Source organism: Populus nigra, chromosome 4, assembly GCF_951802175.1.
Source record: "Populus nigra chromosome 4, ddPopNigr1.1, whole genome shotgun sequence".
NCBI classification, from domain to species: domain Eukaryota; kingdom Viridiplantae; phylum Streptophyta; class Magnoliopsida; order Malpighiales; family Salicaceae; genus Populus; species Populus nigra.
The window spans coordinates 15,653,979-15,798,157 of record NC_084855.1 but is presented as its reverse complement, the minus strand read 5'-3'; the positions used below and the strand labels follow the sequence as shown (position 1 = coordinate 15,798,157).

General features: G+C 32.8%; 11 protein-coding genes and 1 pseudogene across 17 annotated transcripts; 5 read left to right on the top strand and 7 right to left on the bottom strand.

Moving 5' to 3' along the window:
* The first annotated feature begins 19,143 nt into the window (after positions 1-19,143).
* On the top strand, positions 19,144-20,261 carry LOC133692780 (uncharacterized). The gene has a single exon (XM_062113927.1). It carries the CDS (start codon positions 19,454-19,456, stop codon positions 20,045-20,047), a length of 594 nt encoding a protein of 197 aa, XP_061969911.1. The 5' UTR covers positions 19,144-19,453; the 3' UTR covers positions 20,048-20,261.
* Positions 20,262-27,895: 7,634 nt separating this feature from the next.
* Positions 27,896-29,032, bottom strand: LOC133691367 (universal stress protein A-like protein). Its single transcript, XM_062111840.1, has 4 exons — positions 28,701-29,032; positions 28,500-28,609; positions 28,297-28,415; positions 27,896-28,200 (listed from the first exon to the last, which is right to left on the bottom strand). The coding sequence occupies exons 1-4, from the start codon at positions 28,879-28,881 to the stop codon at positions 28,071-28,073; spliced, it is 540 nt and encodes a 179-aa protein (XP_061967824.1). The 5' UTR covers positions 28,882-29,032; the 3' UTR covers positions 27,896-28,070.
* A 1,477-nt stretch (positions 29,033-30,509) lies between these two features.
* LOC133691582 (uncharacterized) lies at positions 30,510-33,230 on the top strand. The gene is made up of 7 exons (XM_062112148.1): positions 30,510-31,001; positions 31,114-31,185; positions 31,738-31,802; positions 32,102-32,219; positions 32,550-32,630; positions 32,728-32,823; positions 33,025-33,230. The coding sequence occupies exons 1-7, from the start codon at positions 30,867-30,869 to the stop codon at positions 33,106-33,108; spliced, it is 651 nt and encodes a 216-aa protein (XP_061968132.1). The 5' UTR covers positions 30,510-30,866; the 3' UTR covers positions 33,109-33,230.
* Positions 33,231-46,422: 13,192 nt separating this feature from the next.
* Positions 46,423-51,100, bottom strand: LOC133691724 (valine N-monooxygenase 1-like). Its single transcript, XM_062112331.1, has 3 exons — positions 50,957-51,100; positions 46,632-46,905; positions 46,423-46,490 (listed from the first exon to the last, which is right to left on the bottom strand). The coding sequence occupies exons 1-3, from the start codon at positions 51,098-51,100 to the stop codon at positions 46,423-46,425; spliced, it is 486 nt and encodes a 161-aa protein (XP_061968315.1).
* On the bottom strand, positions 50,633-62,286 carry LOC133692290 (vacuolar protein sorting-associated protein 51 homolog). 3 transcript variants are annotated; one of them, XM_062113126.1, is made up of 20 exons: positions 61,989-62,286; positions 61,748-61,887; positions 61,599-61,653; positions 61,391-61,498; positions 60,797-60,895; positions 60,587-60,664; positions 59,890-59,967; positions 59,497-59,655; positions 59,310-59,410; positions 59,124-59,191; positions 54,509-54,582; positions 54,235-54,301; positions 53,880-53,995; positions 53,257-53,520; positions 53,027-53,143; positions 52,334-52,405; positions 52,201-52,251; positions 51,773-52,003; positions 51,499-51,675; positions 50,633-51,248 (listed from the first exon to the last, which is right to left on the bottom strand). In XM_062113126.1, the coding sequence occupies exons 1-20, from the start codon at positions 62,160-62,162 to the stop codon at positions 51,129-51,131; spliced, it is 2,349 nt and encodes a 782-aa protein (XP_061969110.1). In that variant the 5' UTR covers positions 62,163-62,286; the 3' UTR covers positions 50,633-51,128. The 3 variants fall into 3 exon arrangements, with proteins under 3 accessions (XP_061969110.1, XP_061969111.1, XP_061969112.1); XM_062113127.1 differs by having other exon boundaries at positions 59,497-59,652; XM_062113128.1 differs by having other exon boundaries at positions 61,748-61,900; positions 61,989-62,126.
* Positions 62,287-71,319: 9,033 nt separating this feature from the next.
* LOC133692115 (bZIP transcription factor 53-like) lies at positions 71,320-72,533 on the top strand. The gene has a single exon (XM_062112820.1). The coding sequence runs from the start codon at positions 71,863-71,865 to the stop codon at positions 72,304-72,306; it is 444 nt and encodes a 147-aa protein (XP_061968804.1). The 5' UTR covers positions 71,320-71,862; the 3' UTR covers positions 72,307-72,533.
* Positions 72,534-74,713: 2,180 nt separating this feature from the next.
* On the bottom strand, positions 74,714-75,350 carry LOC133692114 (calvin cycle protein CP12-1, chloroplastic-like). The gene has a single exon (XM_062112819.1). The coding sequence runs from the start codon at positions 75,333-75,335 to the stop codon at positions 74,838-74,840; it is 498 nt and encodes a 165-aa protein (XP_061968803.1). The 5' UTR covers positions 75,336-75,350; the 3' UTR covers positions 74,714-74,837.
* Positions 75,351-77,745: 2,395 nt separating this feature from the next.
* Positions 77,746-83,822, top strand: LOC133692499 (probable glutamyl endopeptidase, chloroplastic; annotated as a pseudogene).
* Positions 83,823-91,031: 7,209 nt separating this feature from the next.
* On the bottom strand, positions 91,032-92,400 carry LOC133691271 (cytochrome c oxidase subunit 5C-like). The gene is made up of 2 exons (XM_062111702.1): positions 92,252-92,400; positions 91,032-91,610 (listed from the first exon to the last, which is right to left on the bottom strand). The coding sequence occupies exon 2, from the start codon at positions 91,591-91,593 to the stop codon at positions 91,402-91,404; it is 192 nt and encodes a 63-aa protein (XP_061967686.1). The 5' UTR covers positions 91,594-91,610; positions 92,252-92,400; the 3' UTR covers positions 91,032-91,401.
* A 15,677-nt stretch (positions 92,401-108,077) lies between these two features.
* Positions 108,078-111,314, top strand: LOC133691190 (protein trichome birefringence-like 6). Of its 3 annotated transcripts, none has more exons than XM_062111589.1 (6): positions 108,078-109,300; positions 109,458-109,650; positions 109,725-109,915; positions 110,211-110,369; positions 110,448-110,650; positions 111,039-111,314. In XM_062111589.1, the coding sequence occupies exons 1-6, from the start codon at positions 108,510-108,512 to the stop codon at positions 111,167-111,169; spliced, it is 1,668 nt and encodes a 555-aa protein (XP_061967573.1). In that variant the 5' UTR covers positions 108,078-108,509; the 3' UTR covers positions 111,170-111,314. The 3 variants fall into 3 exon arrangements, with proteins under 3 accessions (XP_061967573.1, XP_061967572.1, XP_061967574.1); XM_062111590.1 differs by lacking the exon at positions 111,039-111,314 and having other exon boundaries at positions 108,081-108,554; positions 108,806-109,300; positions 110,448-110,940; XM_062111588.1 differs by lacking the exon at positions 111,039-111,314 and having other exon boundaries at positions 108,080-109,300; positions 110,448-110,940.
* Positions 111,167-118,811, bottom strand: LOC133691189 (histone-lysine N-methyltransferase EZA1-like). Of its 3 annotated transcripts, XM_062111585.1 has the most exons (18): positions 118,661-118,811; positions 118,233-118,334; positions 117,840-118,105; positions 117,415-117,573; positions 116,842-116,926; positions 116,561-116,710; positions 116,427-116,474; positions 116,251-116,322; positions 114,990-115,651; positions 114,467-114,617; positions 114,265-114,336; positions 113,819-114,039; positions 113,521-113,652; positions 112,548-112,635; positions 112,400-112,447; positions 112,187-112,315; positions 111,770-111,847; positions 111,167-111,692 (listed from the first exon to the last, which is right to left on the bottom strand). In XM_062111585.1, exons 1-18 carry the CDS (start codon positions 118,694-118,696, stop codon positions 111,501-111,503), a joined length of 2,691 nt encoding a protein of 896 aa, XP_061967569.1. In that variant the 5' UTR covers positions 118,697-118,811; the 3' UTR covers positions 111,167-111,500. The 3 variants fall into 3 exon arrangements, with proteins under 3 accessions (XP_061967569.1, XP_061967570.1, XP_061967571.1); XM_062111586.1 differs by lacking the exon at positions 114,265-114,336; XM_062111587.1 differs by lacking the exons at positions 118,233-118,334; positions 118,661-118,811 and having other exon boundaries at positions 117,415-117,578; positions 117,840-117,980.
* Positions 118,812-135,809: 16,998 nt separating this feature from the next.
* On the bottom strand, positions 135,810-137,573 carry LOC133691723 (DELLA protein RGL2-like). The gene has a single exon (XM_062112330.1). The coding sequence runs from the start codon at positions 137,571-137,573 to the stop codon at positions 135,810-135,812; it is 1,764 nt and encodes a 587-aa protein (XP_061968314.1).
* Between the last annotated feature and the right edge of the window lie 6,606 nt (positions 137,574-144,179).

Below are 144,179 nucleotides of genomic sequence, written 5' to 3'. Positions count from 1 at the left end.
TGGCTCCATCATACCTTTAGTTTTTATTATTTATCTAGCGTTGGTTCACAATTATAACACTATCAAGTACATTTGTTTTATAAGCCCGCGGCAGCGCGCGAGCATGCCATCTCCTTATTACCAAACAATGTGGTTTTTTTCCTCGCAGGGGATGCATTGCGGACACACACTGATTACATTGTGGACTTGCACAGTGTGTTTTTTTATTTTCATCCTTTTTTTTCCTTTTAATTTCACAATTTCAAGACAAAATTTAAGACCAATTTAAGTTAAATTGTTAAGGAATGATAGAATTCAAAGACAAGTGACTAGAGTGAAAATGCATGTGAAATGGGTGAAGGTTTCAAATATTTGTGCAAAAAAGTTTATTTGTGTCCTACATTTTTCCAATGACAACGGAGAGAGGAAGTTCTCGTTGATACCGATTCTGACCATGAAAAAGGTTAATCTTGATGTTCATGGGTTTAATTAGATGAGGTGAGTTTAACTTGAGTATTATTTAACCTTGAAAATGTTTGAAAAAAATAGATCTAGCATCAAAAAAGTTTAAGGTTTCAAGTTAATTTTTTATTTTTAGACATGTATTTTAGTTGTTTTAAGACATTATGGGGTTTACGGGGGTTTTTAGGTTGTTTTGTAAGTGTTTTTAGGTCAAAAGTTGTTGAAAATGAATTTTTAAGGTTGAAAACATCAACTCTGATTTTTCAGCTACCTTGAGTCATCAAAAACTAAAAATACAAATAACTTGTCGTTTATATAAAAGAAACTGGTTGTCTTCCACCCAGCCAAGCAAAAAAAAAAATTAAATGGGCCTACCTTCGCTTTGGACATAAGAACTGGTACCTCGAGGTTCTTTTTATTTAATTTTTTTAACTTCATTTAAAAAAAATCAAAGAATTTATTTAAAACAAATCCATATATCAATATTTTTTTTAAGATTATGGAAGGATAGATATTCTTTTTGTTTAATTTTTTCTTAAAAAAAGGTTGTTTTTTCTAGGAAATTACCTGATTTCATGATCCATGTTGAAAATTTGACGCGTTAAACAAGGTTGGCTAAAGCTTTTTAAAAAAATTAATTTTTTTTCAATCTTATATTTTGACAATTGGCTGGTTAGGAACTAGTCAATAGTCATTGTCTTTTTTTTTTCTTTTTTTTTTCTATGAATGGATCTCATTTTCATAACTTTAGTCTCAAGTTTGACTTTTTTCTAGTTTAACTAGAGTTATTTATTTTGGTTTTTTTTTCAAATTAAATATTTTTTCATTTTTAACCCTTAATATTTTATTGATTACATTAGGTTTTCTAATTTTTTTTAATTTGCATTTCATGAAGTTATCATAGTTTTATAACTCGAGTCGTGAGTTGGTCTGGGTTAATATAATATGTCAGTGTCTTAATTTTTTTTTTTTTAAATATGTCATCTGGTATATCACAATTTTAAAATTTTAAAAGTGTGTCATCCAACATGCATCAAACTTTTGGCTTCCTAGCATCTTTATATTTTTTTACAATTAGAAAAAAAAATGATTCAATTTGCAGCGATGTATGAGTCAAATAACTAGTAAATAAAAAAAAAGTTGTTTGATTTTTTTTTACTATTTATTTGCTACATTATGAATTGCTACTATGTAACTTGCACTGGGTTGAATCCCTTTTTTTCTTTGAACAATTATGTGGTCAATCTCAATATTTTAAAAGTGTGTCATCCAACATGTATCAAATTTTAGACTTCTTAGCATTTTTATATTTTTTTATAATTATAAAAAAAATGATTTAACTTTCAGTGATGCCCAACTAAATAACTAGTAAATAAACAAAAAGAGAAAATTGTTTGATTTTGTTTACTATTTCTTTGCTACATTATAGATTGCTACAGTGCAACTTGCACTGGGTTGAATCCTTTTTTTTTCTTTGAATAATTATATGATTTTAATCATTAATATTATTATTATTTTAATTTCATCATTCTAAGTTATGTTCATATGGTTTAAAGCATGATAATTTGTTTTGATGTCAAAAAAATGTCCTAACATTAAATTGATAACTTGTTTTGCATAACAATATTTAATTTTATTGATTAAAAAGAAATAAAACAATTGTGACTAAATTTAACACAAAAACAAGAAAAACAATTTTTTTTTTCCTTTTGGTTGTTCATGGGGCATGAAAAACTGCAATTTGTTCCATAATTTTTTTTTCATTTTGTGTCCGTAATTTTTTAAGATTTCATGTTTCGGTCCTAAACTTTATTAATTTTGCATTTTAATTCCTAGAATGTGAGAGGAAAGAGGGTCATTGAAAAATGGGAGAATAGAGGAAACGTGGTCAGTAAGCCACTTTCCAGCAAAAAAATACCTGATTTTAGTGTCAATGAATTCATCTTAGAGAAAGGCGTTCATTTGGACATGTCGTAGAAAGAATTTTGGGACCCAAAAGTATTTTTGTTTTAATTTCTATTGGATTTTGGTTTTTAGAGTTATTATAGTCTCTTTTAGGGGTTTTAAATAAGTTTATTAAGATTCTTAAAATGTTTTTTTTAGATGGATTTAGATGAAAATACATTGAAAATTATGTGTTTAGGGTCCCAAAACATGGACCTTGACTTTTGGACTATTGGAGGCGGCTAGAAAGTCAACCCAAAAAACATGATGTCTACTAAATAAAAAAAATGAGGTTGTTTGCCCATTAAAAAAAAATGGTGTAGATATTTAAAAACATGATGCCTAGACATTTTTTTTTAGATATCTTTTTCAAAAAAAAATTGATGAAAAAATCTTTTGGAATCAATCTATTAAAATAATATCTAAGTGATTGTCTAATTATGCTATTTGTTTTTTTTATTTTTAAAATTAGGTATTTTAAATGTGATATTATTGATTTTTTTATGAATAATTATGTATTAGACTAATACATCAATTTTTTATAACAATTTTCTCATTAATATTGAATTAAAATAAAATATATATATTTTTATATAATTTTATCAAATTTATTTTTCTTATATTTTTTTCATATTGGTGCGTAATAATTATAGATTCATGGTTTTTAATTCTTAACTGAGAGTTTCTTTAATGATCATAATAACTTTTTACTTAAAAAACACTATTTTTCATAAAAAAATATATTTTTTAGGTGAAAATAAAAATGCATGAATAAAGAAATTATATTTTTTTATTTGTTAAAAATATAGTTATTAAACCCGGCCTGGGGGTTGACCCGGCCAAAGGGCGGGATCCCGGGTTTCATGGGTCAACTCAGAAAAATTAAAAAAAAATTAAAGTTTTAAGATTTCATATGAAAAAATCCATGTAAATATAGATTATACATATTATAAAGTTTAAAAAAATATTTTAAATTTTTTTTTATCCCAAATTAAAAAGATATTATGTTAAGCTTTTAAGTTAAAGTATTTAAATTAAAAAAGTTTTTTTTATCTCACATTGAAAAAATATAACTTTTTCCTTGGAAACATAGAGTATATATACTAATAAGTTTCAAATCCCACATTGAAAAAACATAACTTTTTTCATGGGAACATAGAATATATATATAAAAGGGTTTCAAATCCCACATTGAAAAGATACTATGTTATCCTTTTAAGTTGAAGTATTTAAATCAAAAAGTTTTTTATCCCACATTGAAAAAACATGATTTTTTTCTTGGGAACATATAGTATATATACTAATGGGTTTCAAATTCCACATTGAAAAAACATAACTTTTTTCATGGGAACATAAGGTATATATATGAAAGGACTTCAAATCCCACATTGAAAAGATACTATGTTATCCTTTTAAGTTGAAGTATTTAAACCAAAAGGTTTTTTTATCCCACATTAAAAAAACATGGTTTTTTTCATGGAAGCATGAAGTATATATATGAAAGGACTTCAAATCCCACATTGAAAAGATAATATGTTATCCTTTTAAGTTGAAGTATTTAAACTAAAAGGTTTTTTATCCCACATTAAAATAACATGACTTTTTTCTTAGGAATATAGAGTATACATACTAATGGGTTTCAAATCTCACATTTGAAAAAAAGTAATCCGGGTCTCGTCCGAGTTCGCCGGGGTCGTCCGGGTTTGGCCAGGCTGTTGCCACAACGATCTTTTATTAAACCCGGACCGGTCCAGCAACCAGTTAATTTTTGTTCAATGAATTATATTATTAATACAAAAATTATTTTGTTGTCAAAATAAAAAATAAACACACGAATCAGAAAAAAACTGACAAGCAATTTTTTCTTATCTATTATTTTGTTTCTTGTCTTTTTAATAAATATCTATTTTCATAATTAATTCTCAACCATAACACGTGAGCATTATCACTAATGTCATCTAAAAGAAGAATAAAAAAACCTAAAGGGAATAAATTAAAACAAACATTATTAAAGTGCAAATGGCCAAGCTATAGGCTACTTTTCGCGTGGTTTTAAAACATAATAAGAGCTCTTTGGATTTGATATTCCTCCTGTCTGGCATATATATATATATATATATGCCAGACAGGAGGAATATCAAAACATATATATATGTGATAAACTTTTGACTTCAGATAGCTGCATTTCCTTTCAGTTTAAGATAAGAGGTAAACTCATTGTCTGGTCCTCAAGTTTTAGAAATTAGTCACTCAATCCTTGTACTCCATACTTCATTTTCCGGTCACTACAATCTGTAGCATTTTAAACTCTTTCTATTTGGTAATGCGGCTCAACCTGGTTTTTTAATCTGTTTTTTAATGGTTTTGATGGGTTGTATAAAAAAAATAAATTATTTTGGTTTATTTCCGATTAAAAAAGTACCCTACACAACATTACCAAACACTTGATCGCATGCATGCTGATCCTCGGCACATCATGCCACTAGCTGCCAAATATTCACATAAAAGTAGATGAAGGATCACAAATTGAAAGTGTGAGGGTTGTTATGTCCATAGTTGAAGTACAGGGCTGATTTAACAGATTGATGAACTTGAGGGACCACACAAAATTTACCCTTAAGACAAGTTTAGAAGATGCCTAATGTAGGGTGCTCACTATAAGTGTTTCTCTTTCAGACAAAGCGCTTTTGCACTCCTTCGCCCCTTTACAATATGCTGCTGCCGAGATTGTCTCGATCTATGACCTCGTTCCCATAGTAGAAGAAGTAAAGGGATGTTCTGATTCTATACATGTTTGCACTTCGAATGTCTTCGTATGGTTGTGTTTGTGTTTGTAAATTGTAATTCTCTTCCATATATGTTGTCCTTCGCTATTGCTATATTTGATGGAGAGGTTGCGGTTGCATTTATTGTTAGTTATGTCTCTTTGAAAGTGTAGTTATGATTGTTTTTAAATGTGTTTTTCAAGCCGAAATACATAAAAATAATATTTTTTATTTTTTTAAAATTATTTTTATATCATCACATCAAAACGATTTAAAACATACAAAAAAAATTAACTTTTACTAAAAAAACAAAAAAAAATTAAATTTCTTCTAAACACGAGATGATCAGTATTTCCAAATGCTCTCATAATCTTTAACAAACACAAATAGCAAAAGCATGTTTTTATATTTTTATTTGTTGGTTTCATGTAAAAAAGTTATTGTAAATGCTCATTCAAACACATTTTCAAAAGCTTTTTAAAATAAAAGAATGAGAAAAAAAATTTATTTTTTTTTCCAAAGTGGTCAGCTGCCTTGGCAGTGCAAATAATTTTACAATTAATGCATGAAGGATCTAAAACCTAATTTTAAAAGTAAATTTACAAAAAGCCATATTCTGTATTTGTTGCTCCATTATATGTACAAAGTGACATAATTTGTTGCTCCATTAAACATTCCTTTTTTTTTTTCTCAAAATAAAAAGAAAGAAAATCCATGTTGGCTGAATGGACTGTCCTTGTTGGCGGCGAAGGCATGCCACCTTGGAGCGCTCACCTATCAAAATCCATTCAAAATTATTTTTCTAATGTTTTATAACATTGACTGAATGGCGATCTAAATGTAATTTAAAAAAAAATAAATGCAGGTAATAATGAAAAGAAAAATGAGAAGTTTTTCACACATAAAAAAATCCTTTTAGCTACTTCATATGATTTATTTTGAAGAAAGAAATCAATACAAAAAAAAAATACAATTCATGATATATATAAAAAATTATAAAAATATCTACATCTAAGATTTGTCTTTTCTCATAATATCTATATCTTTCATTAAATTAGATAAAAAAATAACTAATAAAATATCATTAATTATTTATAGTAAATGTTTGGGTCATGATTTAGTAAATACGATGCAAATGGCTAAAGATGAAATTTGAGAAAACCTCAAAACGTACCTCTAAATTATTTTAGTAATTTAAATTTTGTATTAATTATTTTTTCCATTAATTTTATTCTTAAATTATTTTGAGTTTTTAATAAGAACTCATATTAGAATCACATAACAAGAATTTTTAAATTTATTATGTTAAGATTTCAAAATAAAAATTGACATAATTTACTAATTGAGAATTTAAACAAATTTAAAGACAAAATTAATATAAAAAATTATCTAATAATAAAATTATATAATCAATGGGATTTCTGAGATTTGCATAAAAAATTTTCAGAATCTAGCCCGGTATGAAATGGGCTAAAAATGAACTACTAAAAGTTTGAAGCCTATGGCCGGAAAACGTTGCGCACTGGCCTGCGTGAGCAAGTTGGCGCCTTGCCAGTTACAAAATAAACCTTTCTTCCTAAAGAACCATTTACATTATTATTAATTAACATTAACGAAGCACCACTTCACAATTTCGATTTTCGATGGATCGTTTTTTCAATATATATATATATATATATATATATATATATATATATATATATATTCAGTTTCATTCTTTAATATTTAAATGGATATGAATTGAGTTTCATGATTTGTTTCAATTTACTTTTATAAGGTTATCTCTTTCTTATTATACAGATCATAAATTTAACGAGTTAACTGAATTGATTCAAGTTTTTTTTATTGATTTTTTAAAATTTTATCATTTAATATTTTATGATTGGAAAATAGGCTTTATGATTTATTTTGGTTTATTTTCTATGAGATTATTTTGGTCTCATGACTCAAGTAACAGGTTTGACGAACTAATCAAAGTTGACTCCTGTTGTTTTTTATATATATAAATGATTTTTTTTTCATATCCTTCAATATTGGGTTAATCTGAAATTGCACATAATAACTTGTTTTGATTTGCTTTTTATGAGATTATCACAAACTTCATGCTCGGGTCTCGGGTTTTGTGAATTAAACTAACTTGACTTGAGTTGTTTTTTGGTTTTCTTTATATTAGGTTATCTTGGTTTTATGATCTGGGTCACAAATTTGACATGTTAACTCAGGTTGACTCAAGATATTTTTTGCATCCTTTTTTTATTTCATTTTTTTTGAAATTTTATTATTCATTGTTAGGTTGATAAGAATTAAGTCACATGTTTGACAAGTTAACTGAGTTTGACTCTATTTTTTTAATTATTTTTTTTTCAATTTTATCTTTCAATATTGAGTTAATTAAAAATTATGCTTCATAATTTATTTCAATTTACTTCTTAAGGGGTTGTCATGGTCTTATAACCATAGTTGCAAATTTGACAAGTTAACATGAATTGACCCAATTCAATAAAATATATTGTCTTCTCAATATTAAAAAAAAGATATCATCTAAAACTTTTTTAGTCAAATTATATTTTAGTCAATTGTCCAAATTATCTTTGTATCGCTAAATTGACCATGTCATATCGGTTTAACCTCCATACATTTTATTTTTTTCCTACTAGAAAAGCCATTAGCAATGCTTGAATGTTTTTTTTATATTAAAAAAAATATTTCATGTTTTTCATGACAAGAGATGTTAAAGAAAAAAAATATTTATAATGAAAAAGTGTCTGTTGTCTAATGGAAAGGACAAAGGTCTTCTAAACCTTTTATACAATTTTTTCATATACATTGTTATCATTTCTTCCTTTTCTTCTTCTTATTATTATTATTATTATTATTATTATTATTATTATAAAGATTAAGAAAAGGTATAATAAATATTAAGAGTAATGAATTTCTTTATACATGTTCCTAAAGTAGAAAACGTTCAATTTGTTCCTGAATGACTTCTTTCAAAATGTTCCCCGCTTAAAAATAAACACTTGGTAATATTATAGAAAGATACCTCCTAATATTCTTAAAAGGTTTTAATGATCTTATTTGATAACAAAGTAAAATTTTTTAATAAGAATGAGATAACCCCATAAAAAGCAAAATAAAAAATATTTAAAGTTCAATTCTTAGCAAATCAAATGTTGAAGAAAAATATAAAAAAATAAAAAAAGAAAAAAGAAAAACAAATTCCAACCTAAGTCCACTCGAGTTGGCTAGCCAAATCCACGACCTGATTGTGAAACTAGGATAATCCTATTGAAAGAAAATTAAATAAAACTATGAATGTCAATCCTTAAACCAATTTAATGTTGAAGGGTGAAAATAAATAAAAATTATTTTTTGAAAAAAAGTAAAGAAAAAAGATAATAGTCAACTCATGTTAATCCACTAAGTTCATAACCCGAGACATGAAATCAAGATAACTCCATAGATATAAAATTAAAAAAAATTAATTAAAAAAACCTAAAAAAAATTGAAGTCAACTCGAGCTAATATTCTAAACTCGTAATTTAGATCATGAGGCTAGGACTACCGCATAAAAGACAAATCCAAAAAACACATGAAATCAAATTCTCATTCAACTAAATGTTTAAGTATGAAATTAAAAAAAATCAAAATAAAAAAAATAATAAAAAGGACCAAACTCGACATGAAAATAAAGAAAATCATCCAAAGCATCATATGGTTTACTCCAAATTACATCTTACTTCCATTGATTTGTAAGTTACAAAAAAGAATAATTAGTCAATATTAAATTTTAAACCAAACCATGACCAAACTAATCTCATGTAAATTATATACACTAACCCAAAAAAAATGACAAACACAAACCTATAATTTCTATAAAAAAAAGCTCTCTAGAATTTGTACATATCTCAGCTAAATTGAACCTCAAAGTCTACAATAATCAAGTTAGTGAATAACTCTATCTTCTCTATGTACAATCCAAGCTTTAATCCATTAAGTCTAGCCATTTTTTGCACCAGTGGTTCTGATACTCTTACTAGGTTTTTCTTTTACTTGGTTTTCTCTAAAAAGAAACATGAAGCTCAACAGTGTAATCCAATCTTGGAAATATAATCTCGACGCAATAACATGGCATAAATCAAACCATGACTCCATTGTCCTAATGCTTATTTCCCTTAAATCAGTCAGTCACTTCCTCGTGTGATTCTTCCAGTTGATCAGTTTCTTTCTCCACTATAAAATTCCTTGGTTCATCAAATTTGGTCCCAATATATTAAAATCCACTACATTTTCAAGTTTGGATTACACTATTGACTGCTGAGCCTCATGAGTAGACCATTCTTGCCAGGGATGTGTTGGGAAAACTAGGGACAACTAACCGGATCAATTCAGCGGAATACAATTCACAATTCACAAGTCCTAATCCTTTCTCCTGCTTTGTGCAATAAAAACATAATCAAACAATGAACAAATATAATGCAACAATCACACACATCAACACCAAGATTCAACTAAGGGTTACAACATATATATCATCAAGAACTACTTATTCTCGGATTACAACAAGATTAAAGGAGAATTATTTGAGAAAAACTCACAATACTGACAGCCCTGTTTTCTATCAAAATGACCAGCTTCCACACCACCAATCTTCAATCCAACCGTTCAGAATGAAGAGGAACGTGTCTAGAAGCTGCTATCCAAATCTCAGCCCGATCCAACGGTGAACGAACTGGAAATTGAAGAAAGAAGATAGACTGCTCTGCTGCCTCCTCTTCTTTCTTTCTCACGGTTTTTCTCTGCTCTCTTTTCTCCCGTTTTTGCTGCTACCATCTACAGTGGCAGCTCATTTAATTTTAAATCAAAGAGGCAGCCAGCTGCCTCCTTAATTAATGTGATGGTCCCCCCATCACATGGTGCGGGACCACACAACAAATTTCCCCCTCACGCACCATGTGAGGAATTCGCCATATTGGCGATCAATATGTAAGCTTCAATTTAGGAGGCTCTGACAAGCCTGCTTCCCTTCTACAAAACTCAAACTTCTCTCTCGGTAGAGGTTTGGTCATCATGTCTGACACGTTGTCATTGGTATGGATCTTCTCAACAACAAATGACTTCATTTCCATAGCATCTCGAAACCATTGATATCTAACCTCAATGTGCTTTGACCGAGAGTGAAAAGTAGGATGCTTACTGAGATGGATTGCACTTTGACTATCACAGTGCAACACAAAGTTCTTTTGAGTTAGGCCAAGTTCATGTAAGAACTTCTTCATCCATAACAACTCTTTGCCCCCTTCAGCAAGAGCAATATATTCAGCCTCTGTAGTGGATAATGCAACACATTTTTGCAGCCTTAATTGCCATGAGACTGCTCCCCCTGCAAACTTCATCAAATATCCTGATGTGGACTTTCTAGAATCAACATCACCAGCCATATCTGCATCTGTGTATCCATCCAACACAGGTTTATCATTACCAAAACATAAGTTGAAACTAGAAGTACCTTTGAGATACCTGAGTATCCATTTCACTGTTGACCAGTGTTCTTTACCAAGATTGGAGAGGAACCGACTAACCACACCAACTGCATGAGCTATATCCAACCTTGTGCAAACCATGGCATACATCAAGCTACCAACTGCGGATGCATAAGGAACCTTTTTCATCTCATCTCTTTCTTCATCACTTGAAGGACACTGCTTAGAACTTAATTTAAAGTGGCTTGCAAGTGGAGAACAAACCGGTTTGGAGTTGCTCATGTTGAATCTCTCAAGTACCTTTTGAACATATCCCTCCTGAGATAGCCAAAGTTTCTCCTTCTTCCTGTCACGTGTGATCTTCATGCCAAGAATCTGTTTTGCTGGTCCTAAGTCTTTCATTGCAAAAGACTTGTTTAACTCTTCCTTCAAATTCTGAATCTTCTTAGCATCATGGCCAACAATCAACATATCATCCACATACAACAAGAGAATAATAAAGTTTCCACCTGGAAACCTTTTCATAAATACACAATGATTAGAAGTGGTCCTGTCATAACCATGATCCACCATGAAAGAATCAAACTTCTTGTACCATTGTCTTGGAGCTTGCTTTAACCCATATAGGCTCTTTTTCAACTTGCAAACTAACTGCTCTTTACCTTTTGCTTCAAACCCTTCAGGTTGTTCCATGTAGATCTCCTCATCTAAATCACCATGGAGAAAGGCAGTTTTCACATCAAGTTGCTCAACTTCAAGATTCAAACTAGCAGCTAAGCCAGGCACAACTCGGATTGAAGACATCTTGACTACTGGTGAAAAGATTTCTTCAAAATCAATACCCTTCTTCTGACCGAAACTTTTCACAACCAATCTTGCCTTGTACCTTGGTTATGAGCAATGTTCATCAATTTTCAACCTGAACACCCATTTGTTCTTGAGTGCTCTCTTACCTTTAGAAAGCTTCACTAACTTCAAGGTATGGTTTTCATGCAAGGATTTCATCTCTTCTTGCATTGCTTTCAACCACTCACTTTTCTTCTCATGTGACATAGCTTCATCAAAGCATTCAGGCTCTCCCCCGTCAGTAACCAGCACATACTCATAGGAGAGTATTTGGTGGAAGGTTGGCGAGGTCTAGTTGACCTTCTCAATTGTGGCTCATCTGGAGTTTCCTGCATAACCTGTTCAGGAATAACATCAATATCATCATTAGCTGATTCAGGATCACCAACTAATGACTCATTAAGAAAACCATCATTTTCATTATTTTGCAAGTCTCCCCCATGATTAGTAGGCATCAAAGGTAACTGTGGAATAGGTCCTGGATTTGAATTAGATGGAATAAAAGTAGTAGACTCTGTTTTCTCCTTCAGTTCAAAGTCTTCAATGGTTTGATCTTCAAAGAAGATAACATCTCTGCTTCTCACAATTTTCTTCTCCTTTGGATCCCATAACCTATAGCCAAACTCATCATCTTCAGAGCCCAAGAAAATACACTGCTTTGTCTTGTTGTCAAGCTTAGACCTTTCATCCCTTGGAACATGTACAAATGCTCTACATCCAAACACTCTCAAGTGTGCATAGAAAACATCCTTTCCTTTCCAAACTCTATCTGGAACATCAAACTCAAGAGGAACTGATGGAAAAAGGTTGATCATGGCAACTGCAGTCTTCATTGCCTCACCCCAAAAGGACTTAGGCAGCTTTGCATGAGAGAGCATACATCTAATTCTTTCAACAATTGTTCTGTTCATTCTCTCAACCACTCCATTTTGCTGTGGAGTCTTAGGAACTATCTTCTCCAACTTGATGCCATGTTCCCTGCAGTACTTCTCAAAAGGACCCCTGTATTCACCATCATTGTCTGCTCGAACACATTTAAGCTTTCTACCAGTTTCTCTTTCAACTCTGGCATGGAAATCCTTAAAGACATCAAGCACCTAATCTTTGGATTTCAAACAAATGGCCCAAATCTTCCTGGAGTGATCATCAATAAAACTAACAAAGTATAATGCACCTCTAAGAGACTTATCAATCATAGAGCAAACATCAGTATGAACTAAATCAAGAACATGTGATCTTTTATGTAGAGGTGATCTTTGAAATGCAACTCTATGTTGTTTACCAACTAAACAATGAGTACATGTGTTCAAGTTCATACCTTTTAATGGAAGGTAATTCTTCTTGGCAAGGATGCCAAGGCCTTTCTCACTCAAATATCCAAGCCGTTTATGCCATAAATCAGTAGAGCAATCTTCAATTGCATTTACCTCCCCTTTGATCACCTTGGCTTGTGACATGTAGAGACCCATCTTCTTCCCTTTAGCAACAATTAGGGAATTTCTGGAGAGCTTCCATTTACCATCTCCAAAGTAACTGTGATAGCCTTCTTCATCAAAAGTACCTGTAGAGATCAAATGTAGGCGTATATCAAGCACATGCCTAACATCTTTGAGTAGCAACTTGCACCCAGTATTGGTTTCCAACCAAATATCTCTAATGCCCACAACATTAGCCATCCCTTGATTTCCTATCCTAACTTGACCAAAGTCACCAGCAGTGTAGGATGTGTAAAAATCACGTTGGGGTGTAACATGGTAAGAAGCTGCTGAATCTGCAACCCAGGTGGTATCTTGACATGCAAGATTAACACAACCATCATCACACACAATGGCAACATCACCATCAGATACAACTGCAGCTGTACCATTCTCTTCATTCTTGTCTTTATCTCTACCCTTTTTATCTCTTTTATACTTTCTGCAATCTTTTTGCATATGCCCAGGCTTGTCACAATAATAACACTTAAAACCCTTCCTTGACTGAGATCTTCCTCTTGGCTTCCATTTGCCTTTTCTATTACTGGATTCTCCATCTTGCTTGTCGTGAGAGAACCTGCTTTGACTTCTCTCTCGACTTTCTGTAACAAGTGCATGAGACTCAGAAGTGCTTGTCCCTTTCCTCCTCTTCTCTTCATTGAGGATACAATCCTTCACTATTTTCAAAGTGAGCTTTCCATTCGGAGTAGAATTGCTAAGTGACACTACCAAAGTCTCCCAACTAGCTGGCAATGAACTCAATAGGATTAATGTTTGCATTTCATCGGCTAACTCAAGATTCATCAATGACAGCTGATTCAAGAACCCTTGAAATACATTTATATGTACTGAAGCATCTTCACCATCTCTATACTTCAAATTCACAAGGTCTCTAATTACAAAAATCTTGTTTTGTGCACTCTCCTTGACAAAGGTTTCTTCCAACATCTTCCACAATGTATAGCAGTCATGTTCTTGAGAAATATGATTAATGGACTTAGAAGATACCCATTTTCTAACATTAGCGGTAGCCTTTCTATTTAGTCCATTCCATTTTGCATCATCCATATCATCAGGTTTTATTCCTTTACATTCAATCGGCAAAGCCAAATCATTGCAATATAAGTGATCCTCCATCATTGTTTTCCATAGAAAATAATTTGAGGAAGTGAGCTTTATCATACCCGAATCTTCCTTTTCCATTTTAACTGCACAAGAATTCAATTTACACAACTAAATGCTCTGATACCACTTTGTTGGGAAAACTAGGGACAACTAATCGGATCAATTCAACGGAATACAATTCACAATTCACAAGTCCCAATCTCTTTTTCCTCTTTGTGCAGAAAAAACATAATCAAACAATGAACAAATATAATGCAACAATCACACACATCAACACCAAGATTTTTACGTGGAAAACCCGATGCGGGAAAAACCACGAGACCGTAGTCCACCTAAAAACTTCCACTATCACAAATAATGGGTTCACAACTATTCTTCCTCAGATTCAACTAAGGGTTACAACATATATATCATAAAGAACTACTTATTCTTGGATTACAACAAGATTAAAGGAGAATTATTTGAGAAAAACTCACAATACTGACAACCCTGTTCTCTATCAAAACGACCAGCTTCCACACCACCAATCTTCAATCCAACCATTCAGAATGAAGAGGAATGTGTCTAGAAGTTGCTATAAAAATCTCAGTCCGATCCAATGGTGAACGAACTGGAAATTGAAGAAAGAAGACAGACTGCTCTGCTGTCTCCTCTTCTTTCTTTCTCACGGTTTTTCTCTACTCTCTTTTCTTCCATTTTTGCTACTACCATCTACAGTGGCAGCTCATTTAATTTTAAATCAAAGAGGCAGCCAGCTGCCTCCTTAATTAATGTGATGGTCCCCCCATCACATGGTGTGGGACCACACAACAGGATGTACACGGAGAGACTTGGAAATTTAGGCATATTTACAGAGGGACGCCTCGTCGCCATTTGTTGACTACTGGATGGAGTAATTTTATGAATAAAAAAAACTTGCGGTTGGGGACTTAATTGTGTTTTTAAGAGAAGAGAATGAGGACCTTTGTGTTGGAATCAGATGCGCTAAAAGTGAGGTTGATGACATAATTATAGACACGACCACAAGATTGATGTCTTTTTTTAAGTGTAGGAGTGTCGAAGTAATAAATAACCTAATAAGATCGGGGTCGAACCACATGGAGATGAACTATATAGAATTATAAATAAAAGAAAAGATTTGAAGAGATCTTTGAAATGTGATAATGATATAAGGATTTAAGCAAAGATAAAATGATTGTCAAGATTAGAGAATTCACTAATGGTATTTCAAATAAGTAAATTATAAACTCTTTTTATTACTTGACTAGAAACCACACACAAAGGAGGTTCCACTCGGATTATAAATTGTTAACATGATCATATTAATTATCTTATTAAAGTAACACCAAACTTTTAAATATTGTCAGGAATTCATGATACTATCTTATGTTAACAATAAATCAAGTTCCTTTCATAGCACATGTGTAAGTTATACCATACGGTTGGCTATGAAAGTGTCAAGCATTTGTTATACCAAGTGTTATACAACACAAATCTAGATTAACCATTTAACAAGTAAGGTATTAAGAATTAATAAGATAAAAATGATAAGACTGTTAAATAATATTTATGTAGTCTTATTTATTAAGAGTATAATAATACTTTCAGTTTAACCTATATATACTTTATTTGTATTTAGGTTAAGATTAAGCAATCATAATACACAGATAATTCAGAATTCTAGCCTCCTTTTTGTGTTTGATCTTAATTATTTTAACAAAGATATGTTAATAGTAAGTTATTCAAGATATAATCATTGAAGTCCATATTGAGTTTATATTATACTTATCCTAACACTATTAGTGAAACATTTTCACCTTGACATAATAAACTTAGCTGAATATAATGAAGAAGAGAAACATAAATAAACAAGAGGATAACATGATCATATAAGTATAGTAAAGGAAATGAAAGGCATAAACAAGAGATTAATAAAACTATAACATGACATAAAACTAGAACATTAAAACTACAAAGAAAGAAAGCAAGTAAGGAAATGATTTTAATCTGAAAACCAAGATACCTAAATACATAGCAAATGCCTCCTTTTATAGGCTAAAATTTGGAACTATTGATTTGATGACTAATTGTTGAGTAGGTTGCCACATCTTGACTTGATGACAATCCTTATCTTCTTGTTTGAACAAAACATCATTGCTAACATCAGAATTTGAACAGATGGTCTTCATGAAAGTTCTGGAAATTGTCTCAGTTTTCCAAAACAACAAGAATTGATGCTTTTGAACTTCTAAAACTCGAGATATGGGCTGCACACTGAACAATATTTGAGCTGCAAGACATATTCCGACTTCTCCGTTGTTGCTACCATTTGAACTTGAAAATTGCACTTTTAAATCTTGGACTCTTCATGAAAGTTTTAGGCCTATATCTTAGCTTTTCATTCATATAAACTAGACCTAAATCCAAGTTCTACAACTCCATTTATGATCCAATAACCGAATGGTGTTCCAGTTTGGACTGAATCAGCATCTCTTTTCTAAGCTTAGCCCTCTCTTTGTCTTCTTAATTTCACTAATTAAACTCATCAATCAATCCTTTGATTTATATGATAGGCCTGCATTTAAGATGAACATTTACCATAAATTAAAGGTATCTTATATTATGAGACATGTTATTATAAAACATGCTCTAGTTAAGGAGTTATTGATACTTCAAATGCAAAATGATGATATAAAACCTTGATAAAAATGCAAAATGAAAGTTTTAGGCCTATATCTTAGCTTTTCATTCATATAAACTAGACCTAAATCCAAGTTCTACAACTTCATTTATGATCCAATAACCGAATGGTGTTCCAGTTTGGACTGAATCAACATCTCTTTTCTAAGCTTAGCCCTCTCTTTGTCTTCTTAATTTCACTAATTAAACTCATCAATCAATCCTTTGATTTATATGATAGGCCTGCATTTAAGATGAACATTTACCATAAATTAAAGGTATCTTATATTATGAGACATGTTATTATAAAACATGCTCTAGTTAAGGAGTTATTGATACTTCAAATGCAAAATGATGATATAAAACCTTGATAAAAATGCAATTTTAAGTACTAATAAGTTATCAGATCCGGCCTGCTCTAGAAGGTTGATTCAGGATCATAACCGGGTTTAAAAAAGAATAAAATCAGGGTTATAGATGATCTAACGAGACTCGGATGACCTATTAAGTCTGTTTGAAACTTACATGACCTAGTATAACCCAACAAAAACCTGATGACCTATTAGGTCTGTTTGAAACTTACATGACCTGGTGTAACCCAATAAAAACCTATGTTTTTATATATATATATATATATGAAAAACTCAATTTTCAAATACTTATTTGTCTAGCGGTGGAATATATTCTCTAAGGTGATTGTTCCCAAAAACGAAGTAAATAATTTACAAATACTAAGGCTAACATATTTATGTATAGTAGGAATAACTTTTTTTATGGGCGGTGCTTCTCGGAACAAACTCATTTCTTTGCCTAACAAACTAGAAAATTAACATATAGAAGCCTTACAAATACTAAGGTTAATGTACAAAAACCTTGAATTTTTTTAACGCAAATTAAAATGTTATGAACATCAATGTTCATGATATTTTTTGTAATTTACAAAAACATAGAGACAAAATGTAATTTGGAGTAAAACATAATATGCTGTAGGTATTTTTTTTCTTAAAATAAAATTAAATCAAATGCTGAGGGACAAAATTAAAAAATAAAATTAATTAAAAAGAGGATTTAAAACCAAACAAACAACAATAAAAAAACTATTGAGGGAATTGGATATAAAAAAATGGAAGGACATCTTTTAACTTTGGCAAACCAGTGCGAACTCCAGGGAGAGAGGAGAGAAAAAATAAAAGGTCTTTGGAGCCTCACTGTTTCTCCATCATGAACACGCACTACCCATGAAAAGATCTTGTAGTGACTATTCTAACACAACCACAGACGACGGTTTGGAACCACCAGAAGAGGCCACACACGACACCAGAGCATGATGACCTCTTCTCACATGCTAACACATGCGTTACATGCCAAATAGAAGACGCTTTCCTTGCCATCTTTTTCAGTCCCTAGAATTTTTTTTTCAATTTTGATCCCTCAAGCGTTAATTATTTTAGATCAATAAAATTGTATGTTTTTCCCTGTAAAACCTAGCATCAAACAACGTCATAATCTTTTCTCGATATTGTGGGGTCTTCTTATTTAGACTAAAATAAACTATCAAGTCCAATCTAAAAAATACTTCAAGTAAAAGGATCAAGTTAAAAAAAAATCAAGAGATCAAAAAAGAAAAAGGGTTGAATCTCTTCCCTGACCGTGCATTTCACTATTTGATGTTTGCAAGAAAAAGGCTCAAAACTTTCTAGTATTCAAATTTAGTCCTCATAACTTCATTTGTTTTAATTCAATTTAATTTTACCAAATCAAGCATAATCTGGGAGTCAAATTTTTTTTTTATGACCGCGAGCATCTAATATCAAGCCAACCAAAACAAATAACAAAATACAATCCTAAATCAATCTAATATAAAGGGATTAATTGAGAAAAAAGAATGAAAAAAAAGGAAAAAAAATAAGGACTGAAAAAAAGAAAAGAGAAGCACTATTTGAATCATGTTTTCTACTGGCTATATCGAAACAGCAATCCCTTTTAAGTTTTTGTTAATTTTTTTTATTGATGTTTGCTATTTGCTCACGAATTACTTGACGTTTACATATAAAAAAGGACTTCGTATCCCTTGTTTTCATACAAAAAAAGAGACACATCTCTCAAGTCTATAGACTGTACACCTTCACATGATGGGGCAATAGTTACATTCCCGTGTATTCAATTCTTCTTCTTCTCTTTTCCACCAAAAAAAAAAAAATGTTGCTTTCAATTCTATTGCATGCATGCCCGTGCCATATTTTAGATACCCGTGAGGTCATGACTTGTAGGTGGAATGGACCGTCCAGTTTTTACTCCTCCATTACGTTATCTCATGCATATATTAAAAGAAATTAGTTAATGTAGTTATAGTTGAACCGTTCTTCTGACTTCCTCAAACCATTTGGTACAAAAACTTTAACAGGCCACTTCTTGTGACCCCACAGACAAGTCGAAGTCCAATAGAATCCACCAGGATCGGATCGAGCCTAACATACCTGTAACAGGTCAAACACTTTGGATTAAACATACCTCGAGCACCCACTTGATCTAATTTTTTGTTTACTACCAATTCCACCATTGCATCCGTCACAAGATGGAGCGGTTTAACAAACACCTCTCACTTTCCCCACACACGGCTCAATAAGAACCCCCAAAAACTAACCTCCCTAGCTAGCTACTTCCACTTGCATGAAGTTTTTCTTCTCTACTTGAAATGGGAAACTACATCACATACCCCAATTCATCAAGCTCTGCTGCTGGGACTGGGAGAGTGATTCTATGGGATGGCAGGGTTTTTGAGTTTGACACGCCCCTTACAGCGGCTGAGCTAATGCTGGAGTATCCACAGCAAGTCGTGGTCGAGTTTCACTCGGATTTTACTGAAAAAAGGCCAGCACCATTGCCTGCTGACAAGAGGCTAGACTTGAAGAAGGTGTACCTAATGCTGCCCATTAAGCGAGGGAAACCAGCATCATTGTCATCAGGGGAAGCGAGGCGTGTTCTTTTGAGTGCAAACTCGGTTTTAAGGTCACGGTCCCTTCTATCATCGTCAAGGTTTTTCCCTTTATTTGCTAGGATATGCCCTTCTGGAACTGGAGAGGAGCAAATATTTGTTATGCAAAAGAAGGAATGTCACGTGGAGGAGAAGCCAGCCATGGAGAATTATGATTCCGAGTTAACAGAGATTTCTGAGAGTAGGCCCGAGTATTTGAGTAGGCAGCTTTCTGGTAAAGGGACTTGGAAGCCCAGCTTGGATACTATCAAGGAGAAAAAGGTTGAGAAAAAAACTCCTCACTGGTTGTTTTGAAGGGTTAATTAATTGAGTTAATTTAGGTTCTATATATCACTAGTTTGTGATTTGTGCTGTTTGCGCTTTGATGTCAATGGTTGCAATGCAAGCAAGGAGTGATAAGATATAGCATGTATGTGTCTATTAATTATGGTAAAGACCGAGAAACAAAGTGCATTTGTACCATCTTGATCTTGTTAATGAAGAACTTATGAATTTCTGTTTAACTAAACATTAGCTTTACTAGATCTCTTTCTTTCTTTTCCCCGTATGATAATCGCTCTGTGAGCCTACTATACATTGATCCAATGAACATGTTAAAGCTGCTACACAAGGGAATTTGGCCGAAAATAAGACAAGTTTAATTTTGAGTGCCAAGAGAAAGCCTGCGAGGCCAATTACAGGGGGAGGGTATTGAACAGATTATGCTTTTGCCGTTTATTAAACTGGTTAATCATGTTATTTTCACCCACCAGCCGTTCAGGCCAGAGAAGTCTATCATCGGTGTTTGTTTTGTAGTTGTATCGTAAACGTAAACCTATTAATTGGGAACGTGACAAACTGGTCAGGCAAAACAGATATATAATACGTCCAACATGTCACAGTGATGGCCGGTGACGAGTCAACAACCAAATATCTCTGTTTGTAATACGGTGGACTAAGTTGGGGGAAAAGACAATAGTTAATGAGTAAAATAGAAGAAAGATTGTGACAAAAAGAATAAAGAAGACGAAGAAGAATTCAAACTTTAAAGCAACTAAAGTCCCAGCAGAAAGCTACATCATTCCAATAAATTTCTCCAGCTTTCTGCTGGATTCTTTGAAGTAGCCATTGTGATTTGTGACCCAAATGTTTTTTTAGCCCATAGGTAAGAGCTTTAAAATTAAGATCTATGTCGATTCTGATGTCTGTGCGATTATTTTACTCAGCAGTTGCGAAGAAAATCAGAACTTCTGTGAGCTGGAAACTACGGCAATTGGATCCCAACTTCTGACCGGATCAAGCATATAGAAAAATGAATTATTACATTTCCAGTTTTGCTTGGTTTACTATTTCCATTACAAATCTAGAGGAGTGACAAACAACCCTGTATAAAACAAGCATATTGTTATTGACAACTTCATGACTCAAGGGCGGAGCTTAAGGTTGACGCTTGACAGAAGAGCTTAATATAAATTCTTTGCATTGTTTTTCTTATTGGTTATGTTTTAAAGTTTTCTTAAATCTTAATTACATGTTAGTATATATTTTGAATTGTGATTTTTAAAATAATATGTTTGATAACTATTGATACACATAATAGAAAAAAAAATTTGTTTTTGTCGCTACTCGACGTTGCGATGACTTTTGAAAAATACAACAAAAGAATATATACCTGACATATTGTTTTTTGATAGGAAAGATCTTGTTTAAGACGTTGTCACCTCATATTATAGTCATTACAAAACCTTAATTGATCAACATAGATTCTATGTACGAGATTGATTATGCCAAATGAAAAATACTATCAGTCATAAAGCATCCTATCCGAAATAGGTTGCATTGCTGGTTTTGTCTTAAATTGTTGAAGGTTTGTTGTACTATACTATCGATGACCTGCCTATAATACTCTTGACTCTAGTGTCGGTGAATAATTCAGCTAAGAATACTTCCAACTATGGCATTAGTAAGTACTACATGCAAAGGTTCGATATTCGTAATTTTGGCATCGGTGAATATTTAGCTGAAAAATATTTATATTCATGGTGTTAATATTTCTAACTCTATTGTTAATGAATAATTATCCTAAATGTATTTTTAATTTTGGCACTGATAAATATTAATATTCCTGATTCTAATGTTAATGTATATTTCAGGTGATATTTTTAATTTTAGCATTGGTGAGTATGAGTTCAAGTTGATATTCTTGACTCTGGAACTAATAAATATTTTCAAATTTATTTGAGCGTCAAAAACTATGTTATTTTTATATTTGAGGTAACAACTCATTATTGGTCCATGTACCTTAAATAGTTTTTGGATTGGATTTTAAAATGGCTTTTGATCCAACAAGAATGAAAAAAATAGACTTTTTCCCTTTTATTCAAAAATATTATCATTGTTTATTTTACCAAAAAGATGGGTTTTTTATTTTTAGGTATGTAGGTTTAATGCGACATTTAATTTGAGAAAAGTTTTTAATGGACTTAATAAACTTGTTATTAAATCCAAAAATACATGCAACAAATATTTTGAAAATATGCCACCATAAATATTTTTTTTCTATTTTGAAATGTTAAACATGGTTTTTGATTAAATGCCAAATCATGAAAAGAAAATATTTTTAATCATTTTTTCTTAATGCTTGGCCATGATGCAAGTTAAAATGTCCATTTTAATAGATTTGAGAACTCTCAAATGCTTAATTAAATATTTTTTTATAGAGAGAGATTATAATGATATTTTAAAGAGATAAACTCTGAAAATATATAAGTTAAAAATATTGAGAATGAAAAGATTGTGAACCTTAAACTTGGTGGATTCATAGGGTATTTATAGCCCATGAGTCTTGTCATTTGGTGGAGAAAAGAGGTCGAAGAGTCATTTTACCATTATAAATTAATGTTATATTTTAAGATGTATTCCACTCAAAATAATAGATATTACATTCGTATAAAATAACAAGAGACCTGCATGGGGCCTTGAAAAAAATTCTCAAATGAGAGTTGGGTCCACGCAACGCTTGAACCCATTCATTTTGGGTTGTTGGAGGGTTTTGACCCCATTAAATTTAGGTTCATCAATAGACCCCCAAGTTTTTGTGGTATTGATATGCAAAGACTTTTAAAAATACTTGATTACCGTAACGATTTCATGGACTTTTCTTTGTTTGAGAAAAAGAGTGGAAACTCCGAGTAATACACCGCAAAGCCTATATATATAAGTGTGCACCATGTTTGAAGAAATTTCTAAGTATGTAGAGGGAAACCATGAAGAACCCGTACTAAGAAATTTTTTCTAATAAGTAAAGAAACCCATGAAAGAGGAGCTTGTACTTAGAAAAAATTTTAAATGGTTGAAAAAACCTTAGAAAGGTGAGTCTATTCTTAGAAAATCTTTTAAAAGGCTGAGAGGAACCTATTGAGGGTGGAGTCAGTAATTAAACAAGTTTTCAGTAACTAGGAAGAACTCAATGAGAGGGGGGAGCTTGTATTTTAAATTTTTTTAAGTGGTTAGGGGAATCAAAAGAAGGTAAAATGAACCATAGAAGAACCCAATAAAGATGATGCTATTGCAATATAGAGACCAAGTCTATTCATTGGAGACTGATTTTATGGCACTAGGGTGACCAAGTTCATTCCTTGAAAAGTGATGCTATTGTACTAGTAGGTAGAGCTCATCTAATAGGTAGAGCTCACCTAGTAGATGAAACAAAGGTTAGTGCTTTTACACTAGGGAAACCAAATCCATCCAAAAAAGATTAATGATATTGATATAAGAAGACCAAGTTCATTCCTTAGAGAATGGTTCTATTGCACTAGTAGATAGAACTCACCTAGTAGGTGGAACAGAGGGTTGTGCTCTTACATTAGAGAGAGTAATTTCATCCCTTAAAGAGTTGTGCTATTACACTAGTAGATGGAACTCATCTAGTAGATAAAGCTTTCCAAGTATGTGGACATCACCTTTTATGTATCATTAGAGCCTCCAAGTCCTAGTGACATCTTATGATGTGTACAAGCCATCATAAAAATTATAGGCGTAGCCATGAGGCATAGTCGTAAAGCATAGCCGTGAAAGTAGTCGTAGGCATAGCTATAAACGTAGTCGTGGGTGGCGCCGCGGGTGTTATCATAGGTGTAGTCTCTAGTGTAACCTTTGGCATGTTGTTGGTGTAACCATAGACATAATCCTTGGCATGGTTACCACTATGTTGGGGCTTCGTCAGCCATGAAATGAGGTTTTAACAAACAAAAATGAATTGGTTTTTTATTTAGGTTCTCATAAACAACATCAATGATGATGTTCAAAAAAATCCAAGTACCTTAGGAGCAAGATTTATGAGTTAAATAATCGGTTAATCTCATGATTTTAGCAATTTGATTCATTCTCCTTAACTATGATGGCTATTATTTGCAAAATGTCAATTTCAGTAGATTTAAGAACTCATATATGCTTAAGTAAATATCTTTTTAAATAGAGAAATTAAAATAATATTTTAGAAACATAAACTTGGTAGATTCATTAGGTATTTATAGCCCATAAGTCTTTTCTTTATTTTGTGAAGAAAAAGGGTTGAAGAGTCATTTTACCATTCTTATAAATTAAAATGATGCTTTGAGTTATATTTTATTAAAAATAACACATATTAGATTAGTATAAAATACCAAGAGATTCGCGTAAGGTCATGAAAAAATTATCAAGAAAGTGTTGAACCCTTAAAGCGCCTAGACTTATTTTTTAGAGCTGTTTAAGGATTTTGAATCAATTAAATTTGAGTTTATCATATAAATGTTCATAAAAATTAGAGATTTTAATAGAAATCATTATGTTTATTTGGGAAAGTAAATAGATTTATATATTTCTTAGAACTGAAATTATAAAGCTAACTTATATATCATTAAGAAAAAAAAAATATTTTCTGTCTTTTGTTTTATAAAACTAAACTAGTTATAGTTTCCATGATGCAGGAATTAGGTTGGACCGATTTTGACCAGATTATTAGCAAGAAGCAGTATTATAGAATTTTTCCCATATTAATATTTGGTACTATTTTTTTGTTGTTTTATTTACTATGTTAAATTTTGCAGAACAAAAGTTTTTGAAATTTTCATCAATTTAATAATTTTCATAGCTTATTTAAATTTTGTAAAATGTTCCAAGTTTCTACATTTGTAGTTTTTTTGAAAAAGAATTTTTTATGGTTTTTTATTTTTTATTTTTTTTTGGATTTTTCAAATTTTGTTATGCATTTGAAAATAATTTTTTCATTTTTTAGATTTTGAAAACTAATTTTTATTTTGGTGGTCTAAGAGGTTTTTTTTCCTTCCAAAAATTAATAAATGGGTATATGATAGAAAATATGGTTATGTAAAAATATACGACTGTGAAAAATTCTAAGAAATGCATATGAAAACATACTTAGTATATAATTATGTTGATATTTATTACTCGTTGTAACATCCAAGGGATAGCTTCATATTTTCTTTGAGTTTTGTTAATAAGGTTATAAATTTTTTATTAATAAATGTATGAAATATAATAAAAAACATTTTTTTAATAAAAAACCAACAGAACTTGTATATTTCGGTGGTTAAAATAAAATATTTACGCATTTTTATGTAGCCCTGCGTAAATACACAAAGCCCCTAATCCCTACAACCTCCGAGGAATCTCTGCCTCTGCCTGCAATTTCTTGCTGATCCAATGGCAAAGTCAAAGAACCACACTGCTCATAACCAGTCTTATAAAGCTCATAAAAACGGGATCAAGAAACCCAGAAAGCAGAGGCACACGTCCACTAAAGGGGTCTGTAACTTTTGCTCTGATTTCTTCTTCTTTTTTTTTTCATTTTATTTCTCATGTCACTTACAATTTTGATGCATATATGTCAATATTCGCTCTTTTATTTTTGTGCACAAATAGATGGATCCTAACCTCATCTTGGCTGTTTCTAGTAATTTTTTTCATAATACTATATTTTTCCTTTTGTTTTCACTCACAAGACAGCAACATTCGTTTGGTTTTAGTCTGATTTTATATCTCAAGAATTAGAAAGATGATTTTTTGGACGTGTAGAACTAATTGTCTGGTTATTATGAAAATAGAAACTATTTTTGGAGGTTTAAATGCATGAATGTGGCTTGCACTCTTGAAATAGATGTGATGGATGCTTAGCTATAATTTTCAGTGATATCTTGTCTTAGTGGGATACCTTTTCTGTGGCGTAATTTTGGGAGTTAACTGATTTGGTCATCTGGGAGTGATTCTTGTTTTTATGCATGGCTCTCCTTGTTGATGTATTCAGATGCAAGGGAACATTTTATATGATTGGCATTGGCTTGTGTTGTGTAATGTTGGTATTAAGCCTGTTTTCTCGGATTTATGTTAGCGAAGGTGAAGCTGTAAATTGTTTGTGGATCTTTATTGCTTCCACTATTGCTTTGGACAGGTTTCAGGACAGTTTCATTTATGCATTGATTAGTTAAAATAATTGAGACTATGCCATTTTTAACTCAGTGCGATGAATATCTGACCATTAACAGCCTTCAACAATTATATAACCACAATAGAAAGTCATTGTTTATCAATCAATAAGCTGCTATTACTTTAATCATCACAATGTTGTGGGTCTGTGTACCCTCGTTGCTCAGTCAAGAGGTGAAAGTTTGCTAAGCTCTTTTACTCCAGTTAGTGGGTGGTCGTTTTAGCTTATTTATTTGATTTGGTAACTGAAAAGGCTGGAGACAGAGATTCTGTAGGTTTTTACTTGTCAATTAAGCATTTTCTTTTCATTTAAGAAGAGTTCTGTGTCAAATACGTCCAATATTTCTTGGGAAGGCTTTCTTTCGGAAAGTGCCAAAAGGTTAGAAGGATTACTCAAGCAAACTGTTTTATTGGAAATATACTAAGTTTTGACTTATTAGTTTGAAAAGGAAAGCTGTGGCAGGGTCTACTTTATTCTGAATGCATCTGTTGTGGACGGATGTTGATCAAAATATTTCTTGTTATCAATTGAAATTGAGAATCATCATCATCATCATCATCATAAATGGTTGATTTTAACTTCTGTGAGTTGTTAAAATTTGGAAAGTTCAAAGGAAGTTGTGGGATGGTCAGTTTTTTTCTGAAGGTTTAAGGAACCAATTGTCATGGATGAATGGTAATCATGAATTTTCTTGTTATCAACGAGGTTGAGATTATTTTGAGACTTTTCTTGATCATTGTGGTTAGTGGTTGATTTCTGCTTCCGTGGATTGTTGTAATTCAGAACCAAACATATGCAAGTTGATTGTGCATATCAGATTTTTTACCTATTGGTAACCATCATGTCTTGCCGCCCCTGAGGGATTATGGGGATAAGTGTTATCTTATCGTGACCACTAATCTAGGGCCTGGTTTGGCATCCTCCTTTTTGAACTGATAGAACGGATGATAGCAAGTCTTTCAACACCCATTATAGAACCCTTGACATGGGGATTACCTTTTTATGTGAGCTCATGTCCTAAAATTTCAGACTATTTAAGGTGGTTGGTTAGAATCTTACAGTTTTTTTGTCGGCAAACCAAGCAGTCAAATGGAAATTCTTGGTCACCTCCCGCCTGGTGGGGTGGATAAGGCTAGGATCATGTTTAGCTTCCCTTCTGGAGTTTCTCAAATATGTTGGAAGCGCGCAAAATAACTGGGGAAGGCCAAAAAGTTCATTGTGGCACCACTTGTGCATGAAGCTTGAAGAGCTCGAGGACAAAGGTGTCCGTATCAGCAGTAATCACCTTTCTGGTCAAGTTATTGTGTTTCTGGTGAGGTGCTATAGATTGGTCTTTTAACGTTCTCCAGCTAAATTAAGGAGCATTCAGGGATGTGTTTTGTCAGTTGAGCTTCCCTTCTTGGCATCTGCCACCATGGATTTCGGATAGAATCGATTTCTTTCATTTCAGTATAGAAATTTTCTGGTGCTTTTTCTGTGGGGCTATTTTTTTCGTGGTAAATGATTTCTGCTGGCGATTTTATAGTATATCTTCACATGAAGCATATATTAAGGCTTATTATAAAACAGGTCAGAATGTGTTTTAAGGTTTCTGGAATATCTACCGGCAGTAACACCCAACTGGCCCCAATTCAGGGAACTTAGAGTAAGTGCTGCTAATTAATGGAATAGCTTCTGAATTGTGATAAGGCGCAGCAAACAAAACTTTTTTTATTATTATTAACACATTTTAAGTACATAAAATGATGCAAGCAAACCCTAAGTCGATCCTAATGTAGATTTATCGTTTCTGTGAGCCATCTTCCCCTTCTTTGGTGGTAATATACACAATATTCTAGCTTTGTTGGAAGAAAGTTAGAATTCGTCATCATGCTTCAGGGAAGAGTTGGATGGGAGAGTAGTCTTGTCATGAGGGTGCTTGACGATCACGACTGGACACTTGACACGCTTGGCACAATGTTCACTCACACTTCCGAGGATAGCCCTGTAACAATGAATTAGAGGATAAGGCCTTGCTGTCCATAGAAGAATAATCCATTCGATTTAGCTGAAAGAGTTCAATAATCCAGTGAATCTTTACCTCTTCAAGAAACCGTAGCCATGGCTTCCCATGACCAAAGTGTCAGGTCTAAGTTTCTCAACTGTATCACAGATCACATCCTGTGCCTCTCCACTCCCAATTACTTTTTCCACGTTTACCTGCACAGAGCTTCCATCATTAAAGCAGACATGAAGGGAAGGAAGCAAACAGACAGACATACAAAAGGAAAAGGCTTGGTTTACATTTCTGTTGAAGTTCCTGAAGACGGCTTCTGCTCGTTTCATCACTGAGTTCACCAAGTCGGTCCCATATTTTTCCATGGCAACAATCACATCAGCCGAAAATATGTGATCTACAATCAAAGAGTTTCCTTCAGGGATTACTATAGATTCTAGCTAAACAAGAAAATAAGAGATATAAAAGAGCAAGAAAGTAATGGATACCTGCGATGTCAAAGGAAGAGTAGATAATTGGACGGGGTTTAACATAGAGGAGGACGAGCGTGGTGGTGGAATTGTGAGAAATAAGGTTGCTTAGACACCATGAAAGTGCATGCATGCTCTCCTCACTCTCGTCCACCGCCACCACTATCTTGTGCTTGTCGTCGACACTCACTCCTTCCATTGTAAGTAACCTTGACAGTCTGGTTTCCTTACTCCTAGCTGATTTATAAAGCCTATAAACACAGCTCTGTGAAAAATACTGGCCTCAAGATGTTGATAACAAAACAAGCCTAATCCGTAGTATTATTTATAGGCAGTATACGCAGTCCTGGGTTTGATTTGCTGGTTTTGAGTTCAGTGGGTTTTGTGATTAGATTAGTCGGCTGAGGCCATTGAAATGAAAAGGACTACCTGCTAATAAAAGTATAGGCATTATAGAGCCACCTTGACTTCGAGGCCAGCCCAGCACGATACTCGACAAAACACTTTCATCTTTGCACAGTTAAAACAAGGTCCTAGGAAATTTACTTTTTCAAGCTTAAGTAAACGATATTTCCTCTTTCAGTTGAGTGATTTCTTTCTTGTTTTGCATTTAAACTTGGTTTAGATGTCTGGATATTCCTTTGACAGGACCAAAGCCATTGACTTAATATGGACAAACATGACATGGTTGTCGATTGAGTTATTATTTTTTTCGTATTTTTATAAAAAAAATCATTTTAAATTAAATTTTTTAAATTTTTTTATATTATTTTGATGTGCTGATATTAAAAATAAATTTTAAAAAATAATAAAAATAATATTTATTTAAAACAATATGTTTTAATGATTTAAAAAACTAAACGAAGTATTGAGTTGACTAGTCTTAAACCAGGTGTAATAATAATTAATATAAAAGTGATAAAATATACTTTTATTTTGTTAATTTTTTATACGATAAATCGAGGATAATCCTCAGCACACCAAAATCATCGCGATCACAAGCTTATCCACAGATCATGGAGATATCTGTGGCCATTAAAACTTACAATGGAGTTCGGTGTGTTCAGTGAGCTCATCAAGATGATAATACAGGAGGGAGGCTGCTTCGATTTCAATCAAACTCGTTTTCTAGCAAATTCCCCCACGAAAGATTCCTTTGCTCTCTGATTGGGGAGGTCAGTCCAAATCTGTTGCGATTGCGTGAGCAAGCTGGAGGCCACCTGGCATCGTGTGGATATTATATTTTTTTTAATTGAAAACAAACGGATACTTTTTATCTTTAATAAAATAAATTTTAAAAAAATTAAAGTGACAAATGTTAACTCTAATTAAATACTAAAATATGAAGTTGATTTTCTTAGTAAAAGCAAAAAATAGAAGTAAAAGAATATTTTATACTTATTATACTTTTCATTTTATTACATAGGACCGAAACTAAATTAAACTTTTTTTCTTCCAAATATAATTATTAACACCAACATTATAATTCTTTTGGGACAAGTTGGAAGCTTTCTTTTTTCTCAATACCTCTTTCTCTCTTATGTATTAGAAACTAAAATATGATATAAATAAAATTTACAATCAAAATTTAAAATACAAGTGGGATGATATTAAAAAAAAGCTAGCCCCATTAATCCGTATATGTTACGGTGTGATGCATAGTGGAACACTATTATTGTTTGTTTTTTTAATAATTTAATTTTTATTTTGGGTTTTTATTTAATTTTAATAAGGGTAGTTTTGAAATTTGAAGTCCAATCCCTTCTTTAAAGTCGAGTGAGTCCATGAAGACAGAGAGGGAAAAAAACAAGAAGTTTCGAAAAACAGAGAGAATTTTTATTTTTTTTAAAAAAGAAAAAAAATTAGAAAGGAAAGAAGGAAGGTAGGAAATAAAGGGAAAATCACACAAAAATGGGACATGCTGTATTGTTTGTTGATGATTTGCAAACTAGCTGTGCAATGCTGTGTTTTTTTGTTTTTTTAATAATTTAATTTTAATAAGGGTAGTTTTGGGATTTGAAGTCCAATTCCTTCTTTAAAGTCGAGGGAGTCCAGGAAGACGGGGGGAAATAAAAAACAAGAAGTTCCGAAAAACAGAGAGAATTTATTTTTATTTTTTAAAAAAAGAAAAACTAGAAAGGAAGAAGGAAAGAAGAAAGGAAATAAAGGGAAAATTACACAAAAATGAGAGATGCTGTACTGTTTGTGGATGATTTGCGAACTAGTTGTGCAATACCACACTGTAGAATTTGCCATGAAGCAGAATTTGAAAGCTGTAAGAGCTTGGAAGCTCCTTGTGCTTGCTCTGGAACTGTCAAGGTAAGCTAACAAAATCAAGAAACGTCACGTTCTTCTACCTTTTCTTGTGAGTACCTTTAGTTTTGATTTTCATCTTCTGTTCATGACTCTTTTGTTTTGGTCTCTGTTTCAGTTTGCACATAGGGAGTGCATACAGAGATGGTGTAACGAGAAGGGAAACACAAATTGTGAAATATGTCTCCAGGTTTTTTTAAACTTGAACGATTTATCTATTAAGGCATGTTTAGAGCTGCGCATGCATGTTAAAAATGAACTAAAAAATAAAAATACATTTTAAAAAACAATTTCTAACAGCCTCTCAGGAGTTCCTCTGCTCTCTTATTTGTTTTGGTTTCATGGTTTGTCTTATTGTTTCATTTTTCCTGTCGGCTGTGTTGCACATACTTATGATTATATGAATCAAGTATTTGTTCTTTGTTTTACTTATCTGTTTTTCAAACTTTGAAAACATAAGTTTCGGTTTTCTTCGAATTTTCGAGCCTGCAATCTTGTCTTTATCCATTTTCTTAATGTATGTCATTATGCCGGCCTATTTCTATCGGTATCCACTGTAGGTTCTCTAATTATAGCCCATGAACACAGAACTTTCTGTATTAGAAGGAAAAAGGAAAGCTTTCTATGATTTTTTTGGATGAAATTCGTAATTTGGTCTTAAATGGGTTTAGTCTTCTCAATTTCAAAGATATATTAGATAATTAATTATATTTGAATTTTGAATTTTTTTATTTTTTCCCAGAATTATGAACCAGGATACACAGCACCTTCAAAAACGTGTGAGCTGATTGAGGCAATGACGATTAGGTACCTTCATATTTCCATTCAATAATTTTCATAAATTGTAGAGAAAAAAAAAAAAAAACGCCTGGCAGTGCTATCCTCCAACTGCATGTGCGCGTTTTAGAATTCTTGCGTTCCCTTTATTTGCAAGCTTCCTCCTGATATAAAACACACCAAGCAAATTGGTCACAGCTGTTTGCTACTTGGTCCTTGAACTACGACTACTTTTTGTCCTTTTCAAGTCTTTAGCCTTTCTGTTGTTTTTGGAGCTGTCATGCATATGTCAACTAGTAATGTAGTACAATCATGAGTGATTGTGGCAGAGATAGTTTGGAAATTCCAAGAAGAGAACATGATCCGGAAAACCAAGAAATAGAAGCCACATCTGAAAGAACAACAGCTGACTCTCGGTCTTCTTGCTTCCGGTATTTGGCTATAACAGTAGGTTCTTGTTCATTATACGATGCTTGAAAGTACATTTATTAATGCTTAGTTTAAGAAGATTATGATAAAAGAAAAAAGAGGAAATGTTAGTTTAGCTATGGCCTGGTGTAATGGGGAACTTCGGTTCACCGGAATCTTTTGTAACATTTAAAAATTCGGTGGGGTCGCTTAGCTAAGTTACTGATTCATTCAAGCTGCCCTAGAATCAGTCAAATTGAAGGTGGAGAACAGTTGTTTAGTAGCAAAAATGTGGGCCAAAACCCCCACGGCCATCCAATAAAAGCTCGAGTTTATTGATGGACTGTTCCTTCATGATTTTTTCTGCAGATTACAGCCCTTTTGCTTTCGAGACATCTTTTCGCTGCAATCACCGGCGGAACAGAGGACTACCCATTTGCACTTGCTACTGTGAGCATCTGATTCCCTAATGGTGGCTGTTCACACTTCACAGTTCAACCTACCTGTATCCTTTCCAAATTGATTCTCTTCCTGGTGAATTTTGCAGATGCTTGTCTTAAGAGCTTGTGGAATTCTATTCCCAATGTATGTTGTTTTTCGGACACTTGCAGCAATTCATAAGAGCATTCGGTATCAATATCAGGTGAGAACCCTTTATAACAACGGACAAAGTTCTGTATAAAATCTGAACGGCAAGATAATAAACCTTCTATTTGCAATTTGAAGCGAACAAATTTATTCCTGTAAACATAAATGACCATAGAAGATACGACACCAAGAGCTCTTCAGTTAATAATATCTGAGCGAGCTAACAAGAACATTTTAATTCGTTTTTGCTCATCAGGATTCTGACGATGATGATGATGACGATGATGAAGAAGATTACAACTCAAACTCTGAGGGTGATGAGCAACAGCATTTAGTATAGGCATGCTCCTAATAAATTTTATGATTTTTTTTTTTGTTGTATGTGAGCATTCCATCATTGCTCGTCATGTCATTATTCTTCCCCATTTTGAGGGTAAAAGAGAAGAATTGAGGTTTTGGAAATCTGTCGCATTCAAGGTGAGGGTGAAATTTCACATTAATAAAACCACCCAATAACTAAAAAGCTGAAACATGCCGGTCGGTGGAATTGAACCACCAAACTGACTCGTCATCTGCGTTCACTTTCAAAACAAGTCACATCACATCACTCGCATTACGTACAAATTCTTCCATGAAATGGGCATAGCCAACAACCTCTTCCTTTTGTTGCCTGAACCCACCCCTTTGACATTACAACCATCTCTGATCGGAGCACTATCCCTTATCCTTTCAATATTCCATCACCAATGTTATATTTCAATTACAATTATAATTGTAATATAATATCGGTAATATAATTTTAATTATAAAACAAGGTAAAGAAGTTAGATAATTGATTGTTTTAATTGTTGCAACTCCTCAACCAATTTACTTTTTTTCGTCCATCTACTTTCTTTTTATGTAATCCTTCCGCATTTATTTCATTCGAGATTGACATTAATAGTTTGTTCCACTGAGCATGATATGGGGTTTTTCACATGGACAAAAAATTTGTATGCTCAATTTTATGAAAGATTGTTCAGATTTTTTTTTGTTTTTCAAAAGATTAAAACAAAAAGGGACTACAATTCAAAATTATGAAATAATGTAGTCATTTTTGTCCCTGAAAGGTAGGAAAAAAACAAGTGAAAAATCTGAAGATAAGAGAGGAAAAAAGAAAGAAAAGATAGAGAAGAAAAATTGGTCACCGGAACCACACTAAAGCTTCATAAACTCCCCGCATCACCATGGGAGAAAGCCTCTACTGAGATGATTCCAGAGACATTAAGAAGGCTATCTTCAAAGTGTAGAGGAAGTCCCAAACACCTTTCCAATAAGGCAGTTCCTCTCATACGCAGACATGTGTCTCTTGATGAGTCCTTACCCTTAGATCAAAACGTTATGACTCACTCCACTGTTGCTTGCTGGTGGAGGTTACGATGAGCAATAAGTGCCAAATAATGTTTTTCCTTTTCATTCAATTTAATCCCTGATTCTATAATAATTATTTAATTGAGTTTTGAGTTTCATCCCGTCAAGCTCAAGCCCTCTTCTTTCCATTTAGTGCTTGATTCTCTAATAACTCTTTTATCTAGTCCTGAATTTTATTCCACCTAAGACCAATAAAGGTCCAACCCAAGAGAGAATAAAGAAAGGGGAAAGAAAGAGATATTTGGCAAACAAGGTTAGTGTATTATGGTCGTGTCTATGATCTAAGTCGTGAATTTAACTATTAAATCAAGTTAATCAAGGGGTTATTCAATATGTCATCATCTCAATATTAAACGGAGATGTCATCTTAATTTTTCTTTAAAGCTAGCGCATATTTTTACTGATTGTTTGGGTTGCCTTTAGACTCACCAAATTCAATGAGTCATGTCATGTCAACTTTTACATAGTAACACATGTATTACACATGCCATATATTTATTTTCCCCCCTTAATCCATTTTATAATAACTCTTCAATTAAGTCTCAAATTTCATCTCACCCAAACCAAGCCCTCTTCTTTTAATTTAGTCCTGATTCTTTAATAACTCTTTAATTTAGTCATAAGTTTTATCCTACCCAAACACAATGAAAGCCGAACTGGGGAGAGGAGGGAAGGAAAAGGAAAGAGATAGCTTGCCAACTGGGATAATGCATTGCACTCATGTCCACAACCAAGTCACGAATTTAACAATTAATCTAGGTATTTATGGCCACAGGAAAACCCTAATTGATTTACAAGGGAGAAAGGTCTAAACTTATGTTATATATAAATGAGATGTCACCTAGTATTTATGGTCACAGGAAAATCCTAATTGGTCTTTTAGAATTCTAAGGTAAGGGATTGATCATACTAAAAAAAAATATTATCACCTTAAAACATCTTACCTGAAATAAGCTGGATTATTACTTGTCTTGCATTCTTAATAGGTTGTTGTTCATGTTATATTGGTGGTCTATTTACAGTGGTATAAATGAGTCTACTATAATGAGTTAAAGTCTGGGTACAAAATGGATATTTAGGCTTAAACTTATTTGTTCTAAACTTCATGTCATTTTTTCCAATCCTAATTGCTATCAGGATGATGACTAGTAAGGGTTTATTCACTTTAGTAACGACTATTGAACTAACATATCTAAAACCAATTACTCTTAATAAAGACCTGTAATTATTGGTGGTCTTTTTAGGTAATGTAAATATATAACCAGGATAGGCTTATGTGGGGCCCAATTGAACTAGCCCTAAACCTAGGTGGGTTGTCACTAAACATGTGTTTATGTAACTATGGTCTATGGATAATGAACAATAAAAGTTCGTTTATCTTATGGTACTAAATTCACTCATTTGTTTTTGTTGAATAAAGCTTTATACCATACTCCTAAATATCCAAATAGTAACATTTATAGAAACATTTATTTGAAAACAAGATATAGTGGTATTAAATGTCCTTTTATTAACCAAGTTTGGACAATAACCTTTATAGGTTTATTTTTGTGAGGTTGTGTTCTTGATATGAATAATCATGTTGGTAATTCATTTTTAAAATGTATCTCCTAATAAATATTTTTGCACACCAATTGGTGGAGACTCGTGTATGCATAAACATTGTAAGTGGATAATTAATTTAAGTTTTCTTATTTATCATCATGTGTTCTTTGGAATGAGACTCACTAAGGAATTCAATATCTCTAATTAACACCTAAGTGTAAATACAATAAGCATTCATTTTACACTTGAAAGCCATTAGTAGACATTGAAATAATTGAATTGACTAACATGTCGCCTTTAATTTACCCAAAAATACAATGACCAGTTAAGATTCATTTGTACCAAGAAATCTTTAATAAACATTTGATTTAAAGGCTTGTATGTTTCAAGAGAAGACTTTTTATGTAACATCCTCAAATTATAATATCATGAAATCTCAAACATTTCTTTACAAATGTCAAGTATTGAATAATGTCTAACATTATGGAATTTTTTTTTGGTTGAAATCTCACCAAAGTTTCCTCTATTTTTGTTGGTACAAAGTTATCGACAATACTTTTATTATGTATCATTACTACTTTATCTTGATCTAATCATCTTGGATCACATATTATTCATCAATCAATCTCTCAATACTTATACTTATCAATATATTCAAGTCTCATAATATTAATTAACAAGTCAACATAAAAGAATTACTAAAACAAATTGAAAACTAAACAATTTCATCATTAAAGAGTAGTAAATGCTAACTAACAACATATATGCATTTAGACTAAATGAATACAATATTAAGATTAAGAGTCATATTGTCTTAAAACACACACACACACACACACACATCCATTACATTCTACACATCTTCTATTTGATTTTTACAACATAAAGGTTTTCAAAGAAAATAAAGACATATAAATATTGCATTCCAAAATGATAATTCATAAATAGAAAAATCCTACATCTAACGATCTGCATCACCTCACAATGTACTTGTTTCAACAATAACCATATTAATTAATTTACTTAAATATCTTATTCATATATTAATTATTTTACTCTTAACCTTTGAAATTTAATACTTCTAACTTCAATCAATTAACACATAATCTTTTCAAAACTTAAATGTGGGGCATGTGATATCAGGAAAAGGAATATCTATGGATCCAAAAACGATAAAGGCAATAATGCAACAATAGCTTCTCCGATGACTTGATTAACTCGAAAGGAAGTTCAATTTGAATGGTCAAATGAGTGTGAAGCTAGTTTCCAAGGGTTAAAAACAATGTTAACATCAACTCCAATGTTAGCCTTGCTAAAGGGATAAGAAGGAATTGTGGTGTATAGTGATGCTTCCATTAAAGGTTTAAGATGTTTACTTATGCAACATGGAAGGGTAATCGTTTATACATCTAAACAGTTGAAACCTCACGAAGTAAATTATAATGTACATGATTTGGAGTTGGTAGTGGTTGTATTTGTATTGAGGATATGAAGACATTATCTGCATAGAGCACAAGTGCAGATTTTTACAGACCACAAAAGTTTAAAATACTTAATGTCGCACAAGGAATTGAACATGCTACAAAGGAGGTGGATGGAACTAATCAAATATTATAATTGTGTCATTGATTATCATTCGGGGGGAATAAATGTTGTAGTAGATGCCATAAGTCAGAAGAATAAAGCTTTTGTTGGTGGATTACTTGTGAATGGAGATAGAGAACTTTTAAAATTGGTAAATTCAATGTGCGTTTGAGTATGAATTCGGGGGGATGCTTATTGGCAAAGTTAGTAATACAGTCTGACGTGCGAGAAAGGAATCAAAAGGCTTAGCTTGTTGATCCTGATAACAGGCAACATCCAGATAAGAGCAATCTCTCCATCTATGCTTCTATCTGTAAATATAACATCCACCAGGTATAGTTAAGCAATCTCCGGATGTCTATGCTCACACCTCATATATAGAGGGTATGTAACTGTTCTAGTCCTTTCAATAGATCCACCCGACAAACCAGTTATATATCTTGGTTTGTTTTCTTATATATGTATAAATTTAAATTTCGAGGATGAAATTATTTTTTGAAGGGGAGAACGTAAACTCTTTGGGCGAAAAATAATAAATTGACTAGTTTTATGTAAAATAAAATTCGTAACTATCGATCAAGTTATCAGAAAATTCTAAAATTTATGTGAAGCCTTCTAATATGATGTCTTAGCTTGGGTTAAAATTTCAGAATTTTTGGAAAACATTCAGAAATTTGACGAAAAATCATAATTTGACCAGTTTTACGTTATTGGATGTAATTTTCAATCTAACCATCAGATTGAGATGAAAGTTTATAAGGGACCTTAAAATATATTGAATAAAATTAATTAAAATTTTAGGATAAATAGAGCTTGGTAAAGTTAACAAAAAAAAATAAGGACCGTCAATAGAAGGAAAATGACTCATTAAGGGCAAAATGGTTATTTGCCATTAAAAATAAAATAAATCAGCTCTCTCTTCCTTTTATATGCTACTAATTGGGTAGAAGCAGAATGGAAAAAGAAAAAAAAGAAAAAGCGAGAGAGAAAGAGAGAAAAGAAAGGAAAAAACATAAAAACCAAAGAAAAAAAAATAAAAAAAAGTGAGAGAATAACCTTATAAACTTACAAAGTCTAACTTATAAAACACTAATCTAAGAAAGAATCAAGTGAAGGAAGGAGGAATTTAGAGAGGGAATTTGGCTAACCTTGGGAGAGAAGAGAAATTGAAAAAAAGTCAATTGGTAAGCATGAGAAGTTTTGATTTAATGTTTGATTTAAATGTTTTTAAGCTTATTTGATTAAGTTAGGAAGTAATTTCATGGAATTTTACTTTAATTTCCTTTAAATCCTTGATTCTTAAACTTAGGGTTCTTATGGGAATTTAAGGAAATTAGAAGGGAAAGAAAAAATGATGAAGTTAAAGTGGAACAACATAAAAACAAGTTGCAACAATCAAGGATATGCAAAATACCTCAAAGCTCAAAACCTTAAAAGATAAAGATCCCAACCTTTCCAATACTGTTCCTAAAAGGTAAACACTAACACAACTAATCTGAACCCAAGACATAAAACCCTATTTTGCTCACAAATGGTAAACATTAATATAAACCAAACATTCATATCAAAGATAGTTGCACAAACTAATATGAAATTCGGTCATAAAATCAATTTTTGCTTAGAAAGGGTAGGCATGAATGCAAATCAATCATTTATATTAAAAAAAAACCAACACAAGCATCTTAAGAATGGTTTTAAACATGCATAAAAAAAAAATCATTGTGAGATATCATAGAAAGAGACACATAAAATAACCACATTATACATCACAATCACAATCACAATCGGAGGTGGATCTAGAGCAACACCTGGGTCACGGGTTGATAGAATCAATTCAGATTTATTCGGATCAATATAAGAATAAAAATAGTTTTAAATCCAACTTGGAGGACAACCTAAAACAAGATTTGGGTCACGGGTTGGGATGGTCAACTCGGCTTGATCCAAGTCAATGTATAGATAAAAATAGTTATTACTATAGTTTAAAACCTAACTCAGGAGTCGATCCAGGACAAGGCTTAGGCCGGGAGAGTTGACCCGAGTTGACCCAAATTTTTTTTAAAAAAAGTCAAAGTAATTTTATTTTGACAAAAAAAAATAAAAAAAATCAATGAATTTTTTACTCGTGTTTTATTTTAGATCAACCGAGTCGCAGGTTGACTTGGGTTTTTAACCAAGTGAGGTCAGATTAATTCTTCCTTTATTTTTTTTCTTAAGCTCAAATTGGTTTAAACATCGGGTCAACCAAGTCCCTTCTAGTGTCTACCAAACATAAAATAAGTTAAATTATTCGGTTCAATCCAGTTCAAAGCACATCAAATACAAAACAAGATAATTATTTATCCACTCCCATTTAGTCCAATCCAATCAATACTGACCAGCATACCAAACTGTTAAGTATCTGTTTATCTAGCTATGTATCTTTACAAAGCTAATTAGCTACTTTTTATTAGAACTCGTGAATAAAAGTAACTGGGTTGTGTATGCTTCCACTCTCTTTTTTAATTTCTCTTTCTTTTACCATTAAAGAGTGGTCTGGTATGTATGTTCGTAACAAAAATGAGAATCTACCAATGTTATTTTATTTTAAAATATTAAACTATATGGTTACTGACGTTTATTTTTGACAAATAAATTAGAAGGAAGAATTTCGTAATGACAGAAGGGTAAACCAAAGGAAATTCTAATAATTTTTTGTAATCTTGGCTTTGATGCATCGTACAAATGGCTGGAATTAATTGAATCATCAAATCAAGCAGATTCCAGGCTTGTGATAAAAATGGCATGTCTCCTCCATGTGTGATTGGAGGCTTTCCATACGGCAATATCAAAAACCATAACTTTTGCATTTCTATATGGGAAGCGTGCTCTTAAGTTAAGGACTTGATTGCAACACTTTCATAATACAGAGGAATGTGGTTCTTAGTTTCAAAGTCTGATACTTCGTCTAATTCTTGCATTATTCCAGAGCTTTCTCCACCATAAGGACCAGTGGGTTTCTTGATCTGGCTCACATGCCCTTGTCGACGCTTCTGTGCTTTATCATGCTTTGTCTGGACAGAGAGAGAGAGAGGTAGGGAAGTGAATCAACAACTCAACTACAATATCCTCTATGACAAATATAACGATGTGAAGTAATCCATCATGCATCAAAATCAACTAAAACAACGAAAACACCCGCTGTTTCTTCCTTGATTTTTTGTTAACATGTTCCGCCGTTGTGTTAGACCTTTGTTACCACCACATTTAACAGTTTTACTAATGAAAATTTATATTGGTATTTACACTAATATTCTGTCTGTGATTATTTTACCGACAGAATCACAGACAGAAAAAACCTGTTGAAAAAACACTCGTCGGTAATTTCTGATGAGTCCGTCATTAATAAATTTACCGATGGCTTTACAGACGAATAATACATGCTAAAAAAATCACACGCTTCAGTCCGTCGGTAATTCTCTAAGTGCTATTTAGGATATTGCCATTAGAAGAATCGTATGTAATTCCGTCGGTGAGTTGCAGTGGCATTCAAAGTAATTAAATATTACCGACTAATTAACCAATGAAATTATTCCAATGATAACTCTGTCGGCAATTCCATTTATAGAAATATCTTGTCACCATACGATATACTTTTTTGAATTCTACTGTAATATTTCCATGGTGTGTTTATCTACTTTCAAAGTAGTTTTAGTGTATAAATTAATGGATTGGATAACAGTTCTTCATGCAAATTGCATTTAGTAGTAATACTTGCTGATTTTATGCTATTTTTCCTTTGCAACTACCAATGCATTTACGTGTTAACTTGGTTAAAAGAGTAGAGCATATAAGCTACCTTTTCGGATGGGCCAAAGCACGATTAATCAAAAGAAAATTCACGGAGATGGAGTTAATTACAGGGTCCAACAAGGTGATCGTTCTGATGTTGATGCTGATGCTCTTGAGGAAAACAACAGCGTACTCGGAAGAGTACGAGAAGAAGTGCTATGATAAATGTTTTAGAAACTGTGTTGATCAAGGTAATATACCGTGGCAGTGTTCGTCTCACTGCATGGACGCGTGCAGCAACAATCTAGATGTTATTCGCTACTGCAATGTTGGTTGTTCGCTTCAAAATTGCAACAAAATCATGGACGGTAACACCAGCCCCTTCTCTTGCCTCTACATTTGACTTGAAAGCCTGCATATAAGACTCGTTTTGGCATGGTAGGATCCACTAGTCGTCAATGAAGTCCTTTCCAAATCTTTCTACCTATCATAATTTTTTTTGAGCAACTAATTATTTCTTTGTGTTGACAAGTAGACTAGTTTGCTACAAATGGATTGCTCATTTTTGTGCCTTGATTCCCATTTATCTCCCTCCCTCTAATAAATAAATCAACATGGATATATGCCAGCTTTATAGTGTATATGCACAAATAGTTACGAAATCTAGTCATATGTGTGTAAATGTATTACCTTTTTAAAGTGTTTTTGATGCACAGATGAGGTGAAAAGGCATATTTGCTTGAAGGAGTGCTCGAACACTCACTGCAACCCCAAACACTTCAAGAAGTCTCCGTAGCAGCATCTGCTCGCTCTTTCATATTTGGAGCAATATATCTACAAGTAATGTCATGATAAATAATCAAATGATTAAGGGATGAATCATCCTTAATTATCGAGTAAACCCATGGCTGTAACATCAAGCTGGTTGTTGTGCATCATCATGTTGTTAATGATTATACAACTTTAAATTTATATATTTCAACTTTTTCTTTTCCACAACCACTTCATGATTCGATGGAATCCAATCATTCAACCTTTTTGATATTGAGATTAAATTTCTAAATATTAAACAAATAAAAAAAAATATAAAGAAATATAAAAATATAAAGAAAAAGACTAGAAATTTATTGACATTGCATGATCACTATAATTTAAAGGAATATATTTAACATAAATACAAAATGATTATATATAAACTAAATTGAAAAGAAAATAAAAATATTATTCTATTTTTAATAAATAAAAAAAATAACTTATATTTTTTAGTATATGTAAATAAAAACAATAATATATTTAATTAAATCATGCTCCAAACTTTGAAATCGGCAAAGCAGATGGAAATGGTTGAATAATTATAAACTTGTTTGATTTACTGAATTTAACATTATCTTTTAACAATATTCTTTTATTAATTATTTAATTTTTGAGTCTTCCAAGAAAGATTAGGACAAAAACCAAAGAATAACCACTTACATTACACACCGACTTTTCTTCAGGATCTTTCCTATGTGTTGGAAACTGTATGTATGATCAGATGTGATAAAATACACCAAGAGATCTTCCCCTTACACAGGCAGGGATAGAGAAGTACAGGGTGGTAAAGATACTCCTTCCATTTTTTAAATGCCTCGTTATGTTCTTGATATTAACCCATTATTAACCCATTATTAACTATAACTAAAACGGTTCAGTTTTTTATTGTGAATTGCACAATGTAATTCATAGTAAAAAAAACTGAGTTGTTTTTTTTCTTTTTCTTTTTTTTTTAATGAATATTTTTTATTTAATTTAGCTTGTTAATGTTAACTTTTTTTCTATTTAGTTATCAAACTTTTATGACACGGATTCCAGGTTTGATTGGTTAACACAGATTTTTTTTTTTGGTTTTTCTTTTTAATTAATTTTTTCGTTTAATTTAGTTTGTTAATGTTAATTTTTTTTCTTCATTAATTTTTTTTCTTCATGTAAGTTTTTTTTAAAAAAAAATTAGTTTGTTAATATTAATTTTTTTTCTATTTAGTTATCAAACTTTCATGAAACGAATCCCAGATTTGACGGGTTAACGTAGTTAATTCAGATTTTTTTTTCTTCATTAGTTTTTTCTTCCTGTAAGTTTTTTTCTTTGTTTTTTTTATTTTTAATTATTTTTTTGTTTAATTTAGTTCATTAATATTATTTTTTTTTCTATTTAGTTATCACACTCTCATGACACGAATCCTAGGTTTGATGGGTTAACCTGATTTAGTGGATTAACCTAGTTGATTCAGATTTTTTTTTCTTTTTCTTCATTAGTTTTTTTTCTTTCAATTTCATCAGTTTTTTTCTTTCAATTTTTTCTTTTAATATTATAATTAACCCACAATGAAAAGGTTGGGCAATTGTTTTTTGTTTTTTTGCTTTTTGCTTTTTTAATGAATATTTTTTTGTTTAATTTAGTTTGTTAATGTTAATTTTTTTTTTATTTAGTTATCAAACTTTCATGACACGAATTCCAGGTTTGATGAGTTAATCCAGCTTTTGGGTTAACCCGTAATGTTTTTTCCTATTCAGTTATCAAACTTTCATAACACGAATTCCAGGTTTGATAGGTTAACCTGATTTGAAGAGTTAACCCAATTAATTCAAAATTTTTCTTTTTGTTTATTAGTTTTTTTCTTCATGTAGGCTTTTTTTTTCTTTGTTTTTTTTCTTTTAAATTAATATTTTTTGTTTAGTATTTTTGTTTTTTTTTGCTTTTTGCTTTTTTTAATTTTTTTTAATTTAGTTTGTTGATATTAATTTTTTTCTATTTAATTATCATACTTTCATGACACGAATTCCAGGTTTGACGAGTTGACCTAGTTAATTCAGATTTTCTTTTTCTTTTTCTTCATTAGTTTTTTTCTTTCTGTAGGTTTTTTTCTTTTTAATTAATCTTTTTTTTAATTTGGTTAATTAATGTTAATTTTTTTTATTTAGTTATCACACTCTCATGACATGAATCACAGGTTTGGCAGGTTAATCTAATTTGATGGGTTAACCCAGTTGATTCAGATTTTTTTTCTTTTTTTTCATTGGTTTTTTTCTTCAAATTTCATTTTTAAATATTGTAATTAACTATAACTAAAAGGCATCAACCTTTTAATGTGTACAGTCAATAGTGAGAAGGCTGATGCCTTTAGTTTTTTTTTTGCGTTTTTGCTTTGTTTTTTTCTTTTTAATTAATTTTTTTTGTTTAATTTAGTTTGTTAATATTAAGTTTTTTTCTATTTAGTTATTAAATTTTCATGACACAAATTCCAGGTTTGACAGGTTAACCCAATTAATTCATATTTTTTTTCTTTTTTTTTCATGAGTTTTTTCTTCGTATAGGTTTTTTTTCTTTGTTTGTTTCTTTTTAATTAATCTTTTTTTGTTTAATTTAGTTCATTAATATTAAATTTTTTTCTATTTAGTCATCACACTCTCATGACAAAAATTTCAGATTTAATAGGTTAACCTGATTTGATCAGTTAAACCAGTTGATTCAGATTTTTTTTTCTGAAGTAGTTTGTTTCTTTCAATTTCATCTTTTGATATTGATTTGATTAAGAATTAAACTTTATGATTTGTTTTGTTTACTGTTCATTAGATTATTGTGATATCATGAGAGAATTTTACTCTACCCCTCCTTGTAAAGTATTATTCATCGGAATAATGCTTTGATTTATTGTTTTTTTGCTTTTCCATTAATCTTTTTTTTTTAATGTCATTCTGTAATATTAAATTTTTTTCATTTTTAATTATCATATTTTTATAACACGACCTTGTAGCCAGACCCATATTCAAGGTTCCGGGTTTGATGTTGCAACCAAATCCACTTAAACTTGGGTCATGCAAGTTTAACATTATAAATATAACTTTTGGGTCAGGCGTAATAGACAAACCCAATGCTTTTAAATATAGCTTTATAGAAAGATTTAACACTCTTAAATCTTAACTTTTTTTTATTTTTTTATGCAAAAAAAATTCGCGCTTTGAAGATCGGGAAATATTTATCACTCAATCAACCCATTAACCTATTTAAAGTTGCAACTTTATAAATCAACCCCTGCATTCTATGACCATTCAGGGAGGATTCATCTCTAAAATAACTCAACTTTTCTCTAGGTTTGCTTTATTCTCTCTGTAAGTTATCATAAAAACCAGATTTTTTCCTTGCTTTACACTAAATGCACACTTCTTCGAATTAACCTTTATGCCATACTTGTTCAAAGTAGCGAAAACATTCTCAGGGTTTCTAGGATGGTCTATGGAAGATATATATATATATATATATATATATATATATATATATATATATATCGGGTCTTGTGTGAACCGAACTATATCCCTACACCCCAACAAGACTTGTAAAACAGGATTTACACCCTACGGTCCGTGACCATCAATATTAGTGAGCAAAAAAGTCGAACTAAAAACTAAATAAGAAGCATAACTCTTGACCTCATCTATTTTACCAGCTCACCCACCCATTTATGATTTAGAAGATTCAATCTTTAAAATGTAAGCTTAAATCTTAATCTCAATAAATTCTCAAAGACCTGGGCTACTAACCTCTGATGTGTTGTTCCTTTGTTTTTCAGACCGAACAACATTAATTACTTTGTAACAATACATTCCACAATCAATCATAAAGGAATGTTTTCCTCACCTGCCTCTTCCATTCTTATTTGACTATAATCCAAAAATATATTTGAAACCCGCCATATGGTCCATCCTTAGGAGCGGATAACAATCTTTAATTTGAACATGTTTAGGTAGGTAAAGTTCATACACATTCATCATCTCTCTTCTTTTTTCTTTTTAACTAAAAGCATATTTGTTAATTAATCTGCATATTGAACTTCCCTGATAAAGCCCGCTTCCAGTAATCTAGCCACTGTTAAATTGAATAATTATAATTATGACATGAACTTTGGACTACACAATAAAGGGTGTTCAATCCCCTTTTATTATATTACATGTGAAATCGGAGTCGTTAGGATTTGGATCTTGATTCAAGAAAGGAAGCTACATACAGGTACACAACTATTACGTTAAATTACTATATATTGCAGAAAAACTCTTTATTTAAAAAAAAAAAAAAAAGGAGAGGGGGGGGGGAGTTTACTTGAGAATGGAATTGATAATAGGAATTCATGCTTGCTTGCGCATCTTATTGAACTTGGTTTCATAAGTTATTTATGGTACAAATGTGCAGGCAAGCATGCATGGTTTCGCAACTACAAGCAGTGGTTTAGCAAGAGTCATGCTATCTTTTACGACGGAAAGGTCAACGATGGACTCATTCGATGGCAAACTCCAACTAAAACCATGAAGAAGCCTAGAAAATAGCATGTTCGTCATCGAACTCCCAAGTGTGAAGTGTCACAGCCATGCACCCAAGCTTTCCTGTGCTAAAATGAAATGAATCTCAATCCATTCTCAGCCAACACAACATGTCCTGTTCTGGTGAGATGACACTCTGGTTTGAATCTCAGTGGCTCGTCCCAAACTTTAAGGTCCCTAATCTGCTAAGAATAGCATAACTACCTTGCGGGATGAAATGGTTGGAGACTACTGTATCAGCCATGGACACGCGAGGAATGTTCAATGGTGCAACAGGGTGGAGCCGAAAGGCTTCTCTAGCGCAGACCTCGACGTAATTGAGTAGTGCAAAATCTGATTCTTGAACCAGTTGTTGCTTCCCAACCACTCTATCCAGTTCTTCAACAAACATTTTGAGTATCTCAGGGCTGTTTAGCACCTCTGCAAATGCCCATTCGCAAGCATTTGATGGATTGTCCACTGTTGCTAAGATTATATCCTGAGAATATTATAATGTATAGTTCAAAATCATTACTAAAATGTAAATCTAGTAATATGTAATTATTTAAAATTAATAGAAAAGTTGTGTCTGTAATTGTAAAATAATTATCTCAAAAAATAAAAATTAATTAAATGCAAGCTCTTAGATAAAACTTAAAAGTGATTTTAAAGCATTAATTCAGAAAGTAGAAAATATTTAGATAAACAGTTAAATAACTCACACCTGTCCTAAGCACGTTATCTCTTGAATTGCTTTCCTAGCCGTACGTAGGTCCAACAACAAACACGATGATTTTTTTTATCTGATGTTCTTCATCTACCTCATATCTAATATTCGGCATTTCCATATCTAATATTAGATATATTACATTGTATAACAACAAAACACATCTTTACCTTATCTAATATTCTTCATGTGCCATTGCTTCTATTTTTTCTTATAATGGTTTTTATTATTTTGTTATTTTTATTGATACACATGTAAAATATATAAAATACAATTCCATTTTTTTGTTGCGAAATCTAATGTATTTTCTGTTTTTCATCGTTTTCAAGCTTTTGTTGAGGTTCAATTTTTGAGAAAAAATAAATCTATTAAAATTGGTTGGGGTGGTGAATACCGCAAGTTAAATACTTTATTTCAAACTATCGGTATTTATCATCGTTTAATTTATCCTTATACTCATAAACAAAATAGAATTGTTAAACGTCTTCATTGACATATTGTTGAAACTGGTTTTAATCTTCTTGGACAGTGGAAAGCATTATTACAATTTTGGAATTATAAGTTTGAATCCTCAGTTTATCTTATGATTTGTATGCCTACTCTTTTCCTCCACAATAAGTCATCGTTTGAGTGTTTTTTTCTTCATACTCTTAATTATGATTTTCTACGTACATTTGGGTGTCTTTTATTTTCATTTCTGTGTCTGTATCATGCTTATAAGTTAGATTTTTGTTCCTCTTCATGTGTGATTTTAGACTATAGATCCTCTCATCTTGGTTATTATTGTCTTGACATCACATCTCAAAGTATTTATATCTCTTATCATGTCTGTTTTTATGAATAAGTGTTTCCTATTGACAAATCTAGATAGATGACAAAGCCCCACAACGCCTCTCCATGTCATATTGCTACTGCCCACTTACCTAATTTGCTTAATTCTCTAATTCTTCACTCACCTGAGCCTACAACTTCTCTACCATTAATATTATCTATCATTCTTGCCACTTTAAGACAACCCATCAGTCTTGTTCTTATGTCATTGTATGCTTGTTTATCTAATGATCATTTTCCAGGTACAAGTTCTTCTTCTTTAGAGTTGCAATTTTTCAGGTTCTTAATTCTCTACTGGTTCTGCTGTTGGTTCACCCGGGTCTACAATTGTCAGCCCAGCGTCTCAGTCTGAATCTTCTATTGGGTTAAGTTTGGTTGTTGACCTCTCCTCCTATCCTCTGCAATAGCATATAGTTTCAAACTTACCTACCTCGTGTTTTGTGGTTCGTCAACATCATATGATTCTTTGTCCATGACTGCTAAAGACAGCAAATTTGATGCCTTCTTTTGCTTTGTCTACCAACTCTATTTCTCGAGTACTCTCTCCTCCTGCCTATGAACTAATTACATTTTCTAATGCTGACATGTACGTATGAGGCTTGGCACAATGCTATGAAAGATGAAATCCAGGCACTACATTCCAACAACACTTGGTCTTTGGTTCTTTTTCATCATTCAATGAATGTCATTGGTAGTCATTAGGTATACAAGAGAAAGCATCTTGCAGATGGCAGTATTGAGCGTTATAAGGCTCAGTTGGTTGCTAAAGGTTCTACTCAACAAGAACATATTGATTATTCTAAAACTCTTAGTCCTGTCATTAAACAAACCACTTTTCGGTTGGTTTTTACAATTACGATTTCACGTGGTTAAAAGATTAATCAGATTGATATACATAATGCATTTTCAATAGGACACTTGACAAAGAGATCTACATGCAACATTCTCCAGGTTTTGTTGATTCTATTCTTTCCTCTCATGTGTGTTGGTTGCATAAGTCTTTATATGGCTTAAAACAAACTCCTCGGGCATGGTACACTCACTTAAGTGATTATCTTTTCTCTATTAGATTTCATGCTTCTAAGGTTGACACATCATTATTCATCTTGTCTAAATATGATGATATATTTTATCTTATTGTTTATGTTGATAATATTTTGCATACTAGAATCAATTCAGTCTTGCTTCACCGATTGATACAATTGTTAAGCTCAAAGTTTAAGCTTCGAGGTTTAGGAGTTGTTCATTATTTTTTGGGGAATGAGGTTCATCCTACTAGTATAGGTATTATGCTACGACAAAATAAGTATATTCTTGACATACTCTATAGAGAAGGTATGTCTTCTTGTAAACCTGTTGATATTCCTATTTCTACCTCAAAGATTGTTGCTTGTTTTCTGATCCTACATGATTTTGTTAAATTATTGGTGCTCTTTAATATCTCACTTTTACAAGACTAAACATTTGTTTTGTAGTTAACAAGGTATGTTAGTTTATGCATACTTTTACATATGCATATTGGACTATCGTTAAATGTATTGTATGTTATTTTAAGAGTATGGTTTCCTTTTACTTACATATCTCTCATAGCTCCTCATTTTATGAATCGAGTTTAATAACAATGTTTGTTTCATATTCTAAATTTTTCTATATTTGTTTGTCATTAAAAAAATTAATTAATGAAATATATTTTTTAGTCAAAGAAAAATTTGATTTGGCTTCTAGAAAAATAATTTCCTTTTATTTTAAATAGAAAATACTTTTCAGAAATTGCGAAAAAAAATCTTATTATTTATTGATTATATCAAATTTAGTCCTTAAGCTTTTAATTGCTGAATATTTTATTTTGAATTTTTTTTTCAATTTCATCCTATAAAATATGATTTTATTTTATTTTTATATCAACTTTGGTCCTCATTATTTTTATTGCTATATTTGTTTTTGAATTTGTTTTTCAATTTTTTCAACTTTGGTCCTCATTTTTTTATTGTTATTTGTTTTTATCTTATTTTTTATCTTAATTGAATTTTTTTAATCTATCAAATATGGTCTCCATTCTTTTGATTGTTATTTATTTTATTTGAAATAATTTATGAAACTGAGTTTTGTTTTTAATTTCATCATTTTTAAACTTTTTTATCCATCAGATTTGGTCTATATACTTTTAATTACTATTTATTTTATTTAAAATAATTTATGAGATTTGATTTTTTTTTATTTCATCATCCTTTATTAATTTTTTTTATTTTTTTATATGTTATATTTGGTCCTGTTCTTTTAATACATTTAAAAAAATATATCAATAAATTATTTTACAGCTTATTTTTCATGATATAGTCAAACACTAAAAAATATTTTTTAATTTATTTTTCATACATTATCAAAATATAAAAATTTATTTTATATTTACTACTACTCGATGTATTTTATTTGAAATACATTAGCAATACATGTATTTTATTTTTTGATATTGGAAGGAAAAATATTTGCTCCGCCGCCGCAGCATAACATAACGGGGTCAGTTAACTAGCTTGAACAAATTGAGTTGGTAACAGGCCTGTCTCGCCTTATAAAATCTCATTAGCACCACCATTTAAACCCCAAAGCTGCACGAAATTCCTGAAACCCGAACACAACCTTTCACGACGATGATAAATTGACGGCCACATTATGAAAAATAATCAAGCCATTGCTAGTCCCCTTCTGTGAGCTCATAAATGAGCCGATTAATTATTTTGATGTATCATAATTTGACAAAAATATTGACTTCTTGAATTGAAGCATGAAAACTATTTATGCCCTGCCAAAAAAATATGGAAATAATTGCACTGTGTTTTATACAGTGTGTCAAGGTTACATGATTCCCTATGCTCACCATATCACATCCTTCCGAATTGTGGACGGCAACAACGCAGCCAAAAAATCGACACTCAATAATCAGATCATGACCATCAAAGGTGCACCTTCAAAGAGTAAAAACATGGAAGCTTGCATGGTCATTATCAGGAATCAAGAAAGATCTACCATCCTTTTCATCCCATCTTACCACCACAATACGCTGGAGGATGCCGGAGAAGTTCTGTGACTTCATTATTCCTTCAGAAATACACTTGGCAGTTCCTGATGACTCAAACATTCTAACCACCAACTTGACCTTCCTCTGATTATGGAGAAATTGGAGTCTGTTCCTTCTCTTTTGCCAACTTTGCTTGAATTAATTTATCCAAGATAGGAGGCTCCAGAGGAATTGGATCAAGGCAGCGTTCCGAAGCACCAACAATCACCTGTTCCATCAGAAAATCAATGCATATTATTTATTGCTAAGAAGTTTCAAAGCTAATAACCACAAATATCATAAGCTCCGAAAAGTCAGAGAATAATGAGTAAAGGGAAGGAATCCAACCCCCGTCCTCTCTTTCCAAGATAACACATTTTCATATAGAAGGCAGAGGAAAACAACCAACAAGTAAGAACTCCAGCAGACAATTTCCAGGACTGAAATTCAAAATCGAGTCAAGTTATTCCTTGATTTACCTCATCAAGCAAAAAGTCCACAGCAGCTTCATCTTCAACAATTTCCTTTAGAGAAGCCCTTAGAAACTGAACATCCAATTGAATTTGCTGAAATCCACTCCGGTTGAAAGTCTGGAGTCTAACATATTCTTGCAAACTTTTAAGACACAGTTTTACAACAGTAGTGACAACAGATTCCTGCAAATTGCAAGCAGAATCAGTCCATGTTACTTCATAGTCCGTACCAGTAATTCCTGCCCAATAAAGCAAACAAATGACAAGGATGGTCTTATACCTGAGTATATTCGGTTTTTGTAAAAATCTCAACTTTTTGCTTGAACAATTTTGCTAGGTGTTTTTCAAGAAGTTGACTCCTGGCCCGATGGGTGTTTGACCGACTCATTTTGTCATCCCGTAATGAATTGCTGCGGGAGGAAGCAGAGCTTCCATTGCTTTCAGAGCGATGATGCTTGCGAAGTACTCCATGAGGTAGGATCTGCTTTGCCTCTGTTCCAATTGCTTCCAACTAGCAGAGACAAAATAAAAGTAAGTAGTCTTCTTCACTTTTTCCCAATAAATAGGTGAGTGTCCACACATCGAATCTACAAGTTGTCACGACTGTAATTTGTAGGAATGTCAAATTAAATAAATTTGGCATATCCTAATACAACCCCCAAACATCACCCAAGATAATAACCCAGAAAAATCAATGAAGCAACAAACCTCTTGAAGGAATAAATCAACAAACATATGAACTTCTCTTGGCTCCTTGTGCTGTGAAAAATTAAGAAATATTAGGCACATATCAAACTAATCCACACTAAAATATACTTTTACTTTCATGTATCATACTGACCTTGACCCAATTTGGAGCTGTAAACCTCTTCCTCAGGAGAACCGTTATTTTTTGAGTTCTCATATTTATATACTGAATAAAGTAACAAAATGGCAATATGTTATTTGGAACAGATAGTAAAACTGATGTTGGGTTAATGAAAAATATTACTCAAATTAATTAATTTTGCATTGTATTTGATGACTCAATCTGTGATAGCAAATGATGTATAATAGCAAATTTGTCAATGAGTGTCTATGACACCCACGCCCAGGGGTGAATGGCCTATTTTTTTGTTAGGGGTTGTTTTGGAAAGGGGGAAAGGAGGAAGATGACGAATTTTTCAAGAGGGATGGGCTTTTTATTTTTGGGAGATCACGGTCCCACTTGGATCCCACTTTTCCAACGCATAATCAGGCAAAATTCAAAACCGGAAAAATCCAGTGCCTGATGCTGTGATGGGACCAGTTGTGAGTGAGGGGAAAGTTTTCAGTTATCCTCCAACAGACAGGTGTTTTGGGAGTGGGCAGTGTTGTGGATTATAGCTAAGAAGTAAATAAATTTATAGGAATTTTAAAGCAATGAAGTAGTGATAGTGCCATGAACATCCAAAAATTCACTACCACCATGAGATTTTTGAACAGTCACGTAAAATAGGCACTTTGTACATTCCTTGAAGAATTAAAAGTTCTGAAGAGAGAATTTAATTCGTACATGCTGTAAAAGAATTTCACCAGCTGAATGGAAGGTTCGACAAATTTCACCAGGAACAAATGCTGGCCCATTTTCATGAGCCCCACCACCACCACCAGAGAAATAAGCAGCTATTTCCTGGCAATTAAGACACATAACTTTAAGGTAAGCCACGGAGAATATAAAATGCCAAATTATGATATTTTACCTCTTAAATGAAAATGAAATACAACTGTTGAGTGGCTCCTTGCCTCAGTAATTCTAGAGATGGCAGTTTGTTCAATAAAAATAGACAGTTGAGCCAGCACCAGGACAAGACCAGGAACCACTTTCTCAACCTGCATACCCTTTGTGGAATTTTCATCTTGAATGGCAGATTTATTTTTCCCTGAAAGCAAGAGGAACTGATCATGAAGTGCCCTGAAGAAATCTTGAAATCCTTCTTGAACCCAATCAACAATCAAGTCACTCAGTTGAAGCCCTCCTAAGTTTTCCTTGAGAAGTTGGCGGAAGTCCTGGAATGAACGAGTCAAGGGATGCAAAAAAGCTAGGTGAGGATGTGTTCAAATACTTGACAGATAATGTGGTTGTCAGTGACAGGGATGTCCAAGTACAAGGATCGAGGAAGCACACACAAATCATTAGAGAAAAAAATAGAATGCAATGTAAGACCGCAGTATCACCTCCATTCTGTTAAAAACATACCAAACAGCAAACAAAGAGAAAGTCACAGAGAATGGAATCCAGTTAAATTTTCAAGAAACCTATTAGAAATTTCAGCAGGATTTGTAGATTTACATAGCTTCAGTACAGAGGAAAAGTAAGACTCCAAACATTCCTGGGTGTATTGTCTTTATGGAATTTTATTTATTACCAGTAAGACATTCAAGCTCCCTTGAAGCACTGAGCTTTTGCCTGCCTCCAGGAAAACCACCAGAGAATGCTCATTCACTTCCTCCTTTGGTTTGATATGGACATTGGTTAGGGCATCTGCCAATTCAGATGGAATTTAAATAGGATTGACAAGGCTATCTAAAAATCAATAACAATTATGAATTTTCCTGAGCTTTTTGGTCAACAATTTTATGTTCACTGCCAAGCCATTGGATGATACAAAGTTGCAAACTTGTGAGGTTACACCACTCCAAGATTTCATAACCCTCAATCCATTCTCAAAAAATGGACAAATGCACCACAGAAGTAAAACTGTGTTGAAGCTGTAACAATACCTGAGATCTCATGCAGAAGGTGAGAAAATGTGCTTTTTATATATTGTCTGACAGCGATCCGGGAAGCCTGTGATGATGTAGGATTTGATTAGTTATGAAATTCCACTTCCAAACAAACATATTTTCTTTTTTTAATTTCAGTTCGGAAATTTGATTTGTATGTCTTAATTTTGCCCTTTATTCAAGCAGTTTTTTCTTCACAAAATTGCGAGAGGAGGAAAATGAAGGTAGGGATCATTATTAAATCTAAGAGCCGCTGACATAAAAGGACAACCTTCGAAGAATAATCGGGGAGAAGAGCCTCATGCAACACCTTATCTATCAGGAGCACATCTTTCCATATAATTCCTGTATTTGGTAAAGCATTTCAAGAAATCAGATGCGAAGCTTCCAAATAAGAAAGATTAAGCAAGTGATATGAGCTTGTTTGGCAGTGTGGTTGCGGTTGCTTTTCAAATAACTTTTTGTGTCAAAATGCATGCCAATGATGTTTTTTTATTTTTAAAAATCATTTTTTACATCAACACATCTAAACGATCCAAAACATATTAAATTTTAGCAAAAATAAATAAATAAATTTTTTGGGAACACGGTTTGCACCGCGTTCCCAAACGGTGTCTTAATTAATCAAAAGTCAAGGGAATTCAGATAAGGACAGTTGGGAACAAGGAATGTTGAATTGATTAGATGGGTGATAGAAGCATTAAAGGAATGAAGCATTTTTTCACCAACTATAATAGTTTTATGATGACATGTATGATAATTACCTAAAATTTACAAAATAAGGGGAATTTTCCAGTCTCTTAGCGTAAAGATAGGCTTTTTAAAAGACGAAAGGAAGAAGACAACTTGCTTTTGCAGGTATAGGATGTGTAAAAAACTTTAGTTTGTTATGCAAAACCCACAAAATAAAAGGGACGCAAACAAAAATATAACATGGTTCGGCAAAACCTTCTCCACAAAACTTCACTATCAAAAATGGAGATTTCACCCACTAATTAAACACTACACAAATACATCACTACCCAAAACCTTGAATCTTCACTCCACAACTACCAGGCCTCGCAAATTTCTGTTGTGTAAAACTATACGTGAAGGAAATGCTTTCACAAAACCCACCACAGTGCGCACCAAATAATTCTACTATTAAGATTTGTGGTTGCCACAACACACCATCAATATTGGAAGCACACATAAAGTATCCATGACACATTCTTTTTATACTAGCAATCAAGTTGCGAGACATGCTTCAAGTTCAACTCCAATAAAAAAAAGTCCATTTTTCTAAACAAAATATGTCCACACATTCCTTCTTGTCTAGAAAACCACACCATGCAATTACCAACTAGCTACTTGACTTGCACTTCACTGCGAGTCGGATAAAAAAAAAATTCAATACAAAAAAATGAATATGATAGCATTTCCTGCATGTTTTTTGACATAAAAAATCTCAATCATAAATTGAAAAGTTTATGTAGCATTTAATTAAATAAATCTATAATTATTTGTGCAACCGTAACAAATTACAAAGCCCGACTCCTAACTAACTGAAATTAACTAGGCAAATCCGTAACCAGTGTCATAGACTCAATCAGGTTCAATAATTTTTTTTTTATATAATTTTTTATTTAAAATAGACGCTCATAAAATTGATAACCAACTAAATATCAAGAAGTTTGTTTGAGATCACGAGAAACCTACAAATATCAAACCGAGATAAATTACGTTACTCAATTAAAAATCAACAAAATATTAAAGTATGAAATTGAAAAACATTAAGCAAAAAAAAAACCCAATAAAGATTCAATTGGGAATAATCAAATTGGGGAAAAAAACCAATTAAAAAAACAAAAGGAAATAAAAAAAAGGTCCAGACATGCAGGCTTGGAGCAGCCCACGCGCCTAGGCCTGTTTAATTTTTTTTCTCTTTTTACAGGGCAAACGACTTGTCCTTAACCCTGAATTTTTTGGAAAAAAAATTGCAGGCAATGCCCAGATTACAGCGACCAAAGATCACCGGAAAGTTAGGATAGGGGTTTTTACGCCCGAAAAATCTATTTTCAACCATTTTTTACCCAAAAAGCCTAAAAAACACCATATACCCCTTGGAAAAACTACTCGTGGCCCCAAGCAACCTAAAGATCAACCCAAAATCAAAAAAAGACTCTAAGTTCAAATCTACCATCTCAAGTAAGGTTAAGGGCAAAGAACACCTAACATAAACTTCCCTCATCGAATGGAGCTCATTGACATAAAACTCGTCATTTTTCATGGCAAAAATCAGTGTCAACCAAGACTTTCTCTCTACCACTGGAATCCATCCATTTTTTCTCTCCTCTCAAACTAGAGATCAAAAATTAAAAAAAAAAATGAAGTTTTGAACCAAAATTGAATTTTCAATATGTGTAGGGACCAAGTTTATAATTTAAAAAGTTTGGGGAAAAAAGTGAGCTTTTCACCCCAAGTTTGAAACAGTCACCCCTTTTCTCTGCCTCCAATTGCTTATACCTTGCAAATTTCTTCATATGAAAAATCTTCTTTACCACTATCCATCAAAGCAAAACTAACTCTCTTCTAAAAAAATATTATATTTTGTACACTTCATTAAGCACTTCATTGCATGCTCCACCTTGAATTGCACTTCCTATCAACTTGTATAAATTATTATGCAAAAGTTTTCCTTTCATCACTATCAAAGCACCACGACTAACTTTCACAACTTCACCTTCAGTTGAGCACCTATAACCATGTGAATCAAGTCTCCCAAATGATACTAAATTCTTTTCAGTTTTGACATGTGCCTAACATCACCAACAGTCTTCATTGTGCCGTCATGCATCTTAATTTTAACACTATCAAATCCCATCAACTTTAATTTCATTATCATCCACTAGCACTACATAATCTCCATCAAATTCTTAGGAAGTATCAAACAATTCTTTCTTCGAACAAATATGGAAGGAGCATGCAAAATCTAAAAATCCCTGAATTCTTCAAAACTTTCTTCCCTTTACGAACCATGAGAACATCACCATTATTGCTCTTATCTACCATTGGAATCATAGTATCCCCAAACTTCTTGCGACTTTGTTTCAACTCTTCTAAGCCGACTTTCATCTCTCACAATGGTACAAACTATGGCCTATTTTGTGATAATAAAAGCATTTTTTATTAATGTAATCAACTTTAGGTCTAGAATTTGATCTAGAGTTATTTTTATCATATCTACCTCCTTGTGTCGTATCCCTATTATGATGATCATAATTTTGTTTTCAAAGGAACCTTCTATAACCAATGTCTTATCACCACTGACATTATATTCTACTCCCAAAAACCTAAAATTTTCTAGTAAAATTGAAGTCACGTCATTCAAAACCAATTTTTCCTTCCAATTAGTATCATTTGCACTACCGACTTGTATGACTCGTGCAAAGCTAAAGGCTTGCTCTTGATCCTCAATCTTTTCTCCTGCGTTAATTACCCATGTCATCAACCTATAAAATTCTAAAAAAATGGTTTTGCACACTTATTCCTTCATCCATCCATCCTCAAGCAGTACAAATCCAATTTTAAAAGCAAATGATTAGTCAACAACTTCAAAGCATAAACTCTCCCACTTTTCCCATATGTCTCTAGGTGTCAACTTACCTAGGATATTGTAATTAACCTCTTGAGCCAAAGCCAATCGAATCTGAATCTGACTCACTACTCTCTTCTGAATTAAGATTCAATCAGCATCCTTCAATTGTTTGCGTTTAGTCTCTTCAAGAGCAATATCAAGTCCTTGAAAGATCAAACATCATTCACTTTGCTTTGCCAGAGAACGAAATTGTTTTTCCCATCAAACAATTTGATCTCAAGTTTTGTTACACTAATGTGTGTCCTCGCCATCTTCAATTGTTTTGCACAAGACTTCAAACAACCTCGAACTAGGTTCTAATACCGGCTGTGCAAAACCCAAGCAATAACACAAAATAAAAGGGAAATAAAATATAATGTGATTCAGCAAAGCCTACTCCACAAAACTTCACCACCAAAATTAGAGATTACACCCACTAATCAAACACTACACAAATACTTCACTACCCAAAATCATGTTACATTTAAGGAATCTGCACCACACTCAATTGGTGATCAATCAAGCATCTTAATTAATTATAATTTCTCAATGGAGTGTTTCAACTCTCAATTTTTTCTTTAAAGTTAAAATTTTTAATTCTCAATTTGGTTCAATCAAGTGCTGTGTGGTGAGTGTTTTACTAGTTATCCCTGGCTTTGGAAGTGTCATGTTATCACTTAAGGACCAAATTATTTAATTTTTAACAAACATCCAATTTTAAAAACCGACTAATCAAGTATTCGGAGTTCAGAAACTTTATTGAAAAAAATAACAATTGAAATACTTGGTTTAAAAATCAAGCAAGTCCATGCACTTGAAGTGTGTTTTCTAGCAAAAGATGCATGTCATAGGGAACCTGATGAAGAAACCATTCCAGAATTTTTAAAATGAAATGAAAATCTGGACTGGTCAGCAAAAAGACCATCATATTATCCTTTAGTTGTGTCATATAAGGAAGGCTAAGCTTGCACGAGGAAGTGCCAAAGAACAAAATAGTTCAACCATCATTATTGTTTAAGCAAAACAAATTCAATTACACATATTTCTAAAGCAACCTAAACAAAGGACATAAAGAACAAAAATACCCTGAAACTTGTGCATAAAGCTGCCCCAAACACATGCTAACATGCAAATTGTACTTACATGGTAGATGAATGAGAAATTAAGCAAGGAAAATTTTAAAAAAAAAGGTAGACAATTTAGAGAAGCATTTTGTAGTCCAAAACATGATTGTCAAGAGAAGCATTGATGAGAGATTCATAGTACTTACGAAGAACACCCAGAAAATTAGCAATGGGAATCCACTTCTTTATAAAATCCGAAGTGATCTCGAAGTGCCTAAAGAAATTGCCAAATCATATTTCATGAAGAATCTTGTGAATTTCAAATTCACGCTGTCCAAATATTGAAAAAAAAATAAAAATAAAAGTTGTTGTAACCAATTCAATGCCCTTACTTGGTAATCAAGTCTTGAGAAAGTTTAATCAGTTGCTTTTCTGAGTCAGGAAATATTACTTGATAAGCTCGAACAGCTTCAGCAAACTCACTAACTAAAACCTAAGATCAAATTATTCAGGATAAAGTTTATGTTAGTATGAGAACCAATTGCCAACAGATATAAAGATGGTGCATGTTGCACTTACACCATGTGCAGAACCAGGAATTGAATCAGTATTATTTCCTTGCTCAGAAAGGTTACTAGATTCAACCGTAACATTGGCTATCTCTTCATGCGTGAGCTGAAGGCCATCAAGAGATTGTTCTAACTTTTCAAACAGTTTTGCTTTTAAGCTGTCCACCTGCTAAAACAAAGGGTCATTTGTTATCATATGCACATTGCCCTCTCCAACAATTACATGATAAGAGAAACACAATAGGCATGTAAGTTCAAATAAGTAAAATCCAGCATCTATCTGCAAGCACTAAACATAGCTTGCAATTCATAGTTTAAAAAAATATAAAAAAGAACTGCAGCCCCATTAATATGCTGGCTAACAAACAAACAATTTGAAGTGATACATTGAATGGATACAAACCGGAAAATCCAACTGTTTAAGAAGTACAGCAGCCTCAGCCCTTGCTTGTATGGATTCAGAATCTGAGAATAGCTTTCCCTGAAAAGCAGATGAAACAACACAAATTCCACATCAGAGAAAACATAACTTTAATAGTACATATCAATAGAAGTCAAGCCTCAAAATTAGGATTTCATTCTTTCAGAAAGTCTCTAACCTTATATTGGGAAGCCTAAGGAATATGCCCAAAGATATAAGAAGTGTTAGAGATTTATGACGCGGTGCAAAAACTTTAGTCAGAGGCTTGCACAGCATACCCTTATGTCCACAAATCTCAATTTATTGCAATCCTAATGTTTTTTGTGCTTCGAATCCAAATATTTTCACCAGGAGGAATTAAGTAATCAAACAAAAGTAACAATGGGTGATGGGATACCCCTGTGGCCCAGAGACCATGATAAGGAACAATTGTGAGAACTTCCATTCAAATAAACCTAAACAGTATGCTATCCTCCCCTCCCACCCCAAGAAAAAGGACAGATTCATGCAAGTAAATGGCACCAATTGCTTTACGAAAAGCATGGTCAAATCATCACGAATTCAAATTTCTAATTGCAATCTTATAAGGCCAAAGAAAATGTTGGAACAATAAGAGTGGAAGTAAACATCCATGGCTCCTCTATCCATCCATATGCTTAATTGAGAAAGAAGAATATACCTGCAGATTTTTTATAATCGTGTCCATAGCTTCTTCGGATGCTCGCTTACAATCCTGGAATGATGAGTCCCCATAGGCCTGGTGCATAAAAAATAAAATAAACATAAATTTGAAGAATATGTAATAAAAACAAAAGGAAAATGCCCAGAAAAACCAAGAAAAAAAAATGCTTGAACCAGCCATCAAAGGTCAGGGTCTAAAAGGACGGACCTTAAAAATTGGCATTGCTCCAATGTAGAACCTGACTGCATCAGCATATGCCTCTGATTTAATACACTTCCCAAGTCTAGCAGGTAGATCATATATGAACTGCTCTATTCCAGAGAGGAAGAAATTCATATGACTCACATATTGCCAGGAACATATGCTTTCATTATGTAGAATAAGAAGATTCTATTCAATCCATTAAAAACTTAAACTATAATAACGGGAAAAGGAAAAGAAAAGAAAAAGCTTGAACACAAATCGTTGCAACCTGCATTATTGAGAAACTCTTTTGAAACAAAATATGCTGCATATACATGATAATTACTGTCAACTAGCAAGAGACTGAAATGCAACCAGCTCACAATTCAACAACATAAATAGTTGCACATCAATTAAAAGTCAAATAGCAGGTCAAAAATAAAATTGACAAGCAGCATTCACGTAAAAGAGTTCCAATTCAGCATATTTGGCAAGGAACATTCTCTAAACCTCCTAAAATCCGATTCAATGTCAGTTCAAAAATTTCTCAAAAGCCACAACAATCATGTTTTCATCAGCATATATATGACCATGCAAGAAACTATGGTTTCTGAGTACCTGAACTTTTCGAAGAAGGTTGCGTGTGCGATGCAATTTCTCTATATGTTCTCTCTTCTCGAAAAGAGAAGTGTTCACGCCATCACTTCTTGATTGCACAGTCATTATCTGCAATGAATTGGTAGAATCTTAAGCAATGACATTCACATAATAAGCAATTGAAAGGACATATTTCAACAAGAAAGAATATGAGAAATTTGGCACATGCCTTATCGAGGAGCTGCTCCATATTCGTTTCCATGCCAACAATATTAGTTTTCATCCTGTACAAAGAAGAAATAAATTAATTCAAAATTACATCAGTGCCACAGGTAAGGATTGAAAGGAATTGCTGGCAAGGCAGGTCAAATCATATACCTTTTGATTGTGTCAGTGGCACTAATAAACTTGTTGTAGTTTTCATAAACTAACATTTGCAAATCAGTGTCTAGATTCTTTATCTCAGCTGCCATCTCAACATGCTTCTGCAAAAGCCCTTCCAAGTTTGATCTTTGCACCTGAATTCAATTTCTAAATAAATCAATTAATCAGAAAAAAGAAATATCAAAAAGATTAACTTGAGCTTCAAAATAAACAAATAAATAAAAAGCAGGCGTACCAGCAGATTCATGTACTGATCTGCATCGAAGGAGGTGGTGTTGATGACATCTAAGGAAGCAAATTTGAAAGGATTATTAGCATTGGTAACTGAAGGATCTGGAGAATAGAAGCTTGATAACAGATCTCTCATTCTCTTTGCCTTGTCATCCATCGGCATATCGTCCTCCCCCATTTTGTTTTTAGAAATCAATGGATTGTAGATCCAAGATTCCGGCGATGGCTTTTGGTTTAATAAAGCGGTTAAACAGTTCCGGTTAAGTAATTAGTTTCGCGTCCGAACTCATTATACCACCAACGACTATGAGGTTCAAGACCGCATCGGCACCGTCTAACGAGAGGTAGCACCATTCCGCTAAGGCCCAGAACCATGGACTCCAAGCCCAACGTTCTAGACATCCAGTCCAGAATGTCGATCCACGCATGCAACTAGCCGTTTGCCCTGCAGGTAATTTTCAAAATCTATTTTTATTTAAGTTTGTGGTAATTAAAATAAGTATTTGTAAAAATTAAGATGATGTACATTGTAGGGAAGAAAATTTATTTTTTTTATTTAAAACTAGTTTACTGGCAAGCTCATATGTTTTTTCCAATTTAGTTCCTAGTCAACTAATTTTGTTGGTACTTAATTCTTTGATAACTCTTCAATTTTTTTTTTATCGCTGATTCTTGGATGGTTCGTCAATTTGGTCCGAAATCTCATCTCATCTAAGCCCAATTAGGGAGAAAAGATAGGAAGGAAAATTAATAAAACAAATCATACCAGGTTGGCTCATTATGGTTGTGTCATCACAAGGATCACAAATTTAACAAGTTGATCTAAGTTAACTAAGATCGATCTAATATAAAACCGTCTCTTCATTTCAATCACTAAATTTGTATTTTATTTTATCCTTTGGAGATTCGTTGTTTCACAGTTGAGCCTTCAAGTTAGGTAGAGATTAAAATGAAAACAATTCTTAATAGACTTTAACATGGTAGAATTGGGTAAAATTGCTGGAAAAACACACGAGGGACCCATGAATAATTTTAAAATAGTCCCTAAAATTTTTGATGTTTTTAAAGGTCTATTTGGCTAGACACACAAATTTAGACAAATTTAAAACTAAAGGAAAAACTTCAAGCATGTTTGTCAAACTCGTCTTTAGCTTAAATAAGAGGCACAAAAAAGGTCTTAAGAGTGTGTTTAGAAAACACCCCTTAAGGAGCCAAACATGGCCTTATTTCTTGAGTAAAAAACATGGTGAGTCAAACACACCTTTAAGTCTAGGTTTGGGCTTGAAGCCTAAGCTGTGTATATGGGTTGGGCTTAGGCCCATCTCTACTCATTTTGTTAGGTCTACGGGCGATTCAACTAACTTTTTTTTTTTAAAAGGTGAGTTGGATCAAGCCTAGTCATACGAGTTGGGTTAAGGGTCCAACCCACATAAGCCCTTTGCTAGTAAAAGCTAGCAGAAACAAGGCGTGAATTAATTCATGTCTTGCGTGTTAAAAGAATGTATAGAGGAAGGGAGTAGTAGATTTGTCTGGCCAAAGGGGAAGCGCTACTGGTAGCATGCTTGATGGCTCAAGGTGGAGGGTGGTGTGGCTAAAAAAAACTCATGCTTACAGCGTGGAAGGTTGGCATCTATGAAGGAAATGATAACAACGATGTTATGTCGGTACTACTAGAGCTGAAACTACTGCTGGAGAAGATGTCGTGTTGAGCTGAAAAGATGATGATGGAAGAGAAGTCAATGTTATTGTTGTGTTGCTGCTATGATGAGGAGATAATGGCGTGGAGGAGAGGTTGCTGAAGTTATGGAGGAGATGGTGAAGGTGTGGTAGTGACAACTGAGAAGGAAATGGAGACAAGTACAGGTTTTTGGTTCCTGGCTACTAACTTCTTGAATAGGTGTTTTTGTGTGGGGTTTTAGGCTAGTGTAGCTCTTGGATGGAACAAGAAAGGTGATGTGTTTTTTCTTTTTGGGTAGTTTTTTTAGTCTCGAGTCTCTCCCTCTCCACTTGGAGCTAAACGGGACTCCTATTTATAGGAGATGATAGAGATGTATATGATTCTCCCTTACTCAACTCCTAACCTCCTTTAATCTCTTTGGAATAATCCCAGCCATTGATGCTAAGCCAATAACCCGGTACTCTTAAACCAGGCTGTCAAAGGTTGGTTGAGTCAATGGTTTTGGATTGGTATTACAAGGGCTATAAGGGGAACCACTTAGCGAGAATCATACGGAGAGGTAATATGATTTTAGAGCTTCTTCAAATAAGCGTCCATTTTCTTTTACCTGAGGCATGGGAGAGCATTAAATGCTCTACAAAAAGGACCCCAGCTCCCCACAAGAGAAATGAAGAAGAAAATGAACAGTGGTGCTGAAACAGTATTGTTTTGTTTATTTTACAAAAAGATCCCTGATCTTCCAATTACGTCGAATTTGATCAATTTGGGCTGATTTCTCAAGATTTCTTTCAATCAAGTCCTTGGTCATGTCAATTTGGACCCTCAATTTTCGACGTCTTTTTTAATATAGCCCTTGGTCTTGTATATCTCCAATTCCATTCTTAATTAATTTTTAAACTCCTAATTTCTTTAAATTTACCACTAATTTTAATCAATTTTGGTCCTTGAATGTGCACGCCTCTTTCACCTTGATCCTTGATTTTAAGATTCTTCAATTTACCCCTCAATTGACCTCCAAACTTTGATTTTCTTGTAATTAAGTCCCTGATTGCACCAATTTAACATTTCAAAGTTTCAATTGTGTCCTTAATCTTTCAATTTTGCAAGTTGATTCGAGTTAAGCCTCTAAACTTGATTTTTCATCAACTGAGTCCTTGATTGAATAAAAAAGAAACTCATTAGAAGTTTAATTAAGTCCTTAAACTTAATTAATTCTTCTAATTTTTTCTCAATTGACTTTTAAACTTAATTTTTACTTTAATTAAGTCTTAAATAAATCAATTAAACTTGTTAAAAGTTTAATTAAGTCTTTAAACTTAATTAATTCTTCTAATTTTGATCAAGTTTGGATTTCAACCTCAATTTTCTTCCTTTCTTCATCTCATCTTGTCAAAAGATCTCAATTTGGCTATGATTCCGGTGTTTTGGTCTTTTACAGCATGAAGGTTTATCTCCTCGTGTTCCATTTTGAATTTTTAATTAAAAAAATTGTATCCTTAATCTTTTAATTTTTGCAAATTGATTCGAGTTAAGCCTTCAAACTTGATTTTTCATTAATTGATTTTTTGATTGAATAAAAAAAAACTTAGTAGAAGTTTAATTAAGTTCTTAAACTTAATTAATTCTTCTAATTTTTTTTTCTAATTGACTTTTAAACTTAATTTTTACTTTAATTAAGTCCTAAATAAATCAACTAAACATGTTAGAAGTTTAATTATGTCTTTAGACTTAATTAATTCTTCTAATTTTGATCAAGTTTGGATTTCAACCTCAATTCTCTTCCCTTCTTCATCCTATCTTGTTAAAAGATCTCAATTTGGCTATGCTTCCGGTGTTTTGGTCTTTTACAGCTTGAAGGCTTTCTCCTCTTGTTCCATTTTGCATTTTTAATAATAAAAAATAAATTTGGATGGGTCTAAAATTGGATTATGACAAAATACATCTTTAAGCTTCTTTGGCCTTAATCTTGTAATTGGCTTATCTGGAACTCCTGAATAAACCCGGGTCTCATGGCTTAACTCTCCAAAGTCCAAACCCATGACTCGAATCATGGATTCCACCGAGTTTAACAACTTTGAATTTTATTTATAAAGTATTTGTTTACTTAATGATATGTTAACAAAAATAGACAGTTGTAAAATTGAGCACCAATCAAATTACTAAGATATTTGTGTGAAACTACTATAACATTATAGAAAGCAAACCGAAACAAATTATGAAGATAAATTTCAAATCAACCAAATATTAAAGGATGAAATTGAAAAAAAACAAAAATGATTCAATAAAAAGAAAAAAAAATGGAAGATGGAATTTGAAAAGAAAAAGGAAAAAAAAGGGATTGACCATATGGGTCAACATTGAAACCTCTCAAGCAGATTCTTTGTCTAGCCTGGTTTTAAAATTAACTAGCATAGGAGTTACCCCGACATGACCTTGTCAATTTGGCAAAAGAACATGATTTTGTCTTTGAGAAAATTTTAAGATGACATTTTTTTTAATATTGAGATAGTGATATATTAGATCAATCCTAGTTTTATAGCTTAACCCACTAAAACTGCAATTTAGATCATGGACTCTATTGAGTTCAACAACTTTATTTTTTTAACTATTTTTCACTTAATGACATGATAATAAAAATAACTGCTTGCAAAATTGAGCACCAACCAAATAGTAGGATGTTTGTTTGAGACTATAATAACCTCATATGAAGTAAACTAAAATAAATTATGAAGATGAATTTGAAATTAATGAAATATTGAAGGATAAAATTAAAAAAAAAACTAAAAAGGATTCAATTGAAATAGGAACTCGAAAAATTGAGCATCAACCAAATGTCAAGACATGTATTTGAGACAACGATAACATCATAAAAAGCAAACCAAAATAAATTATAAAGAACAATTTTGAATTAATAAATATATTGAATTATAGAATTAAAAAAACGAAAAAGGATTTAATCGAAAGGAAAAAGAAATTGGATGATAGAATTAAAAAAAATTAATTATAGAATTAAAAATTAAAAATAAAAAATTTGGAAATTTGGGTTTGTGTTTTTTCTATACCAAAATTCAAATTTCAACTTGTTTTCACCTGAAAACACAAAAATCACATCATAATAATCTATATAACCCCGTTCTCAACTCTAAAACACACTATAATTTGTCTAAGAACTCAAAATAAAATAAAATCAAATGTAATTTTCATATTCTGATCTACTTTTTCATACATGATTTAAGGAATAAACTTTTTTCATTGAACTTCATTCTAAAAAAGGATCCCAGTTACATAAAGATCAATGTTTTTATGGTCGAAATGTGGCTAGTTGAAAGTTTTCTCTCTCTTATCTTTTTTTGGTGTCTCTCTCTCCTCCTCTAAATTGTTAAAGATTAAAATGTGATAGAAATAATATTGCATGAACAAAATGTAAATTATGAATACAATAGATACTAAAGTGTAAAAAGCACATGTCATGTATAATTCCATGAACATTTATACATGAGTGTGTGAATAGTAATATGTACTGTTCAAAAACTCCAATTTTTTTAGTTTATAGTTAAACTAATTTGTTGGCATGTATTATGCTGTAGGTAGGATCAACATTTTCTTGAATGGGAAAAGGAATGTTCAGACCATAGGAAACTATTTGGTATTGTTATTAATCTAACCTAGCGGGTCAATTTTAAAACCTTTCGATTTGACTCATTGACTAAGTTGAGTTTAAAATTAACCCATGTGAGAGTTGCCTTAACATGACTTAGTTAACTTGTCGAGTCCAAAAAAACACAGATGATCGGTAGAAAATATGGTTTGGCTTTTAAAAAAAATTAAAGATGATGTCTTTTTTATTTTAATACTGAGACAGTGATATATTAGATAAACCGGGGCCTCCCAACCTAACTCTCCAAAGTCCAAACCCATGACTAAAATCATGAATTCCACCGAGTTTAACAACTTTGAATTTTTTTTAAAGTATTTCTTACTTAATGATATGATAAAAAAAATAGACAGTTGTAAAATTGAGTATCAATCAAATACCAAAATATTTGTTTGAGACTACGATAATATCATAGGAAGCAAATCAAAACAAGTTATGAAGACAAATTCCAAATCAACCAAATTTTGAATGATGAAATTAAAAAAAAAAAGCAAAAAGGATTCAATCAAAAGAAGAAAAAAAATTGAAGATGGAATTTCAAAAAAAAGAAAAAGGAAAAAAGAGGCTCAACCATGTGGGTCAACCTTGAAACCTCTCGACCAGATTCTTTGCCTAGCATGAGTTTAAAATTAACTCGCGTAGGAGTTGTCCTCTCGTGACTTAGTCAACTTGGCGGGTCCAAAAGTAACCCGAACAACAAGAAAAAACATGATTTTGGCTTTGAAAAAATTTTAAGATAATATTTTTTTAATATTGAAACAATGACATATTGGATTGATCCTAGTTTCATAGCTTAACCCACCAAACCCACAGCCTAGATCAAAGACTCTACTGGGTTCAACAATTTTGTTTTTTGAATTATTTTTAACTTAATGATGTGATAACAAAAATAATTACCTGTAAAATTTAGCACCAATCAAATATCAAGATATTTATTTAAAACTATGATAACTTCATATAAAACAAACTGAAATAAATTATAAAGATAAATTTAAAACCAATGAAGTATTATTAAAGGATGAAATTAAAAAAAAACTAAAAATAATTCAATTGAAATAAATGCTTAAAAAATTGAGTATCAACTAAATGTCAAGATATTTATTTGAGATAATGATAATATTATAGAAATTAAATAAAGAAATTTCAAAATTAACAATATTTTGAATTAAAAAATTAAAAAAAGCTAAAAAGGATTTAATTAGAAAAAAGAAATTGAAGAATAAAATTAAAAAAATCTTTTTTATTATTTATATGAATAGTGAATGAGCTGAGAATTATTTTTAGTTTAGTTAATATTTAACATTATCACTTCTATTTGATTAATAAAATTTGTTTTCAAATTAAAATATTAATATTATTCCATAGCATCTTAGTTGGCCACGTCGCTTCAAATTTAGAGGTTTTTCCTCGAAAAATGTTCCCTTTAAAATATAACCATGTTTAATTAAAAACAATATTTTTAAATTAAAATAAATATTGTTGGATGATTAGAAGACATAATTAAATATTAATAAATGGTCAAAAAATATTTTTTTGTATAAAGAGTATTCACATTTACTAATAAAAGGTTGATGCCAACTGTGATTTGTCAGTCCTCGAGAAAGTTAATGAAGTGCAAAGTTTTCATAACTTGGCGACTTTCGACGTAAGGTTTATTCAAATCTTCAGCAATACAGGGACACCCATCATTGATAAGATTTAATATATATATATATATATATATATATATATATATATATATATATATATATATATATTAAAAAATAATTTATAAAATTTATTTATCTACTGTTACTTTAAATTCACAACACGTGTAATTTAAAATAATATTTAGATAGTGGTCTAATAATAAGAGTTTAGAATCAAAAGGTTTGTTTTTTCTATAGTCTCAAGTTCGAACCCTGTGGTTACTTATATAATTGCAACTAAAGGCTTACATGATCGTTAACTTAAGAGTTCGTGAGATTAGTCGAGATGCGCGCAAGCTGGTCTAGACACCTACGTTAAAAAAAACATTTTAAAATAAAAAAGGTTTATAATAATATAATATTAAATGAATGTTTTTATATAATTATCATTTTTAAGAGTTATATATATATATATATTTATTTATTTATTTTTATATTTTGAAAGATTCTTCAATTTATGTACCTAATATTTACTTAAGTATTATTAAAGTTACTTTATATGATAAATTTAATTATGATTATTAAAATTTATATAAAAATATTTAAAAATATTCAGTAGATAAATAAAAAGTTACCTAATATTCACCAACGTCTAACATTCAAAGTTTTGACGGAAAATAATATTTAAAAATCTTCAGTATTTAATTAATTACTTAAACGGATAATCATACAGCGATTATGACTTTGGAATATTTCGTCCTTTCCACAGCCGTTCAGGATTCATGAATGAAGAAGACCAACAAATCCCACAAGCACAAGCAAGGAAGCTTCGTTTTTACACTTTGACTTGGTAAAAGAAGAAATAATTATAGTTTATTCCCCTATGCAAAAAAAATAATCTATATAGCAATTTTTTTAAGTACCGTTCAAGAATTCTAAGTCTTAATTTAGCAGCGATAACAAAAACATGTGATTTTAACTTTTTTTTTTTAATATTATCGGCCACAATTCAATAATTAAAAACAACCATCAAACAATGAGGAGAATTAAAAGATAAATAGATAAATAATAAAACTTGATTTCAAAGTATTATTCTGATATAAATTTAAAGAGTAATAATACTTGAATCTATAAATAAAATAGAAATAATATAAAAACGCTAAAATCAAAGTGATAAAAAACCTAACCCAATAATTATCTAAATCAATAAATTTAATTTATTGAATAAAAGACCCCAAGTCTTTGATTATAATGAATCAATAATTGTAAGTATGAGAATGAACATCACAAAGACTATTAATCTTTGATAAATTATAAAGAGTTCAATGAACAATAAAAAATATGAGTAACTTCAAACAAATACGATATTGTTTATGAATAAAACCAAGTTTTTTTTTAATAAAATTTAAATACAATCTAAATAGCTTTACTAATACTAGGTAAAATGTCCTACATAAGGTTGGAAAAATAACAAAAAAGTTTTAAATAAATTTTTTTAAAAAAATCTTAAACGAACCATGAAAGCAATGTAATTTTCACACAATAGTTTATAGGCTTATTGCAATACCTTTTTAAATTCTATTTGCTATGAAATAACATTATATAAAACAAGGCCTTAAAAATTTATTATCAAAATTTTAACTCGATCTAATCGTAAAATAAAAATTTATATTTTTTAGTTTTTTAATAAATAAAATACGTAAATGATTATAAATGGTGAGAGTTATACTAATATAGTTAGTACTACAATTCTTGATTAAATAAGAAATAATAGTAGATTTATAAATAATTAGATATTTTTTTATTAATTTTTTAAAACATGAAATAATTAGATATTTTTTAGTAATTGTTTTAAACACGTTGGATATATAATTTAACACGGAAAAAAATTTAAATTACAAGTTATCATTTTTTTAAATTTTAATTTGCAAATATAATTTTAATCAAACTATAAAATACTGGGATAATTTTCCAAAAAAATAAAAAACACTGAGGTCTAACATTCGGGAAATATTTTCTACAAATCTTCAGTATTTAATTCATTACTTAAACAAATAATCATACAGCGATTATGACATTGGATTTTTTCGTCCTTTCCACAGCTGTTCCAGACTCATGAATGAAGACCAACAAATCCCAAAAGCACACGCAAGGAATCTTCGTTTTTACACTTTGACTTGGTAAACGAAGGAATAATTATAGTATATTCCCCTATGAAAAAAAATAATATATATATATATATATATATATAGGAGACTTGGAGAGGCGTAAAAGCACAGCTGGCGTCATTCTGCACGCCAGCAATTACACCGACGCCACTCATAACTCTCTTGGGGGGGGAAAATAAAAAAAAAAACCCCATTATTTTGAATTAAAATATATCTTCTAACAGCTATATCCAGCCCCTCTTTTTCTATAAAACCCGCACCAAACGACCTCATTAACCTTCTTTTCTTTCGGATTAATTTGGGTCCTCCTATTTTAGGGTTTCTGCTCTCCCAATAATCTCCCCCCCCCCCTCTCTGCGTTTCGTCAGCTAAGTATTCTTCTTTCAGTGTCTCTCCATTTTTGTTTTTAGATCTAGTCTCGGATCTAATTTTTGGGTGATTTCTTACTCTCGTGTTTTCTAAAAATCCGTGCTGTTCGATTTGGGGATCGAAAATTAGGGTTTTGTAAGAAGTACCAATGTTTTTAGAATTTCTATGAGTTACGCTATACTCATGCGTCGAATTCGGATTCTTCACTCTTTCTCGGTTGTGTTTCTCTACTGGTTTTATGTGTTCTCATGAATTAATCCAATTTATTCTCTAGATCTCGACCCCTAGTTCTTTTTACAATCTAATTATAACCGAATTGGATAGGTAGGTATTGAATTTATTTGATATTGTTAGCGAAGAATCTAGAAATTGTAAAAAAAATGTCTGCAAGGCAAGCGGCGAGCTCAGGATCGGATAGTGATCCGCGATATGCGAATGTCGATGAGAGGAAAAGGAAGAGGATGATATCCAACAGGGAATCTGCGAGGCGTTCCAGGATGAGGAAGCAGAAACAAATGGGGGATTTGGTCAATGAAGTGAGCAAATTGCAGAACGAGAACAATCAGTTGATGCAGGGTATCAATGTTGGCCAACAACGCCGCATGGCGATGGAGTCAGCCAACAATGTCCTGAGGGCTCAGGCTGTGGAATTGACTGAGAGGCTGCGGTCGTTGAACTCTGTGTTGCAGATTGTGGAGGATGTTAGTGGTCTCTCTATGGAGATACCCGAAATACCCGAAATACCCGATCCTTTGTTGAAGCCGTGGCAGCTCTCCTGTTCAGTAATGCCCATCATGGCATCTGCTGATATGTTTCAATATTAGTGTTTGTGAGCCTGTTCGGTGCTTTGGTGGAAGATGTTGTCTGTCTATCGTTCGGGGTTCATCTTTTGCTTGCGTGGGTCTTTATAACAGCATGGTTTAATGTCTTAGGTGGATGCTGGTATGGTGTGTGTTTGATAGCAGTGTGGTTTTGTCGAAGTTGTGATGTTATGGGTCCTGTTTGAATTTCAATCACCGTTTATAATGTAATCAATTTCCAATTTGTGTCATTTCCCTTACTGTTATGTTTCTCTGCAGCTTAATCACGATGTGATTGCATTATATTTTCCATGGTATGCATGTGTTTGGTTTATATGCATTAAATCTTGAGTGGATTTGATGTTTAAATGAAAGTGAAAGATTATGGTCTCCAGCATTTTTATGCTCACAGATTGCACTCCCCTGCCACTTGATTGCCACCCAAATGCGAGGAGCTGGGGCTCTATTGTCTGGGTGATGATTTGTGATCAGCTTGTTTTTGTTGTTGGTTTCCTTATAGTTGGAATGGTTAGCACTTAGTGGGTGGTAGTAAGTGTTTATATAGTAGTGACGGTGAATTGTACGCTGTCTGCTTCCGGTGGCTTGTAAGGATAATTGTTTGTTAAATTGGATACAAGAACTTAATAGGAAGATCAACTAGAACGATGAGATGGTTGCTTATTGCGCGGGTTGATCCTTAAGCTGCAGTAGAACTCACTTGAAGGTCTCTAACTCTCTACTGAGCCAATTTAATGCTTTTAATTTTTCCTAATTTGTTGTTCTTACTTATGGATGGTGGTATATAGCACTTTGCACCTAGTTTCCGAGTGCTTTTGGATAGACTTAGATTGGAAGTTGTAGAAGTTGAATGATCTTCAACTTGGATGAGCTCATTTGGGGACTTGGGGTTTATGTTTTAAGCGTGTCTATATTTGGAAGCTGATATGGTTTATGGATATAATTTGGTAACAGTGCGGCTCCTCTAGAAGCTGTGCGTATTGGACTCAGGAGGGGACGACTGGTGAGTGCTGTTTTACCCACCTCACGATTCCTCCCCCCCGGGGAGCGATGGAGCTCACAACTTTTGACTGGCCTGGCATGTTGGGTGTTGTTCCTGGAAGGTTCCTGGAAGCAGCTGATCTGTAATGCAAATCATGAAGCAAAGCATTAAAGTTAAATCAGAAATTCCCTCTTTTTGACGAAGCCAGGAATCAAGGACGGGGTAATTGCGTGAGTTGCCGTAATCCCTGCTGCAAGGCATCTAGGGGTTCTTATTACCAATTCAAGTCAATTTTCTTATGGTTCTTATCTCTTCTAAGAATTTTCTTGGATTTTGTCCCGAGAATAAATATGTTTTTAGATTAATTTGTGCATTAATTGAGATGACATCTCCTTATTTAATAATTTGAAAAACGTTTTTTCACATAAACGATGACTTGGAAGTGAAATTATCTAACCTCAAACAAAAACACAACTGGTGAGACCCTTGTATTAGCATTTTCCTTTTTTCTTTCCTTGCTCATTACCCGACATCCAACCCCGTAGATAACAGTAAATACTACTGTAGAGGGTTTGGAACCTGAACTGTCCTGGACCTCAAATCTTAATCGTTTAGCTGTCTTCTTAGTAACAGAAGTTGGTTCAATTTTATTAATATAGGATAATGGAATCGGATTGCGCCATTCCCCTCTTCTCTATCCTTTTTTTTTCCCTACAGGATAATTATTTTTTTTTGGAGGCCATTTAGCTTTGCCTTTCTTAGAGTAATCTGTACCAGACTTAGAGTATTGTTTTTGTGAAAAGATTTGAATTTTTTTATTTTTTCTTTGTTTTAAATTATTTTTTGTATTTTTGAATCGTTTTTTATGTGTTAATGTTAAAAATAAATTTTAAAAAATAAAAAATATTATTTTAATATATTTTTAAATAAAATATATATTAAAAAAACAATCAATAACACGATATCAAACGGTTTCTTGATTCATGTAATTTGCAGGTTAGTTAGCAGAAATTAAAAAAAGCATTTCTATCATGGATTTTTCAGGGCTTATTCAACCATATTACTGTGCCTGAGAGCACAAACCAAGATCCAAAATTAAGAGCCGATTTTGTAATCTGAATTCTTCTTTCTTCTAAAGAAAAAACGGAGGCTGTTGTTCGAGGAGAAATATTTTGAAGGTGACCCAATGATAGGAAAAAACAAAAAAGGATAATTGTATAGCAATTGTAAATTTTTCCATGACGTAGGTTAAAATGGCAAAATTAAGGCATAGTAAATTGCCTTGAGGCTTCAGCTATAAGCCAAAGATATTTGGACTTCTTTTAGAAAAGTAAGACAAAATAGCTAGAAATTAAGTAGAAATATAGCACGTAACTAATAATTAATCACCAAATTTATCTTTGACGAAGGTAGGGTATAAGCATGTGCTAATTAATTAATAGAACATCATATAAATAAAAGACACCATACAGCATCTCCAGCGTTACATAAACCAAAATTAATAAACATATCTAAAGTTTGATCATTGAAAAAGGTTCATAGAGTAAAAACCATTTCAATCTTCATAAGTGCGGCACTCATCTGTCTCAGGGTTGTCCTTGCAATACTCCTCCAAAGGGTCAGACCCTTTCTTCTTGTCCTTGGCATGGCTAGCAGCAGCACTCAACTCCTCCACCTCATCCCATGCGGCTGCGCATTCTCCACTTGCTGCATCATCGGAGCACGCCGCCTCTGCATCTTTTATGCTCTTTTCAACCTTCTCTGATATGCTATCAGGGGCAGCCCTCACGGGTCGGATTTGCATGCGCCAGGACCCCAGGTGGTATGTCCTCCTCCATGGCTGGTTTAACTTGACGAGGGCTTGAGCTTTTGGTTTGTCTGTTGCCTTAGCTAAGACTCTAGGTGTTGAGAGGTTAAGACCAGCTATTGTTGCCATTCTAGTTATGGTAAAGCTTGTTGCTGTGGTGTGGTGTGGTGTTGCGCAATGGAGATAAAACTGATAGTGTCGAGGGAAGGTGACAATGGAAACTATATTATCGGGACATGTAACCATTACCGAACACAGATTTCTTATCAGGTGTCAACCAATTGCATGCTTCCACGTCAGACTGGAGAATTGTGGTGTGGTTTGTGCAATGATCTTGTTAATTATTACATGTACACACGTGGTTAGGACATATTTACATAAATAAATATAAATCAATATATAAAAGACTTCGACTTATAATATTTGTTGATAAAATATAAACTTGAATATATAAATTAAAAATCTTAAAATAATCTACTGTCTTCAAACGTCAAAGATCAGGGTTTATAACTGACGGAAAAGTTGGATCGGAGTAAAAGCCTTATCGATATTTATAGCTTTTTTTTGTTTTTTAATAAATCCTGGTATTTAAAAATTCATTAAACCCCAACTAATTTAATCGAGGCGTTGAGTCAGTATATTAAGAAATAAAACTTTTTTAATAATAATATATTCTATTCATAAAACTTGAAATTAAAATTTTATTTTAAAAAAATAAATACTGAACCACCTGAGAATCAATCACAATTTACTTATGTAGCTTGAAGGTTCCTAACCCACCTCCAAAATATCAGCCATGGCAGACCTTTATCTGCCACGAATTCAAGATACCCAAATATAAAAAGAGGGAGAAAAAAACGTGTTTTCCATGTAAAAATGCTGACGGACGTCGGATAAGATGTAAAAGACCAATCCAGGAGCCGAACCCCCTCGTTGCCAAGTTGATATTTGAGGGAGTTAATAAATTCATCATCACCTAAGATGTTGAATGTTGAAACTTTGAATGATTCTTTTTCCAATTCCGCCTCTAGTAGAAAGACCTCATGTTTAATCTCTATATTTTGATACTAACTTAAAGTTTAGTCTTTTCATTAATTTGTTATTTTGTTTGTTAATAAGATGCACAACCATCTCATTAATTTCTTTTTCTCTGCCATTTTTTTTGTAATTTAGTGTTTGGTATGCTGGATAACATTGATTGGACTAGATAAAACATTATTGAACTTGACATAAGTGGACAAATATCTATCTTATCCAATGTTTAGTGTGCTTTGAATTGGACCGGATAATTTATCTTATTTTGTGCTTGATATATACCACACGAGACTCAACCGACACGAGGTCTGCAAAGATCTAGGTTTAAGAAAAAATAGAAGAATGATTATTCTGACTTAACCTGGTAAAAAACTCAGGTCAATCCATAACCCTGTCAACCTGAGATAAAATATAGATAAAAAATCCAATAACTCTTTTATATATGTTTATTTGTCAAAACAAGGTTGCTTTGATTTAATTTTTTTTAATGTGGGTCAACTCTTTTGGCTCGTAAATTGAGTTTTACCTTGGGTCGACTTTCGAATCGGATTTTAAAATTATGATAATAACAATTTTGTTCTTATATTGCTTTGAGTTAACCCAAGTTGACTATTTTGACCTATGACTTAGGCCTTGTTCCGGGTCGATCCCATAGTTAGGTTTTAAAACTATGTTAGAAACTATTTTTATCATTAGATGAACTCGGGTCAATGGTTAACCCGATTCATGACTCGTGCTTGGGCCCGACCCTTGAGTAAGATTTTAAAACCATGATAATGATCATTTTTGTTCTTATATTGACCCAAGTCAATGATCAACTCAACCCATGACTCGGACTTGGTCCCATGTCGACTCTTGAGTCGAGTTTTAAAACTATAATATTAATCATTTTTTTTTACGTGGACCTAGGTCAAAAGTCAATCTGACCCATGACTCGAGCCTAGTTGAACATGCCTCACCCTGTGTCGACCTTCAAGTCGAGTTTTAAAACTATTATAATAATGTTTTTTTATCCTAAGGTTAACCTAGATCAATGACCAAGCTGACCCATGACTCAAATCTGGCTTTAAGTCGGCCACCTAGTCGAGTTTTAAAACTATAATTATAACTATTTTTATTTTTATATTGACCCGGGTTAATGGTCAACCCGACCCGTGACCAAGGCTTGACCTCAGGTCGACATCCGAGTCAGATCTTAAAACTTTGATAATAATAATTTTTTTCTTTATATTGACTCAGATTAACTAAATTAACACTTGCGTAAAGTATTGAACTTGTCCTATCTTTTTTGGTGGAATAAATTTTTTTTCATTAGAATAACTTTAGACCAAATAAAAATTAATTTTTGTATGTATAAAAATTAACCAAATAACTTTATAAAAAAATTATTTTGTCCTGTGCATCATTATCCTATAAACACTTCCTTAATGACTTCAAATGATCAGAAACTAGAAGGACGAGATGACTCTTTTCTTGAAGATTGAGGCACCAAGTTACTCTAATAGAAGAATAGTTTGAAGAGAAGTTATCTAGTGTAGGATGGCAAATTCTATGGTTGACGGCGTTGCCATATGAGTCAGGTTAACAAGGTGCCCTGTAGACTGCGGTGTGAGAGAATATAACTAATTACGAGAATATAAAATTCTATATATATATATAAAACTAATAAAATACGAATAATTAATTCTATGAGCACTTGAAATTTCATTTATTGGATAGGAAGGCAAATGATGCGGCTTCCCAAAGTCAATCATCGTCTGAGTTTCCTGTCTCTTCCCCCGTTCTCTCTTCCCTCACTCACAACATCCGTACGAACTCATGGCCACCTGAGAACTCATCACTCTAAAAGGTTCAAGTCAATTTCAACTATGCCTTGTAGACTCGGCAATCTTGTGCCTCTAAACTCTATTGCAGCCGAAAATGTTGGCAGTCGCTCCAATGCCTCTGTTTCATCCACATCCACATCCACCACCGAAGAGGAAGGTGCTCATTCACTCTCACTTTTCCTTTTCTTTTTGCAATTTGAGGCTATTATTGCTAATTAATCGCATCGGCTAACTAGACTAGACTGGACTAGATTCTTCGGTAAAACACAAGGCAAAAGGAAGCGCTGATGGTTGCTTGATCGAGAGAATTCGTAGAGTGATCAGTTAAATATGTCAAACAAGTTTATTAGTAGCTGTGTGTATATGCTAAAGCACGTTTCCTATTTCTAGGAAACTGATCGGTCTTTCCTTTTTCTTTTTTCGGTTTTTTTTTTTTTTTTTGGTGGGGGGGGGGGGGGGGGGGGTTAAGTCTTAAAAACTTGCATGATTATAACTCTAACTGGTGATTTTTTTTTTTATATTTGTATAAATGTAGAAGCATTGGCATGTAAATATCAGCTTCCTCCACCGGAGATAAAAGACATTGTTGATGCTCCGCCTCTCCCTGCGTTGTCATTATCACCGCAAAAGGATAAAATACTTTTTCTCAAGCGGAGATCATTACCTCCACTTGCAGAACTAGCAAGACCAGAGGAGAAGCTGGCTGGTTTGCGTATTGATGGGAAATGTAATACTAAGAGCCGGATGTCATTCTACACTGGTATTGGCATTCATCAGTTAATGCCCGATGGTACACTAGGGCCTGAAAAGGAGGTACATGGATATCCAGATGGTGCTAAGATCAACTTTGTCACCTGGTCTCTTGATGGAAGGCATTTGGCCTTCAGCATCCGAGTTTTCGAGGAGGACAATAGCAGCAGTAAACTTAGAGTATGGGTTGCTAATATGGAAACAGGGCAAGCTCGACCTTTGTTTCAGTCACCAGATGTTTACCTAAATGCTGTTTTTGATAATTTCGTATGGGTGGATAACTCTTCTCTGTTGGTCTGCACCATTCCATCATCTCGTGGAGATCCACCAAAGAAACCATCGGTGCCCTCTGGTCCAAAGATTCAATCTAATGAGCAGAAAAATGTCGTTCAAGTTAGAACATTTCAGGACTTATTGAAGGATGAGTATGATGAAGATTTGTTTGACTACTACACGACCTCTCAAATTGTGCTGGCTTCTTTGGATGGGACAGCGAATGAAGTTGGACCTCCAGCTGTATATACATCAATGGATCCATCCCCTGACCAAAAGTACCTTTTAATTAGTTCTATTCACAGACCATACTCTTTTATTGTACCGCGTGGAAGATTTCCCAAAAAGGTAGAAGTATGGACAACTGATGGGAAATTTGTGAGGGAACTCTGTGATTTGCCTCTAGCCGAGGACATTCCCATTGCAACCAGCAGTGTGCGCAAGGGGAAGCGCGCCATCAATTGGAGAGCAGACAAGCCTTCAACACTCTACTGGTATATCAATGAAAATTCTAATTTTTCACTGTGCTTGTGTAGGAATCGGCAGGATTACATGATAGCTGCATGACGCTAGTTACTTAACAGTATAAATGAACACTTTTAGCATTATGTAGTGGCATGTGGAGCAGCTTGTCCTTGTTATTTCTATTCGTTTTTTTTCCCTCGACTCTTGTTGACGTTTCAGGGCAGAGACACAAGATGGAGGTGATGCAAAAGTTGAAGTTTCTCCAAGAGATATTGTTTATACACAGCCAGCTGAGCCATTGGAAGGTGAACAGCCAGAAATCTTGCACAAACTTGATCTTCGCTATGGGTATGATATGATCTGCATGTTGATTTCTTACTTTGCAAAACTAGTTTGCAACAGATTCTTAAATCGTGAATGCCTCGATAATTTTGAAACTTTTGGATCTTTCTTTTATGTGTGTTTTGATAATGATACTCTCATACTCTGTAGAAAGAGCTTAATCTTGCAGACTTACTGACATTAAGAAATTCTCTAACCAACCACAGGATTCTCAAAGATAGGTCTAACACTAGCCTGGACTAGCATTCACTTCTGTCAATATACGTGTTTTTTCATCTTGCGTCAAGCTCTAATTACACGCCCAAGGTCAACGAAAAGAGACATGCAGGAATGCATGTACATGTTCAGTTGCCTTCTCTCAAGCACATGTTTGATCCCTAAATTTCCAAATTTTTGTAATATCTGTTGAATACATGCATCGGTTGCGTAGGAGGGTTATTCAAAGACATGAGCGTGACATATTTTAAAAATGGATAATAACAAATTGTTTAATCTCCCTTTAGGTCGGTGTGGGTTATCTTGGAAGACATGCAACATATGCTAAGGCTTTTTCACTAAAATCTCTTACTAAATGAGGTACTGCTTTCACATTTGTAATCTATGCTATATCATTATCAATAGCACATGATTTATTATTTAGGAAAGATTTAAAATTTAATATGATGTGTCGATCACTAGTAAGTTGTTATGTTTCCATGGGGAACTTTTCGGTGATGTTATTAAATTCAATCAATCCTAGTGAGTCAAGATCTAATATAGCCTAGTCAACTTGGCAGTTGCACCTGCCAAGTAGTCGACCTGGCAAAATCCTAGTTTCATATATTTTTTTTAAATATTTTAGAAATGACATCAATATAACATTTTTTTTACAAAAAAATTGAAACGATGACATTTAGGATAGATCAGGGTTAAACCAGGTTAATCCGCCGATTTCGTAACCTAGATCATAACTCTACTTGGGTTTAATAACTTTGCTTTCTGGAATCCATATTTTATTTTATTAAAAAATTATAATAATAGACATTTGCATGAAAAACAACAAATAAAATTGTTTAAAAGAAATGTATTTTTTTATTTAATTAAGCATTTTTTTTCATGAATAAATAGAGGTTGTTCTTTAATTTTTTTTTTCTTTTCCCTTCCTTCACAGTGGGATTTATTGGTGTGATGATTCACTAGCACTAGTTTATGAATCATGGTACAAGACAAGGCGAACAAGAACCTGGGTGATATCTCCTGGTTCAAAAGATGCGAGTCCAAGAATACTATTTGATCGGTCATCAGAAGATGTGTACTCCGATCCTGGCTCTCCCATGTTGAGGAGGACTCCTGCTGGAACTTACGTGATTGCAAAGATAAAGAAGGAAAATGATGAAGGCACTTATGTTTTACTGAAGGGAAGTGGTGCTACGCCTGAAGGGAACATCCCCTTCCTTGATCTGTTTGACATGTGAGTATTTTGGAGAAGAACATTTCAACACATGTTCCTCACCTGGTCCCCAATTCTCATTGGTCTCATGATAATCCAAACCAGTTTCTTTCAGAAATACAGGCAGCAAAGAACGAATCTGGGAGAGTGACAAGGAAAGGTATTATGAAACTGTTGTTGCTCTTATGTTGGATTACGAAGAAGGGGATTTACTCCTTGATCGGTTGCAAATATTGACCTCCAAGGAGTCAAAGACAGAAAATAGGCAATATTTCATTCAGAAATGGCCAGAGAAGAAAGCATGTCAGATTACAAATTTTCCACACCCGTACCCACAGTTGGCATCATTGCAGAAAGAGATGATCAGGTACCAGAGAAAAGATGGGGTTCAGCTCACTGCAACATTGTACCTGCCACCAGGCTATGATTTGTCAAAAGATGGCCCTCTTCCATGTCTGGTCTGGTCTTACCCTGGAGAATTTAAAAGTAAAGATGCTGCAGGACAAGTTCGTGGTTCTCCTAATAAATTTGCGGGCATAGGTTCAACATCAGCTCTTCTTTGGTTGGCTAGGAGGCATGAATTCTTCCCTCCATTTCTTGTTACCATTTGTTTTGTTGCTTATACTGTCTCCATTATCAGCTGATTTTTGCTTCACCTTTACCATTGCTTGTGTGCTTTGAACATGCTGGACCTTATTATAGTATCTTCATATCTTGCAGGTTTGCTATTTTATCTGGACCAACAATCCCTATTATTGGTGAGGGTGATGAGGAGGCGAATGACAGGTAATTTGATATAAATCTTACTGAATTATGTTTTTATTGCTAGTTCATATGGATATGATTATGTGGATTTTCTTCATGTACTCATCAAGTTATTGTCATGAATTGCTAATTATTCACATAACTCAAACTCTTTCAGTAAATGGTATACAAGTATGTTTTCATGAAATTGTGGTTACAACTAACAAGTGAAACAAATCATTTGTTATATGTTAATCCTGGTTCCATGGATATTAACATAAAGCAAATGGTTCATGAAAGAAGAGCATAGCATTAGCATGATGCCTCTTCCCTTAACTCATAAGTTTCCGCAACATCCACAATATTGAACAAGGGGCTAACTCTTCAGTTGCTCTCTGTTATTTGGAGCATGTTTTTAGATTTCTTCTTAGATAATAGGAAGTATCACTAAATGAACTATGCTGTAGAGTCCCTAAAATTTTAAATCTTAACTATATGTGTTGACTAGATATGTAGAGCAACTGGTTGCAAGTGTGGAAGCAGCTGTTGAGGAAGTTATCCAGCGCGGAGTAAATTTCTTCACTTGTCCTCGTATGACTATTATTTCCATAGCACCGGATGAGTCTGTGACAGTTGTTTTGGTGTTGCACATTTTAAGGTTGCTCATCCCAACAAAATTGCTGTTGGAGGACATTCCTATGGTGCATTCATGACTGCAAACCTCTTGGCACACGCCCCCCATCTTTTCTGTTGTGGAATTGCTCGCTCTGGAGCTTACAACAGAACACTTACACCTTTTGGCTTTCAGGTAACAGTATAGTGGAATAGACCCCCCCCCCACCCCCCCCACCCTTTTTTCCTCTATTACGTGCTGCTAATTGAACAACAACAGTGTTTCTCATGTTTTTCTTCCCTCGATCACTATTTTTGTCATTGTTTTGGATGATTTTTTTTCCTTTCATCTTATTGATATAGCACGAGGACAGAACTCTTTGGGAGGCCACTACTACTTATGTTGAAATGAGTCCTTTCATGTCAGCAAATAAAATTAAAAAGCCAATACTGCTTATCCATGGAGAAGAAGACAATAATTCAGGAACGCTAAACATGCAGGTATTTATAAAAGAAAATTTAACGGTTCAAACCTACCGTTCCAATTACCTAAAAATAATCATACTATCTATCTGTAGAAATTATTCTATTCTTTTTATTCTTTCCGGTTGATACAATATATTTAACTGTTGATTTCTCAGTTTAGTGGTTTGTTGCCAGCTTCAGTTTGTGTTCCCAACTTGTTTACTTGCTGCTTATCTTGCATTTTCACATGATGCAGTCAGATCGTTTCTTTAATGCTCTGAAAGGTCATGGTGCCCTTTGTCGCCTGGTCATTCTACCCTTTGAGAGCCATGGGTACGCTGCACGAGAGAGCATCATGCATGTTCTATGGGAAACTGATAGATGGCTTCAGAAACATTGTGTGCAGAACCCTTCTGATGCAAGTGCAGAACTTGATGCCTGTAAGGACGAGGTGAGCAAAGGAGTTAGATAACCAAGCAGTTGTTGCCAGTGGAGGAGGTGGGCCAGAGTCGGCAAGACTTTGAGCATGAAGGGTTCTACTCTTTGCATAGGTAATTGTTATGGTAATGTGTTCATCCCTTGTCTTCAACTATAATTCTATTGACAAAATATTCAGTCCACTGGTCAGTGATTTCTTTGTTTCGAAATCAACCAAAGTGAAAACTGTGTTCAATCTAATCATGGTGAAACTTTAAATCACACGAGCGTGTTTAGTTACTGATCTGAACTCTCAAGCACACTACTATTGTGTGGATGGATTGCCATTGCCAATACATCGTTTTATTGAAACTATTGTTTTTTCGGTTGGATGTCGAAACTTGAGAGTATTGCTGTGCCCCCTTACGGTGATGTTTTTCTGACTTATATTTATGCATTTCGTGTCTGAATGACCAATAGTTTGTTTTGTTCTGTCTCCTATGTTCTTGTGTGATCAATGTCTGTTTAGATTCAATGGCTAGTGTTTGCCCGCCGGGAGTTGACATTGAGCAGCATCAACTGTCAATGCATGGATGCGACAGCAGCGCAGATGCACGTCCCCTGAGTACAAAATATAATCCACGATTGTGTTGTTACATAACTTATAAAACCACCACCCTTTTAAATCAATGCTCATTTTCCTGTGCCTTTCTCTCTTCGATTCAAAGTTTCAAACACATGTTGCTTTTTATGTTTACTTGAAGCAAACTTTGCTAAAATCCACAAGTGAATTGAGAATAAAAGAAGTCTTCAGTCAAGACAACTTTTTAAATAAATCAAGGCTGTATTTAACGTGATCTGTGAAAATTAACTTCTGATTTTGAATCATAATTTAAAAATTGTTTTTCATAAACAACTTAAAAGATAAATATGAGCTAGAGTGATGAACTATGGATAGTAAAAATGAATCAAAACTACTTTTTAGAAGAAGAAGAAAAGCACTATAAGTTAGAATACAAAAGTAAAAAATAAATAACTTTTAATTAAAGCAAAATTTTGATTCAATTTTATAACACATATTAGTTTAAGTTGAAAATTATTTCTAACCAAGAATGTTTATAATTTTTTTTAATTGAAAGTTACAAAAACAACTCAAATTTAGTTTATAAAAATTATAGCAAACATAACTTAAATATACATATCTTGATGCTATCTAGTTCTTAAACTAGTTATTTGATCTGTATTATGTCATAAGTTGTAATTTTTTTTTTAAATCTAGATATACAGGTTATTTTGATATGTTTTTTTTACAAAAAAAAATACAGTGTAATTCGAAAAGCTTACTTGATATCTCAAAATGAGACATTTACCTGTTTCTGTTTACTAAATTTGTTTATTAAAATCAATGAAAGATAATACAAATATAAAAACTTAAGAAACCTGGTAAATATAATAAAAGGAAAAAAAATAATATTATTCAAGGCTAGACATATCAAAAATATTATTTCAAAATAAATATTTTTTTTTATAAAATTAAGCTTATTTATATAAAATAAAAAATAAATCTTCAAAAATTAAATACAAAACATTTTTTATTATAAAGAAAACATCTATTCAAAAAAGGCCTGTAAAACTAGTGGCTTAGACCATGAGACCATAATAAATAGATATAAAAGAAATTGAAAATAACCAAAAAAACAATCCTTTTTTTTAAATATTGCAGAATGACAAAATCGTAAAAGAAAATGAGAAAAAAAAAGAATTCCTAACAATATTAATTCTTAAAACTTGTGACCTGTGTCATTAGATTGGAAGAACGATAAATGAAAAAATTATGAAGTCCAATCCCCAACAAGTCAAACACTGAATAATAAAATAAAAAAAAAATCAATCACACAAAAAGATGTAATTTAAAGAATCATGGTGAAAATCAAAATAAAAAATAAATTTGAAGGCATCGAAAAAATCTAAATTGAAGGGTTAAATTGAAAAGAAAAAAACTTTAACAAAAGGAAAAAAATCTAAAGAATGAGGGATAAATTGATAAAAATAAAATAGCATAAACTTTGATTGAAAGATGAAATTCAAAACAACAAAACTTTAAGAAAATAGCCAAAGAAAAAATCAAGAATAAAAAGAATAAGGACTAAATTGAAAAAAATAATATATAAAAAATTGTAATTTCAGGACTAAATTGAAAACGTTAAAAACTTTTCTAAAGGGGCTAATGACAAAATAAACAATAAAAAACATAAGAATTAAAATTAAAAAATAAAAATAAAAGAGGACAAATGTGCATTTTATCTGAGAGAGAGAAAGAGGGGATGAAAAAGAAAAAGAAGAATAAGTTAAATGTACTACCTAATAAAATTTAAAAAGGGTTAGTGATTAGTACACTCCCTAGTGGAGACAATATATATAAATTGAGTATATAAGGGGTTGTTGGTGATGATAAGAAGATATAAGATGAGGGTAGATTTTTTTCCACTAAGATTAGATGATTTAGATATATTTTTAGGGATGGACTAATTAAGTGTCCATCGAGCTGAATTGGACTATTTCGCCAAAACAGTAACTTTACAGGGGTTAGAAAGAAAAAGGGTAGTGTTTATAGAAGGGAATGTCATGTCAAGTTGTACAATATTGGTGATGATTGTGAAAAAGCTATCGAGGAAAGAATGTATGACTTATTTCACCCATGCTTTAGAGATAGAAAATAAAGGGACAGAATTATCAGATATTCCTATAGCTAGGGAGATTTTCGAGTGATTGCCAGGATTGCCACCTGAAAGAGAAGTCGAGGTCTCTGTAGACATAATATTAGGAACTGCTCTTATAGCTCAGTCGCCTTATATAATGACGCTTACAAAGTTGACAAAATTGAAAATTCAATTAGAATAATTATTGGACAAGAGGCTTATCCAACCGAGTAACTCATCATGCGGTGCCCCAATGCTATTTGTGAAAAACAAAATGACACCTTTTGACTTTGTATTGATTATAGACAATTAAGTAAGGTGACGATAAAGAACAAATATGCTCTTTCTTGAATATATGATTTATTCAACCAGCTGAAAGGGGCACATGTGTTTTCAAAGATTAACTTGAGAACATGATACTATCAGTTAAAGATTAAAGAGTTGGATATTCCAAAGACTGCTTTTAGAAGTCGTTATAGACATTACGAGTTTCTGGTAATGTCATTTGGGTGAACGAATGTTTTGGCGGTATTTATGGATTTGATTAATAAAGTCATCTGGCAGTATTTGGATAAATTTATGGTAGTGTTCACAAACAATATATTGATGTATACAAACTCATATTTGGAGCATGAACAACATTTGATATGTGTGTTACAGGCGCTAAGAGACCATTGGTTGTATGCTAAGTAAATGTGAGTTTTAGCTAAAAAAAGTGGTCTTTTTAAGGCATATCATATTAGTTGATGGAATACATGTAGATCCAAGAAAAGTGGAAGGGGTATTGAAGTGGAAGAAACCCACAAATGTCACGAAGATTCATAGTTTTCTTGGGCTTGCTGGGTAACAAAAGAGGTTTATCAAAGGGTTTTTAATGATAACAACCCCTTTAACTTGATTAACCTAGAAAGTATTAAGGTGAGAATGGTTAGAAAAATGTGAAGAAAGGATTTAGAAGCTGAAGAAGAGGTTTACAACTACTCATGTATTGACACTTCCCTTCAAGTTAGAAGACTTTATAGTATATAGTAATGCTTTAAAGAAGGGGTTAGGTTATGTGTTGATGCAAAGGTGATAGTCTATGCTTCATGACAACTGGAAACTTATGAGATCAATTATCTTGTCCATGATCTAAAGTTGGCAGCTGTGGTGTTTGATTTGAGAGTATGAAGACACTACTTATATAAGTCGTAAGTCCAAATCTTCACGGATTATAAGAGTTTGAAGTATCTGATGTCACAAAAAGAGTTAAATATGCGGCTAAAATGATGGATAAAGCTGATTAAATATTATGATTGTGTGATAGACTATCACCCAAAGAAGGCCAATGTTGCACAAATGCTCTTCGACGCAAGGAAAAGACATTAATTGGTGAATTGAATGCTTATGATATAACAGAAGTAATATAATTGAAGAAATTTGATGCATAGTTAAGAATTGAAATTAAAATGACTGGTCCAGTTGATAAGTTGGATATATTATATGTAAACAAAGTGGTCAGATTACATGGAGTACTTGTATCTATTGTATCTGATCGTGATCCTAGATTTACTTCCTGTATTTGGCCTAATATTCAGTATACCTTGAGGACATAATTGAAATTAAGTACAACTTTTCATCCCTAGATAGATGAACAGTTTAAGAGGATTATACAGATTCTAAAAGATTTATTGAAGGATGTGTGATGAAATTTAGAGATAACTAGGAAGATCATTTACTTCTAGTGAAGTTCACTTATACTAATAGCAATCAAGTAACGATAGGGATGGATCCATATGAAGTATTGTATGGACAGAAACGTTGAACTCCTTTATGTTGGGAAGAGATGAGGGATACAAAGTTAATGGGATTGGAATTAGTGCAAATCACCACTGAAAAGGTGAAGGTTATCAGAGAAAGAATGAAAATAGCTCAAGTTAGACAAAAAAGTTATGCTGATAACAAGAGAAGGCCTTTTGAATTTGAAGTAGCGAATCAAGTGTTTTTAAAGGTTGCGTCTTGAAAGAACACCATATGATTTGTCATAAAGGGAAAGCTAGCGTTGAGATACATAGGACTTTTTAAAGTTATTCATAGAGTAGGCCCATTCATATACAAACTAGCATTGTCTTGTATTTGAAAAAAATACACAATGTGTTCCATGTATCGTTACTTTGAAAAGCAAAAATATACCTCACTGATATATTGTCACAAGTCTCCCTAAAGATTAAAGAGGACTTAACTTTGAAAGTGAGACCAGTAAAGATTCTAGACTGAGGTGAAAAAAACTTAGAAGTAAAAAGATTTCTATGACGAAGGTATTATGAAGAAACTCCTAAATTGAAGAAGAAACTTGAGAAAGGGAATAAAAAATAAGGAAAAAGCATCCCTAATTATTTTTGGATATAGGTATGAGGTTTAATTTCAAGGATGAAAATTTCTGTTAGGAAAAGAGAATCTAAAATCATAGTTAAAATATTACGATATTAGTAAAATGCTGTGAACTTAATCTAACGATCAAAAGAAACGAATAATAATGTATGAATATTAAATGATTAGAGATAAAAATTTATGAATTTAAATATTAAAGTATGATAAGATTTAAAAATAAACTGAAAAGAGATACCAATCAAACAAGAAAAATAAAATAAAAATATAGTTGAATTAAAGAACAAGGGCAAGATTGTAATTATGAGTATAAAAAAATATAAATAGAAACTTGGCTTCCAAAAGAAGTTAAGCTGGTTGGCTACTGTGGGAGAAAGAGAGAGAAGAATTTAAGCGAATTCATGGGAAATCTTTGCTAAAGTACACCAAACAGAGATAACCAAAAGGATTAAAAACGGATTAGGAAGGGATTTAGTAAGGAAATTGAAGTAAAAACAAGGGTTATTTGGTTAAAGGAGGCCAGTTTTGAAGAAGAAGAAGGGGAGGGAAATAAGTAAGTAGAAAACTTTTTTTATTGTTCTTGTCTCCTTAATTTAGTGTGTTTAGGAAGTGGGGAAGCTTGGTTTGTTATGATTTTGAATTTCTAATGAAAATTTCATATGTTTTGCGTATGGAAATGTTGTGAAAATTGGGTTTGAATAGAAGAATGGTTGAATGAATATTGTTATGATGCATGGAGTTTAGTAGGCATGAAAAAAAAGGTATAATGTTAATTGAATGAATTGAAGAAGAAAAACCTACTCTCTTCCTCAATGTGGGTTTCGGTCCAGGGGCGAGAAAGAGGAATTGAAATTGTTGGTATATTTGTTAAGTAAACCTTGTGGAATTATATTAGTTAGATGCTAATGAGTAAGAAATGCATTAATAAATAAATTCAGTAAAAATAACGAAGTAAATGTTTTATATTTCAAAGTTAAGTATATTGTTCTACATCTATATTTTATTTTTTTTAATTTTTTTTAGTTATTGTTAATGATTTTTTTATTTATACAGAAGGTTATCAATTTATTTAATTATATGTATACATAAACTTTTTAATTTATATTTATGAATTTTTTCATGTAAAAAAGAAACTTTCAAAATAACATGCACACCTTTTATTAAAAACAAAAAAAACATTACAGCCCGTAATAGAGCATGGATTAAATAGTTAGTGTGTGTTTAAAGTGTGTGTGTGTATATATAAAAATGTGCTATAAATATATCAATATAATATAAATATATATTTCAAATTAGTTTTGGATTAGATTTGATAATATTCATACTTTATATATAGTATCGAGAGAACTATTTCAAAAATAATCACCCGTTAAAATGAAGTCAGCATCTATCAATTTTAAATTAAATTATCATCCTTATTATGATCACATCATGCTTTTAGTCTGATTTGAGATAAGATAGGATATGTTAGCTGTATTTTTGCTGAAATTTTAAAATTTCGATGTGAGATTACAATAATGTGAGATTAGGCATCCTCCTGTATGAGATTAAAGTTTCAATTTGAAGCTTTCTGAAATTCGCCTTTTTTCTTCGCAAGTACAATTAAGTAAAGGGTTCTTTGATAATTTATTTGGTGTTGTAATAATTATTTTTTAAATATTTTTTTTAAAAAAATATATTAAAATAATATTTTTATTTTATTCTTTAAAATTCATTTTTAATATTAGCACTTCCAAATAATCTAAATGCATAAAAAAAATTAATTTGAAACAAAAAATATTTATTTTTTTCTTTTAAAAATGCTTTTAAAACACAAACAACTTATCATCCAATGTTTCTTCTAAAATTCATGATTAGGATAGAAATTGAATAAATAAAGATACAAAAAAACCCAATTGATAATGAATGATGAATGATTGAAAGAGGTTGTCATATAACAAATGATTTGGAGCAGCACTTGAAATTGATTTATCATGAAAACAACCCATCCAAAATTAGCATTGCCTGTTGTCCCCTTCTCGTTTCTAACCAACCATTCCTCATCGGAAATAAATAAACTGAGAAATGATCCAACGAAACTGAACGTGTTGAATTCCATACCCACAAAATTAGCAACAGCAAACATCACCCTCTCCATTCAATTGGGCAAACGATAAACGCGTAGCGGACTCCAAATCCAGAAAACTAGTCCCAAAATCCTGACCCCTATTGGGCACCATGTCTCATATCATAGGGCAAGCAAGAAATTAGAGCAACTTTTAACCTTCCAGTGACAGTAGAGAAGAAAGCAAAGCTATGTTCAGACTTGTTTTTAAATATGAAAACAAAAGACTTCGACGACAGCTTCAACGCTTAACCAGTAATGTTTTTGTATTCCAGCATAAAAGAAACGAAAAGAAAAGGAAAAACCTGCCCATCAAACTCATCAAGCTTCATTGCATTTCTGTTTCATGAACTAGCTGGTGCACAAATAGCACAGCCAAAAAGAAAAATTAATATCTGAAGTAACACATCGACAGAGTGAAAGACGTTAACATTCCAGCAAAAAAGGAAAGGAAAAAGAAAAACCTGCCCATCAAGCTTCATTGCATTTCTGTTTCATGAGCTAGATGTGCACTAACCAACAAATAAAAAATGAAAAAAACACTAATATCTCAAGTAACAAAACCATAAGAGCATCACAACGATGGAGTGGAAGACATTAAACTTCATACATTTTACGTAGAAAAATTATGTCCTGCACATCTTAGACAAGAAATTTATTCTTCAAAGTCAGAAGGCTAAGGACCAGCAACTTGAGATTCAGACATTTGGAACAAAAAAGAATGACAAAACAAAATATACTCTGACGATGTCCATAACACCATGGCAGAGGCATAGGACATGATTTATTCTTCCACAACAACACCGATCTCACCTTTTTCCAGCAAGTCATAAAATGATCTCACTTTCCTCTGCTCGTTCCAGTGATGCATTTTCCAAAGACTACCAGCAGCCAAGCCAAGTGCAACCCCAATACAAATCTCCTTGACAACACTTGGTCCTTTTAAGGTCACATGAGCAACCCTACCACCGGCCATTTCACTTTTCTGGTAACCTGCAAGCAACATTTTCTTTATTTTTAGCACCCACAAAAGAGTTCAGGAAAAAAATAGAAACATGTACAATTGCAATAGGCCAAAAAAGAAAATCCCTCAATACTTATATCTATACATAGACTAAAACGGCTCCATTGCCCTTCGCAAAAGAATAAGTATAATTGGCTGGCTACTCACTACCAAGACAAAATACGAACTCTGTCCTTTTAGGAATAAAAATACAAGAAAAAAAAGGGATCAGAACAAGGCAAAGCAAAAATAAGTAATGCAGCCTGTAAACCAAATTACAAATTTAAACAATTCATAACCCGATCATTCATTTGTCATTTAACCCATCATCTAACAGATTAGTATCAGAGATCGCCTTTGACACGATCTTGTTTAAGTTGCACAGAAAATCTTCAATTTGTTATAAGTTCACCGCCCCGCCCCATTTTCATGTCAGCAAAACTTGACACCAGTGGACAGACAAATTTCAACTTGCACACAATAAAAAGAGATCGCGTGAAATTAGAAAAAAAAAAAAGATGGAACCCTATTTAAATTAAATGATACAGTAGTTAACAGAGAGGTAGAGTTCGTTCCAAGATAGATATAGATCAAGCAAGAGCGAGTGAGGGAGAGGCTAGGGTTTGCTGACCTGAACTTAAATGAACAGCGCTGAGAAGCTGATTACGGAGGTTCCACAGAAACGAGAGCCTAATTATGTTTGTGAATGTTCTCTGACACCGAGGGCATTTGTTTGACAGGCCAGGGAATCGTTTGGAGCTTTATTATTATTATTAAACCCGGTCTAGGATTGACCTAGTTAATGGATCGGGTTTTAAATCACAAAACCTGAAATATCTTTTTAAAAAATTAATTTTAAATGTAGATTTTATATATATATATATATATTCCATGAAAAAACTAAAAAAATAATTTATTTAAATGAAGGCTATATATAACTATTTTATATTAAAAAAAATTAAAAAATACACTTAATCTATGCTGGTAATCATGGATGAGAATGGCATGAAATGCTAGTATGATGATTGATTAGTATTTAAAAGTGCATTCTCATTAAGGTTTTATATTATTATATTGCAATTAAAGTATCATTAAATTCCCTAACTAAAGCATGTTTTATAATAACAAGTCTGATAATATAATATATCTTTAATTTATGGTAAATATTTATTTTGAATGCAGGTATATCTCACAATTCAAATGATTGATTGATGTGATTAACTATCGAAAGTGAAGAAACAAAAAGAGAACAAGGATAAGAGAAGAGATGTTGGTTCAATTCCAATTGGAATAATATTCGGTTATTAGATTATAACTGGAGTTATAGATCTTGGATTTAGGTCTGCTTTATATGGATGGAAAGCCAAGACATAGATCTAAAACTTTCATGAAGAGTCCAAGACTCAATTCCGCCATTTTTAAGTTCAAATCTTAGTAACAATGGAGAAGTCGGAATCTGTCCTGCAGCTCAGATACTGCTCAATTTTCAGCTCATATCTTAAGTTTTAAAAGTCCAAATGAGCTCTGGTTTTTTTTGTTGGAAAGCTAAGACAATTGCCAAACAACTTTCATGGAACAAATGGCTCAAATTCTGATGTTAGCAATGACATTTTGGCCAGCCAACAATATCAATAATCAGCCAACAATATCAATAACTAGCAGCCAACAATGCCAAAAACCAATCGCCAAATCAATGGTTGGCCACCAACTATTTTCTTAGTCAACCAATCAATGGTTCTGAATTTTAGCCTATAAAATAAGGCATTTGCCATGTATTTAATCATATTATTTTTCAGATCAAAATCATCTTCTTGCTTTCTCTATTTATATCTTTGTAATGTTCAAGTTTTTTTCATGCTATATTAATCTCTTGTTTATACTTTTTATTTCCTTTCCTATACTTAGTTCACTTATATCGTGTTTATATTTTTATATTATTTATTTATGTTTTTCTTCTTCTTAATGTTTAGCTAAATTTATTATGTCAAGGTGAAAAGGTTTCACTAGTGGTATTAGAATAGGTATAATATAAACTTAACATGGACTTTAATGTTTATATCCAATAAAGATTATTATTAACATGTTTTATCTTTTTATCTTATTAATTCTTAATACCTTGCTTGTTAAATGGTTAATCTAGATTTATGTTATATAATATTTGGTACATCAAATGCTTGATCCTTCATAGTCTTCGGCCGACATCGTTATTATGATAGGAACTTGATTTGTTGTTAACATAAGCTAGCAGCCTAGCAACATGAATGCCTGATGATATTTATAAGTATTGTGTTACTTAGATAAGATGATTAATATGATCATGTTAATAATTTATAATAAGCTAATAATGATAAATCATCCGATTGAAACCTCCTTTGTGTGTGGTTTCCAGTTGATTAATAAAAAGAGTTTATATTATATTTCTTTAAAATACTATTAGTGGATCCTGTAACCTTAACATCTGTTTTATCATTGTTTAATCCTTACATCATTATAACATCTCAAAGTTCTCTTCAACATTAATATCATTTTATTATTTGTAATTTATATAATTCACCTCTTTGTGATTCGACCCCGGTCTTGCCGGGTTATTTATTACTTTGACACTCCTGCACTTGGGATAAGACATCAACTCTTTTGGTCGTGTCAATGACCCTTTCATTACCTGGATTTCTTGGTGATTAAAGATCTTTTTTTTTATTTGTTGGCAGTGGTAGTTTTCTCTTTTCTCAAAGCAATTTTACTTATCCTATAATGATAGAACACTTTCTTAAATGAACATGTGGGTAAGGACCATAAGACACTTTCTTTTTAAAATTTTCCCTAACAACATCTTTAGCCTAAAAATATAGCTCACTGGAGTTAATGACCTATATATACAACCTGAGGCTCCTTGCTATATAATATTTCAAAAAATCTTGTTTGTTTTTGTGTTTTAAAAGTATTTTAAAAAAATAATTTTTTTTTATTTTTTTTGCTTCAAATTAATTTTTTTTTTGCTATTTCTGATGTCAAAAATAATTTTTTAAAAATAAAAAAAATATTATTTTGATGTATTTCTGAGTGAAAAACAATCGCAACTACACTCCTAAACACGCTTAAATCTCCGCAAAACTTCACATGTTTTTAATCATAAAAATTTGTTCTCTTTAACACTAGACTTTTCTTAGCTTTAATAGTTGAAGGATTATAAATGTTTGTATATATGCTCTATAACTAATCAGTTGATTATACGTTTCATTAACTTTATTTATGTAAACATATTTATTTTTTAATAAAAGATTTATTTATCTTTAATATTCATCAAATATTTGATTAATGAATATAAAGTAAAGATAAAGTTATTGGGACAAAAATGTTTTACAAAGAAAATTATAAAATTATTATATATAGGATTCATATTTCATCAAAGTATTATTCCTAAATGTTTTTAGTCAATGCTCTATTAAGACTACACATTAATTAGATTCGTTGTGATTGATACATACTATGTTCTTTCTTTTATTAAATAAAATAAATGTTCTTATAAGCTAAGACATGAGAGATATCTAGAAATAATATGTAGATGTTTATCATATAACATGTCTACTGAATTGAACCACATAAGAATTCTATATAGAGAGATCACTTGTGTCTATGAAAAGAATCACATGATAATTTTGTAAATGATCTTTAGACTTGAGATCACTAAGTTATCTTGTATAAGAAATGTTATGCTTTAATCCTACAACATGTTATCCTAATCAAGGGTAACAAACAGGTGAATATTAGGTATAACATGAATTATATCAAAGTATTTGAGTAATCAAGAGTAGATTCATCACCCTAGGTGAATTAGAAATTTTTTTTAATATGTTCTCAAATAGTATTGATTGTTGCGCAAGGTGCAATGAGATTTGAAAAGAGTTTTAAATTTTATTCAAAAAATTAATTACTATAGTGTTGACAATAAACATGATTTGACATAATAGACACATTTCATGCTGTAATAATTACATTGAGAAACTAGTTATTGAAAGGTTATGTCAAACCAATTATGACTTTTCTAATATTTAGAGGATCATAACACATTGCTAGATGTTATACTTAATCTTTAATTATAAATTAATCGATGAATTGAAAATAAATTAATTTGTTTAATTTATTTAATCCTATTTTATTTATAATTGTAATTTATATTTGGACCAACTTATTAAAGAACCTAATAGGTCACACACGTAAGAATCATTGGTCAATAATTATACTGGGATGATTAATCAACTATGATTGAATTGTAAATAAGTTTTAGAAATTAAGGACTATAATGTAATTTTTACAGGGAACTGCAATTCTAAACCTAAAAAATCAATTAGAGACATGGTTAAATAAATTTATAAAATTATTCTAAAATTGATATTTTATCATTTATTGGGGTTTTCAGGTTTCCTTATGAACAAAATGTTATACTTTTTATTTTCTATACAGTATAAGAATACACAAAACACCTAAAAAATACAAAAGAAAATTATCAGCACTCAGAGGCATATCAATTTCTCTGTCCTAAAAAGGTTTAAGATATTTATCACTAATAGTTCGTGTGGATTACCGTTAGATACTGAATACTTGGATGATTTGTAGTTTGCGATAACCCAACTTTAAAGCAATTATTCAAAGTCAAAAAGAACATTTGATATTGATGTAATCTCCATACAAATCCTAAATAATTCTAGATATATCTAACAAGATCCTTAGAACTCTAAAAAAAAATTAAATTTATTGTTTTTGTTATGTAAATGTATTTTAAGAAACTTAACAGTGGTATCAAAACATTTGTTAGAAAATTAAAGTTGTTGATTCTATATTTTGATTGTTATTGACATTAATTGTGAGTTAATTTTATATGCAAAACAATTATTCCAAAAATTAATTTTTCTCTCCTAATTTCTTTCATAAAAAAGGTATTGTTCCGGCAAGATATAAATGGATTTTTTAGATTTGGCCAGTAAATAAAAATAAAGGTGTTCAAAGCTTCTATGAACATTGTTGGTGATGTAACGACAACCATTATTGTTGCTACTATGATAGCCTTTGATATAGCAGTCCCCCATGTCGACAACAACTATTGATGTTTAGGAAGAAGATAGAGACAAAATTGTAATTTTACCCCATAGCTAAATGTTGGGTTTTAGGGAAAATTGATGAATTTGCCCCTACACCTTATAACTTATTACAATAAGGTTTTTTAGGATGTAATTTATCAATTTAATCCTGAAATTTATTTTTTATTACAATATGGTATATGTGATAGAATTATGATTCTGCCTCTCCATATATAAAATATTTATTTTATATTTTAAAACTAAAACCTAAATTAAATTAATTATATAATTAATTTTCCTAATAGGATTAGGATTGAATTAAATTTGATTTTTTTTTATTTTTTTAATATCATAATAGAATTAGGATTTAATTAAAAACAAATATTTAAGAAAATTGATTTTTCAAAATGAAGAAAGTTTTGAAACCAGAAAGTTTTATGTAATAGATCCTAAAATAGTTGAGGTTGTTAATAAGAATTGTAATATGATTAAGTTTCTTATTGAATTTTAAAGATTATGCATATTAATGAAGCATGATATGTATTACATATAAAGTAATAGTTTTATGTAATAGATCCTAAAATAGTTTAGGTTGTTAAAATTACATATAAAGTCAATAATTATAATTGAAGCATGATATGTATTTCTTTATGCATATTAATGTATTATTATGCATGATTGATGATTATAAAAATTTAAAGACCAATGTGATTGTGTTTTTTAATGGTTGAATGATTATAATATTAAATATGGCATGCATGTCTTACATTTTCTCTATTTTTCTTCTAAGGATGTAAAATTCTTTTCTTATCTAATTTCTCTTGAATTTAACTCGAGGTTTATTATTCAATTATATAAATGTTATATAATTTAGATATGAAATAATATTTTGTAACCACGACGAAGAAAGAACAAAGAAAAAGGCTACAACTGTGGTGCTGACAAAGAACTTATAAAGATTTGTTGCAGCTACCTATGTTTTAACTACTTAATTCTTTGTTATGGCTTGAGAGAGTTATCTTAAATTTGTTCATAATCATCTAATTAGAATGATATGTTAATGGTGTATGTTTATATATAATTTTTATGTATGATATATCATTAATGCCATGAAATGAGACTTAATTAAAATAATAAATCTCTCATTTATATATTAAGTACATGTTGAAAATATGATTTATTGCCTTCTGATTTTTTATGCATAAAACCAGAGTTCTATTCATGGATATCTTGTTGAGTTACTCAAAGTTATCATTAATAAAATATGTTTAATACTATAAAATTAGGCATTACTTAACTAACTTATATGATTTGGATGAGTTATTTATGATTATATAATATTAAAGGCAATAGTTAAGCGAAACATATATGATATGATTAAACAAAGAGTTGTCACCTAACTGATCTAAGAGTCATATAAAGATGTGATTGATAAACTATATTATCTATTTAATTTAATTTATTTTGATTTGTTGAGTTACTTAAGGTCGTGAAAATTAAATGGGATCCTAGTCCACTAGGAGATCTAAGTGAGGTTTCTTAAATTAATTGTAAGGGTTATTAAGTTGCAGGAAAATAATGGGAGATCAAATTATGATTAAAGACGTTATCTAAATTTAGTTATAAATATTTATGCATGAAACCAATACTCGTTATCTTTACATGAATAGATTGATAGATTACCATGAGTAAAAATAAATATAACCATATGTATCATATTTGATGCTAATAAATTGTCTGAACTAAACTTCCTTGACTGGTATCGAAATGTGAGATTGTTTTGAAACAAAAAACAAAGTTATATATTCTTGAAAATCACATTCCATTTATCCTTGATGACAACACTTATGATAAAGTTAAGACTAAATATCAATGTCATCTTAATGATGATTAGTAGGCTATATGTGTAATGTTAGTCAGTATGTCACTTGAACTTTAAACATAACTTAGGAATATGAAAGCCTATATAATAATTATGCATCTCAAAAAGTTGTTTGATGTGGTTAGTAGGACTTCAAGGTATGAGACCTTTAAGAAATTGTTTTGATGTAAATTGATAGAGAGTTCCGTGATAAACACTCATGTGTCAAAAATGATTGATAATTTTAGAAATTAGGCCAATTAGGCTTTGTCATAGACCATGAGTTAACAATTGACTCCATCTTATAGTCTAAACATGGAATCCTACTTTGAACATTAAGAAAGATAAGGGTATTTATAATTATTATAGAAAAGAAAACACTAAAGAAAGATTCTACAAAGATTATCTTGCAACCGTGAAGGCTAAAAATCTTATTGAAGTTTCTACTTCATATGTTTTTGTGATTGAATAAAAGTAAAATGGACCTATGAGTTGGTAAAGAAGCAAGGGTTGCTGCATTAACTTTACCAGGTGGGTTGAAACTAGAACTTGATAATTTATATTTTGTTATAGCACTTTCTAGAAACATAGTATCCATTTTTTAATGGATTAAAATTTATTATTAAGATCAAATGTTGTTCTTTCTATAATAATAATGTTTATTATAGATCTGTCATTTATACAAATGTTTTGTATATACACGATCTTAAAATACCCATGTTCAATATAAATTGCAATAACAAATTAGATAATCAATATCCAAATTATTTATGGCATTGTAGACTATGTCATATCAATGAAACAAGAATCATTGAGTTATATAGAGAAAAGTATTTAATTCTTTTGATTATAAACTATATAAAACTTGTTTATTGGACAAAATAACCAAAACACCCTTTACTCAAAAACTAAAAGATCTAATGAATTGTTAAGTCCAATATTTACAAATATATATAAACCAAGAACGATTCTTGCCAAAGATAGATATACATGTTTCATCATTGATGACCATATTGGATATGATCATGTGTATTTGATGAAAGTCTAAATAATTTAAAAGGTTCAAATAATTCATAAATGAAGTTAAAATATAAATTGAAAAGATTATTAAGATACTTTAATCAAATTGAGGTGGTGAATACTTCAGCTAAGATTTTCTAGATTATCTAAAAGAGAATAGGATTCTCTTCCAATAGAGTTTTTGAAAGGAAAAAATATACATTGTTGGATATGGTGTAGTCCATGAATCCTTCAAACTCAAGGTTCACAATCTCTTCATTCTCAATATTTTTAGCATATAAATTTTCATATCAAGGGTATTTAAGCACTACCATCTATCACTTACCAACCATCTAGGCTTTTCATATCAAACCAATGGACACCTTAACTAAGAAAAATGGATTAGATTGTTTGAGCTAAGAGATTAACTAATTATCTAATACATAAGCCTTATTCCTAAGCTACTTAGATATTTTGGGACCTCATCACCCTTTATCATCAAGTGATGCATATTTTGAGTTGTTCGAAAATGTAGATTACTAGTCACTGGGATTCAAAACACCACTAACACACATGTGTTTTGACTCTTTTTATGGACCTTCCAACCTAAAATAAAAGATCAAATACATTTCTCAAACTCTTATTTATAACTGTATAGTAACTTAGTAATTGGAAGAGAATTTTATTCATCAGTAGATAACCCGTAACAATATATCAATCATGGTCAAATCTTTTAAAAGCAAAATAATATAGTAGTTTCCTGCAATAAATCACTCATGTAGTGTTTGGGATTGTAGTTGGACCATAATTTTAAAAAATTTTGAATTCTTTTATCTTTAAATTATTTTTTATGTGTTTTTTTGATAGTTTTGATGTGTTTATATCAGAAATTATTTAAAAAAAAAATAAAAAAATTATTTTGATGCTTATCCCGGCGAAAAACACTTTGAAAATCAACATCTACCACAATCTCATACACGTTATAATCAAGTTCTTGATCTTATATCATTTCTAGTTCTATTGATCATCAACCAGACAAGTATATTGGTGTTCAATATGAAGTTGCTACCCTAAGATAAACAAGTTTGCATAGAATTCTAAAGTACCAACAAGACCATTCATCCACTTATCTTTATGAAAATGAACCAAGTTGCCATTGCCTCTAATCCAAATAAAGGCACACGACACAAACTGTCTTTCATAATAGCAAGGTGTTAAACGAGGCTCTACACTACGTTGCGGGTTCATATTATTTTTTCTATAAAATGTTTAGGTGCTGCAAGTACTTTTTTTTATTTATAAAATCCAATAACCAAGGTAATAGTCCCAACCAACCATATAATTTGGTTTTATTTGAATAAGATGAAAAAAAAGAAGCAACAATAGCAAATAGAAAAAAATAAAAGTGACTACAATAACCAAGGAAAAAAACCATATCCACAAAGAATATGGAAGGAAGGAATATGATAAAAAAAAAAAGATAAAAAACTGGTGTGTGTCAACCTAAGTTAACGTTGCAAACATGTAATTTGGAGATTAAAGGGCTAGTTGGTCTGGGATAAGCTGCCAAACTTCCTAGGTCATAAGGTTGGGATAACTTGATAGAAAAAATTTGAAGAAACCGCATAGCTATTTTTTAAAAAAAAAAACAATGTCGAACAACAAAATTGGAAAATAAAATAAAATAAAATAAGATATAAAAAAAGAATGTTAAACCCTGTCAGCTTTTCAAACTCGTGACCTGTGCCATCAGACCATAAGCATAACGTATGGAAAAATTGCAAAGCCCAATCTCTAATAAATGAGATGTTGAAGGATAAAATTGGATAAAAAATAAATCACATAAAAAGACTTAAAATAAAAAGTAGAAAATAAAAAAATGAGGGTTAAAATAAAAAAAACAAATAAACTAGAGGAAAACAATAAATTTTCAATTTAAAGATTAAATTGAAAAGAATAATAATCATAACAAAAAGATCAAAAGAATCAGGATGAAATTGTAAAAAATAGTAAACCATAAATTTGAATTGAATGATTATATTAAAAACCAATAAAACTTCTATAAAAGCGCTAAAGAAATCAAAAGAATAAGGATCAAAATAAAAAAAAATATATATATTATAAAAGAAGTGGAAAAAAAAGATGTTGACTCACATTAACTTTCCCAACATGTGGTAAGGTAATGAGATAAGGATAACCCAACAAATCACTCTTTTAAAACCTAATTCGAACCAACAGTTTGAACCATGACCTGGATGATTTAAGGCATAAGTCGAGTCGGTTTCCATAAAAATAGACAGAAAATTGACATGGTATAATCCTGTCAAAAAAACAAATTGCCCCGCAAATCAATTAGCCATGGAAAAACCTAGTCATGGTTTTCCTAACAAACCTAGTAAGGTAATGAGATAAGAATAACCTAATAAATCACTCTTCTAAAACCTGACCCGAACCAACAATTTGAACCATGACCTGGGTGATTTAGGGCAGAAGTCAGGTCGGTTTCAATAGAAATAGGCAAAGAATTGACATGGTATGATCCTATAAAAAAAGAAGGATTGTCCCACAACCCAATTAGCCATGAGAAAACCTAGTCAAAACTCGTTAACCTTTTTATTTTCTTCTTTTTAACTTGTTTTTTTTCAAAGTCATGTCATTTCTACATGTTTATAAAAAATAAATAAATTAGGGTGACTCGAGTTAACCTGGATCAACCCACCTAATCCTTATATTTCTTAACTTTTATAGTTTACTGTCATTGCTTTTCATCTCATAATCATGACTATTTTTCCATGTTGTTCTTTTAAATATTTGTATGGAAAATATGAGTTTTGATTGTTCTACATTACATAATGAAGTGAAGTGGTCTCCTATTGTGTTAAATGTTTTATTTACATTAACTATAAACATTATTATTCTCTCATTGGCTTAAACTAAGCCATTTTGAATAAATGGTTAAACAAGTTTTGTTTTCTTTCCTTCTTTGTTTTTTGCTCAAACTGAGATTCTTTTTTTATGTTGTTTTCCTTCTGTAGCTCATAAACTCTTCTTAAAAGTAGGAACTCGTTATTCCTACTTTGAATAAATGATTATGTGCAAAATGATAGATTTTTTTTGGGGTATCTTAGTGTACTTCCTTGCATGAATGCATGAGAAAGAGAAATGGAAATGCAACCATTACATGTCTATAGGGTCTTCAATTAAGGGAGCCTGTTTGCAATGAATATGGTTGGGATGTGTTATTTTGGGCATTGATGACCTTTTCTTTTGGTCAAGTCTGTTTGGTTATAAAGTATAGGCTTTTGATAACATAAAAGTAAATAGGTTGGGCTTTGGTATATAGGGTTTTGCCATCTATTATCTGTCTTGAATGAGTTATGAGTTTGGTTTAATTTCTGGCTTATTAGACTAATTTGGATCATGAAAATATAGACTTTGTGCCTTTGGATTATGCATAATAATCTTGGGTTGATCTTGATTGCTTTGTGAGCTAATTTGATTTGTTTTTGAGCTGTGATACTTATGGAATTCCAAGCTTACAACATTTTGCATGTTAAAAAAAACTAAAAAAAAAAAGAATTTTGCTTATGGCCAAGTTCTTTCAAAAAAATATTGTTTTTGCATATATTGCCATTGTACAAAAAGAAACTTTTGTTTTGTTCTTCATAAAAAGAAATTTTGCATATTTTAGCATGTTTTTATTTATCCTAGAGTTTTACAAAAGATGAAAAAACAAAAGTATTTTGCTTGCATACTTGGACTTTATAACAACTTTATAAAGTTTATTAGAATTTAATATAAATTAAAAGACCTACTAGACTGACATACCCAAATTTTAAAAATGAAACTCGACCTTCATTTTTATCAAAATAAAATATCTTGATGCTTATGCCATGTTTGTTTCCCCGAAAGTAGTTTCCGGAAAACCATTTTCCAAACTTTCCTGTGTTTGTTTGCCATTAGGAAAGATGGTAAATGGAAAACACTTTCCAGTCAAAGAAAAACACTTTCCGGTCAACGAAAAGCACTTTCCAGTTAAAGGAAAATTTGACTTGGTTTTCAGGAAAGTGTTTTCCCTTTTGGCTGTATTTGTTTTCCGAAAAGTGGTTTACGAGAAAACACTTTCCAAACTTTCATGTGTTTGTTTGCCATTAGGAAAGTTGGTCAACTGAAAACACTTTCTAGTCAAAGAAAAATTTGGCTTGGTTTTCAGGAAAGTGTTTTCCTGAAAAATTTGGACGAAAAACACTTTCCGGAAGTTGTAAAAAATTTAGAAATGTCATTATTTGCTGATTATATCAAATTTGATCCTCAAACTTTTGATTGCTATATATATTTTGTTTTGAATATTTATTTTTTAGTTTCATCTCTTAAAATTTAATTTTTATATTAACTTTGGTCCTTATTTTTATAATTGCTATTTGCTTTTTCCTTATCATTTTTTTATTGAAATTTTTTATCTATCAAATTTAGTCATCTTTTTTTTTATTGTTACTTATTTTATTTGAAATAATTTATGAAATGTTTATTATTATTATTTTAATTTCTTCATCTTTTAATTTTTTTTATTTGATCTCTATTATTTTGATTATTATTTATTTTATCTGAGATAATTTATGAAATTATATTTTTTTTCAATTTCATTTCCAATCAACTTTTTAATTTGTAAGATTTGTTTCTCATTATTTTAATAAACTTGAAAAAAAAATAAAACATTGATAAGTTATTTTCCAGCTCATTTTCCATAACATAACCAAACACTGGAAAATGTTTTCCAAATTATTTTTCATTACACTACCAAACATCGGAAAATACTTTTCCGGAATTCACTTTCCGGAATTCATTTTCCCTGGAATTCACTTTCCAAAAGGAAACTACTTTCTATCAAACAAACGGAGCCTTCTATTGTTTTGAGTTAATGCACTCATAGTGAGCCGTTACTTGAAGCACATAAAAAAAATTAGAACAGTTTTTCCAAATAAAATTTTTCAATTCAAATAAAAATTTCAAGAATAGACAAAATATATATTCATTAACGCAAGAGTTAGGAATACCGACTTTAGTGATATTTACCAATGTTAAAATTGAGAATACATTTTAGATCACTAATGTTAGAGTTAGGAATATTAGCACTTGGATTAATAATAAATTTGAACCCTAATATTCACTAATGCTAGAGTCAGGAACATTAGACCTCTTGCATGTAGTACTTACTATGCCAAATTTAAAAGTATTTCTTAAATATTCACTAGCGTCAGAGTCAGGAATATTATAGGCAAAAAATAAATAGTATAGCACAATAGACCCTTAGCAATTTAGGACAAGACCAATAATACAATGCCTTTGGTATGCAGCTTTAAGTGTAATAATATCTTTCTTCTTGAGTAACCAGTCATTTACCATAAAATTTGTAAGTTTGAAATTTTTAGAGACCATAATATTATGTGGTAACTCTATAAATAAGACCTTTTTCATTAAAAGGACATGATGTCAGATATGCGTTCTTTCCTCTCGTTTTTAAAGGTCATTGCAATGTCGGGTAGTGACATAAATAAAAAGAAAAAGAAAAAAACCCTAGCCATCCAAACTTTCTCCCTCGAAAAACAACTTTTCCCTGTAAATTCACATTGTCTTCCACTCATCTCCAGCAATGAAAAAATCCACCCCACTCCTTTGGTAACAAAGCAATAACCCCACCACCACGTAACATAATTTTAACATCTCACTTTTCTTCCAAGCCTTTTTTCCCGTCTCTAACCAAACCAACCACTTTGACAAAGCCCATCTTTTGGTTAATCACCTCATTTATCAATTTAGTCGTCCAACCATTAAAGAACCCCTCACCTCATGTCATGTTGATAGGGCCACCAAGAGTAACAACCAACCATAATAAGGTAGATAAAACTGACAAAAAAGAGAAGTTGATCTTCTCTTAACTCGATCTCCCCCCACAAGCATCAGTGTGCCTCATTGCTAGTATAGGAAGAAATAGAAAGAGGAGATGCACTTTATCTAGTTGGTCTTATGCACCAACTCTTATTGGAGCATGATTTCACACGTTACCATAGTCTATTTAACAAAACTACATGTGTCTCTTATGCACCACCACTTTTCAACACTATTCTAATAGCTTTTGGATGATTTTGTACCTTTTAAAGGTCGATCTTAAACCTCAAATGAATATTTATGTGTTTTGAATTTTTAGATGTATTGTTGATTGGTATGACTATGAACTTTAATTTTTCAGGATCGTGGACTATGACATTTTATAGTGTAAGTTTGGTATGTTTTAGTTTTATATGTATGGCGATTGTTGATTTATTATGTATATAATATTATTATCCATAAAGTCAACCCAATATAAATGAACCATTCAGGATGTTGGCACATGGAAGACAAAATTCCTTGATTTGTGATTTCATTTCCCTATATTCAAAGTTATTTAAAAAAATATTATAATTTTTCTCATAGTTTTGTTTGGTAATGATAATCTTTATTATTTATAAATCCAACTTAGGATAAATGAATTATTTGATTATTGTTCAAGGATGTTAACAAGCAAATAACAAAAGCTATTATTAATATATGAATCCTCATTACTTGTATCTAAAAAAAAATTACAAATCTTTTTATAATTAATATATGCTAAACATTGGGTTTTATTTATTGATCTTTTCATTTAACATTAATATTTTATTAATATTAGGTTGGATTTATGCTCATAAGGGTTGAAAGGTTGTATTTGGGCTTCATAACATTGACAAAGAAAATGAAGGATAAACCTATGTGTCCTGGTGGTACAATGTTTGTTGCACTGTAGTTGAAACTTTTGGAGAGAGGTTAACTCTTGATGATGTTGTGGAGCTAGATGCAGTCGTGCTATTGATGAGCTTAAATCATCCAGTAGACGATAAAGACATAGATAGATGAGTTATATTGATATATTTTGGGATTCCAATTACTAGAATGATATATTATTTAAGTATTTAAAATTCATTTTGCATGTATATATGTTTTTTTATTTGCATTCCTAGGGCTTCTTGTGATTATAAAATGTGAGAATTTATTAAGTTTTGTTAATGTGGTTCTTTTCGTGTTTTTTTAAGTGAGATAAAATTCTGGGTATGGTTCCTAAATAGAAAAAACTCAATCTAAATTTTGTTGAAATTGAAAATTTTTTAACTCTTTAAAATCATTAACTAAATTAAATGTCATATTAACAAACTAAATAATAAACCTCATAAGAAACATTTATTTTTGTTAGATTTAGATGTTGGACAAAATTTGTTGCTGGGAGGGGGGCAGTAGCCAAACTACCAATCCTTTAGCTTAAGTGGTCGGCCGATTGAACAAATTGTATGAATCGGTCAATCGATTCACATAAAAACAATGACTTTATGAAAATTTTCTTCCGAACATGTTTTATAAGTCAAAATATATATTTTTATCCAACTTATAAACCAAAAAACAAACTCTAATTAAAATCTTAAAAAGTTATTGTTCATATAATAATTGTCATTTGCTTTTCAGTGTCAACCAGTCAGCTGGTTTAATTGACCATTACAAACCAGTCGACTAATTTGTCTTTCTTAATAGTACTGAAATTTAATTGATGTTGTGGTTGTGAACCATGACATCAAATGAAATCTTGTCACGGTTGTAAACCATATCATTTTATTGATATCACGGTTTAGAAATATAATATTTAATTAAATATCGCAATTTTAAACTGTAATATTTAAATAAATATTGCAATTTTAAAATATAATATTTAAATAAATATCATAATTTTAAATTATAAAATTAATTAAATATCATGGTTTAGAATCGCGACACCTAAAAATATGCTATTTTATAAAGAATTTTTGCTATTTTATAAAGACTTTTTTGTAATTGTGTTAATTTGTCGTAACTTTTTATTTTGTATGGTAATGGCAGAATTTGTCCCATCGAAAATAGGTTGGATGGTCCCTCGAATTAAACTACAGAGAAAGTCGTTCGTCATACTTCATAAATCCAGATCACTTGCATGTGACAACTTTGTTTATAATGAAAACGGATGGCAATTATTTTTTGATTATTCCCACAATGTTTCACGTAATTGTCCTGTCCAGCTGTGCCTCGGCCTCCCCACCGTCGTCGTCCTTGCATTTTTCTGGTTACAGATGGTGTCTTGTAAGATGACTAATCCACCCCCTCCAATGGGTTCTACTTCTGTCGCTTGCATCTCTTGCAAATCAAGCAAAGCCAACTCATCCAATATGTCAGTGAAGTTGTTTAAGTTGTCATTGCGTTCAAAACACTTTCTTTAAAAAAATAATTTTTTTATATTAATTTGATACATTAATTTTAAAAATAAAAAATATTTTTTTAAATAACTGCTATAATACCTCATACATAAACAGGGACAAAACAGTTAAAAAGATTATGTAAAATAAAATATTCTTGCTTATTAACTCAGTTGTTCTCCTAAAAGAACTGGAAAAGGGGAATAAATTAGGGAAAAACTTCGATATCAAACATGATGCCTTTGTTTTTCTTTTCTTGACGAGAGTTTAAAGGCTAGTCTGTTCATGATGAATGAGATTTGTAAACACCTGAAACACTAAGAATTCATTAACGGGTGGATTAGCCATTGGATTTTTGTCTTTTTTCTAATTTCTAGACCTTTTGGATTTAAAAAGAAAAGGAAGGAAAGAGAGTTCATGTTTCAAATTAACAGGTTTTTTTTTTTCTTTTTTTCTTGGTAAATATTCTCTCCACACTTTCTTATTACTTGAAGAAACAGAAATACCCCCAGAAGACAGCATATGGCAGCCTTCTCTGTCAATGCCCCCCTCTCCCCTTCAAACTCCCTTCCACATCAAAAAACCAATTTTCAACAAAGACGTTCGAAACTCTTTTGAAGTAGACTTTCATTTCTTAACACACAACAGAGAGACTAATTTTCAGAAATGGACAGGCAGAGAAGTTTCTCCTTCAAATCCACAAGATCCTTGGTATTTTCTTTCACAATCTCTTCTTTATTCTTTCTCGTATTTTTTACCATCTGGGTGTCCAAATCTACCCCTTCAATTCTCCAAGAAACGAACTTTGAGCTCAACAAAACCTCCCTTGTAGCGAGTTTAAAACCACTTAGTGTACAGCCCTTCAGTGACTTGACTATAAATTCCTCATCATCTGACCTGAAAAGTTCAATTTTTGTAGATACCCATTTTAGAGAACCTGAAAATATTTCTGGATTTGCTAGCATTTCAGTTATTAAAAGAAAGGGCAACGAATCTGAAACTAGTGAGAAAGACAGAGATGGTGTAAATGGTAGTTTTAGCACGGTACAAGAGAGGGCGCTGGTACCAGAAACTGCGAGTGTTGAAGAGAAGAAGAGTAGATCAATTTCAACGCAGAGAATTGAAGTTCAGAGTAGTGAGAATATTGCAGAAGAGACTAGAGGAGCTGCTTCACAGGAAAAAAATGAAGCTCCAAACAAGGAGGGGATTCGAAAGAAGAAAAAAGGACCAATTTCAGTGGCAAATATTAAGACTTCGAGGAATGAAAGAAATAAAGAAAAGAGCATGAGAGAGTGTGATGCTACGAGAGGGAGGTGGGTCTATGATGAGAACTATCCTCTCTACACAAATAGTTCATGTCCTTTCATAGACGAGGGCTTTGATTGTGTTGGCAATGGGAGATTGGATAAAGATTACATGAAATGGAGATGGCAACCTCAAGACTGCAACATCTCAAGGTACATCAATTTACATCAAACAGTCTTTCTCTTTCCTTTTATTTTGAAAAAGTAGGGGCTTTATGATTTAATTGAAAGGGCAATGGTGGAAAAGACAGAAGCACACAATGTTGAAAATTCTTTTCGTTTTGAAACGGGGTGTTGTTCCATTCCACAGATTCAATGCGACAAAAATGCTGGATTTGATTAGAGGGAAGAGGCTAGTTTTTGTCGGCGATTCAATTAACAGGAACCAATGGGAATCCATGCTGTGCATGCTAATGGGAGCTGTTAAAGATCCTAAGAAGGTGTATGAGACCCATGGAAGGAGAATCACCAAGGAGAAAGGGAATTATAGCTTCAAATTTGTGGTAAGATCAAATTTTGCGATACTAACAAGTTATTCTGTTGGACTTGTTGCTGATTTTTGAGATTGGTTTTGCAGGACTATAAATGTACAGTTGAATACTATGTGTCACATTTCTTGGTTCATGAGAGTAAAGCAAGGATAGGGTCCAGGAGAGTGCAGACATTACGAATCGATGCCATTGATCATGGTTCATCAAGATGGAGAGGAGCTGACATTTTGATTTTTAACACTGCACATTGGTGGTCTCACTTCAAAACAAAAGCTGGGTCGGTATATTCTTGACCTCCTCAACTTCAGAACCTAGGCTAGTGCATAGTTTTTATGGGAATTCTGTTTTTTCAAATAAAAAATTGCTACTGCTGGAAGGTTTATTAGGATCTGGTTTCATTAAGAAAGCATGGAATATATTGAATGTGGCAAACTCACAACATTATTACCAGCATGCAGGGTGTCTCTAAAATAGAGCAATATAGCTTCGGAAAAGACCATCTGTAGTTTTAATATCTTTGCTTCCTTGTATCTATATTAGGTCGTTTGTAACTTTTGCTGACCTTGTAACAGGATCAACTATTACCAGGAAGGTAACCAAGTTCATCCCCAGCTTGATGTTTCTGTAGCTTTCAGAAGAGCTCTAATGACCTGGGCATCATGGGTTGATAGGCACATTAATCCGAGAAAGACTCGTGTTTTCTTTCGAAGCTCGGCGCCTTCTCATTTCAGGTATGTTCAGTGCTGTCATGTTCAATGCCTTGACCTCCACGTATCGAATTGTTGAGTGGCTTATGATGCATTATACAGGGGCGGACAATGGAATTCAGGTGGGCAGTGTATGGGTGCTACTCAACCCCTTAATGAAACTTCAAGTACGGGCTATTCTGAGAAGAATTCCATTGTTGAAGAGACTATCAAGCACATGAAGACTCCTGTAACTTTCTTGAATATAACTGGCTTCTCTGGATTCAGGACAGATGGTCATCCATCTGTATATGGAAAAAGACCTGGTAAGCGCTATGCATCGAGCATCCAAGATTGCAGCCATTGGTGTCTTCCAGGTGTTCCAGATACATGGAACGAGTTTATGTACTTTCACTTGCTATCTAAAATAGGCTCTAAACAAGGGGATACGTTTCAGTAGAACTGATTTGTACTTTTCAGCTTGTACATTCTTTTCATTCCTCGTAATCTTGCAGGCAGGCATGTGGGGATTTTTTTAAAAAAATTTATTTTTTGGGGGAGAGAGGTGTTTTACTTGAGATTCAGACGAATGGAAACTGGAAGAAATTCATCACTACGAACCAGATTCTTAGTCCTTTGCAGATTCTGAAACGCCTAGTTTTCCAACCACAAGCATGACGTCTTTACACATATACTAACACTGTGGTTACACAGATAGCGTCCAAGGAGGATGTGGATCTGATGAGACGCGAACCCACCCCACCCCAGCTAATAATGCACATGGATGCTTCAAAGCTCAAGGTCAAACAATTGCCTACCAGCCTCGAAGGAAAGAAACAAAGTAGCAAGAGAAAAATGCCTTATTGGTTATGATAATAACAATTTTACATGAAACAACAGCATATTTCATCGGATACTGTTGGCTTCTGCAGGAAACTGCAAGATCAGTTTCAAACTCAATATCAATAACAATGTTTGACCTTATTGCTATCCTGTCTTTTTGAAAGAGTCAAATTCACAGGAAGCGCACTTGTGCGTGCATCTTTGTACAAATAAATGATGGCATGACCTGGTATAGGCAACTTATGTTCATTCTATGAGCAAGGGACTGTTCAAATACACTTACGAATTACAGAAACATGCTCCATAATATCAAGCCATGCCAATAATCATCCATCAATGTGATTGGTGTTTCTTTGCTCTACCTTGGGAGATTGTGGAATCATCTCTTTTGGAACCCTCGGGTTTTCGAGCCCACGCGGGTGCCTGGTCTGGCCCATAGCGATAATCATAGAATAGCTCCTCACAAGCTTCTATATGCTCCTTTGCAAAGATGCCCACTCGATGATCTCCTGCTACCAGCATTACCTGAATGATCCAACATAATATCTAAGTCCATGTTGAAGAATGAAAAATTAACATGGTAATCACTGAAACTTGAATACCTTAGCATAGCAATTAGGATTTGATGAATGGTTTGCAAATTTCAGCTTATCTCCCTTTCGGTAAGCATCAAGGACAAACTGGAAAGAAAAGAAAAAAAGAAGAAGAAGAAGAAGCAAGCCACATTAATCGGTGAGGAAGATAGCCACAAAAACAGACTCAGTAAATCACTCTGAAGTGGATAGAATGCAACATTAATCAACAAAGATGGCAGTACGAAAATAGATTCTGCAAATTGCATTGAACTTCTGAAATTGTAAACCAATTTAGTTCTCCAAATCAGATACCATCACTCTACTGCTCAATTGTCAAAGGAGCAGCCATTTGAACATGAGGTGAATTTGGTCTCAAAGGATAGCATTATTATTATGTTCTTACACACGGGATTATCTATTTTGTAACCAGTAACTATCACTTGCCTGATCATTCAAGTCAAAAAGGAATGATGAGTTAGCACGATCATAGATTTTCCCACGCTTATCCGCTTCTCGATGAGAGATCAATTCACCAGTATATTCTCCAAGATAATCATTTTTGTTGACAGGGTTCTGAAACCACATCATCAAATTCATTGCACAGAACAAGTCACAGTAATGGAGAGCATGACAACAGAAGCAGGCAGTAAGTAATACCTTTAAAAAGGCTCCCCATCCAGCTACATCAGACTTTGCCAAGAGGATCTGAAGAATGATATTATATATTTAGTGTGGAAGACAAAATTTCTTTCAGAATGTATCTATAATATTAGTATGATAACTGTTGTTTTTCTGAATCACTCACTCTCTGCTGCTGCCTTAAAAGAAGCCTCATGTTTCCACATTGTCCATCTCCTCGTTTTGGAGGCTCTCCTAATGAGCCATCTCCGCAACTGCATAAAAACAAAAATGGTACGTAAAATGCAGAAGAATGAAAGAAAGAGAAGGTCAAAGAGATTGAAAAATTCAGTAAACCTGGCCATCAATAGATCCCAGAATTTATTAACTCAAACCGGAGATCAAATTGCAAAAGAAACATGGATTGAATAGTTCAGTAATCAGATTCATGGGACTGAAAGAGACACTTTAATTCAGAACAGACAGGTTCCCATGACTGAATAAATCAATCAAACAACTTCATGTTTTACTTTTCTTTCTTTCTTTCTTTCTTCTTCTTTTTTGATATGAAAATCCCTGAACTATCACTAGTATTCTTTAAGTCACCAGATTGCTCCGAAACTGGAGCCTTTGAAACATGGAACTGGACTGATACAAAGATCAAATGTTTGTCCGCCTGGCTCCAGTTTGGATAGAAAACACTAAAGTCCAAAAATTCCAACTTCTCACAACTAGATAAAATGAGATCAATTTCCGAGACAACTAATATTCAGTCGTGAACCATCTTTTTCTACGGTAAACAACCAACTAATAACTTGAGACGAAGCCTATGAGCCTAATATTCCATTATCTCAGGGGCACATTTGTCAAATGATTCTGTTCTGGAGCTAACATCTACTTCAATCTACCGCCCCTATTGGATAATAAGGTCTTGTAGTATGGTGTGTGTGCATAAACTGTCACTGTTATGAAATTTGGAGGATGCAGGATACAAAGATTGAGTTAATGCCAAAAGGTGATGTACAGGTATGGCGAACTTGACAATACAACGCCATGGTGCTTACAGAAACACACACATATAAGAATGGAAATGCAATAGAGGTATGAATCTTTGCATAAAAAACAATGATCATCAAGTATAAGCATATAAAATACTTTACCTAACCCAGCAATTCCTACAAACATCTGGGTCACATTCACGACCAGCAGCAAAGCACGGGCATTGTCGACTTCTGCATTGGCTCTTTGCACAGTGGCATCCTCTGAAGCGATTTTTGCAACTTTTCGAGCACCTGAAGAATTTTAAGCTGAGTGGTAAGAAGCTTGATCCTGATTCAAATACTACTCATAAATATGCTGTATAGTACAAATGCAAAAGAGACTATTTTCTACATTATATATATGTTGCATTAACTTCTGTAATCAGTAGTCACCTTATGGAAAGATACATCAACATACCCGCAATATTTCTCACAGCAAGTTCCGTTATGCAGACAAGGGCACTGCTTTCCACACATTGACTGGCATCCACAAGGTGTAAACTGCTTACATGACTGATTTTTTCCATCAGCAATTCTTTTCCAAAATGATGGATGACCAGCAGACTTCCAAGAATATTTTAGTTTCCGTGCCCTTCCCCTCCTACGAAGTAAACGGGACCTTGTTGGCATATCTTGCTCCTACAGAAAACAAAAGGTATGGAAGACATGGCTTTATAATGTAGAAACAACTTGTGGGATGAAAAGGCAGAACCCTACAGGAAAAGAAAATTGATATTGGTAGACCCCTATGGAATCAGAAAGAACACAGGGAGGGAGAGAAGCAGTTAACTATAACAACATATTTAAAAGCAACTGCTGAATACAGTTGGAAATCAATATTCGAATTCTCATAAATATACGAACATGATTCTCTTCCACCCTTCTTTTGTCAAGGGCAGCTATCTTTTCCTGAAAAATCATTGGCATATGCCAAATCTATGGAGTACAATCACCAAGAAAGACAGCAAACTTGAGATGAGTTGAGGCAGATGGTTTCCTTTACAAAGCAAACTTAAGAATATGGTAGTATAATCCTTCCTGAAATATCATAAATCATAATGCATACCACATAATCCGTATCACTCTTCCCACTGTCTTCTAGAAATGATCTTGGGGCAACAGATCTATGAGGCATCATAGCTCCACTTTCACGCATGTAATTGGACACCTCTATACAAGTCTTTAAGCCTGAAAGTAAGTTCCTTGCAATAAGACAACTGCAAAGCACAAATCATACTTTGAGCACAACGTGAAAAATAAAGACATAAAGTTTTGTTTGGCACAAAAAGATAAGTGAAGTTACATTTGGATTTATCAAAACCAGTAAGTTAATTAGAAGAGGGATAAAAATTTCTGCTCTTTTGAAACCAACATAATTACATTATGCAACGCTTGGTTAATTACAGGAATTTATAGGGTACATCCAGATTCCTAATAACTGAACATGGATTGCAAGCTTGCACTCCTGCATATCTAACAGTTTTCAAACAAACATTTGACACCTACCAATGATAAAGGTATCTCAAGACATGTATTATTGGTATCTGCATGCAAGTGTGAAATGTTATTTAAATAGGTAAACCCCATACCTGTTTTTCCCAAATATCTCCACTCCCTTCAGATATAGTTCTTTCTCAATGGGTTTCCACTCAGATTTTCTTAAAACCCCTTCCGCTGCTCTGTCTACTGAGGATGACTGTTTTGGTCTAGGCACTCCATAGACATCCTTTGCCCCATGCCCAACGTTCTTCTCAGTACCAGAACAAACAGTTTCAAAGGAATCATTGGTCGTCTTTTTTATGGTCATCTTAAGTTCAATTTTATCACTTGCTTTTTTAGCAGTGGAACCATGATCAGGAAATACACCTTCAGCAGCTTCATTTACTACATCCAAATGCAATAATCTTTTCTTTTTCTTACTAAAATCCTGCATATCAGCAGGAGCCTGTGATGAGCCATCTGGTGCTATATCTGTATGCTGTGGTGCTTTGCGCTTTCGCATGTATTCTTGGTTATGTATCACCATAGCAGACATATCCAGATTCGGAGCTCCGGAAGCAGGTTCCAAGTTACAAAAAGCTTCCGAAATAACACTCATCTCTTTCTCCGTGATACTTTCTTCATCTATCATGAAGTCTACACCACTTGGCCCTTCAGCATCTGAGGCTGCTGCAGTCTTTTTTTCCTCTGTTGACGTTGCAGTTTTTGTCCTATTAACAGAACCTCCTGGCAAGTCTTTGACAACTCTTAGCTGAACGGCATTTACATTAATATCAGACTCACAATTTTCAATGCAGAATGTAAGAACTCCAGATGAAAAATTATAACAGCATATGCAACAGAAAAGATACATTAGAAGTCATTGGTAACCATATGATCTGGTAAGTCCCTGGGGAGTGAATGAATACGTGTAATGGCAGTAGTAAATAAGAGTGTCCAAATGAACAAAAAATGCACACACATTCTAAGAATAATAATTACCTAAAAATTTGGAGTAACAGTGTAACTTTGAGTAACTTGTTTATGTGAGCAGTACAGACAGCACAATTATTTACCAGCTTCACATATGTAAGAAAAACTGTCTTGTAATTAAGGAATAAAAAATTAAAAGGAGCGCATAGGATCATATACCACAGAATGTTAACCTCTCCTGTAGCCTGTTTTCTGCAGTTTATAGTGATTTTTGGTACATATATGACCTCATCTGGCCTAATGTTCTTAACATTTCAAGTTCCAATTGGTTAAAAATTGATCTTGTTGACCAGAAAAGCATCCCACTGTTTATGCTGAAAGTTTAAAATAAATCAAATAAAAATTGAAGAGAATTTTCAACCAGATAAAAGAACACACCCGAAGACTACATTGATCGCTGCAAGGTTTCCGATCATCTTCATATTCAGACCAATATGACTGCTTTTCACTCTGCCAAGCAAAGCCTCCTATTAGATATAAGAACACCTTACATTAAAAAATTTATACTTTATACACACACAGAGCACTCATATATAATGAAGGTTTCTACTCACAGGATTAATCAAAGTTTGCGAACAGCCATGGAGGCGGCAGTCAAATAGCTGTTCAAGATGAAAAAATCAAGGTTGAAGCAATCAAGGATTAATTCAGAAAAATTTCATCTCATGATTAGGCCAGAAATGAGTACCAAGCAACGGCGACAGAATAGGTTATCAAAAGAATCTAAAGCAGTGCTAAGGCTCTTTTCCATAGATATGCCCCTCCCAGTTACTGAATCACTAGTATCTTTGACACTTTGGTCACCACTATATTTCTCCTCGAGCGTCCTACATCGCTCCTGCAATATCAAACTCAGTAAGTAAATTAAGCCACAGGAAACCATTTTCACCAAACACGTAGTAATAGAAGCAACTAATGATGAAATCAGTTCAAAACTCAAAGCAGTTAATATAAATTCCTTTGTACTACCTGGATTTCTGTGGTGCCAACTCCAATAAACTGGCTAACAACATTCAGCACTTCCTCAGCTAATCCATGTTCCTGAGAGACCATCCTGCCAAATTTGACAGACACAGTGTGAAGTACTTGGGACTGGTGGCAAATAATTGGTCATGAATTACAATCAGGGGTGTCATTAAGACCAAACAGATAGCATATTTTAATGTCTGCTGCTTCTGATTTAAGCACCAAAAGCAACAATTTTGATAAAAACAAGGACTTTAGAGTATGAATAACTACTATTGGTACATCCTAGAAGACCAAGAACGACAATAAGAACTGAATCTAATGTCAGTCTTACAGCTTTCAAACTGATCTGCGCTGTTTTTAATTTTGATCTTAATATCAGTTCTTGACATATACTCTTTTGTTAAAGTTGATTAAATTTTGTTCAACAGTGTAGCTTTTTGCTTAGGTTGCTAGTTTTAAAAAAAAATGGTAGAGAGCAACACGGTTCATTATTAAGAATGCAATCATGCCATCCTAAATTTTAACAGGAAATTGCATTAAAAATATGTACCAAAATAAAATCAATCAGCTTACCACAAAATGCGATCTTCACCATCGCAAAATTCATGTTTTTCTTCCTCTGGTTCATTGTCTTCTTCACTATCACTACAAATCAGAGCTTCACTGCCATGTTGATCATAGTATATGCGTCTCCTGCCAACCACTGACTGGTCTTCTGCCATCCTCTGATTCCTGTGCTGCATAATTGCATACTTGAAATATAACACAAAAACAAAATCTCCATATATGAAACAATACGAGGGAGCCAGCATAAATCATCAAATGTTTTGCATTAATTTCCCAACATATGGCAGGTTAAATTTCTCCAGGATCAAAAATGAATTATTGATATCCTCAAAGAGCACCCAACAGGTAAATACAACAGCACATGTTTGCTTGCTTATTTATTTAGCATCGGGTAAAAAATGTGAAAGATGAGCAAGTACTATCTGACATACTTGTCCAAAAATATCCACGTCGTATACGGAGGTATCTTCTCTACGAACGGGAGCTTGGTACCCGTAGTGGGTGCAACTTCATGACCATTGATAACATCTTTATCACCCGATCCTTGAGCAAATCCACCATACTTACAAAGAGGAGTTCCAATTCTCAAAGAAATCATTTTAGAAACTCCATTCTGCCCCATAAATGTTCTCGAAGTTGCTAATCTTAGCTGAGAAACATCGGCTTCAAGTTTCCTTCTGTTTTTCTCAACTTTATCCTATACAAAAAAGAAAATAATCAAACATGAATTGCTTTCTTGTATATAATTATTGACCAAGCCATGAACAAACGAACGGCGATCAGATCACTAGCGACCCTTGAATACGGTAAAACTTCAGACTTACTTTTATCGAAACAACCCTTTCCGCTTGAATTTGTCTTTTAAGCTGATTCATCTTGGACGTAAGGTTTCCAGCACCGTTATTTGACGGTTCTCCATCTGATTTCTGCCGATAACAACAACAATAATAAGAAAAGGTAGAAATCGAATTTATAATCAATGGAGAAAATACCTTAAGCATAATAGCAAGCGATTATGCATAGTTCCATGGTGTTATCAATTAAATAATGGAAAATGAATTTATTATCAGCAGCTAAACACCTCATACATTCAATAGATTGAAAAATCTTAAGAGATTAAATGTATCAGAACTGATTTTCATTGCGATAAGAGTGAATCATCGTAATTATGTTAATCCAGGCCAATCAATAATTATCTATCTTATACAAGGATCAAGACCTGAATTCAGAGGTCTAGAGAGAGGAAACTAACTCTGAATTTAGAGGCAGAGTCGCTTGATCTTGACATCGCTCCACTGCTCTGCGACTCTCCACGGAGAAAGCGAGTGGCAAGCAGAGGGAACGAAGGGAGAAAAAGAAGAAGAAAAAAAACATGATTCGGATACGAGATTGACACGTGGTACGTGGTAATGGCGTGGCCTACTCTGTATGAATCTTGTCCATCGATGAGATGCCAAGCGTCCATGAAAGCCCAATGGGCTAGGTTCGATTCGGAGCATTTATGGTGTGTTTATATTTTTTTTTTTAATTTTTTTTATAGTTTTATCAAAAATAATATTTTAAAAATAAAAATATTTTATTTTAATATATTATTTATACTCTTATTATTATCACAACTCCAAACACATCTAATCAGCCTTTCAGCCAATCAAAAGCTTCCAGCTATCATTTTCAATGAAATGGAAACCCATCCTTGTCACTCTATTTATATTGATATTTTTTTCTCGTATTTGGTACCTTCACATTTTGTTTTAAAAGGAAAATTCAATTTTACCATTTCCTTGAAAGCTACGTGACACTCACTTGAAAATTATTATAGAAACCACTCAAATATGTGGGGTTTTTACTCTATCATCCCAAAACCGCTCTGTCTTTTATTTACACAAAACAAAAGGCAAGAAATAAGAGGTATTATGGTTTTTTTTTTTAAAAAAAAATAGAGATACGCATGTCTTTTTCAAATTCATTGGGGCATAGATGTTTTCTTTTTTGTCTTTCTATAGAGGAATGAAATTTCCAAAGTAATCTTATAGGAAAATAAAAAAAGGTTTTATGTTCAAGGGTTTTATAGTAATTTTGTTTTTTCACAATAAAATAACAAAAACACCCTCACAATAAAAAAAATAACATTGTCTTGCTTGGGTATTGTAATCTTTCTATCATGGTTTCTTTGTTATATTTACTAGCAATAAGATATATATATATCGCCTATACTTTTTAGAAGGCATGTATAATGGTGTCCATTGTTGGAGTACCGCCTTCCGCAGCAGTGTTGAAGCGTCGTTAAGTTCTCTTCTAATGTGTACGGCGTGTGTAGGCAGTGGATTGTCGGTTCGTCATCGGTGATTGTTTTTGTTTTTTATTTTCTCTCTCCTCCCCAAAAAAATACCTTGGTTCTCTTTTTTATATATTTAAATTTCAATCTTTATTTTTTTATTTTTTTTTCTTATATTTTTTATGAAATTTTTTATTGTTTTAAACTTAGTCATTCAATTATAATTTCTCATATGTTATTTCTTTCAATTCGATCATTATTATTTTGGTTTCTAATTTTTTGTCCTTATTTTTTTGTTAAAGTTTTATTGACTTTCAATTTCATCTTTTAATCAAAGTTTATGATATTTTTTTCTAATTTGGTACTCATTCTCTTAATTTTTTTTCTCTTTTGTTAAAGTTATTATTCTTTTCAATTTAACCCTCCATTAAAAAAATTTTGGTTGCCTTCTAGTGTATTTTTTGTTTTTATTTTCAGCCTCATTTTTTAAATTGTGATTCTTATTTTAGATCTTTTTGTGTAATTGATTTTTTTTCTTGATCTAATCCTTCAGTGTTTGATTTGTTTGGAATTAGACTTTGCGTTTTTTCTATTCATGGTTCTTCTGGTCTAATAACCCGAGTCACGAGTTTGAAAAGTTAGCGTATGTTGACATTCTTTTTTATTTATTTTCTTTTCCGATTTAATCGTTTGACATTAGTCTTTTTAAAATATTCGGCCTATAACCCGAGTAATTTGTTTTTCATATTTTTTTCGGCTTTTGATTTTTTTATTGATGCCTTTTTTTAATGTCTTTTCTTTTTAAAACAAAATTTTAATTTATTTTTCAATTAAATTTCATTCTTTATGATTTTTTATTTTGTTATTTGAACTTCTTTATTATTTTGCTTATTTGAACTTTTTTAATAGTTTTTTTTCTGAGTTATTTTGTATGTGTTTAATTTTTGAAAATATGATTCTGATTCATCTATAAATAATTTTTCATGTTTTGTTTAGATTCAATTTATTTTTTAAAATAAAAAAATAATTATTTTTTTGATGATATTTCTAATGTGTGTAACTTTGCATAATAATTTTTTTATTTTTTGTTTTATCAAATCAATTTAATGTATGTGTCTGTTTCTATTATCATTTGATTGAATATAAGTTTTATTTTGATAAAAATAATTTGATAAACACAACCGAGTAAATGTTTCAGGTTGTGAAATCAAATATTTTGATTTATATTTGTCCTATGATTTTTTTATTTTTTTTAGTTACCATTACTGATTTTTTTCATTTATTTACATTGATCTCCTTTTTTTTCATTTATTTACATTGATGGCTCTTGATTTATTTAATCATGTGCTTGCATGAGTTTTTTTATTTACACTTATACATATTTTTATGTCAAAAAATACGTTGGTAAAGCCTATATATCCAATGTTTTTATTGAAAAAAATAGACAACCACGGTAAGTGAGTAATTAGTGATATATTATTTGGAATAGCTCACAAAAATGGGAAATAAATTACCTGCTGTGCTTTTTTTTTTTCAATATTTAAGAGTAATTTAAGATTGTTTTGTAGATCACTCAAGACTAAGTTTTTATTTCAAAAAAAATTAAAATGGAATATCATGTTGATTTAGTGTATTTAACAAAAAAGTAAATTCTTTTAGATATTAGCTTTAAGATAAGAAGTAAAAAAAAAACATTAACCTCATTTATGACTTGACTTATTTTTTGAAATTAAATTACCAACATTCTTTTTTCTTCTTTTTTTAATAAGCTATAGGAGTTGTTTTTTTTTTCCTTATCTATGTTTGGCTCCTGCTTATTTAGATTTTGACTTGAAGAAAAATAATTAAGAGCATTAAATTGGCGTTTAGTTAGAGACATTTCGACTCCTTTGTCTATCGTGAATTTAGCTTTAGACTTAAAAGCAAAATAATTAAAAGCATTAAACTAGGTTTTAGTTGGATACGTTTTGATTCCTTTAATTAACTTAATAAAAATGGTTAGAAGCATACTTACAATCAATTTGGATATTTCAGGTTCATGTTATTTAAGTTTAGATTTTAATTAGATAAATGATTTACGTTATGCTGTGATCTAGCTTAATTTTTTTTAACATAAAAAGTTATAAGGAGATACTAGAGTTTTTTTTTTTTTTTAAATAAACTCATGTCATTAACTTGATTGGGGTTTAATAAGGTTGAGTAATTTAAATAATTTGAACAAAAAAAATACAATGACAATGAATAAATGTTTTTAAAAAATCAACAACAAAAAAAGGTTGAAAAAACCGTATCCAAGCCCATTCGGGTTAACATGTCAAATTCATGATCTAGTCATGATACCGAGGTAACCTCGTCAAAAGCAAACTTAATAAAACTATGAATCTCAATTACCAAACAATCAGATGCTGAAGGGCAAAGTAGAATAAAAATATTTTTAAAAAAATGAAAAAAAAAAAGAAAAAGAAGATTTGAGTTAATCTGGGTTAACTCGCTAACCCACGACCATGGTCATAAGATTAAGATAATTTAATAGAAAGAAAAGTGAAAAAAAAACACGAAAACTAATTCCTAATAAATCAAATGACGAAGGATGAAATTGAAAAAAAATAATTTTAAAGAAAAACCTAAAAAAGACCAAAGTCAACTCTTGTTAACCTAAGAACTCATGACCCTTGTCATAAATCTGGGACTAATATCGTAGAAGATAAACCCTAAAAAAATAAAACATAATTCTCAATCAATAGAATGCTAAAGGATAAAATTGAAAAAAAAATACAATTAAAAAGGATTTTAAAAAAAGCAAATAGCAATAAAAAGAACGGGGACCAAATTTGATATAAAAATAAATAAAAATTAAATACTGAGAGATGAAATTGAAAATAAAATTCAATTAGAAAAAAAGGCTAAAAAAACAACATTCAAAAGAATAAGGATCAAATTTAATTTAGAAATTAAATAAAATCAAATGATGAGGGACAAAATTAAAGAAAAAAATAAATAAGAAAAAGATAAAAACAAATAAAACAAATAGTAATTTAAAGAATGAGAATAAAATTGGATATAAAAAATAAATTACCGAAACCCTTATATTTTGGTAAGGAGGAAAAAAAAAAGAAATAGAAAAAAAAAATTCAATAGAGCCTAACTGCTACTTTGCCATAAACATTTGTTTGGCCTCTGTGAAGATCATATCAGGACACTTTTTACATTGATGTAAAACAATGGTGTTTAACCATTGGACAATGTTGCATATGCTCCTTGAAGGGCGTATGTTTTGTCCACGTGCTGACGTGTAAGCTATCTTTTTATCTAATACTATTTATTTTAATTAAATTACCAAATCATCCCTAACTGGCTTAATTATAACAAACAAACTAAACTGCAAAAACAAGAACATCCTTAAGACCTGGCTTTATATTTTTTTATTTAAGTGTAATTAAATTATTTAATTGTTTAAAAAACAAAAAGACTAAAAAGTCCCTAAATCCTGGTTAATATTTTTTATTTTTAAGAATATTTAAATCATCCTTTTATACTAAATAAAAAGATTAATTTGTTTAAATCAATATGATAATAATCAATCGATCGTGTGAAAAATATCATACTACCTTCACTAGTGAAGCCTTTGATTTTTGTAGAGAAAGACAAAATTAAAATATCATTACACTATCTTTTAAGTTTTATTAATTCAGATTTGAATCACTAAATGCTTAAATCTGACCTAAATATATTAGGTTAAAACAAGTTCTAAGTTATAAGTTCAGTTATTTTTCTGACAAAAGAGAAAACTCAATTATTATTTTAAATTAAAGGAAAAAATATCCTAACTATTATGTAGTTTACTTAATTTTACACCTTGTATTTATTATTTTAAAAATTACAGAATTTTATAAATTCATAATTTTTTATGTGATATAAAAAAAATCCAAGTATTTATAAATTTGATATTATATTTCAATGTCTGAAGAACCCTGGTACATCGAGTTAAGGGAGAAGCCATTATAAAACATTCAAGCACTCGCGCATCATTAAGAACAATCAACATTAGGGCTCCAATTATGCATTCAGATTGCAAGTTCCATTCTGGTCCCTTTCCATTATTCCTTGCAAGACCCTTCCCTTTGGTTATCTGTTGGCCGTAAGATTCTGGCTTTTCCACCACGCCCGTAACAAGAAGAGCAAGAACCTCAGGAACAAAAACCTCATATCGAACCACAAAACAAGCAGTAAGTAAGTCTTCAATTTTTAAACAAAAGAAGAGATTTTGAATTGTGGGTTTTTCACTTCATGATCTCAAGTTTTACCTGTATTTTTGTCTCGGGTCATTTGGGATGTCATGCTCAAAACCACGAGTAGCAGGGCCGAGTCTCTTCTTTCCATATCACTGCTTCCAGATGCTTCAATGCCATTGAATTCGCCAACATTTGGATTAGCTGGCAGTGGAAGTGATCAAGTATCTGTTGGAAATAGATAGCAGAAATAGAATACAATGAATAAAGAGTTTGAGTTTTATGGAATACATGGTAGAGCTGCAGCAGCTCAATACCATAGACTTCTGTTATTATAATGTATTTATTTTTTGTTCTCATTGCATGACAGAATGTGAAAAACATTAAATAGGATTGATAAACAATCTTGACGGAGGAAATCAAGGAACTCCATGACTTCCAAGATTAAGAGAAAACAAAGAGACCTTTGACTCATAAAAACAATTACTCAAGACACTGAAAATCACAAATTACATCTTAACACTCCCTCGTAATTTATAATCTTTAAGAACCTCCTGAACTGCTAGAACTTATCTGCAGACATAGCCTTGGTAAGCACATCTACACGCTGATCACTGGAGTTTATGAGATCCAGATTTATCTCTTTCTTATTTACATTTCACGAATAAACTGATGACGCAATTCAATTTGTTTTGATCTTGCATGGAAGACAGGATTATTAGTCATAGCTATAACTGATATATTATCACACAGAATGATAGTAGGATCGGAAACTTTCTGTTGCAAATGTATTTAGCCTCAGCGGATAATAATGCAACAGAACTTTGCTTCCTTGAACTCCATGAAATCACATTTGATCCTATACAAAATACATATCCTAATGTGCTTTTCCTTCCATCATAGTTTTGTTATGTGGTCCCGCACCATGTGATGGTGGGACCACCACATTAATTAGTAAGAGACAGCAATGCAAGGTTGTCTCTTTGAATTAATATAGGAGCTGCCACTGTAGATGATAGTAGCAAAAAAAAACGGGAGAAAAGAGAGCAGAGAAAAACAAGAGAAAAGAGAAGAAGAGGCAGCAGAGCAGCCTGTATTCTTTCTTCGATTTCCAGCTCGTTCACCGTTGGATCGAGCTGAGATTTTGACAGCAGCTTCTAGACACATTCCTCTTCATTCTGGACGGTTAGATCGAAGATTGGTGGTGTGGAAGCTGGCCGTTTTGACAGAAAACGGGGCTGTCAGTTTTGTGAGTTTTTCTCAAATAATTCTCCTTTAATCTTGTTGTAATCCAAGAATAAGTAGTTCTTGATGATATATATGTTGTAGCCCTTAGTTGAATCTGAGGAAGAATAATTGTGAACCCATTATTTGTGATAGTGAAAGTTTTTAGGTGGACTCTGGTCCCGTGGTTTTTCCCGCATCGGGTTTTCCACGTAAAAATCTTGGTGTTGATTTGTGTGATTGTTGCATGATATTTGATCATTGTTTGAATCTGTTTTTTACTGCACAAAGAGGGAAAAAGGATTGGGACTTGTGAATTGTGAATTGTATTACGCTGAATTGATCTGGTTAGTTGTCCCGAGTTTTCCCAACAAAGTGGTATCAGAGCATTTGGTTGTGTAGATTGAATTCTTGTGCAGTTAAAATGGAAAAGGAAGATTCGGGTATGATAAAGCTCACTTCCTCAAATTATTTCCTATGGAAAACAATGATGGAGGATCACTTATATTGCAATGATTTGGCTTTACCGATTGAATGTAAAGGAATAAAGCCTGATGACATGGATGATGCAAAATGGAATGGACTAAATAGAAAGGCTACAGCTAATGTTAGAAAATAGGTATCTTCTAAGTCGATTAATCATATTTATCAAGAACATGATTGCTATAAAGTTTGGAAGATGTTGGAAGAAACATTTGCCAAGGAGAGTGCACAAAACAAGGTTTTTGTAATTAGAAACCTTGTGAATTTAAAGTATAGAGATGGTGAAGATGCTTCAGTGCATATAAATGTATTCCAAGGGTTCTTGAATCAGCTGTCATTGATGAACCTTGAGTTAGCCGATGAAATGCAAGCATTAATCCTATTGAGTTCATTGCTAGATAGTATCACTTAGCAATTCTACTCCGAATGGAAAGCTCACTTTGAAAACAGTGAAGGATTGTATCCTCAATGAAGAGAAGAGGAGGAAAGGGACAAGCACTTCCGAGTCTCATGCACTTGTTACAGAAAGTCGAGGGAGAAGTCAAAGCAGGTTCTCTCACGGCAAGCAAGATGGAGAATCCAGCAATAGAAAAGGCAAATGGAAGCCAAGAGGAAGATCTCAGTCAATGAAGGGTTTTAAGTGTTATTACTGTGACAAGCCTGGGCATATGCAAAAAGATTGCAGAAAGTATAAAAGAGATAAAAAGGGTAGAGATGAAGACAAGAATGAAGAGAATGGTACAGCTGCAGTTGTATCTGATGGTGATGTTGCCATTGTGTGTGATGATGGCTGTGTTAATCTTGCATGTCAAGATACCACCTGGGTTGCAGATTCAGCAACTTCTTACCATTGTATTCTTTCTTCGATTTCCAGCTCGTTCACCGTTGGATCGGGCTGAGATTTTGACAGCAGCTTCTAGACACATTCCTCTTCATTCTGGACGGTTAGATCGAAGATTGGTGGTGTGGAAGCTGGCCGTTTTGACAGAAAACGGGGCTGTCAGTTTTGTGAGTTTTTCTCAAATAATTCTCCTTTAATCTTGTTGTAATCCAAGAATAAGTAGTTCTTGATGATATATATGTTGTAGCCCTTAGTTGAATCTGAGGAAGAATAATTGTGAACCCATTATTTGTGATAGTGAAAGTTTTTAGGTGGACTCTGGTCCCGTGGTTTTTCCCGCATCGGGTTTTCCACGTAAAAATCTTGGTGTTGATTTGTGTGATTGTTGCATGATATTTGATCATTGTTTGAATCTGTTTTTTACTGCACAAAGAGGGAAAAAGGATTGGGACTTGTGAATTGTGAATTGTATTACGCTGAATTGATCTGGTTAGTTGTCCCGAGTTTTCCCAACAAAGTGGTATCAGAGCATTTGGTTGTGTAGATTGAATTCTTGTGCAGTTAAAATGGAAAAGGAAGATTCGGGTATGATAAAGCTCACTTCCTCAAATTATTTCCTATGGAAAACAATGATGGAGGATCACTTATATTGCAATGATTTGGCTTTACCGATTGAATGTAAAGGAATAAAGCCTGATGACATGGATGATGCAAAATGGAATGGACTAAATAGAAAGGCTACAGCTAATGTTAGAAAATAGGTATCTTCTAAGTCGATTAATCATATTTATCAAGAACATGATTGCTATAAAGTTTGGAAGATGTTGGAAGAAACATTTGCCAAGGAGAGTGCACAAAACAAGGTTTTTGTAATTAGAAACCTTGTGAATTTAAAGTATAGAGATGGTGAAGATGCTTCAGTGCATATAAATGTATTCCAAGGGTTCTTGAATCAGCTGTCATTGATGAACCTTGAGTTAGCCGATGAAATGCAAGCATTAATCCTATTGAGTTCATTGCTAGATAGTATCACTTAGCAATTCTACTCCGAATGGAAAGCTCACTTTGAAAACAGTGAAGGATTGTATCCTCAATGAAGAGAAGAGGAGGAAAGGGACAAGCACTTCCGAGTCTCATGCACTTGTTACAGAAAGTCGAGGGAGAAGTCAAAGCAGGTTCTCTCACGGCAAGCAAGATGGAGAATCCAGCAATAGAAAAGGCAAATGGAAGCCAAGAGGAAGATCTCAGTCAATGAAGGGTTTTAAGTGTTATTACTGTGACAAGCCTGGGCATATGCAAAAAGATTGCAGAAAGTATAAAAGAGATAAAAAGGGTAGAGATGAAGACAAGAATGAAGAGAATGGTACAGCTGCAGTTGTATCTGATGGTGATGTTGCCATTGTGTGTGATGATGGCTGTGTTAATCTTGCATGTCAAGATACCACCTGGGTTGCAGATTCAGCAACTTCTTACCATTGTATTCTTTCTTCGATTTCCAGCTCGTTCACCGTTGGATCGGGCTGAGATTTTGACAGCAGCTTCTAGACACATTCCTCTTCATTCTGGACGGTTAGATCGAAGATTGGTGGTGTGGAAGCTGGCCGTTTTGACAGAAAACGGGGCTGTCAGTTTTGTGAGTTTTTCTCAAATAATTCTCCTTTAATCTTGTTGTAATCCAAGAATAAGTAGTTCTTGATGATATATATGTTGTAGCCCTTAGTTGAATCTGAGGAAGAATAATTGTGAACCCATTATTTGTGATAGTGAAAGTTTTTAGGTGGACTCTGGTCCCGTGGTTTTTCCCGCATCGGGTTTTCCACGTAAAAATCTTGGTGTTGATTTGTGTGATTGTTGCATGATATTTGATCATTGTTTGAATCTGTTTTTTACTGCACAAAGAGGGAAAAAGGATTGGGACTTGTGAATTGTGAATTGTATTACGCTGAATTGATCTGGTTAGTTGTCCCGAGTTTTCCCAACAAAGTGGTATCAGAGCATTTGGTTGTGTAGATTGAATTCTTGTGCAGTTAAAATGGAAAAGGAAGATTCGGGTATGATAAAGCTCACTTCCTCAAATTATTTCCTATGGAAAACAATGATGGAGGATCACTTATATTGCAATGATTTGGCTTTACCGATTGAATGTAAAGGAATAAAGCCTGATGACATGGATGATGCAAAATGGAATGGACTAAATAGAAAGGCTACAGCTAATGTTAGAAAATAGGTATCTTCTAAGTCGATTAATCATATTTATCAAGAACATGATTGCTATAAAGTTTGGAAGATGTTGGAAGAAACATTTGCCAAGGAGAGTGCACAAAACAAGGTTTTTGTAATTAGAAACCTTGTGAATTTAAAGTATAGAGATGGTGAAGATGCTTCAGTGCATATAAATGTATTCCAAGGGTTCTTGAATCAGCTGTCATTGATGAACCTTGAGTTAGCCGATGAAATGCAAGCATTAATCCTATTGAGTTCATTGCTAGATAGTATCACTTAGCAATTCTACTCCGAATGGAAAGCTCACTTTGAAAACAGTGAAGGATTGTATCCTCAATGAAGAGAAGAGGAGGAAAGGGACAAGCACTTCCGAGTCTCATGCACTTGTTACAGAAAGTCGAGGGAGAAGTCAAAGCAGGTTCTCTCACGGCAAGCAAGATGGAGAATCCAGCAATAGAAAAGGCAAATGGAAGCCAAGAGGAAGATCTCAGTCAATGAAGGGTTTTAAGTGTTATTACTGTGACAAGCCTGGGCATATGCAAAAAGATTGCAGAAAGTATAAAAGAGATAAAAAGGGTAGAGATGAAGACAAGAATGAAGAGAATGGTACAGCTGCAGTTGTATCTGATGGTGATGTTGCCATTGTGTGTGATGATGGCTGTGTTAATCTTGCATGTCAAGATACCACCTGGGTTGCAGATTCAGCAACTTCTTACCATTGTATTCTTTCTTCGATTTCCAGCTCGTTCACCGTTGGATCGGGCTGAGATTTTGACAGCAGCTTCTAGACACATTCCTCTTCATTCTGGACGGTTAGATCGAAGATTGGTGGTGTGGAAGCTGGCCGTTTTGACAGAAAACTGGGCTGTCAGTTTTGTGAGTTTTTCTCAAATAATTCTCCTTTAATCTTGTTGTAATCCAAGAATAAGTAGTTCTTGATGATATATATGTTGTAGCCCTTATTTGAATCTGAGGAAGAATAATTGTGAACCCATTATTTGTGATAGTGAAAGTTTTTAGGTGGACTCTGGTCCCGTGGTTTTTCCCGCATCGGGTTTTCCACGTAAAAATCTTGGTGTTGATTTGTGTGATTGTTGCATGATATTTGATCATTGTTTGAATCTGTTTTTTACTGCACAAAGAGGGAAAAAGGATTGGGACTTGTGAATTGTGAATTGTATTACGCTGAATTGATCTGGTTAGTTGTCCCGAGTTTTCCCAACAAAGTGGTATCAGAGCATTTGGTTGTGTAGATTGAATTCTTGTGCAGTTAAAATGGAAAAGGAAGATTCGGGTATGATAAAGCTCACTTCCTCAAATTATTTCCTATGGAAAACAATGATGGAGGATCACTTATATTGCAATGATTTGGCTTTACCGATTGAATGTAAAGGAATAAAGCCTGATGACATGGATGATGCAAAATGGAATGGACTAAATAGAAAGGCTACAGCTAATGTTAGAAAATAGGTATCTTCTAAGTCGATTAATCATATTTATCAAGAACATGATTGCTATAAAGTTTGGAAGATGTTGGAAGAAACATTTGCCAAGGAGAGTGCACAAAACAAGGTTTTTGTAATTAGAAACCTTGTGAATTTAAAGTATAGAGATGGTGAAGATGCTTCAGTGCATATAAATGTATTCCAAGGGTTCTTGAATCAGCTGTCATTGATGAACCTTGAGTTAGCCGATGAAATGCAAGCATTAATCCTATTGAGTTCATTGCTAGATAGTATCACTTAGCAATTCTACTCCGAATGGAAAGCTCACTTTGAAAACAGTGAAGGATTGTATCCTCAATGAAGAGAAGAGGAGGAAAGGGACAAGCACTTCCGAGTCTCATGCACTTGTTACAGAAAGTCGAGGGAGAAGTCAAAGCAGGTTCTCTCACGGCAAGCAAGATGGAGAATCCAGCAATAGAAAAGGCAAATGGAAGCCAAGAGGAAGATCTCAGTCAATGAAGGGTTTTAAGTGTTATTACTGTGACAAGCCTGGGCATATGCAAAAAGATTGCAGAAAGTATAAAAGAGATAAAAAGGGTAGAGATGAAGACAAGAATGAAGAGAATGGTACAGCTGCAGTTGTATCTGATGGTGATGTTGCCATTGTGTGTGATGATGGCTGTGTTAATCTTGCATGTCAAGATACCACCTGGGTTGCAGATTCAGCAACTTCTTACCATGTTACACCCCGACGTGATTTTTACACATCCTACACTGCTGGTGACTTTGGTCAAGTTAGGATGGGAAATCAAGGGATGGCTAGTGTTGTGGGCATTGGAGATATTTGGTTGGAAACCAATACTGGGTGCAAGTTGTTACTCAAAGATGTTAGGCATGTGCCTGATATGCGCCTACATTTGATCTCTGCTGGTACTCTTGATGAAGAAGGCTATCACAGTTACTTTGGAGATGGTAAATGGAAGCTCTCCAAAAATTCCCTAATTGTTGCTAAAGGGAAGAAAATGGGTCTCTACATGTCACAAGCCAAGGTGATCAAAGGGGAGGTAAATGCAATTGAAGATTGCTCTACTGATTTATGGCATAAGCGGCTTGGATATTTGAGTGAGAAAGGCCTTGGAATCCTTGCCAAGAAGAATTACCTTCCTTTAAAAGGTATGAACTTGAACACATGTACTCATTGTTTAGTTGGTAAACAACATAGAGTTGCATTTCAAAGATCACCTCCACATAGAAGATCACATGTTCTTGATTTAGTTCATACTGATGTTTGCTCAATGATTGATAAGTCTCTTGGAGGTGCATTGTACTTTGTTAGTTTTATTGATGATCACTCCAGGAAGATTTGGGCTATTTGTTTGAAATCCAAAGATCAGGTGCTTGATGTCTTTAAGGATTTCCATGCCAGAGTTGAAAGAGAAAGTGGTAGAAAGCTGAAATGTGTTCGAGCAGACAATGGTGGTGAATACAAGGGTCCTTTTGAGAAGTACTGCAGGGAACATGACATCAAGTTAGAGAAGACAGTTCCTAAGACTCCACAGCAGAATGGAGTGGCTGAGAGAATGAACAGAACCATTGTTGAAAGAATTAGATGTATGCTCTCTCATGCAAAGCTGCCTAAGTCCTTTTGGGGTGAGGCAATGAAGACTGCAGTTGCCATGATCAACCTTTCTCCATCAGTTCCTCTTGAGTTTGATGTTCCAGATAGAGTTTGGAAAGGAAAGGATGTTTCCTATGCACACTTGAGAGTGTTTGGATGCAGAGCATTTGTACATGTTCCAAGGGATGAAAGGTCTAAGCTTGATAGTAAGACAAAGCAGTGTATTTTCTTGGGCTCTGAAGATGATGAGTTTGGTTATAGGTTATGGGATCCAAAGGAGAAGAAAATTGTGAGAAGTAGAGATGTTATCTTCTTTGAAGATCAAACCATTGAAGACTTTGAACTGAAGGAGAAAACAGAGTCTACTAATTTTATTCCATCTAATTCAAATCCAGCACCTACTCCATAGTTACCTTTGATGCCTGCTAATCATGGGGGAGACTTGCAAAATGATGAAAATGGTGGTTTTCTTAATGAGCCATTAGTTGGTGATCCTGAATCAGCTAATGATGATATTGATGTTATTCCTGAACAGGTTATGCAGGAAGCTCCAGATGAGCCACAATTGAGGAGGTCAACTAGACCTCGCCAACCTTCCACCAAATACTCTCCTCATGAGTATGTGCTGGTTACTGACGGGGGAGAGCCAGAATGCTTTGATGAAGCTATGTCACATGAGAAGAAAAGTGAGTGGTTGAAAGCAATGCAAGAAGAGATGAAATCCTTGCATGAAAACCATACCTTTGAGTTAGTGAAGCTTCCTAAAGGTAAGAGAGCACTCAAGAACAAATGGGTGTTCAGGTTAAAAATTGATGAACATTTCTCACATCCAAGGTACAAGGCAAGATTGGTTGTGAAAGGTTTCGGTCAGAAGAAGGGTATTGATTTTGAAGAAATCTTTTCACCAGTAGTCAAGATGTCTTCAATCCGAGTTGTGCTTGGCTTAGCTGCTAGTTTGAACCTTGAGGTTGAGCAACTTGATGTGAAAACTGCCTTTCTCCATGGTGATTTAGATAAGGAGATCTACATGGAACAGCCTGAAGGGTTTGAAGCAAAAGGTAAAGAGCAGTTAGTTTGCAAGTTGAAAAAGAGCCTATATGGGTTAAAGCAAGCTTCAAGACAATGGTACAAAAAGTTTGATTCTTTCATGGTGGATCATGGTTATGACAGGACCACTTCTAATCATTGTGTATTTATGAAAAGGTTTCTAGATGGAAACTTTATTATTCTCCTGTTGTATGTGGATGATATGTTGATTGTTGGCCATGATGCTAAGAAGATTCAGATGTTGAAGGAAGAGTTAAGCAAGTCTTTTGCAATGAAAGACTTAGGACCGGCAAAACAAATTCTTGGCATGAAGATCACACGTGACAGGAAGAAGGAGAAACTTTGGCTATCTCAGGAGAGATATGTTCAAAAGGTACTTGAGAGATTCAACATGAGCAACTCTAAACCAGTTTGTTCTCCACTTGCAAGCCACTTTAAACTAAGTTCTAAGCAGTGTCCTTCAAGTGATGAAGAAAGAGATGAGATGAAAAAGGTTCCTTATGCATCCGCAGTTGGTAGCTTGATGTATGCCATGGTTTGCACAAGGCCGGATATAGCTCATGCAGTTGGTATGGTTAGTCGGTTTCTCTCCAATCCTGGTAAAGAACACTGGTCAGCAGTGAAATGGATACTCAGGTATCTCAAAGGTACTTCTAGTTTCAGCTTATGTTTTGGTAATGATAAACCTGTGTTGGATGGATACACAGATGCAGATATGGCTGGTGATGTTGATTCTAGAAAGTCCACATCAGGATACTTGATGAAGTTTGCAGGGGGAGCAGTCTCATGGCAATCAAGGTTGCAAAAATGTGTGGCATTCTCCAGTACAGAGGCTGAATATATTGCTCTTACTGAAGGGGGCAAAGAGTTGTTATGGATGAAGAAGTTCTTACATGAACTTGGCCTAGTTCAAGAGAACTTTGTGTTGCACTGTGATAGTCAAAGTGCAATCCATCTCAGTAAGCATCCTACTTTTCACTCTCGGTCAAAGCACATTGAGGTTAGATATCAATGGATTCGAGATGCTATGGAAATGAAGTCATTTGTTGTCGAGAAGATCCATACCAATGACAACGTGTCAGACATGATGACCAAACCTCTACCGAGAGAGAAGTTTGAGTTTTGCAGAAGGGAAGCAGGCTTATCAGAGCCTTCTAAATTGAAGCTTACATGTTGATCGCTAGTATGGCGAATTCCTCACATGGTGCGTGAGGGGGAGATTTGTTGTGTGTGGTCCCGCACCATGTGATGGTGGGACCACCACATTAATTAGTAAGAGACAGCAAGGCAAGGCTGTCTCTTTGAATTAATATAGGAGCTGCCACTGTAGATGGCAGTAGCAAAAAAAAGGGAGAAAAGAGAGCAGAGAAAAACAAGAGAAAAGAGAAGAAGAGGCAGCAGAGCAGCCTGTATTCTTTCTTCGATTTTCAGCTCGTTCACCGTTGGATCGGGCTGAGATTTTGACAGCAGCTTCTAGACACATTCCTCTTCATTCTGGACGGTTAGATCGAAGATTGGTGGTGTGGAAGCTGGTCGTTTTGACAGAAAACGGGGCTGTCAGTTTTGTGAGTTTTTCTCAAATAATTCTCCTTTAATCTTGTTGTAATCCAAGAATAAGTAGTTCTTGATGATATATATGTTGTAGCCCTTAGTTGAATCTGAGGAAGAACAATTGTGAACCCATTATTTGTGATAGTGAAAGTTTTTAGGTGGACTCCGGTCCCGTGGTTTTTCCCGCATCGGGTTTTCCACGTAAAAATCTTGGTGTTGATTTGTGTGATTGTTGCATGATATTTGATCATTGTTTGAATCTGTTTTTTACTGCACAAAGAGGGAAAAAGGATTGGGACTTGTGAATTGTGAATTGTATTACGCTGAATTGATCTGGTTAGTTGTCCCGAGTTTTCCCAACAAGTTTCCAGCCTAATCACTGTTTGTAAAACCAATCAACTTGTTGTCTTCTTGTTTCTTATATTTAATCCCATAATCTTTGTTTCCCTTATCATGTTATCATGTTAATTTTCTTAAGCAGATTTGCAACATACTTTTCTTGAGAAATAAAAATCTCCTCCGATGATTGTTTCACTTGAATACCAAGGACACATCTTAAATCTGTCATCTCATACTCTTTCATCATTGCCTTTTTAAATTCTACAACCATCTCTGCATCAAGACCTGCATATATTATCAGATCATCAACCATCATAAAATCTCCTCTTCTTTTCTTCGCATAAAATAATGGTTTAAATTGACATATTTCAAAACTATTTTGATGAAAATAAAAATCAATCTTGCTATTTCATGCTCTTGGTGCTTTCTTTAAACCGTAAAGAACCTTATAAAGTCTATACACTTTGTTTTCTTTTCCTTCTGATGGTTTCCATTCTAGCAACAGGTGCAAATATTTACGTGAAATCTACTTCATTCTTGAAAAGGTTTATGGTGTTGTTTAGTTTGTTTTTCTAATATAATATATATTGGGTAATTTTAGTTATTTTGATCCATTTGATTTCTTATGTGAAAATTATATTGTAAGATGGGATAAGATGAGGGTTCGACATGACACATTTAGTGTTTTTCTTCTTCTTTTTTTTTTTGATAATTTAGAAATAATGTTATTAAGATCATTAAGAGTTCACTACTTGTTATACATACTGTTATTAAAAGGTTACTTCGACGTGAAAACAAATTTATCTTAAAATAGAATTACAATTGATTACTTTTCCTCGCTAAAAGGTGCAATCCTCATGAGCTAAAGGATTCTACTCTCTGGGAATTGGGGACTTGCAACTGTTTAATGGCGTACTTTTGTTTCGGTTTCCAATCTCTCTGTCAATGACACAGAACAGTAAGGAATTCTTAAAAGGAAGCCAACATTTTCCCTTAGATATGGGGGCAGAGAGAAACCTTGTGATGAGATTTTAGGAAATAGAAACCATTTTATTCAGTTCGAATAATACACTTGAAATTAATAACCTTCAATCTAAGAGTGCAAGTAGCTACTACAGAAGCAGTTTCAGGAGTTATTATTTGCCAACGGCCTCCATAGTCTCTCTCTAGAAAACTTCCAAGCTGAAAGGGAATGCAATGGTGTTCCTTTCCACCCAACAATCAGGCACTTGCCATTCTTTTCAAGAGTACATGAACTGCCACAAGGAAATTGCTTTGGAATCAAGCCAGCTTGGTACAAGGATGACTCACTAAATCCTACTTCTACCATTCTAAATCTTGAGAAAAATGCCCTCCATACGTCCATCTTCACACTTCTAGCAATCCTGTCCGTTCCCTCCATTGTCACAATATTTTCTATCCCATTAGAGAAGGTTGCTTCAGTTATCGTTCTGTGCTCAGTGTTCTGTTTCAGGCAGGTCTCAAGGCAATCGAAATATGCACCATAAAAGAACAGTGCTTCAATGAAACGGTTCACAAATGTTGGTGAATTATGATTCGCCTCAACTTCGCCGACGATCATTATTGAAGGATTAAGATTTTTAATCACTCTCATCAAATTTTCCAAGCAAGCTGGCCTTGAGAGCATGGTCCTGAGTATCATGTTAGCGACAACAACCATGGCTTCATCAGCTGCAGTTTCAAATAGCTCCTCTTTGATTTCAGACATGCACGATACCTGTATTGGCTTGAAAGTGAATGGGATGTTCATGGACCTAGCAAAGATTTCTAACCTCTTACCAGTCTCCTCTATCTTTTGTATGCCTCTCAAGCCAACGGCAGTTATCTTAAGATGGTCTAGCCGGCGTTGACGATCCGCAAGAGCTTGCATCAAGGCTGTCCATTGAACTCCACTCCTGATTTCGAGGTCAATCAAATGGATCTTTCTCGCAGATCCAACATTTTCAATTATTGCTTGGATCGCCGTGAGTTGCATTACCTGACTAATAGGAACATTCTGGTGCAAGCTAAGGTGAGCTAGGTTTGTACTTAACCCATGAAGAGTTTCACAGTTCGGTTTTCCCTTCATTTCCTTTGGAATGAATCTTCCTGTTGCCTTATGAATCCTCCCTTGAAGAGCTTCTGCAAAGTAGTACACAACTCTCTGAAGTGGATTGGATCTCTCAGATGCAACCCATTCACAACGGCTGAGCAATCTGCTAGCACGATCAAATTGATGGTAGCCTACCTTCTCTGCCGTGGCTAAAAGAAGGTGAGTGAGTTCTACATCCCTTGTTTCTTCCTCGGATAGGCCTGAGAGTGCATAACCAAAAGGGTGCATGAGCATGGAGAAATCATCATATCTTTGATCAGAGACTTGTATGAACCTTGATCCAGCTACTCTTATGATCTCCTCAGTTGACAGTTTCTTTCGAGTAGTGAAGCAAGTTTCATCGCTAGCACCGTCAAGCTGGTTGCGTTCAATTTCTTTCCCATTTCCATACTGGCGTAGGAGTCGTAGAGATGATGACAGAGCAGGTGTGTATAGCGTTTCTTTACTATTTTTGGCAATACTCTCAAGCCTTTTGATTTCCTGCATTGGCTGTGCTGGTGCTGGGAAACAAGAACCAAGGAAATCATCTAACATCAAATAACTCGATTTGGGTGGCGATTGTTGCTGTTGGGGCTGCTGCTGATCTCTAAAGAAATTAAGCCCCTTATTCTCTGTGTTATCTTGATAAGCACCATATTCAGAACATAAAGGATAAACCTGTCCCAAGTCTTCCATTGAAAATAAACGGCTTTTCTCTCCTTTGATCATTAATTCCTCTTTCTCATAACCTTCAATATGACTAACCCACGTTGGACTCCACTGAGTCAAATGAGGCATTTGCCATCTCAGAGTAGAGTTGCTAATCGACAAACTCGCACTCAAGTGAGACAATATGTTTATCTAATGAAAGCATAAACAATATGGTAATGCTTGGAAACCTTAATTCATTACATATATTAATCATCGTAAAATCCGACGTATCTAATGGTAAGGACTGTGACATTGATGATGATCTTGTGAAAAAACCAGCACGGCCTGCTTATATTAAAACACAGCTTTGAGTGGGAATAAGATAGTATATTTTGAGATATCGTTATTGCTAAATCTAATGTAAAGAGCCAAGCGGATGACAATGGTGAATTGTATCAAGTCAGTCAATCCAAATATCCTAATTAAGAAGCTCAGCCATGCAAGAGTAGACAATAATTGAACGAAGTAAACAAAGAAGAGTTGAATTTCTTCATCAGGAAAAAATCAGAATAGAATAATCTCAGCTTTATAAGACAAATGAAAGAGTTATCAGTGAAGTACAAAAAGCTGCAATCAAAAAATAATTTCCGGCCAATATGTCAAATGGGGCTGGGGTAACCTTGCCAGCTGCCAGGCTGAAAATAATAAATGGAAATTCATCCATAAATATGCATCTAGACAAATAAATCCGGGTAGCTAGATATAGGCTTCCATTAATGTCTATGATGCAATTACCTTGTATCAGAGACGTTTGCAGGGGGGAGGATGGATTAAATTGTTGGTAGAAATATCTCGTGTGGTTTTCCGAACAGTAAGAGAATTTTTTGAAAATCTTGGGAGGCCTAATTATAAATTTCAAGTCTAACATGAAAGGATGCCTAAACTCAAGGACTAAAATGAAGTCGATTTTGTAAATCGATTAATCAGTTCCACCAAGTTTTTTATCGGTGTTTATTTTCCGGTATAAAGAACTCATAGTTTTACCAACATCTCGAAGTCGGTATAGGAAATGGGTCGTGGTTATTTGCAAAGACTTAAAACTCAATTCTTGCATATTTCTTGTTTAAGAAACAAAATAAGATATTGAATGCTGCATCCCGACATGCAAAACAAAATACATAACTCAAGAGAACATATAAAATAAAAAATAAAACATACAAGAATATATATGATTCATTAAAATTAGCTATATTTATGAGAAAATATAAAAAAAATTATTAAATAATATAAAAATTACAATCACTTTCTATTAACAAGAAAATAATTAAAGATCCCTTTATTAATAAGAATAAACACCTCACATTTTTATAAATACCTCACAACTTTTTTTTTTTTTTTGAAATTCTTCTCCTTCACTCTTATGTTTCTCTCTTGTATGCAGTGCATTGAAAAACATGGGATGCAGCCTATTTATAGGCTGGCATCCTATCCTCTCCTAAAAAAACAAACGGTACACTGCCATTTTAGTAAATGGTGCACCCAAAGTTGTCAATTATTGGACAACTTTCAATGCCCATTAGAATGAGATGGTTCTAAATAAAAGGCAGGCTTCATATTCTCTTGTTTGAAGAATTTGATTATTTATTATGTTTTCATATTTGATTGTCTGTCATTCTTCTAACCTTTTTATATTTATCATCTTCATGCTATTTATATTTTTATTAGGCCATAAGATGATCTACACCATATGTATTTATCATTGTGACTAGTTTCAAAGCATTCACTAGGTTTTTCTTAGTGTAAATATTTTCTTCATGTGTGAATCTTTTTTTGTTTGTGTACAAGCTCCTCTATAAGTCTTCTTAGCCATATTACTTCTTTACAAGCTTGGGTAGCTACCATGTACTCAGTTTTTATGGTGGATAAAGCTACAATAGTTTGTAGTTAGAGACTCAACTCATAACTCCTATTGTAATGTGAACACAAAGCCTGAAGCGGGTTTTCTTTTCTCAAAGTCACCTGTAAAATCTAAATGAACATAACCTCTAATAGTGAATTCTAATTCTCTATAAAATAATGTAGTATTTAAGGTACCCTTAATGTATCTTCAGATCCTCTCAATACTATTCCAATGCTCTTTACCATGATTTGCCATGTATCGACTAACTGCTCCCACTACTTATGCAATGTCTGATCATGTACATATCATGACAAACATTAAACTTCTCACTGTTTATGCATACAGTGCTCAAGACATCTTCATTCTCTCTGCTTCATTACTAAAAGACATATTCGAGGATACTTTGAAGTTAATATGAAATGAGGTTGAAATTGGCTTATAATTTTGTATATTGAAGCGTCGCAAGATTTTCTTCAAATAATTCTTTTTGTGAAAGCCAAATCTCGCTTTTACTTTTGTCTTTATAAGTTTGCATCCTTAAAATATTGTTTGCTAGTCCTAGGTCCTTCATATCAAACTCCCTAGCTAACTGTACCTTTAATTCTTGGACTCAATCCTTGTTAAGGCCTACTACCGACATGTCATCCACGTACAACAATAAAATGATAAAATCATCATCTTCTTCAAATCTTTTGTAATATGTACAATAGTCTAAATAGAGTCTATTATACCCAAGGCTAATTATGAAGGCATCAAATCTCTTATACCAACACCTAAATGTTTGTTCGAGACCATATAAAGATTTGTTTAGCCTACAAACCAAGTTCTCCTTGACTATTTCAGCAAAACCTTCTAGTTGAACATATAAATTTCTTCTTCAAGTTCTCCATGAAGAAATGCAGTTTTCACATCTAACTATTCTAAATAAATATCAAATATAATTAAATCATTATTAACTTGACCAATAACATCCTGACATACTATCTAGCCTTTGATGATGTTGTAATCGTTATCTTGAAAGAAGAAAATAGGCACAAGAACAAAGGAAACAAAATTAACAGTCCACACCACATATAGGGATTATTGACATCAAGAGAAAGATTAATGGAGTGTGGCTCCAGTGGGAGCTAAAGGCAAGGAAGGTATAAATAAAGAAGTAAAAAGACTGTGAAATGCTACAACAGTAGAAAAGGGCACTATAAAAGGGACTACTGGTATACAAAGGTATAAAAAATAACCCCGATGTAACATCCCCCTATACTTAGGTATAAATTCCATGTAATAAATCTGAAATCAGTGTAAATTTCAGCAAAGTCTCCCCTATATTGAGAGATCCAAAGTTATCGACTGAACTTGTATACTTCAATAAATAGTCAATTCACATTCCAATCGTTATCCAATATTTTTGGACTTATCACATCACACCAATCATATTTTGTATCACTCATTTCATCTCAAGAACCCTAATTCAAATATTGCTAATTTTGCATCAAATCATTAAATACTTGTTCAAATCGATATGAAAAGGTTTTGAACACCTTACCTGGTTGCTAAACGTATTTCAAAAGTCGATCCGTCAAGATTTTTCCCAAGCTTCTCTCTTTTCCTCTTCTCCATTTACTTTTTCACTCTAACTTAACTTTTCTTTTCCTTGATCTCTCTAAATTTATAGGGTAATTATATTTTTTCTCTCTCAAAACGCTCTCTTTTTAATCCTAACCATCACTTTCTAGTCATTTAAGGTGAAAGAAAAGAAGAGGAAATGAGTTTACCATTTTTCCTCTTGTTGAAGACCATCGGGTTATAATAGAGACAATAGTCAAAACGGTCTAATCATTTTATGTAAATCGTTTTAGCTATTTCTCAAAATGACTAGATCATTTTTGTTACTAGAAAAAAATATGTCTTTTCGGCCAAAAGCTATTCTTCTTGTATCTTCTCATCTCATTTTCTTTTCTTTTTTCTTATTTCATTGCATTACAACTCATGTTTTTATTATATTATTATTTTTAATTTATCCTGAGGTTCACACCTGATTCATCAAAACCTCAGGGACGTGTTGCCAACACTTTAGATGATAAAGAAGTTTTATATAGCAAAATAGTGACCTCAACCTCAATGTTTTAAGGTTTTTTTATATTTTACATTTAATTCTCCAGAGAAAAATGCAAACGTTAGTAGTAATTTATTCCCAATGCCTTTTGCAGTGCTTTGTTGAATGAATATAACCTAGCACTTGATAAGTTCCTGAGCTATGAATTAAAACCATATTTGATTAGAGTTGGATTGGTGGAGAGGATGATAATTTGGAAAGTTTGAGCTTTTGAGGGAGTTTATACATGCTCATATATAGCCATGGCCACCATTGTTGAATCTTCTGTCATGTTAAGTGTCATATTTATGGTACAGCTTAGAATTGTGAGTAATTGTTTCTGTGATGATTTGGCTGCAAGAAATTATAATTGCAATTGTTTCTGTGATAATTTGGCTGCAAGAAATTATGATTTGGCTGCAAGATATTGTTTCTATGATGATTTTGCTTAATAATGAGTAATTGTTTTATGTTTTAAATAGTAGTTAGGCATGACTTTTAATATGTCCAGACTTCAGATCCTTTATGTTCGACTTCAATGCCTGACAAAAGATTGTAATATCTTCACATACATTTTTTTTTCTTTTTTTATCCTTTAAATAGTAGTTTGGCATGACTTTCAATAGTCTGCAATCTGCATGGATATCTTTGATTACTGAAGTGGTACCTGCAGTCTGCAGAAGTGCAATTTGTATTTTAAGATATTTGGATATTTGTATTGTTTATTTTAATTTTATTTGAATTATGTATTTTAAGATGTTTGTATTGTTAAAAAATTTTACTTGCGATTTTATGATTTTAGTTAAAATATTTTTTTACTTGTGATTTTATGATTTTTAGTTAAAAAATTTTACTTGCGATTTTAAAATTTTACAATTTAAATTTACGAATCAAGTTTATATTATATATTTCATGTTGTGTCAAAAAAAAATATTTTTAACAACCTTGGCTCCCACTTTAATAAATACCTCACAACTTTCTTTTGAAATTTCTCTTCTTCACTCTTGTATGTAGTGTATCGAAAGACATGGGTGTAGCCTAATTATGCCATTTCAATAAATGGTGCCCCAAAAGTTGTCAATTATTGGGCACCTTTCGGTGCTAACCATTAGAATGGGATGGTATTAAATGAAAGGTAGGCTCCACATTCAAGACATCCCTTCCTAATTTTTATCAAATCAATATTTAATTTGATTTAACTAAAACAATTCAAAGTCAGGCTCTGTTCAACTCACCGATTTAACAACTACACTTGCTTTACAGAGGCTATTCAAATGTTTTTAATGCGTGGCTGCGTTTTTGAACTTCTGTAATTAGTGTTGAAATATTGCTTCCAGCCTTGTTTTAAATTCGAAAGGCAGAGAAAAGAAATTTATCAAATGCATGGAAGTAAGTATGCCCATCCAGACATCTTCTGCGCATGACAAAAGTTAGAAAGGCAGTTGTGATTAGATCTTACAAACACCTCCTAAACCATGTCTTTTATTACACTCTGAATTATCTTTCTTTTTCTCAAAGTAACTCCTAAACTCGCATGTTTTCCTAAAAAACATCAAAAAGACTAAAGAGAATTCATGGATTCATTTCCTGGTGATATTTCTTTCGTAACTTTGATGAAGGTTGAGGTGGGGATAAATGACATGCCTTTCTGCTAGCTGAGTTTTAGGTACTGGCTGCAGGGCCTCCTCTACTCTCGGGTCTGGCTTTCTAGGTTGGAGGTGATTGCAGAGATTCAACTACAACAATTGGTGCTGCTTTTGGGGGTTTAGTTTTTGAAGTTGCTGAAGTCTGCGAGGTCCCTTGTTATGACTATCCACAAATAATGAGATCATCCAGGAAGTTGATGAGTTAATTGGCATCACTGCTTCGGGCACCAGAGAAGAACAGAGAAACAACTTGTCCTTTCGATCTCTTTTCATGAAACTTAAGGGTTAAACTCTGCCAAACTCCAAACACGGTATCTAAATGTCGATCTAAGAGGAGGGAGAAGGTAAGAGGGCTGAATCTTATAGCCTCTCCCTTCCATTTTTCTCTTCTATTTTTTGGTATAGCACGGAGGCCAGTCATAAATCAAGCAGTCGCAGCAGGAATATACAAAGGAAGGAACGACTGATCTGACAAAAACTAACAGAGCGAGAAAATTCCAAAGCACTAGCTTTCAAAAGTAACCCACAAAATTCCTGAAGTGGATATTGTAGAAGGTTTCAATAAATATATCTTTACTTGGCAAGCTTCTGTTCCCTGTTCATCGGCCTCCAAAATCCGTAAACAGATCCCATATTCAACACTTTATTTACACAAATCTTCCATGTATAGCTGCAGGACAACATTTATGATTGGTTACTAATGGAAAAGTACATATCCGATGAATTTGGTAGCGTTGTGAATTCACCATTCTTAGATGCGTTGGAGACCAGCTTCTGACATCTTGTTCCAATATTTAGCATCTGTCCTACACTTCTTGAAGAAATCTGCTATCCTATTTCTAGACTCATCTCCATTTTTGGGATCACTGTGGGATCCTGAGACCCCATCAACAATAGTTTCCGCTGGGCCACCTTGATTGGTGGCTAAGCTAGGTAATCCACAATTCATTGCCTCAATGACTACAAGGCCAAAAGCCTCAATAGAGTGCAGCTTGAACAAAACATGCCTTTGTATATCTCTGCAATGCAGCGGGATCCACTCTTCAATCTATATACAGACTAAATAAAAGCAAGTTTCATTGATCATCAATGCCACCGCCGCCACGTGCCATCAT

Excerpts from the sequence above, each read along its gene's own strand:
- LOC133692780 (XM_062113927.1), top strand. The coding sequence starts at position 19,454 with ATGGGAAACTACATCACATACCCCAATTCATCAAGCTCTGCTGCTGGG.
- LOC133691367 (XM_062111840.1), bottom strand. The coding sequence starts at position 28,881 with ATGGAAGGAGTGAGTGTCGACGACAAGCACAAGATAGTGGTGGCGGTG. Across the intron at positions 28,610-28,700 it reads CTCTTCCTTTGACATCGCAG|ATCACATATTTTCGGCTGAT; the intron begins GTATCCATTACT and ends CTTTGATTGTAG. Across the intron at positions 28,201-28,296 it reads GGCTACGGTTTCTTGAAGAG|GGCTATCCTCGGAAGTGTGA; the intron begins GTAAAGATTCAC and ends TCATTGTTACAG.
- LOC133691582 (XM_062112148.1), top strand. The coding sequence starts at position 30,867 with ATGAGAGATGCTGTACTGTTTGTGGATGATTTGCGAACTAGTTGTGCA. Across the intron at positions 31,186-31,737 it reads ATTGTGAAATATGTCTCCAG|AATTATGAACCAGGATACAC; the intron begins GTTTTTTTAAAC and ends ATTTTTTCCCAG. Across the intron at positions 32,220-32,549 it reads TCCGGTATTTGGCTATAACA|ATTACAGCCCTTTTGCTTTC; the intron begins GTAGGTTCTTGT and ends TTTTTTCTGCAG.
- LOC133691724 (XM_062112331.1), bottom strand. The coding sequence starts at position 51,100 with ATGTTTGAGTCATCAGGAACTGCCAAGTGTATTTCTGAAGGAATAATG. Across the intron at positions 46,906-50,956 it reads TGATTCCTGATAATGACCAT|GATATAATCTTAGCAACAGT; the intron begins GCAAGCTTCCAT and ends TAATATTCTCAG. Across the intron at positions 46,491-46,631 it reads CAACCATTTCATCCCGCAAG|GAAAGCTTGGGTGCATGGCT; the intron begins GTAGTTATGCTA and ends ATTTTAGCACAG.
- LOC133692290 (XM_062113126.1), bottom strand. The coding sequence starts at position 62,162 with ATGGGGGAGGACGATATGCCGATGGATGACAAGGCAAAGAGAATGAGA. Across the intron at positions 59,968-60,586 it reads CGATTATAAAAAATCTGCAG|GGAAAGCTATTCTCAGATTC; the intron begins GTATATTCTTCT and ends TCTGCTTTTCAG. Across the intron at positions 59,192-59,309 it reads TCTCAAGACTTGATTACCAA|GCACTTCGAGATCACTTCGG; the intron begins GTAAGGGCATTG and ends CAATTTCTTTAG.
- LOC133692115 (XM_062112820.1), top strand. The coding sequence starts at position 71,863 with ATGTCTGCAAGGCAAGCGGCGAGCTCAGGATCGGATAGTGATCCGCGA.
- LOC133692114 (XM_062112819.1), bottom strand. The coding sequence starts at position 75,335 with ATGGTTACATGTCCCGATAATATAGTTTCCATTGTCACCTTCCCTCGA.
- LOC133691271 (XM_062111702.1), bottom strand. The coding sequence starts at position 91,593 with ATGGCCGGTGGTAGGGTTGCTCATGTGACCTTAAAAGGACCAAGTGTT.
- LOC133691190 (XM_062111588.1), top strand. The coding sequence starts at position 108,510 with ATGGACAGGCAGAGAAGTTTCTCCTTCAAATCCACAAGATCCTTGGTA. Across the intron at positions 109,301-109,457 it reads CAAGACTGCAACATCTCAAG|ATTCAATGCGACAAAAATGC; the intron begins GTACATCAATTT and ends TCCATTCCACAG. Across the intron at positions 109,916-110,210 it reads CACTTCAAAACAAAAGCTGG|GATCAACTATTACCAGGAAG; the intron begins GTCGGTATATTC and ends ACCTTGTAACAG.
- LOC133691189 (XM_062111585.1), bottom strand. The coding sequence starts at position 118,696 with ATGTCAAGATCAAGCGACTCTGCCTCTAAATTCAGA. Across the intron at positions 116,323-116,426 it reads CGCAAACTTTGATTAATCCT|AGTGAAAAGCAGTCATATTG; the intron begins GTGAGTAGAAAC and ends TTTGCTTGGCAG. Across the intron at positions 113,653-113,818 it reads TGCTGTGAGAAATATTGCGG|GTGCTCGAAAAGTTGCAAAA; the intron begins GTATGTTGATGT and ends AAAATTCTTCAG.
- LOC133691723 (XM_062112330.1), bottom strand. The coding sequence starts at position 137,573 with ATGCCTCATTTGACTCAGTGGAGTCCAACGTGGGTTAGTCATATTGAA.